Genomic DNA, 144,179 nt, shown 5'->3' on the forward strand with positions numbered 1-144,179 from the left:
ATGAGAGATAATTTTTAAGGAGTTTAACTTTTTCAACAAATTGTGTATCAAATAAATACTTCTAGAGATCTCATCATTAAAAAGAACAAAGATAAAATGTTTCAGTAGAATATCTAATTTAGAAAGAATGGCATGAACAAAGGTTGTTCGCTAACAACAGAGAATTAAAAAAATAAAACTGATGGAAATCTTGAGCATGTGTATATTTCTCTTCAACTTGCAGATTCTGCCTAGATCCTGGCCATCCCCATCTCCGTAACCATTCAGTTCTTGACTAGCTCCTCCCTCTCCTCTTCTCTCCCCCTCCGTCCAACCCACCACAGAACTTTCTGAGATCCATCCTTGGTACTCCCTTTCTTTTTTCTACCCTCTGTCTTCTTTTTTTCAATGTATTTTTTACTGAAGTATAGTTGATTTACAATGTTGTGTTATTTTCAGGTGTACAGCAAAGTGATTCAGTTATATATATATTTGTGTGTGTATATATATATGTATGTATAAGAATGTGTGTGTATATATATGAATGTTATTTATCAGGTACTTTATCAGATTCTTTTCCTATATAGGTTATTACAAAGTACTGACTATAGTTCCCTGTGCTATACAGTAGGTCCTGGTTGGTTATCTATTTTATATATAGCAATGTGTGTATGCTATGCTATGCTATGCTAAGTCACTTCAGTCACGTCCAACTCTGTGCGACCCCATAGACGGCAGCCCAACAGGCTCTCCCATCCCTGGGATTCTCCAGGCAAGAACACTGGAGTGGGTTGCCATTTCTTTCTCCAATGCATGAAAGTGAAAAGTGAAAGTGAAGTCATTCAGTCGTGTCCGACTCCTAGCGACCTCATGGACTGCAGCCTACCAGGCTCCTCCGTCCATGGGATTTTCCAGGCAAGAGTACTGGAGTGGGGTGCCATTGCCTTCTCCGAATGTGTGTATGTTACCCCCAAATTCCTAATTTTTCTCTCCCCTTCCACCTTTCTCCTTTGATAACCATAAGTTTATTTTCTATGTCTGTGAGTCTGTTACTCAGCCATAAAGAATGAAATAATGCCATTTGCAGCAATATGGATGGACTTAAAGATTGTCATAATGAGTGAGGTAAGTCACACAGAGAAAGACAAATATCATATGACATCCCTTCTTTGTGAAATCTAAGGGGAAAAAAAGATACAAATGAACTTATTTACCCCCTTTCTTTTGCAGGGACCCTTATCACTGCCCGTGTTCCAATTTTCATTTCCACATATATAGCACCATCACACTCTTTAGCTGGCATCTCTCTTCCAGGCTCCAGCCTCATTTTTCTAATTGTTCACTAAAACTGTTTACTTTGAAGTATTCAGCAAATTCATTCAGTCATTTAACAAGTGAATGTTTGAGAGCTGTTCATGTGATTGACATTGTGGAGATCCTGGTGAATGAAGCAGCCGTTGTGGAGGTCCCTGCCTTTGTGGATCTTAAATTCTAGAGGCAAAAGATAGACCAAAGAGTAAACTGAAGCTAAATCTATAGTTGAATGGTGATAAGTGCTTCTCAGGGAAGGGAAATAGGGAATTTTGAGGGGAGAGTGATGACTTTAAAAATGGTCATCAGTGCGGGCCTTGCTGAGAAGGTGCTTTCTGAATTAAGACTGAAGGAGGTGAGGGAGCAAGATTAAGAACTCAGGTTTGAAATTCTCACATTTTTTTTCTTAATTTATCCCTCTCTGCATCTCCCCTGTGGTAACCATAAGTTTGTTTCCTATGTTTGTGAGTCGATTTCTGTTTTGTAAATAAGTTCGTGTGTATCCTTTTTTTAGATTCCACCTATCTGTGATATATGTGGTATTTTTCTTTCTCTGTCTGACGTCACTCAGTATGATAATCTCTAGTTGCATCTGTGTTAACATAAATGACATTATCTCTTCCTTTTTATGGCTAAGTAGTATTCCATTGTATATATGTACCACATCTTTATCCATTCCTCTTAGGTTGCTTCCTTAGGTCACTTCCATGTCTTGGCTATTATAATAGTGCTGCTATGCACATTAGAGTGCACACATCTATTCAAATTATGAATAGATATATGCCCCAGAGTAGGATTGCAGGGATTTTATGGTATCTCTACTTCTAGATTTTCAAGGTTTGAGAGTCTTGCAAGAAATGCAGGAGGAAATTTTTTTTTAATTTTATTTTTAAACTTTATATAATTGTATTAGTTTTGCCAAATATCAAAATGAATCCACCACAGGTATACATGTGTTCCCCATCCTGAACCCTCCTCCCTCCTCCCTCCCCATACCATCCCTCTGGGTCGTCCCAGTGCACCAGCCCCAAGCATCCAGTATCATGCATCGAACCTGGGCTGGCAACTCATTTCATACATGATATTTTACATGTTTCAACACCATTCTCCTAAATCTTCCCACCCTCTCCCTCTCCCACAGAGTCCATAAGACTGTTCTATACATCAGTGTCTCTTTTGCTGTCTTGTACACAGGGTTATTGTTATCATCTTTCTAAATTCCATATATATGCGTTAGTATACTGTATTGGTGTTTTTCTTTCTGGCTTACTTCACTCTGTATAATAGGCTCCAGTTTCATCCACCTCATTAGAACTGATTCAAATGTATTCTTTTTAATGGCTGAGTAATACTCCATTGTGTATATGTACCACAGCTTTCTTATCCATTCATCTGCTGATGGACATCTAGGTTGCTTCCATGTCCTGGCTATTATAAACAGTGCTGCGATGAGCATTGGGGTACACGTGTCTCTTTCCCTTCTGGTTTCCTCAGTGTGTATGCCCAGCAGTGGGATTGCTGGATCATAAGGCAGTTCTATTTCCAGTTTTTTCAGGAATCTCCACACTGTTCTCCATAGTGGCTGTACTAGTTTGCATTCCCACCAACAGTGTAAGAGGGTTCCCTTTTCTCCACACCCTCTCCAGCATTTATTACTTGTAGACTTTTGGATCGCAGCCATTCTGACTGGTGTGAAATGGTACCTCATAGTGGTTTTGATTTGCATTTCTCTGATAATGAGTGATGTTGAGCATCTTTTCATGTGTTTGTTAGCCATCTGGATGTCTTCTTTGGAGAAATGTCTATTTAGTTCTTTGGCCCATTTTTTGATTGGGTCATTTATTTTTCTGGAGTTGAGCTGTAGGAGTTGCTTGTATATTCTCGAGATAAGTTGTTTGTCAGTTGCTTCATTTGCTATTATCTTCTCCCATTCTGAAGGCTGTCTTTTCACCTTGCTAATAGTTTCCTTTGATGTGCAGAAGCTTTTAAGGTTAATTAGGTCCCATTTGTTTATTTTTGCTTTTATTTCCAATATTCTTGGAGGTGGGTAATAGAGGATCCTGCTGTGATGTATGTCAGAGAGTGTTTTGCCTATGTTCTCCTCTAGGAGTTTTATAGTTTCTGGTCTTACATTGAGATCTTTAATCCATTTTGAGTTTATTTTTGTGTATGGTGTTAGAAAGTGTTCTAGTTTCATTCTTTTACAAGTGGTTGACCAGAGTTCCCAGCACCACTTGTTAAAGAGATTGTCTTTAATCCATTGTATATTCTTGCCTCCTTTGTCAAAGATAAGGTGTCCATATGTGCGTGGATTTATCTCTGGGCTTTCTATTTTGTTCCATTGATCTATATTTCTGTCTTTGTGCCAGTACCATACTGTCTTGATAACTGTGGCTTTGTAGTAGAGCCTGAAGTCAGGTAGGTTGATTCCTCCAGTTCCATTCTTCTTTCTCAAGACCGCTTTGGCTATTCGAGGTTTTTTGTATTTCCATACAAATTGTGAAATTATTTGTTCTAGCTCTGTGAAGAATGCTGTTGGTAGCTTGATAGGGATTGCATTGAATCTATAAATTGCTTTGGGTAGTATACTCATTTTCACTATATTGATTCTTCCAATCCATGAACATGGTATATTTCTCCATCTGTTAGTGTCCTCTTTGATTTCTTTCACCAGTGTTTTATAGTTTTCTATATATAGGTCTTTAGTTTCTTTAGGTAGATATATTCCTAAGTATTTTATTCTTTCCGTTGCAATGGTGAATGGAATTGTTTCCTTAATTTCTCTTTCTGTTTTCTCATTATTAGTGTATAGGAATGCAAGGGATTTCTGTGTGTTGATTTTATATCCTGCAACTTTACTATACTCATTCATTAGTTCTAGTAATTTTCTGGTGGAGTCTTAGGGTTTTCTATGTAGAGGATCATGTCATCTGCAAATAGTGAGAGCTTTACTTCTTCTTTTCCAATTTGGATTCCTTTTATTTCTTTTTCTGCTCTGATTGCTGTGGCCAAAACTTCCAAAACTATGTTGAATAGTAATGGTGAAAGTGGGCACCCTTGTCTTGTTCCTGACTTTAGAGGAAAAGCTTTCAATTTTTCACCATTGAGGATAATGTTTGCTGTGGGTTTGTCATATATAGCTTTTATTATGTTGAGGTATGTTCCTTCTATTCCTGCTTTCTGGGGAGTTTTTATCATAAATGGATGTTGAATTTTGTCAAAGGCTTTCTCTGCATCTATTGAGATAATCATATGGTTTTTATTTTTCAATTTGTTAATGTGGTGTATTACATTGATTGATTTGCGGATATTGAAGAATCCTTGCATCCCTAGGATAAAGCCCACTTGGTCGTGTATCAACCATCCATACCAAGGAGCTCTGAGACTAGTTCTCACCAGCCCCTCAAGGTCAACATGCCAGAACCTAAACTTGTCACCTGCAGAAGCAGCACAACTTTTTTCTTTCGGTGATTCCTTCCGTCACCATCACCAAACACAAGACCTGGCTCAGGCCAGTTACTCACTGTGCTTTTTAGAAGAACAAATGAACAGCTATTCTATGCTCTAGATGAACAAAGATAAATAAGAGTCCCCCCACTGAAGGAGCAAACACCCTGAGCACAAAGACAGCATCTTAGTTTTGGTTCCCCCAGATGCAGGCCCTGGGTTAAGGATTTGGGTACAAGTCATTAATTTGGAAGGTAAAGGGAAATAGTGGTAGGGGAGCAAAAAAAGGGAGACTAGATTAGGAGAGCATACAATTAGAGTGTATTGTGGAGCCAGCTAGCACTTATCAAGCCAGGGAAACTCCAGGAGGCCAGACAGACACAGCTCAGATCCTGCCCCAAGACAGGCAAGCTAAGGTATTACACCCCAACTCCTATCAAGCTTTGGCTGAGGGCTAATCCTAGAGGGTATTACTTCCTGAGCCCCAGTAACAAGAGAAAGCCCTTGGGCAGCTGCAAGATGCACATCAAAAGGATAAGGGGAAATGGCTACTGCAAATACAGTGGAATATTTATGACACCTAAGGTGACCTCTGCAGAAGTGTGGAAAAGCAAATTCAGTGTAATGTGATAAGTCAGTAACAGGGCTCAGCTGATGTGAATCAGTCCCCACCTCATGACTTGGCTCAGCATGTCTATAAATGAACATTTGTTAAATAAGTGTACAAAGTACAACAAGAAATAGACCTGAGACAGCAACTATTTCCCAAAATGCATTTTCCACAGAAACTGGCTAGCATTTTACCTTCTTCTTTTTTTCTTAAGAAAACTACATTTCCCAGCCTCCTTAGCAGTTAGGTGAGGTCATGTGATTGAGTTCTCACCAATGGGATGTGGTCAAAAGGGATGTCACCACCTGCAGGCCTGGTCCACTAGACCCTGTCAAGCACAATCCTTCCTGCTTTCTTTTCTTCTGTCTTCATGAGATATTCTGAGGGCCTAAAAGATGGAAGGATTTGGGGTCCTTGAATTTGCCACTTGGAGAACTGCCTTGAGGAACAGTTTCATCAGGGGACAATTCATGTTGGACATTTGTTGCAAAGGAAGTAAATTTGTATTGGATGAGGCCACTGAGATTTTGGACCTGTTTGGTGGAGCAGCTAGCCTACCCTAACGCAGTGGGTATTCAGTACATATTTGTGAACACAGGGCTGAATGAATGCTAATTGGAAGGGATGGTCTATTTCACTCTGCTCGAAGTTGGCAATGCTAGCGGGAAGCTTGAGAAAAGTGGGGTTTTGACAATAGCTGAAGGGAAAGGTGAAATGACATGAATAATCAATTTCATTTCACTCCTAGGGTCGCCCAAGGCCAAGCCTGCTATCATCCTATAAGCAAGGCCTGTATTATTTAAATTTCCCCTGCAGAAATATGAGCCCATTTTGCTCTATCTTATCCCCAACAAAAGTGGAAAAGGTTTGGCTTCCTGCCTGCATAAAATTACCTCTCATACACTTCATGGTTTTTGTTAAGTCACCCTCTCAGCACTCCTAAGTTCTCATTTCATAAGTTAATATGGAGACTAGTTTTGCAATTTCAGCCCTTTGGAAAATCCTCTTTGCAAGAGAATCAGTGGCTGAGGTTAAATTTACATGGAGTGGTTTTTTCCAGAGTTGGTTAGCTGATCCTTCTCGTCTTCCTTGACTCCTCCTTGAAGGAAGGAGGCTGAGGCACACGACAGCCTAGAGATTTTCAAATGGAAATACAGAGCTTAAAATAATAGAAGTATTAGACACTAGCTTTTTGCTTTACACTCTTGGTCTTACTTGATTCTGGCAACAATCCTATAAATAAATCTTATTATTCCCATTTAACAGATGGGAAAACTGAGGCAGAAATACATAGATGAATTCATGGACAAAAGGTCACACAGCTGATATGTTGTGGGAACAGACAAATGTTCCCACATTTGAACAAAATGAACCCAGTGCTGTTCATTTTCACTATAATATGTTGTTCTGGTGCCACAAGCAGGTTATTTACTATTATAGTGTCCCCTCTTTCCTCCAAAAAAGATAAAGTCCTAACCCCAGCACCGAAGCGTATGAGCTTATTTAGAAATCGTATCTTTTGCAGACAATCAAGTTCAGATCAAGTTAGGGTTTGAGGAAGGGTGCTAATCCAATATGACTGGCATCAGAAAAAGGGGGAATTTGTACACAGATATGTACACAGGGAAGATCATGTGAAGACAGAGTGAAAGACGTCTGTAACCAAGGGAATCCAGAGGTGACCAGAAGCTAGGCGAGAATGATGGAGAAGATTCTCTGTCACAGCTCTCAGAAAGAAACAGCCCTGATTTCAAACTTCTAGCCTCCAGAACCATGAAACAATACATTTCTGTTGTTAAGCCACCGATCTGTGGTCCTTGGTTGCAGCAGCTCCAGGAAACTCATGCACTTAATGAGTGTATCTTGGAATCTCAGTGTTGTCATCTGCACAGAAGGAAGATGAGCAATGTCTAGTTTAGCAAGTTTCGGGGTCTGTTGAATGAGATGATACACACGCTGCACCAAGAAGGATGCAGTGTACCAAGTGCACTCAAAGGGCTCAGTCAGTAGCAGCGGTTATTATTAACATTGAAAGTGAAAGTCACTCAGTTGTGTCCTACTCTTTGCAACTCCATGGACAGTAGTCCACCAAGCTCCTCCGTCCATGGGATTTCCCAGGCAAGAATACTGGAGTGGATAGGCATTCCCTTCTTCTGGGGATCTTCCCAACCCAGGGATCAAACCTGAGTCTCCTGCATTGCAGGCAAATTCTTTATTGTCTGAGCCACCAGGGAAGCCCAATTATTGTGTATGAAAAACTCTCCCTATGACATTGCAGAAAAGCCACCAATGGTTTTTGTCCCTACCCCTTAATTACTCATGACTGAACAACTAACACTTCATTAATTATTTAACAAAATGAGTAGAAAGTCATTTATCTCACATGTTTGCATGAGGAATAAAAGAAAGTATCTAAGTTAAAGTTATTACTCCACTGTCTATTTCTGTTCAGCTGCAAAGAGACATGATTATTTGCCCACATGGTCTTATTTCTTGCTGATGAAATGTTTATGAAGCTGTGACCCATGTGTCCTGTCTCTAAGCAGGGTTTCAGTCTCACAGACACAGTCCAACAACCAAAAACCATTTTCAGTATAATCCAAGTCCTTTAAACCTGTTTCTCCGGCACAGTGCAGCAGCACCTTTCAAAGGTCCCTCTCTGTTCCCACATTCTGCAGCCCACTCCTTAGCTTCCAGCTCCCAGTTTCTCAAAAAAGTGCCACCTTCTGCCCTCTTCCACTCTCTTCTGTCTCCCTAGTGTCTCTTCCTCCCCATCCATATTCTGTATTCCTGTCCCTACTCTGACCATGAATGATAGAAGTTAAATCATGAGGCAAAGATGAAAGAAGGCAGGGTACCACCACTCTCTAGCGGCAGCAGAAGATGAAACTCTGCGAGCACTTGTGGCTTCATCATTCTTTGTCCCGTTACAAGGAGTGCATCCCCGTCAAGCCATGCAATGAGATAGGGCTGATTTGATGAAAGGACAATGTCAAAAGTACAGTCAATATGATCTGAATTTAAATTCTATATCTGGAAAATGCTATCTGGGCATGGTACTTAACTTCTCTGAACCTCTGAATGCTTATCTGCAAAATGAGGCTACAAATGCACATTTCACAGGGTATGCTGAGGATTAGATGAGATCACAAATGTGAATCACTTGGCCAGAGCAGACACATGCTTGCTGTTAATAATAGCTACTGATTTATGAAACAAGCTTGATTCAGAGGATAATAGCAGCATGCAAATTTAGTTTTATTTGGTGGTGTCCCTTTTTTATTTTTAAAAATTTATTTATTTTTAAATTGAAGGATAAATGCTTTACAGACTTGTGTTGGCTTCTGCCAAACATCAGCTTGAATCAGCCATAGGTGTACATATGTCCCCTCCCTCTTGAACCTCCCTCCATCCCCATCCCGCCCCTCTAGGTTGTTACAGAGTCCCTGATTGGGTTCCCTGAGTCATATAGCAAATTCCCACTGGCTACCTATTTTACATATGGTAATACAAGTTTTCATGTTACTCTCTCCATACATCCCACCCTCTCCTTGATTCAGAGGATATCAGTAGCATGCAAGTTTAGTTTTATTGGTGGCATCCCTTTAAATGTATCTTTTAAGGTAAGTTCTCTTCCTTCCCCTGGAAGAAATTCAGGATGGGCTCCAAGATTTTTTCTGGTCATTCTTAGATAATAAAATTCCTTCAATCAATCCGATTGCCCAAACAACCTGATTACAGTGGTTTAAATGTCTAGTCCAGTGCATGGATCATAATTTTTCCCTCTTCTCTGGCAGGCTAGCTACTTACAGGGAGAATAATAACTTAGGTACCCTTTCTCCTGCCTGCTCTATGCGTCCATCCCTCTCCAGCCTTGCTGATCTAGGCTCTGCTCCACAAGGGCTGGAGCTACTAGAGGAGGAAGGAGGAAGATACGTTTGATTTGCTTAGAAAAGGAATGCTTTGATTGGTGTTGCAAATGGGCTCTTAGATGGCAATTCTTCAGAAGTCCTCCCACTCTTGTTGCTGGGAACAGCAACCTCATTGTCCAAAGACCTCTCATGACCTTCCCCTTCCTAGAGATAAAGCCAAGAAACCAGAGCATGGCCTTCAAGAATCCAGTGGGTGGCCCCATACCACACTTTCAGGCTTACCGCCTGCCTGCTCTTCCAGCTCCCATCACGTAGTCTTCATTGCAGCTTCATGAAACATGCAGCTCTTTCCAGAACAGATCAGCCTCTTTTACACACTCCAGGCTATGTATTTGTAAAGGCAAATCCCTCCTCCTAGAACCCACGTCTCTTTCCTATTTCTGGCAAAGGGTAGCCCTTCTGTGAAGATATCAACTAAAACACTGTATAATGGGGTTTATACAGCGGTGGCTCAGTGGTAAAGAATCCTCATGACAATGCAGGAGACATGGGCTCGATCCCTCGTCCAGGAAGCTCCCATATGCCATGTGGCAAAAGCCACCACAACGATTGACACTGTGCTCTAGAGCCCGAGAACCACAACTGCTCAGCCCAAGCGCTATAAAAATGAATCCCATGGGCTCCGGAGCCCGTGCTCTGCAGCAAGAGGAGCACCACGAGAAGCCCGTGCACCATCAAAGCCCACACAGCCACAAAGACCCAGCACAGCCAAGAACAAAGAAATAAATCATACTAAAACAGTTTGACAAAGGAGCCCTTCCACCTAAGTGAGGCAATACATACATTAATCAATAGTGTTCGGGCAGCCAGCTAGCCATTTGAGGAAAAACACCTGATGCAAAATTTCTCAGTATTTAATGGTGGAGTGTTGTTTTTCTTTGATGACTAGTGAGGCTGAATATATAGTTCACTTATTCATTGTTGGGTTTTCGCTTTTGTGACTTGCTTCCTTTTCAAGTCAAACTTGACTATTCGTTGATTTCTTATTGATTGGTAAGAGGATTTTGAACACTGAGGGCATTAGCTCTGTATCTGTTATGTATGGTGCAGGCCCCTGCCCCCCTCCATCTGTGCACTTTCATTTTAATTTAGTCCATGGTGTTGTTTAATAAGTTACAATCTTAAACTTTTATGCCACTAGATCTGTTAATCTTTTCCTTCATGACTTCTGATTTTGCTGTCATGCTTGGAAAGTCTTTATCCAACTCATGGCTATATGAATATTCTTCTAAATTCTCATCTTATGCATTAATTATTTGCTTTCTCCCCAGTTTTATGGAGACATAATTGATATGTAATACTGTGTAAGTTTAAAGTATACAATGTAATCCTTTGATAAATGTACATATTTTGAAATGATTACAATAAGGATAGTTAACATTCATTATCTCACATAGTTTTTTTTTCTTGTGATGAGAACTTTAAAGATCTACTCTCTTAGCCATTTTCAAATCTACAATAGAGTACTGTTAACTGTAGTCACCATGGCATATATTATATCCCCAGAACTTATTTATCTCATAGATAGAAGTTTGTACTTTTTGGCTCCCTTCACTCCTTTACCACACCTTTCACCCTCTGCCCTTGCCAATTACCAATCTGTTTTCTGTTTCTATGAATTCACTTTTTAAAGAGTCTGCTTATAAGTGAGATCATACATTCTATGTCTTTCTCTGTCTGACTTATTGTACTTAGCAATGCTCTCAAGGTCCATCCTTGTCGCAAATGGTGGTGTTTCCTTCCTTTCATGCCTGAATAATATTCCTGTGTGTGTTGTATTTCCTTTATCCATTCATCTGTTGATGGACACTTAGGTTGTTTCCATATCTTGGCTATTGTGAATACCGCTGCAATGAGCATGGTGGTACCAGGATACCTCCTAGATGGTGTTTCTATTGTATCCAAGGGCCGTTTGCCTTGATCAAATGGTAGTCCTGGTTTTGAGTTTCTGAAGAACTTCCTTAGTGCTTTCCATAGTGCCTATACCATAATTATTTGCTTTTAATTATTTAACTCTTCAGAGAGAAAAGGACCTAAGCAACACTAAACTCTGCCAAGAAAATCATCCCCACCATACCCAGCAGCCCCAGCATGTCAGCAGAAGACCCCAGTAGCCAACAGAATAAAACAGACCAAATAATGGTGCCCTGGAGACCTGCCTTATCATGGTCAGGTGGGAAATTGAAAAACATGAACTCTCCTTTCTTCTCCAAACATTCCTGCCCCTGTCCCAGTCCCAGGAAGATTAGATCCAAAGACAGGAAGAGAGTGGGACGTCCCAGAGGCAGACTGCTTGCACTTCCTCAATCCCACATAGCGACAGAAGACAAACCAAAAAAAAAACCAGACTATCCCCCCGTCCTCATCTTGAGGTCCTCAAGTCACAGGCCTGGCACAAGTTGAAAATGGGAGATAATTTTGAATCAGACACTATGTTAGATTTTGAATAGACTGTAATATGTAACTACAATTACAGGGAAATTATGTCATCTGTTCAAAGTCTCTTCAAAGGATCTGATCTCTATCGAGAGAGATTTTGAGCATGTTTCAAAGGTGACATCATTTCATTTGTGTCCCTCCTTTAATCAATAACATTTTTAAAAAAGAGAGTACAATGCAAAATAGCTAGAGAGTTCCAGACTTTACAGGCATATCCAAAACTCTCCACAAGAAAAGAGGGATATTTACTTCTCCTCGTTATTAAACCAAAATACCAAGCTTCACTCTGATTATACTAACTTGATTAGGCCTGAAACAACCAGCATTGCCAAGGCAACAGTCAGTCCTGCTCCCTCCTCCAGTTTGTCTCTGAGAGCAGGTGCAAGCACAGCAGCCGCTGCCAGACTCGGGCGTCTGCCAGTCAGTTGGTGCGTCTATTGAAAAGCAGAGACATCACTTTGCCAACAAAGGTCTGTCTAGTCAGAGCTATGGTTTTTCCATAGTCATGTATGGATGTGAGAGTTGGACTATAGAGAAGGCTGAGTGCCGAAGAATTGATGCTTTTGAACTGTGATGTTGGAGAAGACTCTTGCAAGCCCCTTGGACTGCAAGGAGATCCAACCAGTCAATCCTAAAGGAAATCAGTCGTGCATATTCATTGGAAGGACTGATGCTGAAGCTGAAGTGCCAATACTTTGGCCACCTGTTGGGAAGAACTAGCTCATTGGAAAAAACCCTGATGCTGGGAAAGATTGAGGGCAGGAGGAGAAGGGGACAACAGAGAATGAGATGGCTGGATGGCATCACTGACTCAATGGACATGAGTTTGAGTAAGTTCCAGGAGTTGGTGATGGACAGAGAGGCCTGGCATGCTACACTCCATGGGGTCAGAGTCAGGCATGACTGAGCGACTGAACTGAACTGAAAGTTGGTGCTGGCTGGTTGGTGTATCTCTGAAAAGTCAATGCCGTTGAACCTCCTGCCATGGCTGAGTAAGATCCGTTCAGTGCCCCCTATGGTGGTCCTGCCCTGGAGAACCGAGAGGCTGGCAAAGAGGACCCTGCCATGGCCTTCTTGGCATAGCAGGAGAGTGAGATTGTGGGCATCGAGAACAACGAGACCTTCACCATCCTGGAGGGTGGCGCCCCTGGACCCATGGCAGTCCAGATGCTGATGATGGAGTGATGAATAGCGAATACTACCAGGAGACTACTGGGCCGACAGACAGTTACACAGCTATTTCACAAGTGGATCTGTTGCACTCAGACAGAGCCTGAAAGTATCCCGTAAAGGAGAGAAGAGCAAGCTGAATGCTTGGAAGCCCTTGATGCCAATTCTTAGAAGCAGGAAGCAGAGTAGAAAGAAAAAGCCATCAAGGATCTGGACAAGTGGTGTGCGAGGCAGGCTGGCAGCTCCAGAAGACAAAAGCCAACAACAGGGCAGCGGAAGAAGCCTTTGTACATGACATTGAGGAGTTGTCCCCAGGCACTGAGTGGGAACGGGCGGCCCAGCTGTGTGACTTTAACCCTAAGTCCAGCAAGCAGGCCAAAGACATCTCCCATGGGCATTCTGTCCTCATCGCCCTCAAGCAGGGCCCCCTGGTGCAGTGAAGAGCCACAGGTCTACAATATCTTAATACTCAGTGAAGCTCTTCACGGTAATTGCATTAATTATGTTGAGTTGTTTTGGACCAAATCTTTTGTCTTTAGAGTTGATCATTCTTTGTGATTGCACGTTTCCTTCAACTGTGTTCTCCCTGGCATTCAAAGAGGAGGGGAGGTGGTGGCAGAGGAAGGGAGGGAGGCATAGGCAGCCTCAACCTATGCTTTTGTGTATTATTTTGAGAATAAATTTGTTTAAAACAATAAAAAAATAAATAAGTCTGACCTGATTGGCTTAAGCTAGGTTTCTACCATCCCTGAGCCAATCACTGAAATGGAGCAGATGTCTCTAGTCCAGTAAGAATTCACCCCTGGAGAAAGTGAAGAAAATGAAAGTCACTCAGTGGTGTCCCACTCTTTGTGACCCCATGGACGATACAGTCCATGGAATTCTCCAGGCCAGAATACTGGAGTGGGTAGCCATTCCCTTCTCCAGGGTATCTTCCCAATCCAGGGCTTGAACCCAGGTCCCCCAAATTGCAGACGGATCCTTCACCAGCTTAGCCACCAGGGAAGCCCCTGGAGAAGGGGAAGGCTAATGGGGAATGGAAGAGACAATAAATAGAATCACTCCCTGCCTATCCCTCTGGTCAGTGAGGTCTCTTGGCCCTCCCCATTTCATTTTCACTCAGTCTGAGGCCTGGAGCACAGTGTAATTCTAGCTGAAATCATGTTTAGGAAGCTGTTTATTTAACCAGCGGGGAGGCCAGCTATTACAAGCTAACAACCCAAAGAAACATTTTCTTTCCCCATTGAAATCCAAAAACCCTGCCAAAGGAAGCTTGGCTGGGTCCCTAGGCCTTTCTCCCCAGCTCAGCCCCCGTCTCTGCAGGCGACAGGGTCCCACACTAAGTGATAATTCACATTTGTAAACTACTTTGCAATTTGCAAAGGGCTTTCACATCCATTATGCCATTTAATCAACAAGGGGTGCTGGGGGAGGATGCTGGTTTGGATGCTGCTCTCAGGATTTCATAAGCATGCTGTATTAGGAGTGGAAAGAAGAAATTATGCATGAGACTCTGTGAGGCTAGTATGGGTATGTAGTTGGAGGGCTACAAAGGGGCATTAGAGTTTCTGTCTCCCCTCCGCCTTTTGTTAACTGACTCCATTCCTTTGAAGTTCTCAGTATCCCCTACTGAATATGGATTTAGGTCTTAGTGATTTGTTACCCAAGATGTGTGCCCTGGCTGTAAAAATGGCCCCTGACCTAAGGAAGACTAACTGGATGCTCATTCTTCTGAGAATCTGAATTTGCATGAGAATCACACACAAAAAGGGGGGCATTCTGATGATGCTTTACCTTACTTCTTTATAATCCAGTTTTCTCCGTGAGCTTCCTGTCTTTAAATTGGATGAATAAGACATTGTGAGTACCACAGGCATGGTACTGAAGAATCCCCAGATGTCCTCTCAAGGAAAAGCCTAGGGATAAAAAACACACATTGGGGATAAGAATGGAAGGGAGACGGAACCAAGCAACAGAGACCTACAGATACTAAATAACTGTCGTTCAGTTGCTCAGTTGAATCCGACTCTTTGCAACCCCATGGACTGCAGAATGCCAGGCTTCCCTGTCCTTCACCATCTCCCAGAGTTTGCTCAAACTCATGTCCATTGCATCGGTGATGCCATCCAACCAACTTGTCATCTATCATCCCCTTCTCTTCCTGTCCTCAATCTTTCCCAGCATCAGTGTCTTTTCTAACGAGTCAGTTCTTTGCATCAGGTGGCCAAAATATTGGAGCTTCACCTTTAGCATAGGTCCTTCCAATGAATATGGAGGACTGATTCCCTTAGGATTGACTGGTTGGATCTCCTTGCAGCCCAAGGGACTCTCAAGAGTCTTCTCCAACACCACAGTTCAAAAGCATCAATTCTTCAGCACTCAGCCTTCTTTATGGTCCAACTCTCACATCCATACATGACTACTGGAAAACCATAGCTTTGACTAGACGGACCTTTGTTGGCAAAGTAATGTCTCTGCCCTTTAATACACTATCTAGGTTTAATACACCATCTAGCTTTTCTTCCAAAGAGCAAGCATCTTTTAATGTCATGGCTGAAGTCACCATCTGCAGTGATTTTGGAGCCCAAGAAAATAAAGTCTGTCACTGTTTCCATTGTTTCCCCATCTATTTGCCATGAAGTGATGGGACCAGATGCCATAATCTTCATTTTTTGAATATTGAGTTTTAAGCCAGCTTTTTCACTCTCCTCTTTCACCTGCAACAAGAGTCTCTTTAGTTCTTCTTCACTTTCTGCCATAAGTGTGGTGTCATCTGCATATCTGAGGTTACTGATATTTCTCTCGGCAATCTTGATTCCAGCTTGTGCGTCATCTAGCCCAGCATTTTGCATGATGTACTCTGCACATAAATTAAATATACAGCCTTGACATACTCCTTTCCCAATTTGGAACCAGTCTGTTGTTCCATGTCTGGTTCTAACTGTTGCTTCTTGACTTGCATACAGGTTTTGTACAGGGAAGGTAAGGTGATCTGGTATTCCCATCTCTTTAAGAATTTTCCACATTTTGTTATGATCCACACAGTCAAAGGCTTTAGTGTAGTCAATGAAGCAGATGCTTTCCTGGAACTCTTGCTTTTTATATGATCCAGTGGATGTTGGCAATTTGATCGCTGGTTCCTCTGCTTTTTCTAAATCTAGCTTGAACATCTGGAAGTTCTCGGTTCATGTACTGTTGAAGCCTAGATTGGAGAATTTTGAGCATTACTTTGCTAGAATGTGAAATGAATGCAGTTGTGCAGTAGAACATTCTTTGACACTACCCTTCTATGGGATTGGAATGGAAACTGATCTTTTCCAGTCCTGTGGCCACTGCTGAGTTTTCCAAATTTGCTGGCATATTGAGTGCAGCAATTTAATAGCAGCATCTTTTAGGATTTGAAATAGCTCAGCTGGAATTCCATCACCTCCACTAGCTTTGTTAGAAGTGATGCTTCCTAAGGCCCACTTGACTTCATACTCCAGGATATCTGTCTTCAGATGAGTGATCATATCATCGTAGTTATCTGGGTCATGAAGATCTTTTTTGTATAGTTCTGTGTATTCTCGCGACCTCTTCTTAATCTCTTCTGCTTCTGTTAGGTCCATACCATTTCTGTCCTTTATTGTGCCCATTTTTGCATGAGATGTTCCCTTGGTATCTCTAATTTTCTTGAAGAAATTTCTAGTCTTCCCCATTCTATTGTTTTCCTCTATTTCTTTACATTGTTCACTTAGGAAGGCTTTCTTATCTCTCCTTGCTATTCTTTGGAAGTCTGCATTCAGATGGGCATATCTTTAAACAACTGGATAACCATCATCCAGTCAATCCTAGAGATACAGATAACTAGATAAACATCATCCAACTGACAAGAGTTCAAGTCCAAGGGCAGAGATTTCCTCCCACCAAAATTAGCTACCCAAGTTTTTTTCTTTGAATGCTAATAGCCATATCCCTCATACAGATTTCAACCTCCACCAGGGCCCATTCCTCTCTCTAGATCGTGAAGGTAGAGACCGTGCTGTTTCACCCACTATTATTAATATATACCTGAGTTACAGTATCATATTAGTTTCAAGTGTACAATATAGTGATTTAGTATTTTTGCACATTATATTCCATTTAAAATTATTATAAAATACTGGCTATATACCTTGCACACTCTACAATATACCCTTACAGCTATGTTATGTATAGTATTTTGTTGGGCTTCCCTGGATGCTCAGATGGTAAAGAATCTGCCTGCAATGCAGGAGACCAGGGTTCAATTCCTGGGTTGAGAAAATTACCTGGAGAAGGGAATGGCTACGCATGCCAGAATTCTTCTTGCTTAGAGAATTCCATGGACAGAGGAGCCTGGCAGGCTACAGTCCATGAGGTCACAGAGAGTCAGACAAAAAAGCAGCTAACAAGATAGCAGTTTATACCTCTTAATCCCCTGCCCTTGTCTCATGCCCCTGCCATTCCCTCTCCCACCTAGTTTGTTCTCCATATCTGTGAGTCTGTTTCTGTCTTCTTATATCTGTCCCTTTGATTTAATCTTTAGATTCCTCATATAAGTAGAATATATGGAATAATATATTTGTCTTTTCTCTGTGTGAATCATTTCACTAAGCATTATAAATTCCAGGTCCATCCATGTTGCTACACACACACACACACACACACATATATATATATACACACACACATACCAGGAGTTGAATTGCCAGATTACATGTTACTTCTACTTTTAGTTTTTTGAGGAATCTCCATACTGTTTTACATAATTGCTGAATCAATTTACACTCCCATCAACAGTATGCTGCTGCTGCTGCTGCTAAGTCACTTCAGTCGTGTCCAACTCTGTTCGACCCCATAGACAGCAGCCCACCAGGCTCCCCCGTCCCTGGGATTCTCCAAGCAAGAACACTGGAGTGGGGTGCCATTCCCTTCTCCAATGCATGCAAGTGAAAAGTGAAAGTGAAGTCGCTCAGTCGTGTCCGACTCTTAGCGACCCCATGGACTGCAGCCCACCAGGCTCCTCTGTCCATGGGATTTTCCAGGCAAGAGTACTGGAGTAGGGTGCCATTGCCTTCTCTACAACAGTATACAAGTGTTCCCTTTTCTCCACGTTCTCACCAACATTTGTTATTTGTTGTCTTTTTGATGATAGCTATTCTGACAGAAGTGAGGTGATATGTCATTGTGGCTTTGATTTGCAAATCTCTGGTAACTAGTAATGTTGAGCATCTTTTCGTGTGCCTGTTGGCCATCTGTATATTCTTTGAGAAAATGTCTGTTCATATTTTCTGCACATTTTTTAATTGGGTTGTTTTCATTTTTTTTTTTGATGTTAGATTGTGTGAGCTGCTTATATATTTTAGATATTAACTCTTTATCAATTATATCATTTGCAAGTATTTTCTTCCGCTCAGTAGGTTGTCTTTGCCTTTTGTCAGTGGTTTCTGCCTACATTTTCTTCTAGGAGTTTAATGGTTTCTTGTCTTACATTTAGGTCTTTAATCCATTTTGAGTTTATTTTTGTATATGAAGTAAGAAATGTTCTAGTTTCATTCTTTTACATGTAGCTGTTCAGTTTTCCCAGCACCACTCCTTGAAGATACTCTTTTCTCCATAGTGTATTCCTGCCTTCTTTATTATAGATTAACTGACCACAAGAGTCTGGGTCAATAGACCACAGGGGTTTATTTCTGGACTCTATTCTGTTCCATTGATCTTTATCCCTGTTTTGTGCCATATTATACTATTTTGATTATTGTACCTTTGTAGTATAGTCTGAAGTCAGGGTATGTGATACTTCTAGCTCTGATCTTTTTTCTTAAGTTTACTTTGGCTCTTCAGGGTCTTTTGTGTGTCCATTCATGTTTTCAAATTATTTGTTTTAGTTCTGTGAAAAAATGCCCTTGGTATTTTGATAGGAATTGCATGAAGTCTGTAGATTGCCTTAGGGAGTATGGTCATTTTTTTTTTTTTTTGAAAGGGTTTGGAAGATCCCCTAGAGGAGGGCATGGCAACCCACTCCAGTGTTCTTGCCTGAAGAATCCCATGGACAGAGGACCCTGGCAGGCTACAGTCCATGGAATCACAGAGTCTGAAGTGACTTAGCATGCATGCATGATGTTAGCTATGGGTTTGTCATATATGGCTTTTATTATGGTGACCATGTTTATGCCCACTTTCTGGAGAGTCGTTGTCATGAATTGAGGTTGAAATTCTCTAGTTTTTTCTGCATGTATTGATACAATCATGTGATTTTTCTTCTTCAATTTGTCAATGTGGTATATCACATTGATTGATTTGTAGATATTGAATCATCCTTGCATCCCTGGGAAAAATCCTGCTTTATCATGGTGTGTAACCTTTTAAATGTATTGTTAAATTGATTTGCTAATATTTTGTTAAGATTTTTTGCATCTTTGTTCATTAGTGATGTTGGCCTGTAATTTTCTTTTCTTGTCATATCTTTGTCTGATTTTGGTATCAGGGAGAGGTTGACCTTCTACAATGAGTTCAGAATCATTCCTTCAATTTTTTGGAATATTTTGAGAAGAACAGATGTTAATGCTTCTATAAATATTTGCTTGTTGGGAGTTTTTATTGATTCAATTTCATGTTTGGTATGCGATTCATTTGTCTTAAGGTGGAATGTTACATTATTGATTAGAGCTCTTTTATTTAACATCGACATTTATAGCTATACCTTTCTCTCTGAACGCTGCTTTTGCTGCATCCTGTAAGTTATTGTATGTTATGTTTTTATTTTTATTTATCTGTGAGGAGCAATATAAACCACTACAATTACATATAAGCTCAGGTAAATGACTGAATATTCTAAAGAGTTAACTTTTTCTAAACTGGTATTTCTACAATCACTTGTGACCCCAAGGACTCTATAGTCCATGGAATCCCAGGCCAGAATATTGAAGTGGGTAGCCTTTCCCTTCTCCAGGGGATCTTCCCAACCCAGGGATCAAACCCAGGTCTCCTGCATTGCAGGCAGATTCTTTACCAGCTGAGCCACAAGGGAAGCCCCATTGTATGTTATGTTTTAATTTTTATTTATCTGTGAGGAGCAATATAAACCACTGAAATTACATATATTCTAAAGAGTTAACTTGTTCTAAACTGGTATTTCTATAATCACTTGTTAAATACCAGTTAAAGTTTGGTATATTTACACTAAAAAGGAAAATTTTGTGATTAATAAGACTAAGGGAGATTTGTACATATTGATATAGAAAAGTTTCCATGATAAGATAAATGACAAAAGCAAGTTGCTCAACAGTTCTGTGGAGTAGAACCTCACTGTGGTTATCAAATGCTGTTTCACATATATTCTTGTTGAAGCACAGAAAATTTTTAATAAGATTATATAAAAACCTGCCCATACTGTCTCCACTGGAAGTGAGAATGAGAGGGTGCTCTAATGAGATAAACTCACATTAGCTGATATTGCTTATCTTGCTTTTATTTTTTTAAAAAATATTCTCACTGCACAAGTAGGATATAAAATGGCTTGTAAAGGAAAAAAAAAAAAAAACACAGAGAAAACAAAAGTGAATTGCCCCATCCCTGTTTTATCAAAGATGCAACTGCTACTAATAGTTTTGTATGAGTCCTTCCAGAAACTTTAATAGCTTCTATAGTAATAAAAAGAATTAATAAAATAGTAAAATTTTATTTTCTATGTTCCTTCATTTATACTTTGCAAACATTAGTGTTGCATTTATCCATCTATTTCATCATAAATTCAGTCATATATTTCATTTTTCTAACAAAAGGGAAAAGGATCTAACATATTTCTGGATAGAAACTTTCCTGCTACTCTTTATCCATATTTAGAAGAGGATTTAAGACTATTACTGTCAGAGCGTTTTAGTGTCCGTCTCTCAGGAAAGAAGAGTCAAGAGATTCATCGGTTTGTGGGCCCCAGTGGAAACAGTGTGGAGACATGGCACAGATCTAAGCCAAGAAGCCTAAGGGTTTATAAACACAGATCCACTATATCTACCATCTGGAGCATAGAATATGCACCCAATTATTGCCATTGAATGAACCAATATCTTTCTTGCCATTCCATATTGGCCTCCAAATATAAGTATTATTGAACATTTCCTATGTACCAGGCATTTTTCTCAGCACCTTACACACATCAACTTATTGAACTTCAGCAACAACCCCATCAAATGAACGCCATTGTTGTCCTTGTTTTTCAGGTGAGAAAACTGAAGTGCCTCAGGTGATGTATCTCCCCCAAGGCCTCACAGCTAACAAGTGACGGAACAGAGATTCACACCTGGTTCTGTTTGGTCCCAGAGTCCTTGTTCTTAGATATTAAACTGACTGCTTCTGGAGAAAGGCAGAGCATAAATACAGCATCGCAAGATTCAGCAAATAAAAACACGAAGCAGTTAAATTTAAATTCAGATAAACCAAATTATAGTGCGTGTACCATGCAATATTTGGAATACACTTACACTAAGAGAGTAATCGTTAACCTGAATTTTGAATGGAAATAGGTGTCTTACATTTTAATTGGCAACCTTACATAGATACATAGAGAGAGCCAGACGTGGACTTGGAGAACAAGGAGGGTTAGAGACTCAAAGTAGGTTTTCTTGACTGATGTCCCTACTTGTTCTATTCTCTGTAAAGGTTTTCTTTTTTCCTTTGCAAAGATATTAACATGAAGAACAATAGAAAAAATATATTAATGTATCACTTATGGAAGGTAGAACAGACAGCCCATCTTCATTCCATCTCCTCTTTTTCTTCTCTCTCTCTTGCACACACACACACACACACACACACGATGGTAACACAGTGCTCCTTGGTAAATACTGAATTAAAGAATGAAACTCGAGACTGAGGCATAAAGTCTCCTGCTTCTTTCCTGTTTTAAGTCTTGTGACCTTATACTAAATCATATTTGCATGGGTAGCAGGGGGAGGTGGGAACCTTGGCTGGAGGCACGGCACAGGGGAAAGAGATAGCTGGGACCCCAGGGGCACCGAACCCCTAAACTACCTGCCTCTCACTGGGGACACCTCGGCTGACCCAGCCCCAAGGGGCAAGGCCCACACAGGTAACCTTGATGGGGAAGGGGAATACAGGAGGTAAAACACCTTTTTCTGACACTCTGTGGCCCCTATCCTGCCACTGGCCAAGGGTAGCCCTATAGAGAGAGGCCTTAGTCTCTGACCAGTCAAACTGGTCACTTCCCTCCTTGGAAGAGCTGGTGTAAGAAGAGGGAAATAGAGAGGGAGAATATGGGGAGAAAATATAAAATCTCCCTCCTCCAGCCTTTCTACTTCTAATTCGATAACAGAGCTAGTCTCTTACAAGAACATCATTCATTACAACATACAAAGCACTTTCACTTTAGCCTCCAAATTGTCTATTGATTTTTGCCTAAAAGAAATTAGCCTCTAATATGACAACTTTCCCATCAACAGTCTAAAATGCTTGCCTTATGGAATTAGCACCCTATTAACCTGACCATCTCTTTAAGTGTTTTTCTTCTTCAAAAATTATAATTAAATACCATTGCCAACCAGAATTATTTAGACAGCACTTTGCACATTAATGTCTACTCAATTTTCATTCCCATGGCTAGAATTTTAATCCCCAATGAAGCTCAGAAAGATGTCGTTTCTCTCTTTAAAATTGTTTTGTTGTTGTTGTTGTTTCCTTATTTTTCACCTTTCTTTATTCCAAGTGTATTCTCTGAGCTCCAAGACAGGGGAATAAGGAAGACACTGGCATGATCGTCATAGAATAAAGTGACTCATTTTCTTAAGGATGAGCAAAATGAAGGCTACTACATTAAAGTTAAAGTTAAAGTCACATGCTCAAGATAGACTTGAGAATGAGAATTCACGGAAGGTCAAAACCAGAGCTCACCCTCCGCTAGGACCAGAACTTCTGCTCTGAGCCAGCTGGAAGCAAGTGGCAGACCTTGACTCACTCCACATGGGCCAGCCTCCCAAGCGTGGAACAGTGGGGAGGAGAGAGGACAATGTGTCTAGAAAGGCAGATAGAAAACACCCAGGGAAGAAGGAGTGACCACCATCGACTCTACCCCACAGTGTCGGATTGTTTTCCAAGGTGGTTGAACCAATCTTACTTCCATTAGCATGGGTAAGAACACCTGTAGCTACATTGTCAGCCCTCGATACTGTAGACTTAGATTTTTTTTAATCTGGTAGATATAAAATAGCATAACATTGATGTTTTAATTTGCATTTCTCTGAATATTGATGAAATTGAATGACTTTTTATATGTCTATTGGCCATTTGATTTTCCTCTTTAATGAAATATCTGTTCACGTCTCTCGTCTATTTTCCAGTTGGATTTTTGTCCTTTTGTTATTGATTTGAGAGCATTCTTTATATATTCTAGACATCAATTCTTTGTTAATCATGTGTTTCTCTCTATTTGTGGCATCTATTTTCACTTTAGGGAAGTTTTTTATCACAGCTCTTAGTTTTAATACCATGGAGTTTAGTGTGTGCTTTTAGTGTGTTATTTAACAATGCCCTACTAATTCCAAGGGCATAAGGTGTTTTTTTTCTAATAATATACATTTAATTGTGAAAAATATTACAACATGGAGAAAAGCAAAGATAAGAAGAAAAATCACCTGTTATCCTATTACCAGGAGTAACCACTGGCATTTATTTTTACAGCTTCCAATCTCACATGATAGTTAACATGACACCCAAATAAGCTTCAAGAAGAAAAATATCCATGATCAACGTTGAATTCTTTTTAATACACCAAATATCTAATCCTATTCCATACTAATTTTTTTCCTTGGATTACTAGTTTTTTGTTTCTCTAATAGCAACCTCTGAAGTATGTCTCATGCTTTAAGCAGAAAGAAAAAATGTTTGAGTTCAGAGGGGAGACAAAGAAAGAAAGTCAAATGTTGAGGTACGGCCTCAAGGCATCAGTTAACAGAAAAGTCATCTTGAATGTACCGTATGGAAACCAGGCCAGACCTTCTGCCAGCTCCCACACAGTTCTCCAAAACTAAGCTTGACAGCATCTTGTTTACAGCAAAAGGAAATATTTCTCTTTGCTGTTGAATAAAATCTGTAAATATCATGGCTTTCTTGACTTGATCCTACAAATGCAATGTTATTTTCTTAGCTAATGAAATGAAAGGCAATCCTCAGTGAGACCATAGCTTACAAAGCAGATGTCTCAGTTATCTATTGCTAAGGTAACAAATTGCCGAAAAATAATGACAAAATAACAGCAACTGTATTATTGTCTCTCAGGGTTTCTATGGGTCAGGAATTCAGATCGGGATCAGATGAACCGTTAAGGCTCGGGATCTCTCACTGGTCGCAGTCAGATAAGTAGGCTGGAACCCAGGGGTGTGAGGCAGCTGGGAGCTGACCTGGGATCTCCTTCTCTCCCATGTGTTCCCAGGGCCACTGATGTGGTCCCTCTGTGTGGTGGCCTCTTTGTACGGGCTGAAGTTTGGGCTTTCTCATAGCATGCTGGTCTCAGGGCAATTGGACTGCTCTTACATGGTGACTTCAAGACTGAATGTTCTAGCAACTAAGGTGGAAGCTGCCTTGCTTTTATCAACCACTCTCAGAAGTTTTATAGTGTCATTTTCACCATTAAAGAGTTGCAGAAACCCACCCAGTTTAAATGGGAAGGGAATTTTTCCATAAAAAAAAAAAGAAGGCTTATATTTGCAGTCTACTTCTTTTGAAGAAAAGATTGAGAAACCAAAGATCTCTTTTCTTCTTGCACTCTCTCTGCCCCTTTGATGCCAAGATGATGTGATTCCTTTAAAAATGTTGTGGGCTTCCTGTGTACCAATTTATGATCCACTCCATTAGATAAAAGCCACAGATATCTTCTGGAAAAGTCTCTCCTTATTTTCCACCTCCTGTGAAGCAATTGTGGGATAATTTTCTTAGAAGTTCTACTGCCTATTATTTAACAAAGAGGGTTTGCAAAGCATGCCTGTGAAATTCTTCGGAGGACGTCTCTGTCTGAAAAGGTTTGTAAGCTGCAACCTTAGACTTGGGGGATCTTAACCAAGGGTTTTGATGCCATGAGGCCACATTTCCCTTACAGTATCCTGGATTTGGTCTTTTCCCTGAGGTCTTTTATTTCTTTGAGACTCTGCTGGATGGAAAGACTGTCAGGATCCCTCTATGTTTTCTCATAAATTCTACTCAAAAGTTGAACTGTTTGTTCTTTGATGTATCTCTCTCTTTTCACATTATGTTACAGGCAACTACAAGCCATGTAGCACCTTTGGCACTCTCCCCAGAAATCTCCCCAGCCACATCACCAGCTTTATTGGGTACGTCTCTATTTTCCACCTTACCACAGATAACAGGTTCCAGTGTTTCTACACTTTCCACCACTACACAGGAAAGTTTCCTTTCCTTTACTTCCTAATAATAGTCTCCCAACTTTCATTTAAGCCCTCACTGACAGCCTCAAGGCTTCTACTAAGAATCTCCTCAAAGCCCTTCCAGCTTCTACCAACCACCTTGTCTCAAAGCCAATATCAGGCAACGCCTCACTAGCAGCTACTACAGCATTCTGTTCCTCTCATCTCTTAAATCATCCAAACTAGTGGCTCAAAGCGATAGCAATCATGTCACTGTCTACCATGGATTCTGTGGGTCAGGAATTCAGAAAGGGCCCAGCTGGGCAGCTCTGGATCAGGGTGTTGAGTGCAATTATAGTCCAATGATGACTGCTTTGGGAAGCAGTGGGTTGGAGCAATTAAGGGTCAGCTGGATCTGCCCCTCTCCCTGCCTGTCTTTTCCACATCCCCAGTAGTTTCAGCTTCTCTCCATGTGGTCTCACTCCATGGATGCGTTTAGACCTCCTCTCAGCATGGTGAACTCACAACAGCTGAACTACTTACATGGTGGCTGAAAGCTTCAGAAGCAAACGTTCCGGTAGCAAGGTGGACTTTTTATGGCTCATATCAGAAATCATAGAGCTTTGCTTTCACCATATTCTACAGATTGAAATAGTCACAAAAGCCCATCACAGAAGCCATTTTAGGGGAAAGGGCACATCAAGGAAGGGATGTCAGAGAATTTGTGAGCACATTTTAAAACTGTCCCAACAGATTCCAAGCATTTCTTGTGTGCCTACTATGGATCAGCTATTATGCATACATAGATGGATCTGATAAGAGGCATCCATGATGAGCTTACTATCTAGTTAGGGTGAGGGTGGAAGACCAAGAGATAAGAGAACATCGCACTCTAGTGGGGTAGGTATTTTAAGAGTGCTGGCAAAAAGCTGAGGGAAAACATAGAGGGAGAAAGTAAGGCCACACTACAGTTTGGGAAGGAACCATGGAGAAATCAGCATTTGAGCCACACCCTGAAGGGCAGCAGGAGTTCTCCAGCCGTGTGGGGACCGATGGGCATGCACGGGGGCATGAAGCACCTTAGTGCAGTCTTTTCATTCCAGCTGAGTGATGGTGACATTCTAAGTGCCATTGTGTTGGTGACATTTGTCAAAAATGTCACACGCTGCTGACATTCTAAAATAGGCAGCTCAGGAGAGATCGCAGTGAGTTCAGTTCTGAACATGTTGACATTTTTAGGTGCTGCCAAGACATGTGGAAGTTGAGGAGTTCAAGCGGGACCCCTGAATCCCCTAACAAACAACATGCTGACATGCTGGTAGGCTTCCACTGCATTCTATTTTTCAACAGGGTGTTCATTGCTCCTGCAAGAGAATCAGTGGCTGCAGGTGGTGGCTCTCCTACCTCCTGGGCTGCTTCTCCCAGCTGCTCTAGCCATTAGAGTTCAAGATATGAAGGAATTCTCTAGAAATAGGTCATTAGGTATGGCTTACAAGCTCACGTGAGGCACTCAGCCCAACCCAAAAGACACAGATTCTACCCTGGAGTGGCTGTAATTACCAGTCCTAAGAAAACATTTGTTCTATCCTGTACACTTGGGCATCTAATTTGTGGCCTTGTGATGACTTGGCCTCTACCTGGTCAGGGGCCAAAGGAGCCTCTGAGATCACCTCCCCAGGAGTTTGCCAACTGGTGGCAGGCAGACTGAAAATGGCTTGCAGAAAGTGTTTATTTGAAAATGGGATAAGTTGAAAACATTTAAAAATCAGGAAATTTTATTTAAAGTGTCTGAATGTCAGCCTCTTTCCAAAAATCAGAAGATTTTAATTTTGCCAACAGGCATAAATTCCCACATGGCAATAGTCAGCTGGGGCCAAGCCGGGCTGCGCCTCCAGTTTGTCAAGTATTGGGAAGAATGTGGGGGAAACATTCTCATCCCCAACTGCTAAATTGGTACAATTTGAAGGGCAATTTATAAGTTTCTACCAACATTTAAAATTCACATGACATTGTTCTGGCAATTGTCATTTTGAAAATGAAAGCAACAGAAATATTCAAATATGAGCATAAAGTTGAGGTTATGTGGTGTTATTATTAATTTACTTATTTTTAAGTGTCTATTTGTCTGTTGGCTTATTTATTTGGCTGTGCGTGGTGTTAGTTTCAGCTCATGGGATCTTCATTGCCCCATGCAGGATCTTCCATCATGATGCCTGGACTCTCTAACTGCACACAGGCTCTGGAGCACATGCGCTCAGTAGCTGCACCATGCAGGCTTTCTCCACAACGAGTGGGATCTTAGTTCCCTGACCAGGGACCAAACGCACATCCTCTTCATTGAAAGGCAGATTCTTAATCACTGGACCACCAGGGAAGTCCTGGTAGTAATATTTATAACTAAAAAAATGAAAGCAGCCTGCATTTCTATCTATAAAGAACTGGCTAAACAGATAAATATATGTATGTCAAAAGACGCTTACTTCTTGGAACAAAAGCTATGACAAACCTAGACAGTATATTAAAAAGTAACGACATCACTTTGTCGACAAAGGTCCATATAGTCAAAGCTATGGTTTTTCCAGTAGTCATGTAGGGGTGTGAGAGCTGGACCATAAAGAAGGCTGATCACAGAAGAATTGATGCTTTCAAATTGTGGAGCTGGAGAAGACTCTTGAGATTCCTTTGGACAGCAAGGAGATCAAACCAGTCAATCCTAAAGGAAATCAACCCAGAATATTCATTGGAAGGACTGATGCTGAAGCTCCAATACTTTGGCCACCTAATGTGAAGAGCAGACTTATTGGAAAAGACTCTGATGCTGGGAAAGATTGAGGGCAGGAGAAGAAGGGGACGACAGAGGATGAGATGGTTGGATGGCGTCACCGACTCAAGGAACATGAGTTTGAGCAAATCCCGGAGATAGTGAAGGACAGGAAAGCCTGGAGTGCTGCAGTCCATGGGGTCACAAAGAGTCAGATACAATTTTTCAATTGAACAACAATGTATGTCAATGCAATTAAATATTATGTAGGTATTGACAGGAATGATGTGGTTCTGTATTAACTGACCATGGAAAATGCTTTAAATATATTAAATTTTTAAAAAAGAAAATCACAGGATGATACGTACAGTATTACCTCATTTAGGTTAAAACCAAAACTGTACTAGAAGATGGTCCAACTACTGACGAAAAGTGGAGGGCTTTGGGCTTAGACAACTTGGTGGCTACTGAGCTCTCCAAAATACCACTGGAAATTTGTTAAGGCAAAGCTAAAATTACTAGCACTTGTGATCAGAATCTTAGTCATATTTCAGAGAGGGAAATTAGCAGTAGAATAATCACCAGACCACAGGGTCTGGGCTTAAATGGTCTAATGTTTTTATCCAAGACAGGGATATTATTTGAGTTGGACAGAGTTGATGATTCCATAATTTAGGACTGGTGGCCACAGCAAGGTCAGGGCAATAAAGGGAGGTTGACAAGGAAGCTCTTAGTGAGCAACTCAGGACTGTCTCCAATAACTGAAAGGAACTTCCTGAAACAAATAATGAAGTTATTCAAGGATGTACAGTCTCATCTTCATCAGGAAGAAGTTTTCTGGACCAACCCACCCATCTTGCTGACACAAGTGCATCATGGTATCTTCCTTATGACTAAATTACAATGATGCAGATCGTCTGGATTCTCTATGGAAACCCCAGCTCTGTCATTTTCTAGCTGTAGGAATTTGGGCAATTTCTTTGAAGTTTTAGTTTCTGTATCTGTGAATGAAGATTACTGGTGGCAGGGTTATGGTTAGGATTAAATATGATTCCTGTGCCTAGAGTATAGAAATACTGTTGGCAGCATTGATTACACCTGGATATACAGGCATAGGAAAAGGATAAACGAGCACTTCTCAGCCTTGGCACTATAGACATGTTCAGGCCAAGTAAGCCTTTGCTGTAGGAGCTTGTCCTGTGTATTGCACTGTTTTCAGCAGCATCCCTGACCTGTGACCACCAGACGCCAGAAACACCAGCTCCTCCAAGTTGTGACAAACAAAAGTGTCCCAAACATTGCAAAGTGTCCTCACTTAAGAACCATTGACCCAGAGGCAACCATTGTGTGGGCTCCACTAGACAAGAGTGGGAATTAATAAAAATGTAGGAGAAAATGGTGCATAGCTCACATTGTAAGCTACCTGTTGGCAGACTCATCTTTGCCTCTTCTGTAAGCACCAGTGATCTGCAGACCGCGAGAGTCAGAGAAATACTTCTTGTGATGGAACATCAGCAGATGCTTCCAGGCAGGGTAAAATATTGTGGCTACTGACCCAGGTAAGGGTCCTGGAAAAGAGAAAATTGAAACCTATTCATTTTAGAGATAAGCTTATTAGACATTAAAATTTGAAGATGCTGAACGTTCTGCCCTTAGGCTCCAGGATGGGTTCCAGAAAATTCAGAATGATTGCAAATGATTAGGAAAGGCTATGGGCCAAGGGAACCTGAGTCTTCAACAGAAATTATTTTGAAGAGCCTCCACTTGGCAGCTTTGGCCATCCGTCCTCACCCATTTGGAGTGGTTGGCTTTCCCCAGGGCCCAGGACAGCCATCGAGAGGCCTGTTTCCAAATGTCCCACTGACCCGGCTCCTACACTCAGGGCTTCCAGCAAAGTGAGACATGCTCAGGCTCCCACTGTTGTATTTTGGTGCCTTGCAGGTAATTCAACCTGAACAGTTTTTCCTGAACTATGGAGAGAAGGAAAAAGGGCTGGGGTAACTCTCCCCACCTTTTTTTTTTTTTTTTCTGTTTGGCCAAACCACACGGCTTATGGGATCCTAGCTACCCAAGTAGGGATCAAAGCCAGGTGCCCTGTACTGAAAGCATTGAGGCCTAAGCCCTGGACCACCGGGGAATTCCCTTGCTCTCATTTTTAAAAGCGGTTTGCAGTATGAGAGTTGTGCCAGAAACCAACAGCCACACACTGCAGCCAGAAGTGTCTTCCCAAAGCACAGTCTGGCCTGAAAAGTGGATCAGCATAATTCCTTGTCCCCATGCAAACAGTTCTGGGACTGGGCATACTTTCTTGATGCCATGTAAAACAATACTGAGGATAAGAAAATAAAAATAACTTAGCTACTTGCTTCAAGAAATACCTTTTCCTAGGCTTAAACAGATATTTGTACTCCTGTGTTCTTAGCAGTATTATTCACCATAGCCAAGACAAAGAAACAGCCCAAATATTCATCAGTGGATGAATGGATAGGCAAAAAGTGATATATCCTTACAATGGAACATTACTCAGCCTTAACAAGGAAGGAAATTCTGACATGCTATAGCATGGATGAAACTAGAAGACATTATGCTAAGGGAAATTAGCCAGTCACAAAAGAACAACTATTACATGGGTGTACTATGGCTGATTCTCACTGATGTTTGAGAGAAAACAACAAAATTCTGTAAAGCAATTATCCTTCAATTAAAAAGTAAATAAAGTGGTTTAAAAAAAAAAAGAACAATTACTGTGTGATCCACTTACATGAACTACCTAGAATTATCAAATTCATACAGAGAGAAAGTAAAATGCGAAGTACCAGGGGCTGGAGGGAGGGTGAGATGGGGAATTATTGTTTAATGGGAATGGAGTTTTAAACTGGAAAAATGAAAACATTCTGTGGATGGACGGTGGTGATAGTTGTATAGCACTGTAAATACACTTAATGCCACTGACCCAGACATTTAAAATGGTTATAATGATAAATGTTATGTGTATTTTATTACAATAAAAATGCTTTTGTAAGCTAAGATGAGGAACTAACTATAATGGTTTACCTATCAAGGCTAGTAATTCACTCATCAAGACTCACCTCATGACCCCTGCCATCCTCTCCACTGCCACCCAATCCAAAGCTATTGGGTCATAACCTCTGCTCAGTCCAGTTTCCTGCTTTGTAAAATCCACTTTCAAATCACTCAGACTGGATCCTAAAACTATAAATATCTTACCTTTGTCTCTTTATTTTGAGATACAACCAAGACTCTGTCACAGTGCCATTCCCCCTTATTACAGTAGGTTTGATCATCTTAGCTTTGCTTTATCAACAGGTTTTTTTCTGGTGGTTTTTTTTTGAAAGTTAACAACAGACAGATCATGGATTTCCCTTATTAAAATTCTTCTGAGGTCACTCATTGCCAATATTTGAGTTTGCAAATGGGCAGCTGGCATGGCCTCCAGTTATATTGTATTTGGCTTGCAAAGTGTATTGAAAAAAATTTGAATTTTCTGCCAAATGTTAAATATTGGGAGTTTTCCCGAAGAATATGAATTTTTTTCCCTTCTGTGGGAAATTCAGGACCAAATCCATTTGCTAGTCTGGTTTCAGACATTTAGGTCAGTTCATCGAGGGCATTCTCTTGAGCAAAGATAAAACGTTTAATCTGTCTTGACTCTTGGTGTGCGCTCAACAGTGTCAGGCACAGGGTATTTTCTAGTCTAACACGATGTCATTCAGAGGCACTTGCTCTAACCGAATGACAAAGGCCTTGCAAGCCAGGGCACTGGCGGGGAGGGGGGTGCCATTGCTTTGGAGCCAGAGAGCAGGCCCGAGTCTGACCTCTGCCGTTTACCTCCAATGCGGCATGAGGCAAGTGCTGCATCTTCTAGGAACCTCAGTCCTTCATTTGTAAAAAGGGGTAGCGTGTGCCTCTAGGGGGAGTTTAGTGAGTTATGAAGTGTCCTGAGATGCAGTGAACACACACAGGTAAAAGTTTTCACGACTACAGTTACTCATGACTTGTGCTGTGCTGTGCTTAGTCGCTCAGTCGCATCTGACTCTCTCCGACCCCGTGGACTGTAGCCCACCAGGCTCCTCTGTCCATGGGATTCTCCAGGCAAGAATACTGGAGTGGGTTGCCATGCCCTCCTCCAGGGGATCTTCCCAACCCACGGATAAAACCCAGGTCTCGTGCATTGTCAGAGGATTCTTTACCATCTGAGCCACCAGGGAAGCCATGAATACTGGACTGGGTGGCCTATCCCATCTCCAGGGGATCTTCCTAAACCAGGAATCAAACCAGGGTCTCCTGCATTGCAGGCAGATTCTTTACCAGGGATTCCTTGGTGGCTCAGACAGTAAAGCATCTACCTGCAATGCAGGAGATCCAGGTTCGATCCCTGGGTTGGGAAGATCCCCTGGAGAAGGAAATGGCAACCCACTCTTGCCTAGAAAATTCCATGGATGGAGGAGCCTGGTGGGTTACAGTCCATGGGGTCTCAAAGAATCAGACACAACTGAATGACTTCACTTTTCTTTCACTTTCTTTACTAACTGAACTACCAGAGAAGCCCACTCATGACTTATGTTGAGGCTTTTATTTCTATGAAATCTTTCTCATTTTCCATCCATTTATGGCAGAAGCCAGTTTCAGTCCCACATTGAAATTACAAAATGTGTGTCTCTAAGCTTTGAAGACAATGACCGTTACCATGGAAGTATTTCTAATGAGAGGGAAAAAAAGAGGGGAGCAAATTTCGAAGCTTAGGAGAAATCTGTATCTTGAGCATCTTTAAACTACTTCCAAAGCCCGTGAAATTAATTGTTCCATGATTCTATATGGAGAACATTTTTGGATACACTTCTCTTTTAAATGCATCTGATGGAAAACATAAGGGCACTAAAAAGTACACAGGCAATGGGAAGGGTGTCTGGAGAGGGAAAAACATTGCTTTATAACTCTGTTTTCAAAATATTCTTCTGTTCAGTCCAGTCACTCAGTCGTGTCTCTTTGCAACTCCATGAACTGCATTATGCCAGGCTTCCCTGTTCATCACCAACTCCCAGAGTTTACTCAAACTCATGTCTATAGAGTCTATGATGCCATCCAACCATCTCATCCTCTGTCGTCCCCTTCTCCTCCTGCCTTCAATCTTTCCCAGCATCAGGGTCTTTTCAAATGAGTCAGTTCTCCGCATCAGGTGGCCAGAGTATTGGAGTTCTTACTATGAATTTTTACTATGAATATTTTTAACAGAGAGAAAAATTTAAGGGAGATAGTATAACCTAGGTGGCTCAGTGGTCAAGAATCGGCCTGCCAGTGCAGGAGACACAGAAGACACGGGTTCAATCCCTGTGTCGGGAAGATCCCCTGGAGGAGGGCATGGCAACCCATTCCAGTATTCTTGTCTGGAGAACCTCATAGACGGAGGAGCCTGGCAGGCCACAGTCCATAGGATTGTGAAGAGTTGGACACAACTGAGCGACTGAGCACACGAGCGCACACACACACATATTATAATGTATATGCTGGCCTTAAGCATCTCACCATTTAATCATTTGTTTCAGATCTTTCTACTATTTATGTAAAGAAAGAAAAACTTGTGGATACAATTAAATCATCTTGTATATCCCTTCTTGACTTCAAGTCTTCTGTCCTTCCCCAGGAAGAACTACAATCCGGAAACTGTTGGGAATCATTCCAGGAACGATGCTGTAATTTTACTATATACAGCATGCGGCTATAAACAGTACACTATATTTTTGTCATGTTTTTAAACTTCAAATAAATAATATCATGCTTATATCATCTCATACTGCTTGCTTTTTATGTTTTATGTAGCCCTGCTTGAATCATTTTTGAAGTGCTATACTTCAAAAGCTCATTACTTTTGATGTATAGCACTACAGTAACATCCTTGGGGAAAAAATAGGATTACACATTTTCTCTTTCCAAGGTGTCCCTCTCCCTACAGGACAAAGTCCAAGTTCAGTCTGGTGCTCAAGAATCTCCATGATCCAGCTTGTTTCCTCTCCCGACCAACCAGCTGCAAGCTATTTCCCAAGCATATCACAAACCAAGAATCTTTTCACCCCAGTTTACTCCTATTTATCCCTCAAAATCCACTTTGCTGGGGAGCCATTCCCTTTAGACTAAGTGAGGCAGCATTTCATTGGCTTCTCGGGACTTTTCACTGATCTTGATTACGATAGCATTGCCATCTCTCTGTTCATTCCTCCCACACACACAGCTCAGAGTTTCTTAACTGTGGTTTATTAAACTATGTATCAGCTATGTATCACTGACATTGAACATAGTCTTGGATACATTAGAGCAGGTGCCCAAAAAAACCATGGTTGAATTGAAGCAAATTACTGTGCATACCATTTGGGGAGATAGAGTGGATTCTACCAGCATCAAGGGAAAATGACTCCTCTTTAACGAGCTCACAGTGAGCATTTCCTGACTTTCTTCTTCCTTGGTGGCACAAATTACCCCTTGGTCTGAGTCTCTTTCCTGCCCTACTTCCAAACAACTCCAAGGAGGTTCCCCTATCTTGTGAGCCAGATACTGTATGTGACCAAGAGCCTGATCTCAGCTCAGTGTTAAAGACAAGTCCCACCCAAATTAGAGGAAGAAGAATTTTCTAAAAGGATAAGTTCCTTGGATCTTAGATACTCAAACTTGGTTCTACGTTGCGGGGTACCTGGAGAACTTTAAAAGACTCTGATGCCTGGTTCTCACTCCCAGAGATCCTGATGTTGCTGGATGAACCTTGGGCCCTGGGGTCTTTTCCAAACTCCCCAGGTGCTTCTTACAAGCAGTGGAGTTTACAGAGCTTTCCAACCCCTATGCCAGAGTGAAACTAAGCAGGTTGCAGACATGCCAAGATATTCATCCTTCCATCCCCAGTGAGGCTGGGTGTAGCTGGAGGAGCTGGAGGATCGCCCCCTTCCTTCCCCTGCTCCAGTTCCCAACCGAAGGAAGTCTGTTCTGATTAACTCACTGCAGTGAACAAATACAGCAATTGCTCCATTGCTGCATTTGGAAAGAATCGGGATGCCTTGCTCTACAAAACAGGACAAGACAAAGCAGCCTAGAGTTTTGTAAGCAGCATGAGGCTCGGTCTCAGTTGCAGCCTCTTGCTGGCCACGTTCCCCGGTCAGTGGAACATACCCATCCCCCAGAGACTGGACTCTGATTTCTCGTCATCATCGTGTCACTGAATCAGTCTCACCACAGCCCTAAGAGGTCAACCTGGTGACTCCATCTTATACATGAGGAGGCTAGTGCCATACAGAAGGGCTCAGCAAAGATCTGATACATGGCAGGGACCAAGATCCTCATTAAATCTAGAATTGTCTTCTCTGTACTTCCAGGAGGAAAGCAAAGGTAAAAAGCGCCGAGGTGACTGAGGGCAGGGGATGCAGAAAGGCCTGGGTGACACTCGTGAAATGAGAGATTTCAGGGCTGGAGATCCTCTGAAGCACAAGTGTTCACATCACCAGTTCAAATCATGGGTTTGACTCCCAGCAGCTCCCAGAAAAAGTGATGGTACCTTTGTGTGCCTGTTGCCTCGCTTGTAAAGAGGGGAGAGTCGCATGAGATAATAAAGGTAGAGGGTAGAGAGCACAGGGTGTCAGGCTGAGATCTTACTTCCAGACTTGTCACTTCCCAGCTATGGGATCTTTGATGAGAAAATGTAATCTGTCTGAACCTCAGTTTCCTCATTTGGAAAATGGGTATAAGAACACCCACTTTTCAGGGACACAGGAGGTTGGATGTGTCCCTCCTGTAAAGTGTTGAACATGATTTCTAGGATACAGTGGTCATTATTATAATGAGTACTCAGTGGAAGGACTGATGCTGAAGCTGAAGCTCCAATACTCTGACCACCTGATGCAGAGAGTCAACTCATGGAAAAAGACCCTGATGCTGGGAAAGATTGAAGGTGGGAGGAGAAGGGGATGACAGAGGATGAGATGGTTGGATGGCATCACTGACTCAATGGGCATGAGTTTGAGCAAGCTCCAGGAGATGGTGAAGGACAGGGAGGACTGGCGTGCTGTAGTCCATGGGGTCACAAAGAGTGGGACGCAACTTGGCAACTGAACAACAATGATGATGATCATGGACCCAAGTACAGCAAATCAGTTCTTCCTGTTTGCCAATATTGTCCCTCCTTAGTAGCTCTCCAAGTCCTACACAGGAGACCCGTGAGCCAAGGTAGGCCCCTGCAGGTATCATTGTGGGGAAAATCCTGGGTTGTAGTAAGGTCAAAGCCTTGAGCAAGACCCTCCCAGTGCTGAGCCTCAGTCTTCCCATCTGTAAAATGACCAGATTGGACCCATGGGTCAGGGCTGTTCTGGTTGAATGATTCAGTAGTCAGAGGCACCACCATGGTCTGGGTTGGACAAACTGGATCCCCACACCCAGGATGGGTTCCATGGTCATCATCATAACACCCACTGTATGAAACACTCCACAGAAATAGCTTCTGCAGCTTGAACTTGCTTCTTCAAGGTGGGTGCTACTATCCCCACGTGGCATTTCATAGAGATGAAATTTTCTTGCCAAAGAGTACATGCCTAGGCAGGGCAACTCTGGAAATGAAACCCGAGTCTGTTGAGGGTAATGCTTGATCTCACCACAATGTCTCAGCCCCGTTCAGCCTTGTATCTGCTCTCTGATGACAGAGAGGCATTATGTAACTTTTCCCCCTCACCTACTGCTCTCTTCATGATCCCTCCTATCTAGCTGCCCAGAAGACTTTCTGGAAGAAGGCAGATGATGAAGCTGTCTATTCATCTTTCTTCCCACCCTTTTTCCCTCCATCATTCTCAGTTTTGCAGACCTGAAATTCCCCATCAAATCGATAGATACACACACCCGAACTGTAACCCCTGCCTCATCCCTCCCCTTAATCCAAATTGAGTTGCTGGAGAATAACAAGAAAAGAACAAGGGCAGGACAAGCTGGAATTACTTTGGAAATACGGTTTTGATGTTTGAATTTGAAAAGTTTCAGTAAGCCTGAATGTCCAACCTCCTCTCCCACTGCCCTCCGCTCCCCTCCACTTGCAGGTCTGATGTGAACTTTATTATACTCGTTTCACACCCAGGACCTCTCTACGTTGTCTTCTCCAAGTTTAGAAGTCTCCCACCCATCCCACCTCTCTTAGTTACCACATTCATCAGAACAGTCGGGTCCCTTAGGTAACATGAGACCTTCTCTCACAACCTGTGTCCTAGGCTGCAGTGGTCTGTTTATTTGTGTGGTTATTGGTTTAAAGTCCATCTTTGCCCGGTAAGACGTAAGCTCACTGAGAGTGAATTCTGGATCTGTCTGCTCATTGCTGTATCCCCAGTGCTGAGCAGCTCTTGGTACATACTGCTGCTGCTGCTGCTGCTGCTGCTAAGTCACGTCAGTCGTGTCCGACTCTGTGTGACCCCAGAGACGGCAGCCCACCAGGCTCCTCGGTCCCTGGGATTCTCCAGGCAAGAACACTGGAGTGGGTTGCCATTTCCTTCTCCAATGCATGAAAGTGAAAAGTGAAAGTGAAGTCGCTCAGTCGTGTGCGACTCTTCGCGACCCCATGGACTGCAGCCTACCAGGCTCCTCCATCCACGGGATTTTCCAGGCAAGAGTACTGGAGTGGGGTGCCATTGCCCTCTCCGTGGTACATACTATGTATTCATAAATATTTAAAGGATGTATGGAAGGTTGGATGTGTGGATGGGTGTGTAGATGGATGGATGGATAAGTGGATAGATTTACTCAGGGGACGGGAATGCCAGGTTTGTTTAAATTATAAGCCCCTGGTTGCAAAAGAGGAAGTTTTAGAAGGCGAAGTCTCTTTTGCCTTCAAACTTCAAAGCTGTCAAAAAGTGAACTTGGCTGTGATCTCTGATTGTGGAGACTCTGGCTCTTGAGTCAGCCTGCTCTGGGATCTTTGTCTTCACAACTCTGCCACCTAGTGGCCTTGGCCACTAGTATCCCTAAAGGGAAGAGATGTTTCAGCAACAGTGTTTACCTAACAAGGGCATCCAGCTTTGAGAGAGCCCTTCCTGCTGCTGGAACCTCCCCCAGCTAGTCTGCACCAGGGATTCCCCTTTTCTCAAAAAGATTTTTTTGATGTGGACCATTTTCAAAGTCTTTATTGAATTTGTTACAATATTGCCTCCATTATTTCTGTTTTGGCTTTTTTGGCCACAAGGCATGTGGACTCTTAACTCCCTGATCAGGAATTGAACTCATAGCCCCTGCGTTGGAAGGCAAAGTCTTGACCCCCTGGTCTACCAGGGAAGTCCCTACACCAGGCATTCTTAATCCTCACAGTTATCACATCTTTCTGGCTTATGAGAAAAGAGAGGGATGAGGCAGGGAGATATGATGGAGGAGTTGGGGGACCATACAGGATTAAGTCAGAGGCCAAGGTTTGGATTCCAACACCACCACTTCTTATTGCTACAACCTTGAGCAGGTCACTTAATTTCTCTGAGACTCATTGTGCTCATCTATAAAATGAGGACTAATAGCGTCAGATATAATGGGTATTGTTATGTCCATTTTACAGCTGAAATGACTCAACGAAGGAAGTCACTGCCATGCCTGGAGATGGACCAGTAGAAAGCTCCAGAGCCAGTATTCAGGCCCTGACCTCCCCAACACTTGAACCCTGCTATGCTGGATGAATGAGCACATCACACAAACGAATGGCTCTTGCATCATTTGAGAGACAACACACACTTCCTCATCTGCCTGAATATCAGCCGCAGTCCCAGGACTGATTGCTGAAGCCCCTCATTCTTCCACCTCCAAGGCAAACCGGGTGGTGCTTCTCCTTTAATTGGTATCTGTTTGGCAAAAGGGTTTCCCAGGTGGTGCAGTGGTAAAGAATCCTCCTGCAATGCAGGAGACACAAGAGACTCAGGTTTGATCTCTGGGTCAGGAAGATCCCCTGGAGTAAGAAGTGACAACCCACTCCAGTATTCTTGCCTGGAAAATTCCCATGGGGGTTGCAAAGAGTCAGACACGACTGATCACACACACAGACATACACACAGCAAAAGGTAAACATATTGCTGAATACTTTGAGATCTCCGAATGAAAGGACCATTTGAAATACTGTATTTTTTAAGAATTCAAGCCTCGATGTTGCTATTTTCTCTTTTTGTCTTTTTAACTTGCTTGCCAAGCAAAGCTAAAGCAAGCAACCCTGTCTTCTGATTTCTCATTTGTGAGACCCAAATATTTCAGATCCAATTTATCTTACCTCCATTTCTACATTCTGTTTTCTGCTGTTTCTTGCATTGGCTCGGTTTGCTTATTTGAAGTCATTCATGTTACATCTTGAATCGTTTTAATCAGTAATGAAATGTGGGGGATGTACTGTTTTCCTGCCCAGGTGCCCTTTGCTGTAAACCCATTAGAATGCAAAGTAGAAGCAATAGGCAATTAATATTATCTGCTCTCTACACACGAGTAAACTTCTGCCTCCAGTGGTTCCTGGGCTTGTTCACTCACCTGTGCATTCATTTCTTTCTTTCATTCATTCATCAAATATTTATTAGGATTTACTATGTACTTGGCTGTACATAGGCTGTACTCAGCTGTACTTGTTAGAAAAGAACTCGTTAGAAAAGACCCTGATGCTGGGAAAGGTTGAAGGCAGGAGTAGAAGGGGGTGACAGAGGAGGAGATGGTTGGATGGCATCACCGACTCAATGGACATGAGCTTGAGCAAGCTCCAGGAGATGGTGAAGGACAGGGAAGCCTGGCGTGCTGCAGTCCGTGCAGTTGCAAAGAGCTGGACATGACTGAGTGACTGAACAACAGCAGTGTACTCAGCTGTGTACCAGACTCTGGGGACCTAGAGATGAATAAGACTGAGAAGCAGTATAGAATAGTATGAGTTTAGAATGAGACAAATACAGATTTTTCATCTTAGCTCTACCGTTTTCCAGCTGTGTGACCTTAGTAAGTTGCTAAACCCCTCAGAGACTCAATTTCCACATTTACAGAGTAGAAATTGATTGCTGATACGGTTAGATATAATCTGTGCCTGGTGCTGAACGAATAGCGGGTATAATGCATAACTTTAGCTGTGCCATTTCAGCTCAGTCTACGTCTTCAAAAAGGGGCTATCTGTTGAGATCACAGACATGCACTTAAAAGCATTTTGACAGGGTCTGTGCAAAGTACTATGAGGACGTGGACTAGGGGGTAGCTAACTCCACTGCAGGGCTGGGGAAGGATTCAGACAGGAGGCGGTGTCATATGTAAAGTAAACTAGCCAGGAAGGAAAGGGGAAATAGCATTGAAAGAAGATGGCAGAACATGTCCTAAGGCCAAGTCATGAAAAGCACAGCATTTCAGAAACAGAAAGGATATCCATTACTACGGCATAGTATGTGCATGGGAGGAATGGCAGGAGGTGAGACTGGATGAGGGGCCGTGTCTGTCATAAAGGCTGCGTTGTAGACCAAGGGGAGGAAAGTACTTGGGGCTCTCTTTACCCCATCCCCCAGACTCTAATGGGAACTCTAATGGGAATTATTTACTGGTTAAAGGAGAAAGCAAGCCTTGGCATAATTAAGTTGCAGCGTGTCTGACTCTTTGCAACCCTATGGACTACAGCCCACCAGGCTCCTCTGTCCATGAGGATTCTCCAGGCAAGAATATTGGAGTGGGCTGCCATGCCCTTCTCCAGATCTTCCCAGGGATTGAACCCGCATCTCTTACTTCTCCTGCATTGGCAGATGGTTCTTTACCACTAGCACCACCTGCTACTGCTACTGCTAAGTCGCTTCAGTCGTGTCCAACTCTGTGCGACCCCATAGACGGAAGCCCACCAGGCTCCCCTGTCCCTGGGATTCTCCAGGCAAGAACACTGGAGTGGGTTGCCATTTCCTTCTCCAATGCATGAAAGTGAAAAGTGAAAGTGAAGTTGCTCAGTCGTGTCCGACCCTCAGCGACCCCATGGACTGCAGCCTACCAGGCTCCTCCGTCTATGGGATTTTCCAGGCAAGAGTACTGGAGTGGGGTGCCATGGAAAGCCCCAATTAAGTTGGAAGGTTGCTCCAATTCAAATCAAGAAATATGTATTGGGATTTCCCTGGTGGTCTAGTGGGTAAGACTCCATGCTCTCAATGCCGGGGACTTGGATCTGATCCCTGGTCGGGAAACTAAGATCGCGCATGCCATGTGGTATGGCCAAAGAAAAGGAAATAATAGTAATCAAGTTTCCCATCTGAGTCTCAAATAGCCTTCCTCCTAGACGTGCCTTTATCGTTGTTCAGTTACCCAATTGTGTCTGACTCTTTGCAACCCCATGGACTGCAGCATGTAGGCAGGTAAGTGTCTTTAACCCATAGACTTTTTATATATGTTCTAATTCTGAAGGAGATCAGCCCTGGGATTTCTTTGGAAGGAATGATGCTAAAGCTGAAACTCCAGTACTTTGGCTACCTCATGCGAAGAGTTGACTCATTGGAAAAGACTCTGATGCTGGGAGGGATTGGGGGCAGGAGGAGAAGGGGACGACAGAGGATGAGATGGCTGGATGGCATCACTGACTCGATGGACATGAGTCTGAGTGAACTCCGGGAGTTGGTGATGGACAGGGAGGTCTGGCGTGCTGCGATTCATGGGGTCGCAAAGAGTCGGACACGACTGAGCGACTGAACTGAACTGAACTGAACTGATGTAATCTCATAGTTTTATACTTGTCATCCACTTTATCAGATCTTAGCATTATGTCATGTTTGCTTCAGTTTTTTTATCCTTGGGGAATACCTTCCAACACCCCCAGTGGATGCCTGAAATCACATACAGCACCAAATATATACATGAATTCCTATGTGAGAGTTTCATCTATGAATTAGGCACCATAAGAGATTAACAGCAATAACAATAATAAAATAGAACAATTATAGCAGTAAACAGTAATAAAAGTTACATAAATGTGTAAAAGGGCCCTCCCCCTCTCTCAAAATAGGTTCTGGTACAAATGTAATGCCTTTTCCTCTTCACTAACCCATCACCCACTGTTCAGGATGCGGCAGTACAACTAGCAACTAGCATGATTTTTCTCCTTCTTCACAATTTCACAGTTGGAAGATTCATTCTTACCACATAGCTTAGCAACCTCAGCCTACGATTTATTTTTTTCTTTCCTTATTGAGTCAAGAATGTTCACCTCTTCACTTTAAGGAAGTTCTTATGGCTTCTCTTTGGATCTCCCAATTACCAGCATCACTACTTTCGCAGGTTGCATTATTAAGTAAAATGAGGGCTACTTGAACACATGCCATATGATACCCCAACAAGCCATCTGATAACCCAGGCAGCTACTGAGTAACTATTGGGTGTGATGCCCTGGACAAAGGACAAAGGGGTGAGCTGTTCTCAGCGGGATGGAGGGGGACAGTGTGAGATTCCATTATACTACTCAGAACAGTGTGCAATTTAAAACTTTTGAACTCCTTATTTCCAGAATTTTCCATGTAGCGTTTTCAGACTGCAGTTGACAACAGGTAGTTGAAACCGCAGAAGGGAAACCACAGGTAAGGGGGATGGGCTACTGTAGATTGGCTTATGACTTCCCGTGAACCACAGCCTGATCCTAGACTTCCCACCCTCTCCAGGGCCAGTCACTGCCAGACATTTGGTATGTGTCATTGTGTGGTGTGTATTTATATACTTACTAATGTGTGCATCAATAAACAACATTTAATGTTGTTTGATGGGGCTTGCCTGGTGGCTCAGAGGGTAAAGAATCTGCCTACAATGCCAGAGACCCACATTTGATCCTTGGGTCGGGAAGATCCCCTGGAAAAGAGAATGGCTACCCACTCCAGTATTCTTGCCTGGAGAATTCCATGGACAGAGGAGCCTGGTGGGCTATATAGGCCATGGAGTCCCAAAGAGTTGGACATGACTGAGTGATTAACACTTTCAGTTTCAATGTTGCTTTGCATATTGAAACTATAAAAATAAATACAAGAAACATGATTCTTCAATTTTAACAACTTTTCAAAATGTCAACACCTTACTGCCTTCTGTTGTCTTAATAAATGTTTCTATATGCTTTTTTTTCTCTGCTAATTGAGAGGCTAGAAGTTATATTTCTATTCTTTTAACCTTTACTCTTACATTTTTAAATCACAAAATTAACAGGCTTTCCTAAACATGTCAATAATTAATTTATATTTCTATCTTCCTCCTGGCCAAGCAAAGCCTTGTTTTATTCGGAGTCCAATCAAGAGACAGGAACCACACAGTAATTTGGGAAGGGAAAACGCATTTTAAAGCAGCATTAAGTATAACTGGAGATTGGAGCAAGGAGACATTTCTACAAGGAGATAAAGAGAAGTCTAAAGAATATTTGAGCTCTACTCCTGGGGCAGAGCCTTAGCACCAGGGAAGTAACACGGCTGGGCGTTGTGTTACAAGGTCCTGTTTTTCTAGCATGGACCCAAACCCCACTGAAGAGGCTGCATCTGGGCTCGCTGGAGGGCATCCCAGGAGGCGGTAGTGCTAAAGAACCTGCCTGCCGGTTCAGGAGACATACGGAGCCTGGCGGGCCACAGTCCAGAGGGTCGCTAAGAGTGGAACACGACTGAAGCGACTTAACACGGATGGCAGAAGTTTGCGGGGAGCTGCCGCCTGCAGATCCTTGGGAATCCACCAGGGGGTGGTGCTCAGGGAACCCACGCTCTAGGGCGACGGGGGAGCCGCCACAGGACACGCCCAGGCACACCTGCCAAAAATAGAGCCTCTTATTTTTCTACAAAGCTTAACATCGTGCCATTTTGGCAAGGGAGAAAGATCCCAGCATCACAAGCAGGGCCATAAAGGGTGGATTGGGGAGAGAAGAGTCTATAGTTTGATAAGGGACACAGTAACCTACCAGGGTTTTCCTACAGCCCGCACGCTCCACCCTTGCACAAACATGCACACACACACTTTTTTATTTAGAGTTTTAGTCTTACCTTTAACAAAGCACATCAAAATAAGTTTGATATCAAAGGTTAATTCTGTTTGCCAGGATATTTTCTCAGAGTTTGTTTAACATTGCTCCTTCCCCACCTCCGCTGTGTGTTCACTTCTCTTCTAGCTGAAATGCACTCATTGATTACTTTTTTAATACAGGTCTCTGGGTGGTAAATTTATTTTCTATATATCAGAAAGTATCTTTATTTTGCCCTCATTCTTGAATTTTAACTGTTCAATATAAAATATGTGAGTTTATATTTTAAAACATCCGAGTTTAAGACTATCACTGTTCCCTTTTTAAAGTACACCATTGACACACACTACTATAAGTTAAATAGATAACCAACAAGGACAGGGAACTATACACAATATTTTGTAATAATCTATAAGAGAAAAGAATCTGAATATATATGCATATATATGCTTGTGTGTATAACTGAATCACTTTGCTATACACCTGAAATTAACATAACATTATAAATCAACTATACTTCAATAAAAAAAAGAGAAGTCTGATGATAAGTCTGCCGACATAAAAAATTGCTATTAAGTAACTGTTTTTATAAGTAATCTGTTATTTTTCCTCTGATGACTCTATATGTTCTTTTTTAGCCTTGATGTTCTACAGTTCATTACAATGTGGGCGAATATCATTTATTTTTAGTTCTCCTTTTTCAGGGTTCTGAGTGAGCTTTTGATGTAAGAAGTCATATCTCACTTCTTTTCTGGAATGTTCCTAATAAGCATATCTTCAAACAGTGCTTCTCTTCCATTCCCTCCACTCATAAGACAAATGTTGGGGTCCTGCCTACCCTCGTGTCTCTTTGCTGCTTTCTTTATTTTTTAAACACCTTCCTCTGTGTGCTGCGACCTAGTTATATACCTCAGCACCCATTTCCAATTTGAAACACATCCATTGTTTCCTGCCTTTTTTTTCTCCTAAGGTCTATAATTTCTTCTTTCTCATATTCTTCTGTTATTTATATTTCTTAATTTCTAAATAGTCTGTACATTTTTATTTTTAAATCCTTTTTAGACTTTTAGTAAATGGTAATTTCCAAAGCCAGTTCTCATTCCAATAAGCTATTGATATCGCCAGGACAAAGCTGATGAGGACCCAGCTCTTGTCACAGAGCCAGAAAACTGGCCCAGCCATTACATCTTCCACTGGCCCATGAGCCCTGCTCTTCTGTCTGAAGCTCCCCAGGGGTAAGACAGAGCAGCAGGGTAGCAGAGACATCCACCTCTTTTCAACAGCATGAGGACATACCTCTAGTAGGGAGCCTGGCTCTGTCACCTCCCTTGTGGAACGGCTTTAATCACTCCACCTCCCAGAACTTGAACTCTGAGTCATTTCTTCTCATGTGTGGCTCACATCTCTTCAGGATCACCTACCTTTTGGAATTTCAGTTCAACTTCTGGTCTGTGGAGATGTCTCTCTTCTGTTTGAGCCAGCTGTGCCCTTTGGTCTTATTTTAATCTTCTCCATTGCTGTAATAATGTAGCATTCTTTAACATGAAGTGCGTGAACTCCCCCAAACACACATAGAGACCTTCAAGAGGTTTATATACAAATAACTGATTGGCTAGAACACAGATGCTGCAGAGGGATAGATAATTTGGGCACTTTCTCTGAAGGGCAAAATAGATCTAGAATCTAAAAAATGTTCATACCCTTTTGACATTATCCAGTTCTGTAAATACAGCCTTGAGAAATGTCCCAGCAGGTTGAGGCTGCTATAACAAGTTACTGTAGACTGGAAGACTTCAACACACTTTGATTTCTCACTGTTCTGGAGACTGGGAAGACCAAGATCAAGGTGCTGGCAGATTTGGTGTCCGGTGGGGGCCTGCTTCCTGATTTTCAGTTGGTCTTCTTTTTACTATATCCTTGCATAGCAGAGATAAGAAGCAAGCTCTCTCATACTTTTTCTTATAAGGGCACTAATCCCATTCATGAGGGCTCCACCCTCGTGACGTAATTTCCAAAGGTCTTGTTGTGGTTGTTTTGGTTTTCATTTTCATTGAGTTGAGAAGGGGTGCAGGGGGGTGGGGGAGGGTGGGCAAATGCAAACATTCAGTCCATAGCAGGAACTAATCTCAGGTAGGGACAAAGTCTCAGCTACAAGAATTCTCCTCTAAGCATTATTTTTAAAGGTGGAGAAAAAGGGAAATAGCTAAGAAAATAAATCAACAGTGTTTTAGAATAGAATATTGGACAGTAACTAAAAACATTTTTTAAAGCAACTATGAAACAACAAGAACAAGTGTTTGCTGATGTAATATTAAGTAAAAAAAAAAAAATCAGGAACTACAACTGTCCCTGTTGTACAAAAACTACAGCTACATATATAATATGTAGCCAAAGACATATTTAAAAAAATATACATATGTGTACATTGAATAAAAAATCTAAGTACCATTTTTCTCTGTCTTTTAAGGTAAATTCTTTCTTTGTTATTTTTTGTATTCCCCCTGATTTCTACACCTGAACATACTTTTGTAATTAGGAAAACAAAAAATGAGGCATCTGAGAAGTCATAGCAATTCCCATTTTGAGCTCTCACTCAGTCCCTGGGGCTGCTTTTGCTGTTTCCATGAACAAGCATTAAAAAGTGTGTTCTCCTGGGAGCTGGGTCCCCCTCCCTCCCCACATTCACAGGCTGGTCACTTGGGGCCCAGAGTGGTCACCCACGGCTACTTACCCTGAGTCTAGCCCCTCTCAGATCCCCTCCACACTGCTGAGCCCCTGATGAGACCCCCAGCTACTTCCTGCCTTTGTGACTTGCTATATATTCAGTTTCACTTGACAGGAACATCCCACATGCCAGACACTGAGCCCAGAGCTTTGCGGCGCCCTTTTCTCATTCTCAGAACAACCCATGAAGTAGGTATTCAGTTGTGCAAACTGGAAAACAGGCTCAGAGCCATGAAACCAGTTGTCCAAGGCCAGAGAAAAGAAAGGGACTGACGCCGGGGCTCTCTAGTCCCCAAGTGCCCCTTCCCTCTGCTCTGCTTCATGACTTTTGACGGGGAAGAGCTGAGGCTCCTCTGCTCTGATTAGCAGCACCCCTCATTCACTCCCCATCTCCCCACAGCACCCCATCCCAGCCCCTCCTCTTCCCATCACCCTCATTTGCTGAGCCTTACTGAGCAGAGCAGATGCCTTGCTCCCCATGACAGCAGCTGAAGCCTGCAAGGGTGTCTGAGGAATTGTAACTTTCAAAGGAGGAGAAAAGCAAACATGAGACAGGGAGGCTTGACAAAGTGACAATGAAAAGCCCAGAAAAAGGCCTCTTGAATCTGACACAATTTGATCAAAAGAGACAAAAGGCTAAGGGGTGAAAACGCTGTGCTGCTATGACTTTAATATTGTGTTAAGAGCTTCAATCTTTTTCCTCAGCAACATGGAAACAAAAAGTAGATTTCCCTGTGCTGGAGAAGGTATGGGAGAACTTGAAATTGGGTCAGTGCCACTTGGAAAGTCTGGGAACTTTGGAGGCTCTAGAGGTGGGGAAAAGCCCTCCCTGGGAGGTGGCTCCCAGATTCCTATAGACCCAGCAGAGCCTGCCTGGGGTCACCAAGAAGCAGGAGGAGGGGTCTGTACACTTTGCAGTGAAGCAGCAAAAACAAAGTCCCCATCCGTTTACTGATATTGCATCACGTGGAAGCATGCACAGGAGACACACACAGTTCACTGGATGAGCTATGCAGAAAAATTCCACAGGCTTCCAGCAGATGAGAGAGTTCACCATACTTGGAGGTGTGACCATTGCTATGCATCCAGCTGGCTCATCCCAGCTCACAAGAGCAGACAGTAGGCATCAAACCCAACTCTGCATTCAGTGATCCATTGGTAGCTTGCAATCCATCATAGTGGGAATATTTACAATTTTACAAAGCTCTTAACAATTGCAGCATTTGCTGCAATCGGCAAATGCTATCAGCCAAGGTTATTTGTCCTCTTAGATATTCCTGGGATTCCCCAAACCCTCTTTAAGCTAATGACTTCCAACGCCACCCATCCCCAGCAAGGACTTGTCTCTGATGTCCAGACCCACATCACCAGTTGCCTTTTGAATATTTCTTTTCAAATATAATAGTATTTTCTACAGATCAGGTCTTCCCCAGTGCCTATCTCGGTCGATAATACTACTACCTCCCAAGTCACATCCTTGAAATCAACCTGGGCCCCTCTTGCTTAATGAATCTGGTCACCGTGAAGTCCCACTAATTTTGCCTCCTCCATAACCACCCTCAGCCCCATTTCCCTCTAACAACTTTGGTCTTGCCTCCCTGGATCACCTCTGCTTGTATAACAAACTCTTTCTCTCCCCTTCCACATCATTGCACAAATGGTTTAGACCTAAATGGCTACTCTCCTACTTTACCCTTCCCACGGCTCATCACAACCTTTAGAGTGATAGTCAAGCCCTTTGACATTCCGAGTCCTCTATAATCTGGGCCCTGCCCGCTCTTCCAAAGTACCTCCGGAAACCACTTCCTCCATAGGCAGTGATCCAACACGGGAGATTAGTGTTGCCCCGGCCCTCCTCGGTATGCCAAGCCCTTGTGTGCTGGCACAGAAACCATCACACCTACTGTTCATCTGGTGACCTTCTGTTCACCCTTCAAGACCCGGGCTCAGGCATATCTTTTCTGTAAGTCTTCTCTGAAATACGCCCAACCCTCAAGAAAATCCCATCAGAGTCGCCTTTATTCTCCCCCTGGAATGCTTGCACAGTCACATTATTTGTGATGGTCTCTGTGCATCCAGCTCTGGAGGGCTGGGTCATGTGGTGGTTATCTTGGAGCTCCTCCTGCATAGTCCAGGCTCCAGCACCTACTAGGATCCTGGGGAAACCTTGTGGTGTGAGGAATGAATGAAGGTCCAAGATTACACGTCTAGAGATCGCAGAGGACTTAATTCAGGGCCCAGGGATCTCTCTGCTGAGTGGCCTGGCTTGTCATGGGGAGACGGGGGAGTGCCTATCCTGAGAGCTGGACCTGTAGTTCCTGAGCTGCACAGTGAGTCTCACATTAAGAACACGATCTGGGAGAGAGAAGTCAAGACTTCTGCTAATAAACCCCAGAGAACAAACTAAAAAATGCACAAAGCTTTTTCTGTAGTAGATGTCCTGTTCCTGGTGCCTTCCCTTTCTTTTTAATCATTGCCTTAAGCTGCTGTTATGTGTATAAGATCTCATCAAGATGTTTTGCATACATAACCCACATCTGTTAAACAAACAAAAAAAAATGCAAACATTCACTATATATCTTTTTCCCTCCAGTACTTGTAAATTATGCATGTTCTTGAAGATATATAATGTTAAGAATTATGGAGGGAATACAAAGAGATAGAAATTGATAGCATAATAGATTTTTTTTTTTTTTTTTTTTTTGCTTACTATAATAGATCATCTCATGCACCCCATTCACTCCAATTACAAGTGTCCATTTTGGAGGGCACTGGTCTATAACATCAAAATATGAGCAAACCCCACTGCTCAGAATTAGAAGCAGGTTACATTAATTGTAACTGGCATCACCAACTCAATGGACATGAGTTTGAGTAAACTCTGGGAGCTAGTGATAGACAGGGAGGCCTGGTGTGCTGCACTCCATGGGGTTGCAAAGAGTCGGATACGACTCAGTGACTGAACTGACTGACTACATTAACTGGCCCCGACACCACCACCAGACTTGAATGACATTGTGCAGAGCACGGACATGATTTAAATCCTTGCTGTGTGTCCTTGAACAAATTGGCTTCACTTTTCTGATCCTCAGTTTTTCCATTGGTAAAAATCTTAATAATCATTCCCTAGGTGATCTGAGCTGGTTTCAGAAAAGGCAAAGGAACCAGAGATCAAATTGCCAACATCTGCTGGATCATCAAAAAAGCAAGAGAGTTCCAGAAAAACATCTATTTCTGCTTTATTGACTATGCCAAAGCCTTTGACTGTGTGGATCACAATAAACTGTGGAGAATTCTGAAAGAGATGGGAATACCAGACCACCTGACCTGCCTCTTGAGAAACCTATATGCAGGTCAGGAAGCAACAGTTAGAACTGGACATGGAACAACAGACTGGTTCCAAATAGGAAAAGGAGTACGTCAAGGCTGTATATTGTCACCCTGCTTATTTAACTTATATGCAGAGTACATCATGAGAATTGCTGGGCTGGAAGAAGCACAAGCTGGAATCAAGATCACCGGGAGAAATATCAATAACCTGAGATATGCAGATGACACCACCCTTATGGCAGAAACTGAAGAGGAACTAAAAAGCCTCTTGATGAAAGTGCAAGTGGAGAGTGAAAAAGTTGGCTTAAAGCTCAACATTCAGAAAATGAAGATCATGGCATCTGGTCCCATCACTTCATGGGAAATAGTTGGGGAAACAGTGGAAACAGTGCCAGACTTTATTTTGGAGGGCTCCAAAATCACTGCAGATGGTGACTGCAGCCATGAAATTAAAAGATACTTACTCCTTGGAAGGAAAGTTATGACCAACCTAGATAGCATATTCAAAAGCAGAGACATTACTTTGCCAACAAAGGTCTGTCTAGTCAAGGTTATGGTTTTTCCAGTGGTCATGTATGGATGTGAGAGTTGGTCTGTGAAGACAGCTGAGCATTGAAGAATTAATGGTTTTGAACTGTGGTGTTGGAGAAGACTCTTGAGAGTCCCTTGGACTGCAAGGAGATCCAAGCAGCCCATCCTAAAGGAGATCAGTCCTGGGTGTTCATTGGAAGGAGTGATGCTGAAGTTGAAACTCCATTACTTTGGCCACCTCATGTGAAGAGCTGACTCATTGGAAAAGACCCTGATTCTGGGAGGGATTGGGGGCAGGAGGAGAAGGGGACGACAGAGGATGAGATGGCTGGATGGCATCACCGACTCAATGGACATGGGTAAACTCTGGGAGTTGGTGATGGACAGGGAGGCCTGGCATGTTGCAATTCACGGGGTTTCAAAGAGTTGGACACGACTGAGCGACTGAACTGACTCACTGACTGAGGTGATCTGATAGGAGAAATTGGATACTTACCCGTCCCACACAGAGTATAAACAGTCACTCACCAGAGAAGGTACAAGCAATGGTATCTGGAATATTATATAGTCATTTAGAATTATTCATGTATTTATGAAACATTCGTAACAAGGCAGGGTCTGGGGGGCTGCTGAAAAGATGTTCACCAAACACATGCGGATTATAGATAACCCAAGGGAGAGCAGGGCTGTGTGCTGAAGAGGACTGAAGGTCCTCAAATAAATGTTTCAAGTGGGAGGATTATTTATTCAAAAGTTTCCGTTCTGCCATATATAGTTATGGTTGACTGTTTAAGGAACCCAAAGAGAGAGAGAGATTATAGAAGGGAACAGAAATCTAAGGTGCCCTGAGAATGTGCAGGACGAAGATATTCCTTCGCTCCACACATCTGTGTTGTGAGTGTGCATGCGTCACAGGTGGCCCCATGGGCTGGGGGTCGGGGGAACTGGGACAGACAAACCCTCGGGACTGACATCCACGTGCAGCTTCTCTGGGTCCCTGAGAGCAGCCAAGGAAGCCAAACAGGTGATGCGGCAGAGAGTGCAGCAAGGCTGGCTGAGACTAGCTCGTCCAGGGAAGTGACATCCGGGCTAAGCTATGAAGGATGCAAAGGAGCCAGACATGGGAAACCCAGAGTGAGCACAGAGAGACTCCCAGGTTGAGGAGCCGCCAGTGAGAAGGAGATGGACGCACAGAGCCGTCCTCCGCGGACCCGGCCTGGCCTGGCGTCATTCCACGCCAGCTCCTCACACATCTCCGAACGCCCTTGACCTCTTCTGCCGACCAGAGCATGGGAAGCCAGCATCACGGCTGGGACCTCGTAGAGCCAAGACCTTGCAGAGTGCCAGGCCCGTGGCCGGGCTCCTTGACAGGTGGCTGCAGCTGACAAGAACCTAAATGAACCAAGCAACCCATCGCCAGGGACTAAGCTGGACAGCTGGACGCCTGGACAGCAAAGATTTGGACTGTTCCTGCCCCTCTCTCTGCATAGACCTCAGCTCATGGGTCATCTTACAAGAGAGGTTGTTGCCCGCTCCCTGCTAGCCCAGCCCCTTTTGGCTGTTCTTCACAGCACCTTCCCCACCTCACGTTTCAGGTGTTTACTTGTGCCTGTGTGGACTCCCCGCCTGGACTGAGAACTCCATGGTGCAGGGATGACTCTTTCTTTTCCCACTGCTTCCCCTCCTCCTGGGATAGTTCCAAGTCCATTGCAGATGCTCCCTGGATAACATTTCCAGTTTGTTAATGGCCTCCGGTGTCTTCCATGCCTTTCTGCATTTGCCCAAAAGACAAAATAGCCAAAGAAACTTTCTTTTGAAGTAAAAAACAAAATGTGCATCAAACGAGTTACTTTTTAAGGAAAGGGAAAGAGTGCCACCTTCTGTACCAGCCATGTTCCTTGTAAAGTCCCATGTGCCCTCGGAGTGCCTCTGGGAGGCGGCATTTTCATCAGCATGAGCGTGACAAGACTTCAAGGACCAGGTGACGTGCTTTTCTGATCTCTGCACTTGGGATACCTCTCACCGTGAGGGCTGTGCACACAGCAAGCCCGACAGCTTCCCAGGAGTCACTCCGTGCCTCAGGTGGTGAGTCATTGTGAGATCAGAGAAGAAAAGCACGTGTTTCTGTCTTCTAAGTTCAAAAGCCAGTGATTATATAAAGCAGAACAATTGCGATGCGCACTTGGAAATAAAATTTTCCAGTTCTCTACAGAAGCCACTGCACGGGCTGAAGGGAGGAGGGGATTCATCAGGACGGCAACTGGGGGGGCAGGCGCAGGGATGGGACACCCCCTCGACCACTGGGACAAGGCCAGGGGGCCTCGTGGAGGCCTGATCGGGGCTGCACAGGGGCCAGTGTCTGTCTGAAGGAAGGCCGACCATTGCTGTCTCTGTGACCCTCAGTCTTCTCAGGCACTTCTGGGAGGGTCCTTCTCTAACTAAGACTCCCAGAACAAAGGTGAGTCCCAAACAGTGGGTGGGAGAGAAACCAAGCCAGGCCCTGTGGGGCTCCTGGGCACAAAAGCCTTCCTGTGTCCTGCAGTTCTTATTTATAGGAAATAAACTTCAGCCTCCGTGACATTCCCCAAGTTCCAAAGGGTAGATTCAGACAGTTGTTCCTCAGGGAAGGGTGGGGATGCAGAGACAGGGAGGAGCAGGCCAGAAACAATAGTGAAGCCTTGGGGAAGGGTCCTGGTTTTCCCTCAAGGGATACCCAATGGACAATATCTTTAAGCTCTTCTGCAGAACTAAGTTCAGGGCAACAGAGAGAAGAAAGCAGAACCCCCAACAAATGGAAGATGTTAATTATTTGATAAAGCATTCTTCACTCCGAAGAGAAGGTCACCATTTGATAGCCTTGAAAACCACAGAAGCTCATCAAGAGACCCCCTGAGGCCAAATTAAAGAAATGCACACATACACACACCCTGATCCCTATCAGCAACCCACCCCTGAACCATTGTTATAAAACTCCTCACCAAATCCCCCAGGGTTGAGACACACTGCTTTTGAGGGCACAACCCTGCTGTGTCCTCCTTTGCCTGGCACCCAAAGGTGCCAAGTTTCTACTTCACACAAAACTCTGCTTCCAAGATTTGATCCAGCACCAGCACCATCGCAGGAGGCCAAGCTTTTGGCATCAGAGGAAGAAAGGGCAAAAACTCAGAGTCAAAGAGGGAGGCAGAGAATAAGTTCAAGGTTAAGGCCTCTCAGGGGTGGAACATTCCCCCTCCGTTATGCTGATTTTGCAGACTAGGAAAACAATACTCAAGAAAGCAAATGGCCTGTACAAATAGATGTGATGGGAAAACAGTTTGAATTCACATATCATTGACTCCAAAGTTCCTGAGCTTTCCACCTCACCCAGCTACCTGCACCAAGAGGTAGCACTGATCAAAATCCATTTCCTACTAGCCACAAAAGGTCCTTGTAGTCATTAACGATGCTTCAAGTGAACCAAGAACCAAGGTTTCTCAGAGGGATGTGCTGGTGATTCCACATTTGGCCACCAGAGGGCACAAGCAACACACAGATCTGCTTGTCTCATCCTTTCAGGTGACTACCCCAAGCCAGACATCATTGTGAATTGTGCCCTTGTCCTCTCCCCTTTCTTCTTCTTTTAAAATCTTCTTTATTGCATTATTTTTTTATTGTCCTCTCAATTTGGTAGATGAAGATTCTCTTTTTTTAATTAATTAATCTTTTTTTATTGGAGTATAGTTGCTTTACAACATTTTGTTAGTTTCTGCTGTTCTGCAAAGTCAATCAGCTATTCTGCTAAGTCGCTTCAGTCGTGTTCAACTCTGTGTGACCCCATGGACTGTAGCCCGCCAGGCTCCTCTGTGCATGGGATTCTCCAGGCAAGAATACTGGAGTGGGTAGTCGTGCCCTCCTCCAGGTGATCTTTCCGATCCAGGGATCAAACCAGCATCTCTTACATCTCCTACATTGGCAGGCAGATTCTTTACCACCGAGCCACCTGGGAATTAGCTACACATATACATAAATCCCCTCTTTTTTGGATTTCCTTCCCATTTATGTCACCAGAGTACTGAACAGAGTTCCCTGTGCTATATGGTCAATTCTCATTAGTTTATCTATTATATAGATAGAATGCATATATGTCAATTCCAATCCACCCCACGCCCTCTTACCCTCTTGGTATCCATAAGTTTGTGTCTCTACAACTGTGTCTCTATTTCTACTTTGCATATAAGTTCATCTATACCATTTTTCTAGATTCCACATATATGTGTTAAGTCGTACCCAATGCCTTACGACCCCATGGACCGCAGTACACCAGGCTCCTCTGTTCTTCACTCTCTCTCGGGGTTTTCTCAGATGTGTGTCCACTGAGCTAGTGATGCTAGCTAACGATCGCATCCTCATCCCTCCTCCTGCTGCCTTCACTCTTTCCCAGCATCAGGGTCTTTTCCAATAAGTTGGCTCTTTGCATCAGGTGACCACTGAAATTTCTCCAAATCTGGCCTGGGACCATCTCTCCCAAGACCAGGAGTTCTTTGACAGGCAGATTGACCCCAACATCATGGAATTAAAAGTGGTGTGGGTCCCAGGAATCTGCATTTGTACAAAGTGTAGAAGAAGATTCTGTAGCCAGATAAACTTTGAGAACCCCTGCATTTCAGCACAGAAAGCACACAACTGCCCAGGTCAGCCTCACCCAGTCGCGGTGAGGCCGCTGGAAGAGAAACCACTTCCCCAAAGCCACATGCCCGCCGGCAGCGGGGCCAGGATGCGTCCCCGGTGCTGCCTGCTGCGTGCCGTTGGTGGGGCCCACTAGGCGTCTGGTGAGGTCTAGTTCCCCTGGGGGCCTCCCTGTAGGTAGCACCCCTGAAAGAATGAGGTGTTATTTGGGCCTCACAGAGTCTTAACCATAGAACCCCAAGAACCTTCTGTGGCGGGGGAGTGGATTTTCCTGTACCTTTCCCAGCCAGACTTCCAAGGTCCCTGAAATAGAGTTTAAAAATCAAATTAGGTTCCTGTTGGAAACAGAAAGGGAGGCAAGTCCCCAGCTGTTTAATAACGCCCTTCTACTTAGAAAATATCCCAACTCCTTAATGTCCACGGGTGTCCTTTCTAGAACATTCCAACCAAGCCAGATCCATTCCTGCCGTGGTAAGAGAGCAGAGGGGTGGGCCACTCCACCCCCAAGAAAACCATGGTAGGTGTAACTCTTATGGAGAGAAGGTAAGGAAAGGTCGTGACTTGGTGGTGAAAGGAGTGAGGGGAGAGAGAAGGCAGGAAGAGACGGAGACCGTCTAGTCTTGTCTGAACAGCGCCGCAAAGTGGGCACCACTGGAGTCAGACCTCTGTAGGGATGTGACTTCTGGAGCCGCGTCTCCGAGCCCTGAGGCGCAGAAGACGAGGCGAGGTAAGGTCCCTGCAGTGACTTGAGATACAGCCAGTCTTGGGCGGAGCACACTGGTGCTCATCGTCACCAAGAAAAGACATTCCATCACATCTGCCTACCGCTGCCTTGCTCCTGGGATCTCAGCGGATGCACAGGGCAGATGTACAGAGTTTCAGGGTAGTCTTATGTACTTCAAATTGGTGCATGCACTGGGCTGGGTTGCTTTTTGTTCAGCAGTGGGCTGCTTCAAGGAAACCGGAGATGTTGAAGGAACTAGAACATTTGGAGCATTTCTTTGAGAATTCTTCAAATATCCAAGAGCAGTCAGACAGAGGAGGATCAGATTGGGTTTAGATGTAGTCTAATGGGTGTAAATTATAGAGAAGGACGTTTAAACTCCATAAAACTAGTTAAACCAAATTCACGGGCCATCTCTAACACCTCTTAACCCGGGGCTGGACCCATCTATGATGATTTCAAGAAGACTGTAGAAGGTTTGTTGATGAATTTTTTGGAAAATTGTTATATATTTATTTTAACAGAATTGAAGAAAAATGTAATTGCACTTTCAGTTCTTTATGGTAGTAATACAAAATTGTATTTTTTGGTGAAGTTATCTATATTTTTTAAGTTAATTGATGTAAAGAAACATTAAATAAATAATATTAGAGCTAGTACCCAGAAAGTGGAAAAACTGTGCAGACAGTAAGAGACCAACTGTCTGGGAAACACTGAGCTCTTGGTGTTGCTTTGTGGGCACAGATAGTTGCTATAACAAAGAGCCCTTTGTCTCAATGGCTGTAGCATTCTGTCACACAAAGGGACCCCCAGTAGACTACATATCTTGCTATTCACACTTGGTATAGCCTTCTCTCCTCAAATCGGGCTGACTCTGCAACTCGCCCTCATCCAGAGCGGGCAGCAGAAGCGATGCTGGATCCATTTCAAGCCTAAGCCTTAGGAAGTTCTGGCCAGTTCCAGTTTTCCACTCTTGGGAGCCCTAAGCTCCAGAGAAGTAAAGCTATGCTGTTGGAGTGACCAATGAAAAACCACAGGAGAGGCCATGAGGAAAGAGAGAGGTCTTGATGCTACATGGAGAAAGAAAGAAGCCCCTCATCTTAGTGTTCCAAATGAACCCAGCCTCCAGGCACCCCCCCAGCTGAGCATGCCAGTTGCAAGTATAAGCAGCCCCAAGACCAACCCATATGCAGAACTGTGTGCAATTAAACATAGCTGGGGTCTCCCTGGAGGCTCAGCTGGTAAAGAATCTGCCTGCAATGCAGGAGCTGCTGCTGCTAAGTCATTCAGTTGTGTCCAACTCTGTGGCCCCATAGATGGCAGCCCACCAGGCTCCGCCGTCCCGCAATGCAGGAGGCCCCAGTTCAGTTCTTGGGTCAGGAAGATCCCCTGGAGAAGGGATAGGCTACCCACTCTGGTATTCTTGCCTGGTGAATCCCCATGGACAGAGGAGCCTGGCAGGCTACAGTCTGTGGGGTCGCAAAGAGTCAGACATGACCGAGTGACTAAGCACAGCACAGCACAAACACAGCTGTTGTTTTAACCACTAAGTTTTGAGATGGTTTGTTATGCAATAAAAGATAATAATCAAAGGTTGTTTTGAGGTGATGCAGGCTTCTTTCTCACTCACAATATTTTCCATGTGGGCTGAGAGCTGGGTGGCGCTCTGTTCCATGCCACAATTCAGGGATTCAGTATCCTTCCATAGGGTGGCTCAACCGTCTTCCAGGGCCTTGGCATCATTCAGATCCTCTACAGCTGGCCACAGACAAGGATTGTTCAGGATGCTTGACTAGCGAAGGGGGGTGTGGTGAGGCCTGAAAATGCAACAATTAAATAGGACAAGAACTCAGTCATATGGCCCCACCTGACTTAAAGGGGACTGGAAAATATATGACCAGTATAAAAAGAAAAAGTAGAGATTTGGAGAGCCTTCCCATCTCTTCACATATGTTATTAAAACATATGCATACATACACCACGCTATTGACATAGTGCAGTGAGTCTTGTGCTAGAATGTGAATAAGTGATTTGGGACCCTGAAAAAAAAGCAATGAGCTCTGCATGGAGTCAGCTGGCCAGTCATCAAATTCATGGAGTGGCTGGTAACATCTGACCTAGGTTTTGAAGGATGACTAAGTTTTCCAGCCAGAAGGGGAAGGTGAATCTAAGCAGAGGGCAGATGGCCTTGAAAGAACGCACTGGATACAGGAAGCAATGAAGGAAACAGCCACAAAATAAATAAGACTGTGCTTGGAGGACCTGATTTGAGGCTTCAGAGTTGGGGTACTTTAGAGGATCCTGGGGTCCTGTAATGAACCTTTAGTTTGAACCCATTGTGATCTAGGTTCAGTTATTTGTTAACCAAATAGTTAAGAGTCCTGGTAAATAATATTTTCTAACGTAAAATTCTGGAGAAGGCGCTGGCACCCCACTCCAGTACTCTTGCCTGGAAAATCCCATGGACGGAGGAGCCTGGTGGGCTGCAGTCCATGGGGTCACTAAGGGTCGGACACGACTGAGCGACTTCACTTTGACTTTTCACTTTCATGCATCGGAGAAGGAAATGGCAATCCACTCCAGTGTTCTTGCCTGGAGAATCTCAGGGATGGGGGAGCCTGGTAGGCTGCCATCTATGGGGTCGCACAGAGTCGGACACAACTGAAGTGATTTAGCAGCAGCAACGTAAAATTCTAGGATTATTTGTTTCTAAACAAATAACATCCATCACATCATCCAAGGCCATCACCCAAAAGTGAAGTGGGAGACAGCTAGATAATAAACATGAAGTATCCACACACAGATCTTTACCACTGGTCCTCACTGTCAGAGCCCTTGATTAACTACTCTATCACCTATTCCTCAGAGTCGAAGTGTTTCCATCTCTGAGCCTCTGGCTCGCCTTCTGTCCATGGACATTGTATAAGACATATCATGGGGGCATCCCTTTAGCTCCAGCTGGAACAATGCCATCCCAAAGGACTCACTTCTGGCCATAGATGTTGAGTTGTAGCCACCTGACCCTTGATAAGTCTATCATATTCTTTGCTATTAGAACTAGAACCAGAGACACAAAATCTCCAGGTGGGGGTGCAATGGGGGTGGGGGTGGGAGTTGGGAGGTATGGGGGTGGGGGTGGAGGGGTGTTGATAAGCCTGGGGGTGGGGAGGGGCGGATGGTGTTGATAAGCCTGCAGTTGACAGCCTGGGACTTAGGATACATTTTCAGCAAGGTACAAGCTGGAAAGTTGATAATTGGAAACTCATCTTCAGAGAAAGACTGGAGAAGAAACAGATTATCAGAGAAATCATACATCCCAATAATTGAAAGGAAGAAGTGGCCCAATGCCTTTCTACTTCTCATGACACCCAACTCAATATCCTGCTTTTGTTTTTCATGATACTCCCTTGTAACCTACTGAGAAGCCACCTTTTCTTAGATAAGTTGAATAGGTTACTGTTCTTTGCAAAATAAATTAGTCCTGGCTGCAAGGAGATCCAACCAGTCCATCCTAAAGGAGATCAGTCCTGGGTATTCATTGGAAGGACTGATATTGAAGCTGAAAGTCCAATACTTTGGCCATCTGATGCAAAGAGCTGACTCATTTGAAAAGACCCTGATGCTGGGGAAAATTGAGGGCAGGAGGAGGAGGGGAAGACAGAGGATGAGGTGGTTGGATGGCATCACGGACTCGATGGACATAGGTTTGGGTGAACTCCAGGAGCTGGTGATAGACGGGGAGGCCTGGCATGCTGTGGTTCATGGGGTCGCAAAGAGTCAGACACGACTGAGCGACTGAACTGAACTGAACTGAAGCGAGGAAAAAACAATTTATTAGGGCTATTGCAAGAGTAGTATTGTCATAATATAAAAGTATGAGTACACTGGGGATAAAAATATCTTATGGGAACATTGTGTAGATTACATGGGATTATCCATAAAATGCATAGTTCCTGGCACATATCGGACGCTTCCCCCACCAAATACCATTCTGACCATTATTATGACCACTCTGGTTCTTCCCACAGTCTCTCTCACACACACATTCCTGAGCGTGTGACCTTATTGAGGGTTTAATAGAGAGTGGGAGAAGGACATTTACCTCAGCTCACACACCACTGCTGACTTCAAATCCCAATACACATTCTCTTCTCCAAAGACCCTTCCCAGCCTTGGCCCACCAAGTATTTTTCTCTTTGTGTTCTCCCAACAAGGCCCCAGATACATGACTTCTTCTCTCCCTCCAGGATTACCAGCTGCACCCCAAACTTGCACACCCTGTTCCATCCAGGTACTCAGCAGAGCAGTGAATTATATGGCCAGCTTTCCCCTCGTTATGCTAACCATGGCCACTGAGGCTAAGCAGGTCCTGTTCTGGCTCCAGGGTCTGCCCGTAGGGTGAAGCCAGATCCAGCTCTGCCAAGAGACCAACAGGACAGAACATCAGGTCCCGTGAAGAATGAGGATCTACTCCAATCTCTTCATAACAGGCGCTACGCGACAGTGATGGGCCTGCCCTCCCTTGGCCTCCCCCGACGCTGCCCCCTCTCTCACCTCCCTTGCCTGTTTTAAGGACTCTTGATGATGTCACATCAGGCAACTGCCAACTTGTCAGTGAAGGAGGTGGCGCCTTAATGGAGTATGAGGTCTAATCAACAGGAACTGCCAACAGGGGAAGGAAGCCTGAGGCCTGTCCTATAAGGAAGAGGCTCTGCTTCCAAAGGTGGGGAGAAGTCTGGCAGTAGAGGGGGGTGGCGAAACTGAGAGAAATCCTTCCAGTGAACCAGATGTGCCTTGACATGTCTTGTGTCTCATTCTCCACAAAGCTCCAAGACAAAAAATTAAATGTGCCTGGTGAACAGGAAGTGGACATGCCTGTGAGTTTTGAAATGAGGCGCTGCCAGTCCACATCACAATTAAGCTAAAATAGAACCTCAGTGACTTTTGGTTAAACACACTGGTTAACTTAATTTCATGCCCATAGACTACAATTCAACCATGCAGCCCACCAAACAATTATTTTATCAGCCCCAGGAACCATGATGCATGTAAGTTTTCAGCTTGCTCAACATCACTGAGCAAGTTGCAGCCTTTCTAAAGCAGATAAATCACTAACACCCACTGATGACTTCAGATTTCATCATCACCTAAGTGTCAAGTTGGAAATTCTCATATTTTTGTACTGTTAAGCTGAGAACATTAGAAGGCTATATGTTGGAACAAGACATTATATTTCTAATAAAAAAGAAATACAAGTGACTGGCAAACAGGAATGTATGTCCATGTCCAGTGACCGCTATGTAAATGCAAACTGAAAAGACAACAAAATGTCATTTTCATTTAGCAAACTAGCAAAAGCTAAAACATCTGATGGTTCCTCTTGTTGCTAACGATGGAGGCAGACAGAAACACTCTTACACTGTTGTCACTGAAAAGTAGTACAACCATTTAAAAAAACCTCAGCACAACCTCTCCAAAATGTGAAAGTATACTCACTCCGAGTATACCTTCTGCTGCCAGAAGTCTTCCTACCACTATAGGTAGCATAGGTTTGAATTCTATACAGTGGTCAGTATAAGTGAGCTGGATATGCACAGAGCAATGTGGTTATAGGTAGCATATGTTTGAATTCTATACAGTGGTCAGTATAAGTGAGCTGGATATACACAGAGCAATGTGGAATGATTCCAAAAATATAATGTATTTAAAATTAGAGAAGGAATTAATTTAAAGCATAAACTAAATATAAATATACCCCCAAAGAACATAAATATTTGGAGATACCAATGATAGAAATGAAAAGTGGGTAGAAAGGATACACGTGATACACAAGACAGTCGACGCCTGTGGTAAAAATAACGGCAACGAAAATGGTGATAAGTGAAAAGTAATAAAAATTTTTAAATATATGTGGACATAATGCCATGCTGTGAATTAAGGGACATAATGGACTCGGTCAGGTATAACTGGATTCTGAAAAAAAGAAAAAATTACAATAACGACAACAAAAGCTTCCAACTATTCTTGCCTAAACATACAGAATATATAGGTTCAAAAATGTTAATTGAGACATTTGATGTACCAGCAATAGGTTGAAAACATTCTAAATGTCAATCAGTATAGGTTGGATAAATTAGCTTACCTCTATTCAATAGCACACAATGCAGCCTTGGAAAGATAATGAGGTGACTCTATATTAACTATATAGAATGTTCTGTAAGTATATCAGCTCAGTTCAGTCCAGTTGCTCAGTCGTGTCTGACTCTTTGCAACCCCATGGATTGCAGCACACCAGGCCTTCCTGTCCATCACCAACTCCCAGAGTTCACTCAAACTCACGTCCATCGAGTCGGTGATGCCATCCAACCATCTCATCCTCTGTCGTCCCCTTCTCCTCCTGCCCCCAATCCCTCCCAGCATCAGAATCTTTTCCAACGAGTCAACTCTTCGCATGAGGTGGCCAAAGTACTGGAGTTTCAGCTTCAGCATCATTCCTTCCAATGAACACCCAGGATTGATCTCCTTTAGAATGGACTGGTTGGATCTCCTTGCAGTCCAAGGGACTCTCAAGTACATAGTTAAGTTGTAAAAATGATATGTAGTGTAAAAGGAGATAACATAGATGACCTGGAAGATTTTAATCTTGTCCTCCTGTGAATAGCTTAGTTAATAATACTGAGCCATCAGTACTGAATTTACTTAGTGAAAGAAAAAAAAAAGGCTGATTTCCAGTCATTCGGCCAAAGAGGATCCCCTTTTCCATAAAGATCATTTCTTCAACAAGGAAAGTCCCATTATAACATGGTCACCTAGATATTCCCTGATCCTCTTTTTCTGTAAACATAATAGACTATTTTAAGAATGGGTTTCCTGTCCTGAGTCCTTTCCTAAGATATTCCTAGTCAGGCTATGTCTAGATGAATCTGAGTATAATTGGAATTTCAAAAGGAGAAGAAAGAAAAATAGAGTAGAATAAATATATGAAAAGATGATTGAGAATTGTCCAACGACATCTATCATGTATCCAAAAATCCTAAAGAACTGTAGCAGAATAAATACTCCTCCTACCCAAATCCTTCCCAAATGCCTACACATGACATATTCAAACTAGTGAAAACCAAAGATAAAAAGGAAATCTTGAAGGCAGCTGAGAAAAATTACACTAAGTACAGAGTATCAAAGATATGAATTATAGCAAGATTTTTATCAGAAATTGTGCAAGTCAGAAGACATCTTTAAAGGGGCAAAGGAGAAAAAGAACAATCATCCAGGAATTCCATTCCTAGAGGAAAATACTCTTTCAAAAATGGAGATAAGGCAATATGCGTCTGGCTGTGATGGAGTAACAGGGAGAGAATCTATATTCCCACCTTAAACAACTAGAAAAACAAATAAAATATATTAAAAATTGGTTTTCACATATTAGAAAACATTTGGCAATGCCAAGTGGTCTAATGTGCTCATAAATGGGGTTCCAAAAGGATGTGCATGGCAAGACAGGGGGTGGAAGGGACAGAAAAAAATATTTGAAGAAATACTGGCCAAATGTTTCCCAATTAAAAAACCCACAAGTCCAAGCAACTAGAACACCAAGCAAAATTAGCAAAGAAAAGCATCGTTATCGTATTATTACAACTGACAATAAAGATAAAATTCTTGAAGAAATAATTTCTCTTACAAGCATTACTAGCCTAAATATTTCAACAAGAAATGTTATTCAGGGAAAAGGAAAATTATATCAACTGGAAATTTGGAATGAAGAACATGAGCTATCACCTCTGTCAGAGTGGCTATTATAAAAAGACAACAAATAACAAATTGTTGGTGAGAATGTGGAGAAAAGAGAATCCTAGTTTACTGTTGGTAGGAATGTAACTGAATGCAGCCGCTATGGAAAACAGTGTGGTGGTTCCTCAAAAAATTAAAACTAGAACTACCAAATGATCCAGAAATTCCACTTCTGGGTATTTTTCTGAAGAAAACAAAAACACTAATTCAAAAAGAAACATGCACCCCAGTGTTCACAGTAGCATAATTTATAATAGCACAGATACGAAAACAAACTAAGTGTCAGCTGATGAATGGATAAAGAAAATGTAGTGTGTGTACATATATACATATATGTTGTTTAGTCACTAAGTCATGTCTGGCTTTTGTGACTGCAGCCCACCAGGCTCCTCTGTCCAAGGCTTTTCCGGGCAAGAATACTGGAGTGGGTTGCCATTTCCTTCTCCAGGGAATCTTTCCAATCTAGGGATGGAACCTATGTCTACTGCATTAGGAGATGGTTTTTTTTAACCACTAAGCCACCAGGGAAGCCCCACCTAAGATGTAGCTTATGCTCATTAAATGTTGGTGGAAATGAATGAAGAAAGGAGCTGGGAAAGAACGAGGGAGGAAGAGCAAATGAATTTATAGTGATGTTATTAATCGGGGTCCCTGGAACACTGAAAATCTCCCCTGACCCTCCCTTATCATATTTTATTTATTGCTGAGGCAATACGTCCCTGAAGGCAGTTAGTACCTAGTAAGTCAGGCAGATCCCGTAGAAGTTTTTCAGCCTATGTGGCTTATCAGTTCCACCTCCCAATGTATCCCCACTCTGTGCACATCTTACCACAACCAAAGTCACCAGGCCAACCTATCCTGAGAATAAAAGTTGTCTGGTCCCCTGATACTCAAGACCCAAACTCCCTCTTATTTTTCCTCATACTATAATAGTATTGATTGTTTTTTGGACTATAATTCACCACTGTAATCCAAATTATGCTCAAACTACCACACGATTACACTCATCTCACACACTAGTAAAGTAATGCTTAAAATTCTCCAAGCCAGGCTTCAGCAATACATGAACCATGAACTTCCAGATGTTCAAGCTGGTTTTAGAAAAGGCAGAGGAACCAGAGATCAAATTGCCAACATCTGCTGGATCATCAAAAAAGCAAGAGAGTTCCAGAAAAACATCTATTTCTGCTTTATTGACTATGCCAAGCCTTTGACTGTGGATCACAATAAACTGTGGAAAACTCTTCAAGAGATGGGAATACCAGACCACCTGACCTGCCTTTTGAGAAACCTGTATGCAGGTCAGGAAGCAACTGTTAGAACTGGACATGGAACAACAGACTGGTTCCAAATAGGAAAATGAGTTCATCAAGGCTGTATATTGTTACCATGCTTATTTAACTTATATGCAGAGTACATCATAAGAAACGCTGGGCTGGAAGAAGCACAAGCTGGAATCAAGATTGCCGGGAGAAATATCAATAACCTCAGATATGCAGATGACACCACCCTTATGGCAGAAAGTGAAGAAGAACTAAAGAGCCTTTTGATGAGAGTGAAAGAAGAGAGTGAAAAAGTTGGCTTAAAGCTCAATATTCAGAAAACTAAGATCATAGCATCCGGTCCCATCACTTCATGGCAAATAGATGGGGAAACAGTGGAGAAACAGTGTCAGACTTTATTTTTGGGGGCTCCAAGATCACTGCAGATGGTGATTGCAGCCATGAAATTAAGACGCTTACTCCTGAGAAGGAAAGTTATGACCAACCTAGATAGCATATTAAAAAGCAGAATCATTACTTTGTCAACAAAGGTCTGTCTAGTCAAGGCTATGGTTTTTCTAATGGTGATGTATGGATGTGAAAGTTGAACTATAAAGAAGGCTGAGCACCAAAGAATTGATGCTTCTGAACTGTGGTGTTGGAGAAGACTCTTGAGAGTCCCCTGGACTGCAAGGAGATCCAACCAGTTTATCCTAAAGGAGATCAGTCCTGGGTGTTCACTGGAAGGACTGATGTTGAACCTGAAACTGCAATACTTTGGCCACCTGATGCAAAGAGCTGACTCATTTGAAAAGACCCTGGTGCTGGGAAAGATTGAGGGCAGGAGGAGAAGGGGACGACAGAGGATGAGGTGGTTGGATGGCCAATGGACATGGGTTTGGGTGGACTCCAGGAGTTGGTGATGGACAGGGAGGCCTGGCGTCCTGCAGTTCATGGGGTTGGAAAGAGTTGGACACGACTGAGCAACTGAACTAAACTGAATCCAAAGACTTATTGGATTCATTCCAGTAAGACTCTTGGACTGAATCCAAGAGTCTTAGACTTATTAGATGCTAATAACAGTTTGCTGAATGAATGAATGAATGCATAAAAGAAGGACTGAGTAAACAAGTAAAGAATAGTGAGTACACATGGCACAATTTGTTAGCAACTGACAAAGAAACATAGTAGAAGGTGACTCTAATAACCTGCATTTACAGGCCTATGCTCCTTGGCACATTGTTTTGGTAAAATTTATAAGATAACATTTCAGAGTCATCATTTGTAGTAATTGCTAGTCCATTAAAATTCTCTTTCTTATGACCTCCATGTTAGAGTTAGCACAGAGAATGGGTGATAGCTGCTGGCAAGAAAGCATTGTTACAATCATGTTTCCTCTCTGTCAAGTGACAAAAGAGCTGACCTTCGTTTCATAGCTGGGTGCCAGCTCTGGGCCACTTTTGCTACAACCACCCCAAGCAATTGGCTAAGTTCTTGGTCTGGACTGGACCAGATCCTGAAGATGCCAAGGTGCAGTCCTGGCCCCCACGTGTGCTTCCTCCAGCCTTGCAAGTACCTTTTTCTGAAACTAGTGCCATAAATATGAGGCCTGAGTCAAGGGCCAGGAGAGTCCTGGTTAAACTCTCAAGCATAAGAGATGGAGCCAAGAAGCAGAGAGGAAATCAGTCAGGCAGAGCAGGACAGGTGGTCCTCGTGTGCGCACAGCCACTTGCTCTCACTGGGAGAAATGGAGAAGCTGACCTAGACCAAGATAGCGGGCCTCAGCCACTGTGTGCCAAGGGCACGGATGTGGCTCACATACTTATGGACATTATGAGTTCATATTTATGGACACTGCAATCAAAGAGGTAAAAAGGTACCACAACGGAGATACTTGAGATTCCACGAGCACTTTTATTTCTCCATAAAACCACTCCTGGAATGAAGGGACAGCTGGCAACAATGATATTTTCAGGGGGTGGGTGTAAATTACTTAGGACTTGGCTTTCAATGAAAGAAACACTTACTAAAAATGGGGACTACAGAACTGACATTCTCCTCTACTCAGTGAGCAAAGAACTCAGAATTCATACTGGTAAATGCAACTTTCTTTAGAAAGGAGAAGCTGTTCATCAAATATGCCCTCCCACCTTGTGCTGTGCTCAATCATGTCTGACCCTTCGCGATCCCATGGACTGTAGCCCGCCAGGCTCCTCTGTCCACGGGATTCTCCAGGCAAGGATACTGGAGGGGGTTGCCATTTCCTTCTCAGGGAATCTTCCTGACCCAGGGATCAAACCTGCATCTCTTGCACTTCCTACATTGGCAGGCAGAGGGTTCTTTACCACTAGCATTCCACCCTGGAAACCAAAGTATAACCTAAGAATATCTGTCTCCTGAGCCAGTTGCATAGTATACTTGCAAAGGCTCCTCCAAGTTGAAAATATCCCTACCATACCAGTTAGCCACACCAAAATTTTCCTACACGCTCTATCGCTTCAGCTTTCACACATACATCTGTTTGAAAGGCAAATCTCCAGAAGGAGGTCGTACTTAAAGCTCATACTAGTTCCTAACCAGCCTCTTGATATAATGACAGACGCTAGCATGTAAACCATTTACAGTCTTCAAAACACTTCCACTTTCATCACTGCGTGTGATGCTCACCGTAATAGAGGCCACTGTGGCCTGGGTCCTGGCCCTTTCGATAACTGCACATCTGGTCTTAACAAGAACTCAGCCACGCAGGTATTGCTGCTGTGCTCCTTTTACAAATGAGAGACGCACGTTCCATGGTGGGGGAACTTGCCTGAGATGATGCAGTGGGCAGAGCACCGCCCACTGCTCTGGGTGGGGCGGGGATCCAAGCCTGGGCCAGCCATATGCTGAGGCTTGACTTTTCTCCCCAGCCCTGCTGTTCCTTAAACTGGGTTGTGAATCCTAGGGCATCCACAGTTGTCTTTGGAGGGTCCTAGGATGTCAACAAGGATTCCAAATTTTGTTTTCATTTTGTTGATAGTTTGTTTAAAATTAATGTAAGCATGGGAGCTGGCTCGGGGATGCAGGGCTGACCAGTGTAGAGTGGAAGACAGCTGTGGGATTCCAGTGCCTGTGCTTGCTTTACGGTGTAGAATGTGTTGAATCCATGGAACATAGTCCAACATCACATTCTCAGATGTCAGTGTGACATATGAGGACCGAATGATGACGTGGCCTCCTTATGAATAAAATCGCAGTGATATAAATAGAAACAAAGATGTGAGAACCAGGGTACCCCATATGACTCACACAGCCTAAGCATAGTGGACCCAAAGGTCCATCAGCCAATGCAATCAGCAAAGCATCATCTGTCTGTCATATTAACCTGTAAACATTAATTTCATTAATTTAAATTATATTGGGGTTCATGGATTTATTTCCATTTTGTTGCAAATTTTAGAAATCCATAGCACTATAGGCCGAAGGTATTTGATGCTAATGCTTATTTCACTAACTCTACAATAAAAATGATTGAAATAAGCACCTGAGTTTGCCTCTGAGAAGAATGTATTAAACCTACTGCCTCCAACATTCATGAGAGATAGAACAATGGGTGTCATTATCCGCCCTCATTTTGCAGATGAGGGAGCTGGAAATGACAAAGAAGAAGTGATTTCTTCAATATTACCATCTCACCAATGCTCAAACCAGGACCAGAATCCCAAGTCTTTCAGAGAAGCAGAGTGAAGTAGATAGAGCAGGGGTTGCAAGGTGGTAGCCCGTAGGCCAAATTTTGTGCTGATCTTATAAAGGATTAAAAAATGAAGACATTTCACAAAAAAATCCTATTTTCCTGGCTTCTCTGGAAAAATGAGATCTGGTCAACCATCATTGACCAGAGTTTGGAGGAGCTCTTCTCTCAGGACCCAGGGATCCTGCCCCAGTGCAGATTATCATTCTCTCTGTCTGGGGTGGGGCCTGAGCTTCGCAAAAGCTCCCAGGTCTTATTCAGAGATGTATTCTGGTCTCTTCTACTTCCATCCTCCACTTTTAAGAATCCTTCTAATTATTTTGGGCCCATATGGATAATCCAGGACAATCTCCTTCTTTTAAAGTCAGATGACCAGCAACCTTAGTATCCTCTTTCCCTGTAACCAAATATACTCACATATTCTAGAAATTAGGACAAGGACAGCTCTGAGGAGCCATGATTCTGTCTGCCATGTTCAAAATATATGCCTTATTTTTATAGTTATATTTATTTTTATAATCTATAGTTATAATCAATTTATAATTATATTTATAATTATTATTATTTTCCAAGTCAGGTTAATTTAATTTTCTATGCTGCCCAAAGAGTTGATGAGAAAGTCAGTCCTTGAGCCCAGTTTTTGCAGCAAAAGATAATGTTATCTTAGATCCTAATGAGTTTTTCTCCACTCAGATAGTAACCAGCTGCTAACCTGTTGCTTTCTACAGATAGACCAAGTATGTACACATACTTGGTCCCAAAAGACTTCACAAAGCTAGTGCACACTAGGTCAAAGCCATTACCAGCTCAGGGGGCTCAGAGAATGGAGAAGGTCAAGGGTGGAGAATCTGATTTCAAAGCAGAGCTAAAACACCATGCAGCCAGGGCAATGAGCATTTTCTGAGAAAAGATAATGTCACCTTTTCTTTGAAAGCCTGAGCCAACTTGGTCGGGCAAGAGAAGCACCCAGTCTGGCTGAATTAATGAAAGCACGTCTTCAGTTCTGGAGAAACTGCAGTAATTAGAGCCATGCCGTTTCCAGCAGGAGACACACATTGACCACCGCATCTTGTCTGAGCGCTCTTCTTTCTATGGAATTTGAGACAAGATTGACAAGTTCAACAATACTGACCAAAGTTGCCCACTCCAGTATCCTTGGGCTTCCCTTGTGGCTCAGCTGGTAAGGAATCTGCCTGCAATGTGGGAGACCTGGGTTCAATCCCTGGGTTGGGAAGATCCCCTGGAGAAGGGAAAGGCTACCCACTCCTGTATAACGGCCTGGAGAATTCCACGAACTGGATAGTTCATGAGTTCACAAGGAGTCGGACACGGCTGAGCGACTTTCACTTTTACTTTCACGGTGACCTTACATGGAGTTCTGAACTGAGTCTCAGAAAGGGAACAGCAACACAAGAAAAACATCTCTGGTTTAGAGTTCTTCCTTCTACTTTTTGTTTTAATTTCTGCTGCTCAAACTCTGGTTAAGTTACTAGTCAGGAATCGAGGGAATTGTTTTCCCATTGAAATTCTCCTAAATTCATGTGTTTAACAAGTACTTATTGAGAATAGCGTATGTCCCTAGAGTACTGTTTCTTTATGTCATTGTGTTAGTTTCAGCTGCTCAGCTATTGTGCTAAGTCGCTTCAGGAGTGTCTGACTCTGTGACCCTATGGACTGCAGCCCACCAGCCTCCTCCATCCATGGAATTCTCCAGGCAAGAATACTGCAGTGGGTTTCCACGTCCTTCTCCTGGGGATCTTGCCAACCCAGAGATCAACTCTTGTCTCTTAGTCTCCTGAATTGGCAGGCAGGTTCTTTACCACTAGCGCCTGGGAAGCCCTATTTTAGCCACAAGGAAGTATATATTGATGATAAACATTAATGAAAACAGGATCTAACATGGAGTGTTCCCTACAATCAATGTAAACATTTGACCAGAGAAGATCCCAACAATAAAAATAGTAAGGTCAGCATTGTTCAAGGCTATTTCTTCACATCAAAACTGCCTTTAATATGTTTAGACTGTGTTTACAATGAAAGCAAAAGAAATGGCTGAGCTTGTAGATATTAATGCTGAATTGGTTTTAACTTCTTTCCTCCTGGTGAAGTATATCTTTCGTAGCTGGCGTCACTCGCCTTCTGCTTTCCCTGTGAGTAGCTACGCCCTTCAGCCTTTATTATTCCTGCATCTACTTGAGTGTCTTAGGATAAACGCCCCAAGGTTTCAACACAGTGCCATGGGAGACAAGGCTTGCACCAGTTAATTTAGCAAAACTCAGTGGTATCATGACTTGTTATTGCCCTAAATCAGATTGTTTTTCCTAAGTGAGAGTTGTAAACTTAAACTCTGCTTTCTGATCCTAGCCAGGCTGGGGACAGGGGAGATGGGTTTTAAGAAATAAAATTAATGGGTTCAATAAGGGTTACGTTGTTCAAAAAACTAAGATCATGGCATCCTGTCCCATCACTCCATGGCAAATAGATGGGGAAACAATGGAAACAGCGACAGACTTTATTTTCTTGGGTCTCAAAATCACTGCAGATGGTGACTGCAGCTATGAAATTAAAAGACACTTGCTCCTTGGAAGAAAAGCTATAACCAACCTAGACAGCATATTAAAAAGCAGAGACATTACTTTGCCAACAAAGGTCCATCTAGTCAAAGCTATGGTTTTTCCAGTAGTCATGTATGGATGTGAGAGTTGGACTATAAAGAAGGCTGAGCACTGAAGAATTGATGCTTTTGAACTGTGTTATTGGAGAAGACTCTTGAGAGTCCCTTGGGCTGCAAGGAGATCCAACCAGTCCATCCTAAAGGAAATCTGTCCTGAATATTCATTGGAAGGACTGATGCCGAAGCTGAAACTCCATACTTTGGCCACCTGATGCAAAGAACTGACTCACAGGAAAAGACCCTGATGCTGGGAAAGATTGAGGGCAGGAGGACAAGGGGATGACAGAGGATGAGATAGTTGGATGGCCTCACCGACTTGATGGACATGAGTTTGAGCAAGCTTCAGGAGCTGGTGATGGACAGGGAGGCCTGGCGTGCTGCAGTCCATGAGGTCTCAAAGAGTCAGACACGACTGAGTGACTGAATTGAAGAGTTATGTAGTTATTGCATACTCCTAGCTGTGCTAAAGTATGGGAAAAACACCCAGGTTCTGGAATCCGTCTGATCTGACTCCAGATCAGCCTCTTACCAGCTGTGTGGCCTTTGGTAAGCTACGCAGCCACTCTGGGCCTCATCCTGCTCTGCATTTACCAAGTTTCTATTACAGGTCAGGAATGATGATGGGCACCGAGGAAAGCTAAAGAAGGTCCCTGCTCCCCAGAGACTTGCAGTCAGTAGGATTTAGAGGCACTAAACAAGAAAACAAGTACAAACCAAATAATTCCTCGTGGCGATGATCCATATAGGAAAGAAATCTGACTGGATTGAGGCCAGCACAGAGAGGACGTTCTGGAAAATTCTCTTCTAGTAGGTGTCTTTTAAGGAAAGACCTAAGAGAGGATTCATTCTTAGAATAGTCTCAGGAAGAGATTTCAGGCATTAGAAGAGAAATTGAAGATTACGAAACTCCGCATCTCACAGATCTACTGTGGGGGTTAAATGGGCTGCTGTTCCCTAGTAAGACCTAAGATCAAGGTGTCTTGCTCAGGGCCCCTCGGAAACCAGCAGACACAACTACCACCACTACTGTGACCCTACATGTGATCCTGAGGAAGGGGCATGCTGGACACCAGAGTTTCAAAGGCTCGCTCTTCCAGATTCCCACATCAAAGATCCAGAGAGAGAAAGAGCAGGAGGGCTTCCCTGTGCTGACTGAAGGTTGCCCGCCTGAGATCCCTGAAGCTTCTCAGCAAGAAACCACACTTCTAGGTGATAAGCGGGTCAATTTCACAGAAAAATGAAAGTGCAGGAAGGAAGTTGAGAGACAGGGAGGCTTTCCTTCTTTCTCCTTCCAGAATGCGTTGTACCTGGAATACTCACACGGTTCTGGTCCAAAGGAAGAAGCAAAGCCATGACGTACTAAGGAAACTGCTAATATAATAACTAGGAAGCACCGTTGTGGTTCTTTCTTTTTCTACTGCTAAGTATTTTTTGTACTTTTATCATTGCTTTTTAACTACCTCTTTCCTCCTTCCTATGTGTTGAACCTATCTCCTATTAAATGTAAAATACTTATAATTGTTAGTATGGTTGTGTGATCTGGTGATATCTGTATATAAATCTTTCACTTTAGACAATTGCCATTAGAGTCAAGCATAATGACCCAGTAGACATCTGCCTGACGAGCTCTCACTTCCTAGAGTGAGAATCTACTCGTGCTGCCTTTATTACTAAAACTAGACAAGCATGACCTACATTATTTTCATTCTAGAATCAGAAATCCCCATTGAATACACACTTTTCCACCCCAGTCCCATTCCTTTCCCTTTTCTCTGATAAAAGACCAAAGTCCTGGGTCTCAGGCCAAGCTACAGAGGAATAAAGAACACAATGAACTTGAAAAAACACATTTATATGTTAGTATTAGATAAATAAGGGGTTGCTAGCAAGATTTTCTGCTTCCTAATCTCATCTGCTTCTTCCTAGGTTAGTGAAGGAGCAATCTCCTTTTTGATTTCTCAGGAATCACCATCAATCTTACGTGTCAGAACTTTTCTCCAGAATCCCAAGTTAGCTTTACTGTGGCCTGGCAGAGGGATGGAGGCGGGAGAGAAGAGGAAGAAGTATACTGCTTGGAGTGATGCGAGTTGAGTTTGAGTCTTGGGTCTGCTTTTTTGACTGTGCTGGGTCTTCACTGTGGCGCCTGTGCTTCTCTCGTTTCCTGTTCCATAGGAAAGGCCAGGTGTGCAGTGTATGGTATAGAGTAATTCACAAACAGTGATTTGAGGATGGTAATGACTGTGATGATGAAGATGATGATGATTTCAGCTGTGTGACCTTCAGTGAGTGACTTAACCTCCCAAAGTCCCATTTTTTGTTATTTGAAATGAAGGCAGAGGATGAACTACATGCCCACCAAGACCACATAACAGCTTTTTCATGTTATTGATGAATAGGGAAGCAGAACGAGTTTTCATGTGGATTTGCATGTTGGGATCCTCAGCTCATGGCCTGTAAATGGCTCTGATAACTGGACTGGATTGAACTGAATCCTCACTCATCAACTGTGCATCATCTTTTGTAATTTTGGGACCAGAGCCAACAAAGCTAAGGTTGTTTGTGGGTCCCAAAAGCAAAGACCAGAAGAGGCATTCAGGCTTTCCAAGAATCTTTCCCACACACTGTCTCTTATTTTCCTATCTTTCCCCCTTTGTAATGAAAACCTCAATGTCCAACTTCCATGTTCCTCTTTCTGGTCAACCTTAATGCCTGTCCCTATGGTTGCATCCTCTGACCATGGGGGAGAAGTTGGGCATTTGATGAGAGACGGTCCAGATATCTGCTGTCCACTGTGAGGACTTTGAAAAGGACTGGATGTACTTTGTATTGCTTAGAAGAATCCACTTGCCTCCAAACACCACTGAAAACTTTGTAGTGAAGACATTAGGTAGTGAGGAGATTATGTGCCCCACAGAAGGCTTCATAAAATCCCCATTTGCACACCTCCTTCCCAAACACCACGAAGGGTTTGCCTTTGCCCACCTGTCACCAGCCACGCAGACTCTGGGCTCCTCTGCTCGCTGACATCTCCCTGCTCTGAGGCAGCCTCTCAACCTGCCAACCCACACTTGTCAACAAGGAGGCTTCAGTGGCTGCTGCACCCTCCTCCTTAGAAAGGATGCTGGGGGTGGCAATTAGACATAATTTTGTCCTTGTCAGGCACACTCTAAGAACACTCTACTTAACTGTCAGGTCACATGTTTTTCAAATGGTTCCTTAAAAATCTTTGCCAATCCTTGTTCCTTAAGAAGCATCAGACTGGCAAAGTTGTGACAAATTGCTTTGAGTTCCAAGAGAGGAAAAAATGTACTCTCTACATATGGTGAGTAAATTCAAATATGCATGTAATACACAAAAATACAGAGGTACACAAATCCATATGATGTATAATCTTTTTGCATATAGTTGGATATATATATTTAGGTAGACATGTTGTGTAAACATATATCTGTGTGTGAATATATTGGGATAAATTGGTGGACTCGATGATGATGAAGGTAGAGCTTTTACTGAAATTTTCCATGCTTCTGGCTGGATAACACGGAGTTGTTATGGTCTCACCTCATACAAGAAAGGATAAGTAGGTTCTGCTCAGAATTTAAAATAAGCTTTAAAAGAACACCCAGCGAGTGCCTGTCATCCTTTCTTTGGGGAGGGGTAATTGCTCCTGATCTCTTGCAGTTACCCTTTCTCTAAACCCAGAGAGGATTATCTCAGGGGGAAAATGAGAGTTCCGAGTTACCAGCAATACAGGAGTGCTCACTGGCACAATGGGGAGATGGTCCTCTCACAATGGGGAGATGGTCCTCTCACAATGGGGAGATGGTCCTCTCTTAGGCAAGAATACACAGAAGAACTTTACAGAAAAGATCTTCACAACCAAGATAATTGTGATGGTGTGATCACTCACCTAGAGCCAGACGTTCTGGAATGTGAAGTCAAGGGGGCCTTAGAAAGCGTCACTATGAACAAAGCTAGTGGAGGTGATGGAATTCCAGTTGAGCTCTTTCAAATCCTGAAAGATGATGCTATGAAAGTGCTGCACTCAATACGCCAGAAAATTTGGAAAACTCAGCAGTGGCCACAGGACTGGAAAAGGTCAGTTTTCATTCCAATCCCAAAGAAAGGCAATGCCAAAGAATGTTCAAACTATGGCATAGTTGCACTCATCTCACACACTAGAAAAGTAATGCTTAAAATACTCCAAGCCAGGCTTCAGCAATATGTGAACCGTGAACTTCCAGATGTTCAAGCTGATTTTAGAAAAGGCAGAGGAACCAGAGATCAAATTGCCAACATCCACTGGATCATGGAAAAAGCAAGAGAGTTCCAGAAAAACATCTATTTCTGCTTTATTGACTATGCCAAAGCCTTTGACTGTGTGGATCACAATAAACTGTGGAAAATTCTGAAAGAGATGGGAATACCAGACCACCTGATCCGACTCTTGAGAAACCTATATGCAGGTCAGGAAGCAACTGTTAGAACTGGACATGGAACAACAGACTGGTTCCAAATAGGAAAAGGAGTACGTCAAGGCTGTATATTGTCACCCTGCTTATTTAACTTATATGCAGAGTACATCAGGAGAAACGCTGGACTGGAAGAAACACAAGCTGGAATCAAGATTGCTGGGAGAAATATCAATAGCTTCAGATATGCAGATGACACCACCCTTATGGCAGAAAGTGAAGAGGAACTAAAGGGCCTCTTGATGAAAGTGAAAGAGGAGAGTGAAAAAGTTGGCTTAAAGCTCAACATTCAGAAAACTAAGATCATGGCATCTGGTCCCATCACTTCATGGCAGATAGATGGGGAAACAGTGGAAACAATGTCAGACTTTATTTTGGGGGGCTCCAAAATCACTGCAGATGGTGACTGTAGCCATGAAATTAAGACACTTACTCCTTGGAAGGAAAGTTATGACCAACTTAGATAGCATATTCAAAAGCAGAGACATTACTTTGCCAACAAAGGTCCATCTAGTCAAGGCTATTGTTTTTCCAGTGGTCATGTGTGGATGTGAGAGTTGGACTGTGGAGAAAGCTGAGCTCCGAAGAATTGATGCTTTTGAACTGTGGTGTTGGAGAAGACTCTTGAGAGTCCCTTGGACTGCAAGGAGATCCAGCCAGTCCATCCTAAAGGAGATCAGTCCTGGGTGTTCATTGGAAGGACTGATGCTGAAACTGAAACTCCAATACTTTGGCCACCTGATGCGAAGAGCTGACTCATTGGAAAAGACTCTGATGCTGGGAGGGATTGGAGGCAGGAGGAGAAGGGGATGACAGAGGATGAGATGGCTGGATGGCATCACCAACTCGATGGACATGAGTTTGGGTAAACTCCGGGCATTGGTGATGGACAGGGAGGCCTGGCGTGCTGTGATTCATGGGGTCACAAAGAGTCAGACATGACTGACCGACTGGACTGAACTGAACTGAACTGGGTGACCTCTGACATGATGCTTCTAATCCTGGGAAGAGAAAGCAAATAAGTCAATGCCAGGCTAGAAATGCCCTGAAGCTTATTCAAGGAACTGGCCAAAGGGCTATGATGAAGTAAAGAGCTGGAAGCGATGCCACCAATGAGGTATCTCCAGGGCTGTGACTCCACTCAGAAGAAAACCTCCAGTCAGTGGGGCATGAATGCACAGTGAGTCCACATCATTTGGATCCCTTGTACTGAAAATCATCATAGGGTAGGTTGTTATGTATTCAACCACCGATTATTCAACTTCCATTAAGAACCTACTATGTTCTCCCTGAATAATCAGGCACCTAATACTCAACAGCTATTCTGGGCACAGAAGAAACCTAATAAAAAGGCAGACATAAATATGAGACTCTAAGTGACGTACTCCCTAGCTAAGAATTTAGCGATAAATTAATAAATATGTAGTAGAGGTTTCCCTGAGGTGGCCCCACTTTATACAAGTTATAAAAAATACTGATATCAAATAGCACCATGTCACTTTGAAAAGTGTTGTTTTGGAAGGTAAATTAGTATATGATCACTCTACTGATAAGTAAAGGAGGATAAAAATTGAATTTATCAATCTGACAAGTGCAACAGTTGCAGTTTAAGCAGAATGCTGGGGGGGAAAAATCTGACTGGAGTAGGTTTTAAAAAAAAAAAAAAAGAATGGGTAAAGAAGCAATGGAGACTGTGAATCCAGACACTTTTTTGAAGAGTTTTGCTCTGAAGGAGAGTAAAAAATTAGAACAAATATTGGTGGAGGTTGAGAGAGCTTATTGTTAGTATAGGAGAAATGGGCTTCCCTGATAGGTCAGTTGGCAAAGAATCTGCCTGCAATGCAGGAGACCCCAGTTCGATTCCTGGGTTGGGAAGATCCCCTGTAGAAGGGAAAGGCTACCCACTCCAGTATTCTGGCCTGGAGAATTCCATGGACTGTATTGTCCATGGAGTCGCAAAGAGTCAGACACGACTGAGTGACTTTCACTCACTCACTCACTCACTCATAGGAGAAACAGCGGCATGTCTACTTGTTGAGGGATTGGTCCAAGAAGGGAAATTCTGATGATGCAATGGGGAGTGAAGAGTGGAGCCAACTGCTAGAAAGCCATCATTGAGTGGAAGAGAGAAGTGGAGAGCTAGCATGGAATGTGGAGAGAATGCCAGGGATAGGAGAGAGGACAATTCATCTGTTGTACCAGGAAGAAAAAGAACAGATGATGGATAAAAGGATGGATGGATGGATAGGTGGATAGATAGAAGGTAGGTTGGTAGATGTACAGATAGATAGATGAGGTAGGTTAAAAGTCATTTGGTTAAGTAGATGTAGTGAATGTTATTAGGAATTTTCTTTGCATTGCTTCAGTTTTCTCAACAAAATAAAAATCAGGCCCTTCTTTGGTGAGGAAGCACTATTAGAGGCTTAAGGAGAGAGGAGAAGATGCAACGTGGTATTGGGAGAGCAGGAGAATGAATAGACCCGAAAAGGACACAAAGATTGCTTGGTATCCCACACAGCTGCTCAGGGCTTGTGGCCATCCCTGGATGAGAGGGCTGGCATGGTTAGCAGTTTTATCTTCAGCCACATTTGCTGCTGGAGTGCAGACTTGAAATAGTGGAGAGCTGGATGCGACCAACTTTGCATTCTTGTCGTACAGCTACATTGCAATTGCAAGGGACTGAAGGTATGTGCAATGCAGTGCTTAGAATGTCAGACCATGGAATTTAAACTGGGTAGGGAGAAGAGTAAGGGACATGAGGAGGATTTGGACTGAAGGTTCTGGTGGGGTCCAGATGTTGGACTTGAAGTACTCAAGCTAGAGAGACAGGAAGTAGCATTCAGAGAGTGGACTAGCAGGAACTAGACGTATGGGTGAGAGCATAGTTACTGGTGATGCCTACAGGGCATGCCCGTGACAATAAGCAAATGAGGCAGCACAGGGGACAAGAGCATGGACGATGAGCAGGTGATACACGGAGGGGCCAGTGTATCCGAAGGATTGTCTGATTGTCTAGTGGTTCATACCATGCACCAAGCACTTAAGGGGCAAATTTCCTGTTTGGGAGTAGATCACAATCTGATGGGAAAGTGAGAGACATAAAGAAGAATTTTTGACAAAGAAAATGTGATATCACATTATATGTATAATACAACTATATATAATATCATGTTGTTATATATGTCAGCCAGAGAAAGACAAATGCTGTATGATCTCACTTATATGTAGATTCTAAAACTCCCTGAACTCATAGCTACAGGGAGCAGAATGGTGGCTGCCAGAGGCAGGGGGTATAGAGTGGGTGAAATAGGTGAAATTGGTCAAAAGGTAAAGAAAAAAAGATTAAAAAGTGATATGTTCTGGGTTCTCTTGGAAAAGTGGAAGATCCGGCAGTAGGATCTGGCAGACCTCAGGCTGGGATAAGAAAACACAAGCAGAAAAGATCTTATCCCAAAGAATTCACTCAGTAAATGTTTGTCAAAGACAAATAGAGAAGGAAGGAGGAAGAGAAGATGTTTCCTTGGCAGAACTACCAGAGTTTGATAACAAAACAGAATTTAGGGAGCAGAGAATAAGTTAAAATGCTTCTGAGATATCATGCCTGGGCACTTGAATGGAATTGAGTTCAGTAAATGCTGAATGGAGACTGTTAGTTATGCTGATGTAATTCAGACATTTAGAGTGTTGAAATATCAGAGCTCAGTGTGTGAATCAATGGCTTTATTGATGGATCCCATAGCTGGAAAATCCATTTCAAAATGCCTGGGCTGAGAGATACATTCAGAGTCTTCTTAATATTCATTTCCACAAACAAAAGTGTACTTTAGGAAAAGGTTGTACCCTAGAAAACCTTAAGTTTTCAAACTGGTTCACAAACATACAGAAAGTGTTATGAGTTTGTTGGAAAAAAATGAGAGAATTTCCTGGCATCCCTTCCGGTTATCCTTACCTTGAATCTCTGGAGAAGGATATTTCTCTCTGAAAAAAGCAGGTTTTTCTGTTACTTCTCAGATACTAGGCGCTCAGAGAGCCACAGAGGAGTTAATTAACTTCAGGTTTATCAGGTGAAGACTGCCCCGGTGTTTTAGACTGAGGGATAAGAGGAAAAGCAAATTGCTTCAAAAAGTAAGCTCAGGTCAGAAGGGGAAGCATGCAGAGATTTGGGGTTTTGGAGTGAACATAAGGAATTCAATGTTTCTTGAGACCTTTACTCTGCAGAGAGTACTTGTAATTTAATCCAAGAGTGACAGTGAGTGGAACTGATGGGAAGAGCCATAGTATCTTAAGACACCATCAGATGAAGTTAGCATGAATAGCCTAAAGCTGAAGACCAAGTTCAAACGCCAGTCCCTCATAACAATTCACCTATCATTTTCTAAACTGGTATTTCATTTCAAGTTTCTATTCTTTGTACCAGCTTGTTCCTTCTGCTTAGGAAGACCTTTCTGCTTGTCTTTAATTAATAAAGGAACTTTTTATGTTAAGGCTCATTTGCCCCCTAGAAGGATTAAAATTAGGAGCTACTTCTTTTGTGTACCTCTCTATTCTAGAATCCATTTCACTCTGTGGGAATTATTTATTTGTGGGTGTTTTCCTTACTCTAACTCAAGTATTTATTGAAAAAAATAATTGAATGTCTGCTGCTGCTAAGTCGCTTCAGTCATGTCCAACTCTGTGCAACCCCATAGAGTGCAGCCCACCAGGCTCCCCCGTCCCTAGGATTCTCCAGGCAAGAACACTGAAGTGGGTTGCCATTTCCTTTTCCAATGCATGAAAGTGAAAAGTGAAAGTCAAGTCGCTCAGTCGTGTCCGACTCCCAGAGACCCCATGGACTGCAGCCTACCAGGCTCCTCCGTCCGCGGGATTTTCCAGGCAAGAGTACTGGAGTGGGGTGCCATTGCCTTCTCCAATTGAATGTCTACATTATACTAAATACTTTGGGAAGAAGTGAAAAATTCTGTCAATTTCCCAAATGATTTAGTAAACACAATTTGGAGCAACTACCTACCTGACAAGAACTAATCGGATTTTCTAGTGAATTTTTCACTTTTAAAGCATCTGATTGACAAATGATAGCCATGGCTCCAGGGAGCATTTTTCTTCTCTTCCCGTATAGCTCAGTTGGTAAAGAATCCACCTGTAATGTGGGAGACCTGGGTTCGATCCCTAGGTTGGGAAGATCCCCTGGAGGAGGGAAAGGACACCCACTCCAGTATGCTGGCCTGGAGAATTTCATGGACTGTACATTCCATGGGGTCACAAAGAGTAGGACACAACTAAGCAACTTTGACTTTCACTTTTCTTTCTCTCAAAAAAAAAAAAAAAAATCTATATATAGGCTTTTTAATAGATGTAAACAAAACCTAAAGGACCCAGCTCTTTCTTGACCCTTAGGCCATGGTGAAGAGTCACCAATGAAAACTCCAAAGGATGCTTTCTTCTTATTCATTTCTGCAACTATACATCACTGCATTTGTAATGGGAAGAAGGATTTCAGCCCAGCTACTCAAATGGGGGGCTGCCTCTACCCATTCTTTTTGTCACTTCACAATTTATCAGGAAGGAGGACCCACTAACTTGATTGTTCAGAGTATGAAATATTAAGGGGCTGTGATTGCTAGTAATCAGACTTATATTTTCCTTCTTAACTATTTCAGGATAGTTAAGAAAACTCACACCCCTCTCTTCTGAGAATTGTTCTTGCTTTATTTTTTTTTTTAATTCTAACACTTTGTTGAGACTAGTGTTCTGTTTTGTTTTGTTTTTGGCTGTACCATGCAGCATGTGTGATCTTAGTTCCTTGACCAGGGATCAAACCTGCACCCCCTGCAGTGGAAGCATGGAATCTTAACCACTGTACCATCAGGGAAGCCTGAGACTCTAATTTTATGTAGCATAGACCTCTATTTTGGGGAAAGAGTGGTGATTTCTTTATCAAAAACTTGTAGCTTGCCTCTATTATTCTTCTACCATACTAAAGGATTTATCCAATGCAATTAGATAAGAAAAATCAATGCAAAGCACAAGAATGGGAAAAGAAGTAAAACTATCCTTATTTTCAGATGATATAATAGTATACCTGGAAAATTCCAGATAACCAATGATTTATAAAAGCTAACTCAAGCAATAAAATAATTCAGTGAAATAGCAAAATAGGCTTGACATACAAAACTCAATAGCCTTTACTGAGAGGATTCTGAGAAGCTGGTACAGGAGGAAGCACCAGGAATCTGTCTCTCCACCTATGCAATAATTGCATTAGCTGAATGTGATTGATAGAACTATTTTGGAACTCAGGAGCCTATTAAAGATTTGAAACTTCCAGGGAAATTTTTAAGCAGTAAATTGCAGTTAATTTCAGTCAATTTCAGCTCATAGCACAGTTCATACCTTCATGAACTACCCAGTTCATAGCCTTCAGCCCCATGGCAGGTAGCTATGGCTGTGGGAGCCAGTGTGGACAAAAGGACCCTGTCCTCCTAATAATATGGGGAATCCATGCTCTGATTGCTGGTTGCTACTTTGGCACAGACATGCAGACAGAAAGGCAAGTGGCCATTGTTCCTGCCCCTTCCTCCTTGTTTCAAGCCCCTCTTCCTCTGCTTAAAGTGACTTCGAAGGTATATAAAGAGAAAGTGCTTTCCTCCCCTCCCCTCCCCACCCACTCCATTTTTCTCTATGTCCTCCTCTGGGGACCAGACAATGAATCCAGGGCATTCAAAAGTAACCACATATATGAAGGGTATTAGAAAATCACTGCATGCCCAGGAAAGGTGCAAGCTCAGAGAATATATGAGAAGGTCTTAAGTCTATACCTAACACTTAATCTTGGCCCAGTGGCAGTTTACATCAATCACAAAAACAAAAGCACAACCAACCTTGGGGAGAGGTCAGAGGAAGGAACCTAATTTCCAGAGTTACTGCATTTATTTCAAATGGCCAGTTTTCAACAACAAAAAACAAAAACAGACAAAAAAACAAAAATCAAGCCAACAGAAATTGTCCCTGAAAAATACCTGATGGCAGATCTATAAATACAGTTATTTTAAAGAAGCTCAAAGAACTAAAGGAAGACACAGAGAAAATCAAGAAAAAGATGCATGACCAAAACAGAAGTATCAGTAAAGACATAGGAAACCTGACCCCTGCCCCAATAGAATGAAAATTAGAGCTGAAAAATACAATAACTGAAATGAAATATTCACTGATAGGACTCAAAAGCAGATTTTAGGAGATGGAAAAAAGAATCAGCAAAAAGTGAAGAAAGGACAATATGAATTACCAAATCTGAGGAACAGAAAGTAAACAAGATTAAAAAAAAAAAAAAAAAAAAAAAACGGGCAAAATCTAAAGGAACTATAAGGCAATATCAACCAGAATAACATGCACATTGTGGGAGCCCCAGAAAAAGAAGAGAATATTTGAAGAAATAAGGGTCAACATGTCCCAAATTTAAGATATGAATATAAACATTTAAGAAACTAAAAACAAAAACTCAGAGTAGGATGAACTCAGAGAGACCCAAAACAAAGAATGGTGACCACAGAAGTGAGCCTTATTAGTAGAAGAAATAGCACTAACAATATTAACCAACAATAAACTTCTCCAGTGAAATGTTTATTTTGAGTGTTTTCTATGGAATAGTTTTGATCAGTGAGAAAAAAGAAATCAAGACCAACTTCCTTTCCTGCTGGTCACTCAACAGCTCCTAATAACACCAGGCCTCCTTGTTAGAGAAGTAGTTGATACCCGATGAACAAGCTGATACTTGCTGAGCCAGGGAACACGGAAGTGCTCAGAGATACAGGATCAGGTCAAAGGACATGGGAGATGGCTTGAAAAGCTTCCACTGATCATATTTGGAATAATTTGAGCAACACAACAAATAATGAAAGTAATGGTTTTTAATATATTAACTTTTTAAAATCCATGACTCCATAGTGTCATTGGTAGAATTTCCAAAAAGACTACCAGAAAGTATAGTTGATTTACAATGTTGTGTTAGTCTCAGGTATACAGCAAAGTGGATCAGTTTATATATATATATATTTATACACACTTATGTGTGTGTGTGTGTTAGTCCCACAGTCATTTCCAACTCTATGCAACACCATGGACTATAGCCTGCCAGGCTCTGTCCATGTAATTTTCCAAGAATAATGGAGTAGGTTGCCATTTCCTACTCCATACACACACACACACACACACACGTGTGTGTTACCATATATATATATATATTCTTTTTCAGATTATTTTCCTTTTTCAGTTCAGTTGCTCAGTCGTGTCCTACTCTTTGCAACCCCATGAACCGCAGCATGCCAGGCCTCCCTGTCCATCACCAACTTCCAAAGTCCACCCAAAACCATGTCCACTGAGTCGGTGATGCCATAAAGCCATCTCATCCTCTGTCATCCCCTTCTCCTCCTGCCTTCAATCTTTCCCAGCATCAGGGTCTTTTCCAATGAGTCAGCTCTTTGCATCAGGTGGCCAAAGTATTGGAGTTTCAGCTTCAGCATCAGTCCTTCTAATGAATATTCAGGACTGATTTCCTTTAGGATGGACTGGTTGGATCTCCTTGAAGTCCAAGGGACTCTCAAGAGTCTTCTCTAACACCACAGTTCAAAAGCATCAATTCTTTGGCATTCAGCTTTCTTTATGGTCCAACTCTCACATCCTTACATGACTACTGGAAAAACCATAGCCTTGACTAGATGGACCTTTGTTGACAAAGTAATGTCTCTGCTTTTCAATATGCTGTCTAGGTTGGCCATAACTTCCCTTCCAAGGAATAAGCGTCTTTTAATTTCATGGCTGCAGTCACCATCTGCAGTAATTTTGGAGCCCAGAAAAAATAAAGTCAGCCACTGTTTCCACAGTTTCCCCATCTATTTGCCATGAAGTGATGGGACCGGATGCCATGATCTTCGTTTTCTGAATGTTAAGCTTTAAGACAACTTTTTCACTCTCCTCTTTCACTTTCATCAAGAGGCCCTTTAGTTCTCCTTCACTTTCTGCCATAAGGGTGGTGTCATCTGCATATCTGAGGTTATTGATATTTCTCCCGGCAATCTTGATTCCAGCTTGTGTTTCTTCCAGTCCAGTGTTTCTCATGATGTACTCTGTATATAAGTTAAATAAGCACGTTGACAATATACAGCCTTGACGTACTCCTTTTCCTATTTGGAACCATTCTGTTGTTCCATGTCCAGTTCTAACATTTGCTTCCTGACCTGCATATAGGTTTCTCAAGAGGCAGGTGAGGTGGTCTGGTATTCCCATATCTTTCAGAATTTTCCATAGTTTATTGTGATCCACACAGTCAAAGACTTTGGCATAGTCAATAAAGCAGAAATAGATGTTTTTCTGGAACTCTCTTGCTTTTTTGATGATCCAGCAGATTGAGTATACTTCCCTATGCTATACAGTAAATCCTTTTTGGCTATCTATTTTATATATAGTAGTGTGTATCTGTTAATTCAAAACTCTTAATTTATCCCTAACCCTTCTTTCCCCTTTGACAACCATAAGTTTGTTTTCCATATCTGCAAGTCTATTTCTGTCTTCTAAGTAAGTTCATTTGTATGATTTTTTTAAGATTCTATACATAAGTGATACCATATGGTATTTCTCTTTGCCTGACTCACTTCACTTAGTATGATAATCTCTACCTAGATTGTCTAGATAATCTCTAGATACCTAAATAATCTAGATTATCCCTAGATTACCTAGATTATCTCTACCTAGATCATAGGTCCACCTTTGTTGCTGCAAGTAGCCGTACTTCATTTTTTATGGCTGAGTAGTATTGCACTGAGACTTCCTGGCGGCTCAGATGGTAAAAGCATCTGCCTACAATGTGGGAGACCTGGGTTCGATCCCTGGGTTGGGAAGATCCCCTGGAGAAGGAAATGGCAACCCACTCCAGTAGTCTTGCCTGGAAAATCCCATGGATTGCCAGAGGAGCCTGGCAGGCTACAGTCCATGGGGTCGCAAAGAGTCAGACACAACTGAGCAACTTCACTTCACTTCAGTATTCCATTGTCTATATACCACATCTTCATCTATTCCTCTGTTTATGGATGTTTAAGTTGCTTCCATTTCTTGGCTATTGTAACTAGTGTTGTGAACACTGGGGTGCGTGTATTGAGATTATCCTTTAAACACACACACACCTCTCTGATGGAATTAGATCAAAGAAAGAAGACAACTGATTTGTCATCAGCCTTCTGTGTTTGGCAAGGTTATCCCTTCCAGCCACATGCCCAAGCTAGGATTTGGGCAACTGCAAGAAAATAGAGGGCCTAATTGAGATGGAAACTGGCTGAGGCCAAAGCAGGTCATTCCAAGGTACAAGAACAGCGACCCTGTGATGAGCATCTGCTCTTTACAGCCCCCGAGCTCTGTCCCCTGACCCTGGAGGAGTCACTGTGTGAGGGAGGCAGACAGACCTGTGACTGAGCCGGGGGAGAGACCAAGAACCACTGAGAGGAGTGGGTGCAGGGCCTCTGCCTCTGCTTGCTCTTCAGAGGCCTCCGCCTGTCCCTGTGATGGGGCTGGGGAGTGGGGGGGTGGTGTGCAGAGAGCACTGGACAGTGAGCCGGGGGAGCCCTGACTCTGAGCCGCTCCACCTCTCAGACAGAGGCTGGCTCTCGGGTTGGAACTGACCCCAGGTGGGTTTGCTTTGCCCTGCATTTATTTTTAAATTTGTTTTTAATTGGAGAAAAATTGCTTTACAATGTTGTGTTACTTTCTGCTCTACAACAAAGTGAATCAGTTATATGTACGTATACATCCCCTCCCTCCCACCACCTCCCATCCTACCCTCTAGGTCACCACAGAGCACCAAATTGAGCCCCCTGTGCTATACAGCAGGTTCCCATGAGCTATCTATTTGACATACAGTAGTGTGTGTGTGTGTGTGTGTGTGTGTGTGTGTGTGTATGGATGTGCTGTGCTGTGCTAAGTCACTTTAGTCATGTCCGATTCTTTGCAATCCTATGGACCATAGCCTGCTAGGTTCCTCTGTCCATGGGATTCTCCAGGCAAGAATACCAGAGTGGGTTGCCATTCCCTTATCCAGGGGATCTTCCTGACCCAGGGATTGAACCTGTGTCTTTTATCTCTCCTGCACTGGCAGGCGGAACAGTAGACGAAATGCAGGAGATGCCAAAGCAGGGGATGCAGGAGACCCGGGTTCAATCCCTGGGTCAGGAAGATCCCCTGGAGGAGGGCATGACAACCACTCAAGTATTCTTGCTTGGAGAATCCCATGGACAGAGGAGCCTGGCAGACTACAGTCCGTGGGGTTGCAAAGAGATGGACACAACCGAAGCGACTTAGCACTAGAGTTTATATGTCAATCCTGATCTCCCGATTCATCCCATCCTCCCCTTTCCCCATTGTGTCCAAAGTCCATTCTTTATGTCTGCGTCTCTATTCCTGCCCTACAAATAGGTTCATCAGTACCATCTTTCTAGATTCCACATATATGTTTTAATATAAGAATGTGTTTCTCTTTCTGACTTACTTCACTCTTTATGACAGGCTCTGCTGCTGCTGCTGCTAAATCACTTCAGTCGTGTCCAACTCTGTGTGACCCCGTAGACGGCAGCCCACCAGGCTCCCCGGTCCCTGGGATTCTCCAGGCAAGAACACTGGAGTGGGGTGCCATCGCCTTCTCCAATGACAGGCTCTAGGTTCATCCACACCTTGACTCTACTGCTCCTGCTCCCAGGGCCTCTCTCCTTGTTGCCTCTGTAAGTAAAATAGACCAAAGGTCTTCTCTGCCTTGAGGCTAGCTTAGAGCAAGCAGAAACCCAGGCCTTGGCCACAGCAGACACCTGCTCAGTGACACTTGGTCTTTGCCACTGATGTCTATTTCTTTTGAAAGGCCCCAAGGCTGACGGGTCCTCTTTCTGGACCCACTAAGCTATGATTTCATAGCCCTGAGCTCCTGTGATTCCTTTGTGTCAAGGGTTTGCCTCAGCTGTCTTATTAAATATGGAAAACATCTGGCTTTTAGAAAAATCCCCCCATCTGGAAAATACTGGTCAAGAGTCTAATTAAGTATGTCAATGACAAATTGTTCTCATGGGAAGTATTTAGGACAAGTAGATAATTGGGATGTCTTGGGCTCTGCCTTGCCTTCTTGTTTACTTATCCCAGCAGGGATGGGGAGTCAGGCTTCCACCCTGCCCCTGCCCCAGCCCAGCTAACCCCAGGCCACACTGCTGCAGGAATGTCAGCCCCTGGAGCAAGAAACTGCCCCCAGGTTGATAAATGAGGGTGGACATTGCATTTGAAATCTCCTCTCTTAAAGCCACACAAACACACTCCACTATTGAAATCTCGACCTTGATGTTTTCTGTCAGGTCCACATCTTAATTGAAGATGAGGCTCAAAGGAGACTCTTTCATTTCTTTCTTGGACTTTGCTCCTTCATTCTTCACAGAGCCACAGACATCAGAGCAAATGCAGTCCCTGCCCATCCCCTAGGTGATATTTCTAACTTCTAAAACATGAAGCTTAAAGCACTTTCAATACTATATACCTCCCCTCAAGGGAGGGATTTTCTCCCTCCTTTATTAAGAAATTAATAAAGGGCTTTGAGAACCTTTCATCCCCATGAAGCTTCAGGAAGCCCAGCATCTCCTCATCCCGGATCCTATCAACCACCTGAACCCAGATGGCTCCCATGCCATTAACATGAAGACAATGACAATACGGAAGCCTGGGTTTGATGCCCCACCTTCTTGCTCCTTGGAAGAAAGCTATGACCAACCTAGACAGCATATTAAAAAGCAGAGACATTACTTGGCCAACCAAGGTCCGTCTAGTCAAAGCTATGGTTTTTCCAGTGGTCATGTATGGATGTGAGAGTTGGACCACACAGAAGGCTGAGCACCGAAGAATTGATGCTTTTGAACTGTGGTGTTGGAGAAGGCTCTTGAGAGTCCCTTGGACTACAAGGAGATCCAACCAGGTAATCCTAAAGGAAATCAGTCCTGAATATTCACTGGAAGTATTGATGCTGAAGCTGAAACTCCAATACAAGCCCATATTCATTGTGAGCTGCTCTTATGTCTAAATTAAAATGTTCCTACTGGATAGCATGCATTTTCACTTGTTCTTTTTTGGATGAAGAATAATGCCTGTCCACTGCCTCCCAATGATGGAGCCAAAGATGGAGAAGCTCTATACAGTCAGCAAAATAACCAGGAGTTGACCGTGGCTCAGATCATGAACTCCTTATTGCCAAATTCAGACTTAAATTGAAGAAAGTAGGGGAAACCACTAAGTCATTCAGGTATGACCTAAATCAAATCCCTTACAATTATACAGTAGAAGTGACAAACAGATTCCAGGGATTAGATCTCATAGACAGAATGGCTGAAGAACTATGGACGGAGGTTCGTGACATTGTACAGGAGACAGGGATCAAGACCATCCCCAAGAAAAAGAAATGCAAAAAGACAAAATGGTTGACTAAGGAGGGCTTACAAATAGCTGGGAAAAGAAGAGAAACTAAAGGCAAAGGAGAAAGGAAAAGATATATGCATCTGAATGCAGAGCTCCAAAGAATAACAAGAAGAGATAAGAAAGCCTTCCTCAGTGATCAGTGCAAAGAAATAGAGGAAAACAATAGAATGGGAAAGACTAGAGATCTCTTCAAGAAAATTAGAGATACCAAGGGAACATTTCATGCAAAGATGGGCACAATAAAGGACAGAAATTGTATGGACCTAACAGAAGCAGAAAATATTAAGAAGAGGTGGCAAGAATACACAGAAGAGCTATACAAAAAAGATCTTAATGTCCCAGATAACCACAATGGTGTGATCACTCACCTAGAGCCAGACATCCTGGAGTGCAAAGTCAAGTGAGCCTTAGGAAGCATCACTATGAACAAAGCTAGTGAAGGTGATGGAATTCCAGTTGAGCTATTTCAAATCGTAAAAGATGATGCTATGAAAGTGCTGCACTCAATATGCCAGGAAATTTGAAAAACTCAGCAGTGGCCACAGAACTGGAAAAGGTCAGTTTTCATTCCAATCCTGAGAAAAGGCAATGCCAAATAACGTTCAAACTATTACACAATTGCATTCATCTCACATGCTAAAAAAGTAATGCTGAAAATTCTCCAAGCCAGGCTCCAACAGTATGTGAACCATGAACTTCCAGATGTTCAAGCTGGATTTAGAAAAGGCAGAGGAACCAAAGATCAAATTGCCAACATCTGCTGAATCACTGCATAAGCAAGAGAGTTCCAGAAAAACATCTACTTCTACTTTATTGACTACAACAAAGCCTTTGACTGTGTGGATCACAACAAACTGTGGAAAATTCTTAAAGAGACGGGAATACCAGACCACCTGACCTGCCTCCTGAGAAGATTTGCATGCAAGTTAAGAAGCAACAGTTAGAACTGGACATAGAATAACAGACTGGTTCCAAATAGGAAAAGGAGTACATCAAGGCTCTATATTGTCACCCTGCTTATTTAACTTATATGCAGAGTATATCATGCAAAATGCTGGGCTGGATGAAGCACAAACTGGAATCAAGTTTGCTGGGAGAAATATTAATAACCTCAGATAGGCAAATGATACCACCCTTATGGCAGAAAACAAAGAAGAACTAAATAGCCTCTTGATGAAGGTGAAAGAGGAAAGTGGAAGAGTTGGCTTAAAACTCAGCATTCAGAAAACTAATATCATGGCATCTGGTCCCATCACTTCATGGCAAATAGAGACTATTTTGGGGGGCTCCAAAATCACTGTAGATGGTGACTGCAGCCATGAAACTAAAAGATGCTTCCTACTTGGAAGAAAAGCTGTGATCAACTTCATTTCAGTTCAGTTTAGTTGCTCAGTCGTGTCTGACTCTTTGCGACCCCCATGAATCGCAGCACACCAGGCCTCCCTGTCCATCACCAACTCCCAGAGTTCACCCAGACTCACGTCCATAGAGTCAGTGATGCCCTCACAGGAAGGAAATCAGTCCTGAATATTCATTGGAAGGACTGATGTTGAAGCTGAAACTCCAATACTTTGGCCACCTGATGCAAAGAACTGACTCCTTGGAAAAGACCCTGATGCTGGGAAAGACTGAAGGCAGGAGGAGAAGGGGACCACAGAGGATGAGATGATTGGATGGCATCACCGACTCGATGGACATGAGTTTGAGCAGGCTCTGCGAGTTGGTGATGGACAGGGAAGCCTGTTGTGCTGCGGTCCATGGGTCTCAAAGAGGCAGACACTGAGCAACTGAACTGAACTGAAACTGCTTCGCTGAAGTACTGAAGTGTAATTGTTGTAGACGTGGGTGCAGGCTTTAGTTGTGTCCTCCTCTCTGTGATCCTGAGGACAGTAGCTCGCCTGGCTCCTCTGTCCATGGGATTCTCCAGGCGAGAATCCTCGAGTGGGCAGCCATTTCCTCCTCCAGGGGAGCTTCCCAACACAGAGATCAAACCTGCATCCCCTGTGACTCCTGCATTGCAGGCGGATTTTTTACCACTGAGCCCCCGGGGGAGGCCTTTAATTGGCATGTAAACAATGATGTGCTGTGCAGTGCTTAGTCACTCAGTCGTGTCCGACTCTTTGCCACCCCATGGACTGTAGCCCACCAGGCTCCTCTGTGCATGCAGATTCTTCAGGCAAGTATACTGGAGTGGGTTACCATGCCCTTCTCTAGGGGATCTTCCCAACCCAGGGCTCCAACTCAGGTCTTCCTCATTGCAGGCAGATTCTTTACCATCTGAGCCACCAGGGAAGCCCATAAATGAGGATAGATTGAAGGGAAAGAGTAAAGCTCTATTTGATAAGCTGTGCCAGGCATGTCCCACAGAACAGAGTGACTCAGAGATGGAGGAGTGAAGAGTATTTCTAAATACCTGTTTGGGAAAACCGGGACTGATGGTACTGTTAGCTCCACACACAGTTCATCACTCACTCTCATCTCCATGACCTAAAGCAGATGGAATCTAAGATACCATGTTGCAGTAGAGAAAAGTATATAAAAAAAAGAGCCATAGTGAATTTATTTCAAATAGTAAATGCTCAAGCACATGACAAAATGTATCATAAAAGGAAGGATGGTGGCAATTAGATGAATCAAAAATACTGAGTCCAGGGACTTCCCTGGTGGTCCAGGGGCTAAGACTCCATGCTCCCAGTGCAGGGGTGTAGGTTCGATCCCTGGTCAGGGAACTACATCCCACATGCCACCACTAAAGAGTCCACATGCTGCAAAGAAGGTGAATCCTAAAAAAATAATCCATGACTTAACATAGGATTGTTGAAGGGACAGAGGAGACAATTGAAAGAGCTCACGATGATCAGAGCTGGAACAATCTGAACGACATAATACAGGAGTTGTTGTTGGTGTTCAGTCATTCGGTCTATCCAAATCTAGCAACACCATGGACTGTAGCACCCCATGTTTCCCTATCCTTCACCATCTCCTGTCCATCAAGTCAGTGATGCCATCCAAATACCTTGTCCTCTGTCATCCCCTTCTCCTTCTGCCTTCAATCTTTCTCAGCATCAGAGTCTTTTCCAATGAGTCAGCTCTTCGCATCAGGTGGCCAAAGTATTGGAACTTCAGCTTCAGCATCAGTCCCTTCAATGAACACCCAGGACTGATCTCCTTTAGGATGGGCTGCTTGGATCTCCTTGCTGTCCAAGGGACTCTCAAGAGTCTTTTGCAACACCACAGTTCAAAAGCATCGATTCTTTGGCGCTCAGCTTTCTTTATAGTCCAACTCTCACATCCATACATGACTACTGGAAAAACCATACCTTTGACTAGACGGACCTTTGTTGGCAAAGTCATGTCTCTGCTTTTTAATATGCTATCTAAGTTAGCTTTTCTTCCAAATGGCAAGCATCTTTTAATTTCATGGCTGCAATCACCATCTGCAGTGATTTTGGAGCCCCAAAAAATAGTCTCTCACTGTTTCCACTGTTTCCCCATCTATTTGCCATGAAGTGATGGGACCAGATGCCATGATCTTAGTTTTCTGAATGCTGAGTTTTAAGCCAGCTTTTTCACTCTCCTCTTTCACCTTCATCAAGAGGCTCTTTAGTTCTTCTTTGCTTTCTGCGCATAAGGGTGGTATCATCTGCATATCTGAGGTTATCGATATTTCTCCCGGCAATCTTGATTCCAGTTTGTGCTTCATCCAGCCCAGCATTTTGCATAATATACTCTGCATATAAGTTAAATAAGCAGGGTGACAATATACAGCCTTGATGTACTTCTTTCCCGATTTGCAACCAGTTTGTTATTCTATGTCCAGTTCTAACTGTTGCTTCTTGACCTGCATGCAGATTTCTCAGGAGGCAGGTCAGGTGGTCTGGTATTCCTGTCTCTTTAAGAGTTTTCCACAGTTTGTTGTGATCCACACAGTCAAAGGCTTTGGCGTAGTCAATGAAGCAAAAGTACGTGTTTTTCTGGAACTCTTGGTTTTTTGATGATCCAATGGATGTTGGCAATTTGATCTCTGGTTCCTCTGCCTTTTCTAAATCCAGCTTGAACATCTCGAAGTTCACGGTTCATGTACTGTTGAAGCCTGGCTTGGAGAATTTTGAGCTTTACTTTGTTAGCATGTGAGATGAGTGCAATTGTGTGATAGTTTGAACATTCTTTGGCATTGTCCTTCTTTTCGATTGGAATGAAAACTGACCTTTTATAGTCCTGTGGCCACTGCTGAGTTTTCCAAATTTGCTGGCATATTGAGTGCAGCACTTTCATAGCATCATCTTTGAGAATTTGAAATAGCTCAACTGGAATTCCATCACCTCCACTAGCTTTATTCATATAACAAAGTATTATACAAGTATTACAGAACTATATGTATTAGAGAACCGTGGATCCGTACGTATTCAAGAATGGCGAATCTATATGTATTAGAGAACTGTGGATCAGAATTATAATGTGGCATCACCTCAAACATGTCAGAAAGGTCTGAATAGAAAATCTCTACAATAAATGCTGGAGAGGGAATGCAGGCAAAGAACCCTCCTAGCTGTTGGTGGGAATGAAAGTCAGGAAATCCACGAAGGAGAACAGAACAAAGGGCCATGAAAATCTAGGCAGACAAGTGCCGTGGGACCAGCAGCCCCATTCCTGGGCACAGATCCAGAGAAAACCATAGTTTTAAAAGACAGGGGCACACCAGTGTTCATGGCAGCACTATGTGCAAAAGCCAAGACGTGGATGAAGCCTAAGTGGGTGAGGACAGATGGATGGCACACAGGATGGGGTACAGGCACACAGAGCCATATCGCTCAGCCATAAGGAGGGTGACATCACTCCACGTCCAGCAACAAGGAAGGAAGTAGAGACGCTCACAGTAAGTGAAGACAAAGAAAGACAAGTATCATGTCGTAGCTCTTGGAGGTGGATGCTAAAAATGGATACAAATGAACTCCTTGACCAAACAGAAATGGTCTTACAACATAGCAAAGCACATGGTTACCAAAAGCAAAAGGTGGCAGGCAAAGGAAATGAAAAGGTGGAGATGAACATACACACAAGACGCTTTGTAAAATAATCAACAAGAACCCACTATAGGACAGGGACCCCTAATCAACACTGCATAATAAACTATATGGGAAGAGAACCCAGAAAAGGACATGTACACAACTCTGCATAATTGAGTCATGTTGCTGTTCACCTGAAACACACACACACACACACCCTGCAACACTGTGAGTCACCTCTACACCAATGCAAAATGCAAACTACAAAAAGAGCATGCCGACTCTATTCCCTTCCAGCCTCAGTGACTTGGGCTGCTGCCACATCCCCCAAGCCTTGGGTCCCTTGGATGGACTGTCTTGGAGCTGAGGGAGGTGGGGAGGATGTGCCAGCCAATGAGCCCTGCCCCATGGACCTGGTGAGCCTGTTCCCCTCTGCACCGGCCCACAACCTCCAGATCCTGGCGGGCCCTCCTGCAGTGAAACTACACCTACTACACCCAAGGGACGTGGAGTCTGGGCTGGAAGAGCTCTGGAAAGCCCCTGGGCTCCATGTCTCCAGGTGATGGGGTTCCCACCTCCAGCTTCCTCCTTAGGGTCACCCCACCTGTGATGAAAGCACCCTCCGCAGAGTGGTGTTGCAGGAATTGGGATGTGTCCAGGGGATAGGGGTAAGGAAGCAAGAAGGAATGGGATGCAAGCCTTGGGTGTTTCTTCTGGCACATTCCATTCTACTTGACAATCAGGAACAGGACTTTCCCTAAGGCTCTGGTTCCTTCAGCAACCAGGGTAGGGGCATAAAGACACACTGCCGCCTTGTGGCCATTTCCTGTAACAACACCTTTGAAAGCTTGGCTCACGGGCACTTAATATTCACATGGCCTGTGGGCTGTAAGTAAAAAACATCCGCCCTCAAGAAATGTCCTAGGGGAGGTCAACAGAAAAATATTAAAAACAGAGCAGGTGTCGAGAAGACAATTTGAATAAGTTTAACTTACACTGTTTTTAAAAAATCACATGTAAAGATGTCAGCATCGCCAAATATGAGAGAAATGCAAATCAAAACTTCAAGGAGGTATAACTTTACACCAGCCAGAATGGCCATAGATGGAAACTCTACAAACAATAAATGCTGCAGAGGGTGTAAAACAAAGGGAACCCACCTACACTGATGCTGGGAGAGGAAATTGGGAGCAGCCACTGGAGGACACCCGGCAGGTTCCTTAGCATTAAAATGAGAATGCAATTCAGATGCTCCTTAACATCATACACAAAAATAAACTCCAAACAGATTAAAGATCTAAATAAAAGGACAGATACTATGAAACTCTTGAGGAAAAGAGCATGCACCTTGACATCAAATGCAGCAAGTTCTTTTGTGATCCACCTTGTAGAACCGTGAAAATAAAACAAAAATAAACAAATGGGACCTAATAAACATTAAAAGCATCTGCACAGCAAAGGAAAGCATCAGTGAAAGAAAAAGACAGTCCTCAGAATGGAAAAAAATTCTTGCAAACAAAGATACCTACAGGGAATTTCTCTTCAACACAGACAAACCACTAGCACACCTCAATATCAAAAAACAAACAACCCAATAAAAACTCAGCCAAAGAATAAATGCACGCTTCTCCAAAGAAGTTATAGAGATGGCCATAAAGCACATGAAACGATGCTCAGCATCACTAGTTCTTAGAGAAAGGCAAATCAAATGCACAATGAGGTGTCACCTCACATTGATCAGAATGGCCACAGTGAAAACCCTACAACAATAACGTCTGCAGAGGTGTGGAGAAAAGTGGGGGAGTGTTGGGAGAGTGTCAGTCAGTGCACACACTAGGGGGAACACTATGGAGGTTCTTAAAAAACAAAACATAGAAATCCCCAGTGACCCAGCAATCCCACACCTAGACGGAGACCCAGAGGAAACCAAAATTTAAAAAGACACCTGCACGCAGCGATCAGGGCAGCACTAGGTACAATAACCAAGACACGGAAGCAACCTAAGTGTACAAGGACAGATGAATGAAGGCGGAAAACGGGGTACATACGCACAACGCAATACCACTCAGACAAAAAGGATAACCAAGACACGGAAGCAACCTAAGTGTACAAGGACAGATGAATGAAGGCGGAAAACGGGGTACATGCGCACAACGCAATATCACTCAGACAAAAAGGAGGACGAGTTAATGCCATTTCCAGTTACTGGGAAGAAACTAGAGACAATCATACTAACTGAGGTGAGATAGAGAATGAGAAGTATAGGCTATTACTTCCTGCGGAATCTAAATATGGACACAAATAAACTTCTTTACAAAAGAGAAACAAGCTCATAGACTTAGAAAAGAAACTCAAGTTTACCAAAAAACAAAGGCGGAGGGACAGGGAGTAATTAGCTGCTTCAGATCAATATATACACCTTAAAACAGATGCTTAAGGGTTCATAATAGTCCCAAGTCTGAGAGGGCTGTAAATGACACCTGCCTTCAAGAAATGTCCTAGGATAAATCATCGGAAAAAAATTCCAAACCGGGCCAACTTTCAAGAAGCCAGATTGAAGAGGCAAATTGCTCTCACACGATGTAAAATAATAATAAAAGTGCATGGAAAGATAGTCCACATCAGTAATTATTAAATCAATGCCAGACAAAACTATGAGGTATCACCTCACACTGGTCACAATGGCCATCATGGAAAAGATCTACAAAGAATAATTACTGCAGAGAATGTACAGCCAATAAGATCCTCCCACGGTCTTGTTGGGAATGTAAATGGTGAAGCCATGATGGAAACCAGCATGGAGGTTCCTAGAAACACTAGACATAGAGGTATCATATGATCCTGCAATCCCACTCCTCGCTGAGGTCCAGAGAAAGTGAAAGTGGAAGTGAAGTTGTTCAGTCGTGTCTGACTCTTTGTGACCCCATAGACTGTAGTGTACCAGGCTCCTCTGTCCATGGGATTTTCCAGGCAATAGTACTGGAGTGGATTGCCATTTCCTTCTCCAGGGGATCTTCCCATCCCAGGGCTCGAAACTGGGTCTCCCGCATTGTAGACAGACGCTTTACCATCTGAGCCACCAGGGAGGTCCAAGGTCCAGAGAAAAGCACCATTCAAAATGATACGTGCACCGCAGCCAAGACACAGGATCCACCAAAATGTCCATTGACAGAAAAACGAAGACTACGTGGTACAGCTATACACTGGAATGCTACTCAGCCATAAAACAGAATGAAATAATGATACTGGCAGCAGCTTGGATACACCAAGAAACTATCATACTATAAATACTTTTCAGAGAGAAAAGGACAAGTATCCTAAGATATCACGTACAGATTGAATCTATACGTTCAGACCAATGAACTAATTTATGAAACAGACTCCCAGACTGAGAAAATCAAATTATGATCATCAAAGGAAAGGGACAGATAAATTAAGAGTTTGGGAAGAAAATACATACACTATCAAGTTGAAAAAGAAAAAGGACCTACTGAATAGAACTGGGGACTCTACTGAACAAACTGTACTAACCTATATGAGGGAAAAAACAGAAAAAGAATAGGTATCCATCTATGTATAACTGAATCAAGTTCATGTACACCTAAAACAAACAAAAGATTGGAAATCAACTCTGCCCCAATATAAAATAACAACAAATTACAAATTAAATTACATGAGCTTGGTCTAGAGGAAACCAGAGACTGGGGACCCTATGAGTTAGATATATGACATGCTATGATATTAACATGACACCACCAAAGGTTCTCTTTCACTCAGCGGAACACAGAGCAGCAACTCACTCAAAGGTGCCTGAGTCATGTGAACGTGACAATATAAAGAGAAGAAAAAGGCCACAGGTTAGTCAGGGCAACACCCTCAATTCAGATGTCAGAGGGGACAAGAGGCACTGAGGTAAAGAGCACATGTGGAGTCAGCGGGTGCAGGATAGGACCCATGTGGATGGGGTGAGACCCACACAACCCCCAGAGCCGGCACCTTCGGTCACACACCCACAGGCTCCAGGGTGACCCCCTCCAGACCCTGCACCTGGGATCACACACCCACAGGCTCCAGGGTGATCCCCTTCAGACCCTGCACCTGGGATCACACATCCACAGGCTCCGGGGTGACCCCCTTCAGACCCTGCACCTGGAGTCACAAGTCCACAGTCTCCAGGGTGACCCTCTCCAGACCCTGCACCTGGAGATACACATCCACAGTCTCCAGGGTGACCCTCTCCAGACCCTGCACCTGGGGATACACATCCACAGTCTCCAGGGTGACTGCCCCCAAGACCCTGCACCTGGGGTCACATGTCCACAGTCTCCAGGGTGACCCCCTCCAGTCCCTGCACCTGGGGTCACATGTCCACAGTCTCCAGGGTGACCCCCTCCAGTCCCTGCACCTGGGGTCACATGTCCACAGTCTCTAGGGCGACCCTCTCCCAGATCCTGCACCTTTGGTGGCAAGACCCTTGGTTAGGACACCAGGTCTCTGCTGGTTGGGCCCCTACAGTGGAAAGGAGTGAGTTCCTGTAAGCTCCTGGCCTGGCAGATAGAGGTGTCAGTCTCCTTCCCTCAACTTGTCCCAGAGAAATCCTCCTCTTTCCCTTTGGTTCTCTGTGATAGTAACTGTTCTTACAGCTGTCATGGTAATGTTGAACACACTACCTTGGTGCTGGCAGTCTCGGTCTTTTGTTGTCCTGCTGAGGTGCCGCGAAAACACACCAGACTCTGGGCTGGAGACGAGGGGCAGGTCTAGTCACTGCTGAGCATGGACGCTCTGCTGGAAGGAGAGCACAGCAGAAACCTCACCTGCTGCCCATTGGCTTTTTGCCTGATCCATGTGCCCTGCAATCAATTGCCCAGATAAACCTGCTCCCTTCTTGCCAGGCTCGTGGTGAATTGGAATAATTACCAGGTAGCTCACCTGAGGAGTCTCCAGGAGCCCCAGGCATGGGGAACCTCACAGTGGTAAAGAGGGAATAGACACAGGCCTGTGTAAAATGATACTGTAAAGCATTAATTCTTAAACACAAGTGAAGCTCACATGTATTCTTCCCTTTTTCTTAGTTTTGTGTATATGGTCTCCCTCTGCACATGATTCTGACCCATGCAGACCGGGTGAGGCTCACACAGCCCCCAGACCCCCCTCCACCTGGGGCCACACGTCTCCTTGGTCAGAACACCATGGTTGTGGTCGGCAGAACCCCAATATGTAAACAAGCCAGGTCCATCTAGTCAAAGCTATGGTTTGTCCAGTAGTCATGTATGGAGGTGAGAGTTGGGCCATATTGAGCACCAAAGAACTGATGCTTTCAAACTGTGGTGCTGGAGAAGACTCTTGAGAGAACTTGGACAGCAAGGAGATCAAAGCAGTCAATCCTAAAGGAAATCAACTGTAAATGTTCATTGGAAGGACTGATGCTGAAGCTGAAGCTCCAATACTTTGGCCACCTGATGTGAAGAGCTGACTCGTTAGAAAAGACCCTGATGCTGGGAAAGATTGAAGGCAGGAGAAGGGGATGACAGAGGATGAGATGGTTGGATGGCTTCACTGACTCAATGGGCATGAGTTTGAGCAAGCTCCAGGAGATAGTGGAGGACAGGGAAGCCTGGCGTGCTGCAGTCCAAGGGGTCACAAAGAGTTGGACACGACTGAGCAACTGAACAACCACAACCAGGTAGCCTGCCTGAGGTGCCTCAATGAGCCCTCATCCAAACATAATCCGTGTAGACAGCACGTGGAGAGGTCTGAATCTACCATGTAGACAGAACTTGGTCAGGTTCAAAGTAGCTTAGGGCTGCGCTCGCAGGAGGCACGGTCACACCCCCGGGGTCTCTCATCGCTGGACAGGGGCTCACCCGCACGTGGGAACTAGGATGTACCTTTCTTGAAGAAGAGATCATCCCTGGGCTCCACACTTCACCCACGTCAGGAAACGGAACAAAAGCTTCCTTACTAAACATCTCAAGGGGCAGAACAAAGCTGCGAACAGGTTCTGCGCCATGTGGCAGTCGGGGGAGGAGAGAACCAGGAACCTCCAGCGCAACCTGGGGTGCGGCGGGGACAGATAGGAAGTGGCCCGGCTGCAGTGTCCCGGGCCTCCAGCAGGAGGCCCTGCCCCAGACACCCAGGAAGGGACAGTCCTGCAGGGTCCAGCGGAGACAGCGGGTCTGTCCATCCTGATGGTCAGTTAGGGGGTGGAGCGCACTCAGGTCCTGCTTCTCCGCAGGGTGGTGGGGAGAGGGGTCGACACCTCCTAGGCTCCCGCTCAGATGACTTCGTGCTGGGGCTGACGCTCGCCCGCAGGCACCACGCAGCATCTGAGCGGGAATGCGGGAAGAGGTGGGACATAGATGCCACCAGAGCAGAGAACCACGGGGAGCTCCCACCTGCACCCGCCTGCTGGCCTTGGGCCCCAAGCCCCCAGCCCAGGACCCACTACCAGCCCCTCCACCCTCCACACACATATGCGCTGCACACCTACATACACTGTGCACCCGAACAGCACATCAGCAAACACACACCCATAGCACACACAGGGGTAATAAAATGAATATCCTAAAGCATTTGTTCCTAAATACAGGCGAAGCTCACATACAGTCTTCCCTTCTTCTGAGCTTTGATGGATTTCAAAATAAAAAAGTTTACAAAGTAGGTAATGGTGAATGACTTTTGGATCATGGGACTTTCTGAAGCTATTCCACAAATATGACAAAACATGAGAGATGAATGTAGATATTTCACGTGTCCCTTGGCAGAAGAACAGACAAGCAGACCACAGTCCATCCACACAATGAATGTTGTCCAGCCTGAAAGGAAGGCAGTTCTGACACAGCCTTCACCGTGGATGAAACCTGAAGGCATTATGCTCAGTTACATAAGCCAGATATGGAAGACCAAATGTTTAAGTCCACTCATATAAGGTCCCAGAGCAGTCGGCTCCATAGACACAGAAAGCAGGATTGTAGGTGTCAGCGGCTGAGGGAGGGGAATGGGGACTGCATGTCTCCTGGGGACTGTCTCAGTTTTGCAAGATAGAAGTAGCGACTGAGCAACAAGAATGCACACAAGCATGCACTGCAGCAGCGTTTACAACAGCTGAGACATGGAAGTAACCAAAATGTACGTGGACAGATGAATGAGTAAAGAAGTCATATATGCACAGAATGGAATATGATTCAGCCATGAAAAATGATAATGCCATTTGCAGGGATAATCTAGAACAATCAAAGATTAATCTAGAATATTCATAGTGAGTGAAGTACTTCAGAAGGAGAAACTGATATCAATGAGCTATTTTATAAAAGTGAAATACACACACAGTCTCAGGAAACACACATGGTTACAGAAGGGGAGTTGTGGATGGAAGGGATAAATTAGGAGGTTGGGATTAATTTATACAAATGCATGTAGAATATAGACTCAAACGGGCCTACTTTAGAAAGGGTGGTATACTACATGCTATAATAACGTGTGTGTGAAAAAAACAAAGATGAATCAGTATGTGTATGGGGATCACTGGTGAAGAATCTTCACACCTACAAACACAACATTGTGAGTCAGTTGTCCTCCCAAAGAAGTAAACATTAAGTTTAAAAAAAAAAAAAACCACGGATTAATGAGACACAGGTTTCTGGCATGTGCCAGAAGAAGCCACGTACTGGGAGTAACGCTATGGCTCTGGTTATTCTAGAACAGGTGTAGGGCCCGAGAAGTCCTGTCTCCTCGTGAACACTCAGGGTGCTGGTGAGATGTAAATGCCAAGAATCCCTGTGGAGAGGAGTACGGAACTGCCTTTGATAATCTTTGGTAAGACAAACCTTGATTCCAGCCCAGGTCTCAGGAGGACTTAGAGCAAGCCCTGCTCAGTGCTCCCTCCTCGTCAGCACCAACAAGGGCAGGAGGGGCCTGGACAGCAGCTCCGCCCGAGGCCGGCAGACAGCCTCGCTGAGGGATACGCAGTCACGGCTCTGCCTCAGCAGGCGGTTAACGAGGCTCCCCACCCAGGGCAAAGGGCTCCTTAACTCCAAATTCATTTTGCACAGAGTAGAGGAAAGAATCAGACATAAACTATAAACTAAATCAAGTATCTTTATTTTTTAATTTAAATATAAAAAGTGAAGGATAGTGCTCGCTTCGGCAGCACATATACTAACATTGGAACGATGCAGAGATTAGAGTGGCCGTGAGCAAGGGTGACATGCAAATTTGTGAAGCGTTCCATGTTTAAAAATTAAAAAAGTGAAGGATAAAAGCAGTAAAAATGACACTTTAAGTGAATAAACTACAAACTAAATCAACTATATATTCTGGCTTACATATAAAAAAGAGGAGAAGGGTGGAAGCAACACAAATTACTGTTAAGTGAGCAGCCCTTGGCTATGTGGGTACCACCCAAGTTCTCCAGTAAATTCCACCGCTAGGCTCGGCTGCAGACACCATCCGGGAACCAGAGCTGCTCTTACCATCACACCCGGAGGAGCCTTCTTTGTCTCCAGGGCATGTACAGAACCCAAGTCTGTGCCTTCAGGCACCTCTTCTGCCAGGCTCCAAGCAGAAGGCTCCACTTGAGTTGTGTTCTTCATCTTCTCCTGCAGGTTAATGGTGGTAAAATGAGGCAAAGGAAGTGCCTAGAACTTGAGCGCGTCCCCTTTCTGCAGCTGTTTGATTTTCTTCTCTTTCTGTAAGTGACTTTTTTGAATCGAAAGAGAAAGGGCATGTTTCCACAGTTCTCCTCACCGGGAGTTTGGGCTTAATAGGTACTGTCATGGGGCAACTGTTGAGCTCCTCATCCTCATCTTCTTGGGTAGGTTGGGGGTTCTCTTCCGAACAAAGGCAGGTAACCTGGGGACAGTGATTGGAATTTCTTTCTAACGGGGAACACCCACAACACCTAACAAGATGCAATAAGGGCAAGGCTTCGCATAAATTTAAAGCGTTTATCCTCCAATACCCTCTTTGCTTTTCGCTGATTGATTCTTTTCTCCGTTTCAAAATCAAAGACAAAATCAAAAGCATTGCCGGTGGCTTCTCTGGCTGGTTTCTTAGGGAAAATGCACCCACTGTAAAGAACTCCAGAATCCAGTTTCCGCATTTTAAATTTGTAGAGCCCTGCTTCTACAGGATTACATTTCTTGGACTTTGCATTGGTTTCCAACACCTCCACCACCTCTTGCATTTTCATTCTCTTCTCAGTACTTTTTAGGATCTTCTGTATATGGGGAAAAGAACCTGAAAAAGAATAGGTATGCATTATACATGACTTAATTAAGTTCCTGTGCACCTTACACAAACACAACTTTGGAAATCAACTGTATTCCAGTATAAGATCAAAACGAAATTGCACAGAAAGAAAAAGAAAAAAGAAAGAAAGGTGCATGAAGAAATGCTGCCACCTTGTGGCCGCTTTCCATAACAACAAAGTGGAAAGCTGTGCTGATGGGCACTTAATATTCAGAAGGCTCGTGGGGCTGTGAGTTAAACAACTCCTGCCTTCAAGGACTGTTCTAGGAGTGTTCATCAAAACACAGGGAAGACATTCAAAAGCCAATTGCTAGATGTTTCACTCATACCCTTAAAAAACACACACAGGAAATGCTGTCAACCTTGCTAACTATTAAAGAAATCCAAATCAAAACTACAATGAGGTATCAACTCACACTGGTCAGAATGGCCATTGTCAAACACTCTACAAAGAACCAAGGCTGGAGAGGGTGTGGAGAAATGAGAACCCTCCTCCATCTATGCTGGAATGACAGTTCGGAACAGCCACTATGGAGACAGTGTGTGTGCGTGCTAAGACGTTTCAGTCGTGTCCGACTCTTTTCGACCCCGTGGACTGTAGCCCGCCAGGCTCCTCTGTCCATGGGATTACACAGAGCTTTGTAACACAGGGAAGGTAGTCCGAATATGAAAAGATTACTGTTAAAGAAAACCAGATATCCTGAGTCAAGCAATTTAGTGCTCTTCTGTGTATGGGAAGATGCCCCAGTCCTGGCTCACTGAAATCACTCCTTTCGTATGCACCTCCCCTGTGTGGGCCAGCATCCTGTTTTCACATCGTGACCTTCCTTTCCTCAGGGCTCACCTTAGAGTGTCTGCAGTCTGATGGCTGCCAGAGAGCAGATATTCTTCTTCCTGAGTTCCTGAGGGCTCACCGGCTCACACTGGAGGGCTGCAATTGCAGATGACTATCACATCTAGCTGGAGAAGGCAATGGCACCCCACTCCAGTACTCTTGCCTGGAAAATCCCATGGATGGAGGAGCCTGGTGGGCCGCAGTCCATGGGGTCGCTAAGAGTCGGACAAGACTCAGCGACTTCACTTTCACTTTTCACTTTCCTGCATTGGAGAAGGCAATGGCAACCCACTCCAGTGTTCTTGCTTGGAGAATCCCAGGGACAGGGGAGCCTGGTGGGCTGCCCTCTATGGGGTAGCAAAGAGTTGGACACGACTGAAGCAACTTAGCAGCAGCAGCAGCAGCATCACATCTAGCCAGGAGCGGCCGAGAAGAGCTACCCCATGTCCGAGATTGGGGCGGCGGCCAAGATGGACTGGTTGGATCTCCTTGCAGTCCAAGGGACTCTCAAGAGTCTTCTCCAACACCACAGTTCAAAAGCATCAATCCTTCAGCGCTTAGCTTTCTTGCTTAGTTTTCTTCACAGTCCAACTTTCACATCCATACATGACCACTGGAAAAACCATAGCCTTGACTAGATGGACCTTTGTTGGCAAAGTAATGTCTCTGCTTTTGAATATGCTATCCGGGTTGGTCATAACTTTCCTTCCAAGGAGTAAGCATCTTTTAATTTCATGGCTGCAATCACCATCTGCAGTGATTTTGGAGCTCCCCAAAATAAAGTCTGACACTGTTTCCACTGTTTCCTCATCTATTTCCCATGAAGTGATGGGACCAGATGCCATGATCTTCGTTTTCTGAATGTTGAGCTCTTAAGCCAACTTTTTCACTCTCCTCTTTCACTTTCATCAAGAGGCTTTTTAATTCTTCTTCACTTTCTGCCATAAGGGTGGTGTCATCTGCATATCTGAGGTTATTGATATTTCTCCCGGCAATCTTGATTCCAGCTTGTGCTTCTTCCAGCCCAGCATTTCTCCTGATGTACTCTGCATATAAGTTAAATAAGCATGGTGACAATATACAGCCTTGAAGTACTCCTTTTCCTATTTGGAACCAGTCTGTTGTTCCATGTCCAGTTCTAACTGTTGCTTCCTGACCAGCATATAGGTTTCTCAAGAGGCAGGTCAGGTGGTCTGGTATTCCCATCTCCTGAAGAATTTTCCACAGTTTATTGTGATCCACACAGTCAAAGGCTTTGGCATAGTCAATAAAGCAGAAATAGATGTTTTTCTGGAACTCTCTTGCTTTTTCCATTATCCAGCAGATGTTGGCAATTTGATCTCTGGTTCCTCTGCCTTTTCTAAAACCATCTTGAACATCTGGAAGTTCACGGTTCACGTATTGCTGAAACCTGGCTTGGAGAATTTTGAGCATGACTTTACTAGTGTGTGAAATGAATGCAATTGTGTGGTAGTTTGAGCATTCTTTGGCATTGCCTTTCTTTGGGATTGGAATGAAAACTGACCTTTTCCAGTCCTGTGGCCACTGCTGAGTTTTCCAAATTTGCTGGCATATTGAGTGCAACACTTTCACAGTATCACCTTTCAGGATTTGAAATAGCTCAACTGGAATCCCATCACCTCCACTAGCTTTGTTCGTAGTGATGCTTTCTAAGGCCCACAGATAACTAGGGTATTCTTTTAGGCGGTGGAGAGCCCTGGGGTTCTTCCTTCCCAGGGTCTGGTTTTCCAGTTGGTATGTCGTTTCCACAGATACTGGGCATATAGCTCAAAGTCCACAGTCCAGCCCAAGATGGAGTCCTGCTTTCAAGATGGAGCCTGTTCTGTTTCCTCCTTCAATATGTCTAGCTATACATGAGTCAAGCACCTGGAAAGACACCCCCCCACACACACACATTACTGTGCTCAGTTGCGCAGTCATGTCGGACTCTTCGCAATCCCTTGGAGTGTAGCCTGCCAGTCTCTTCTGTCCATGGAATTTTCCAGGAAAGAATACTGGATTGGGTTGCCACTTCCTTCTTCAGGGGATCTTCCTGACTCAGGGATTGGATCTACATCTCTCACATCTTCTACATTGCAGTCGGATTCTTTACTGCTGAGCCACACCAGGGAAGACCCACTCACTATTAAATCAATGCAAATCAAATCTACACTGAGGAATCCCCTCACACTGGTCAGGATGGCCATCATCAGAAAGATTTCCAAAGAATAAATGCTGCAGAGGGTGTAGGGGAAACAGAATCCTCCTGCGCTCTGAGTGGGGATGCACAAGGGTGCAGCCACCAGGGGAAACAGCACGGAGGTTCCTGAGAAAAGGAAACAGAGGAGCCATGGAATCCTGCAGTCCCACTTCTGGGCTCGTACCTGGAGGACATCACGATTCGAAATGACATGTGCACCCTTGTTTTCAGGGAAGCACTGTTTACAATAGCCAAGACATAAGGTCCACCAAAATGTCCAGCAAAAGGAACATGAGTGGTCCATCTATACACTGGAATACTCCTCAGGCTCTGGGAGTGGAATCAGGATGGGAGAAGGTGGGCCTCTGACCAGCAGCTGGTTGGAAGAGGGGAGATCAGCCCTGAGGGCGGGGTTCCCTGAAGTCTGTGGGCCCCAGTGCCCTGATGGGCTTCATCCCCAGTGGGGACGTGGGCAGGGCCTGAGCCCTGCAGCCACAGCGGCACTGGGCTCAGAAGTCTCCCGAGGGTGTCTCAAACCCTGACACTGTGTTTCACAAAGGAACAAGAGAAGGAAGCTGTGCTCCTGAGCGCCAGTCCTTCCAGCTCTGAGTTGCTTCCAGCAGGACCACCATCATCTGCATGGGGTTGGCTGTGACCCACCTGCCCCCTCCTGGCCTTTCCTCTTCCTCCCAGTGAGGATTCCAGTGACATTTCCAGCCTGGATCCCTCTCCAGGCCAGATGCCCCTGTCCATCCCCTGCCTCCCCATCTCACCCTGGGGGCTAACAGACCCTTGGAGGACTGCGATCCTGCTGCTCCCCACGCCCAGGAGGTAGCCCCACCTTCCCCAGCTGCTGAGCCCAGACACCCGGTGTAACTGAGCAGGAGCCTGTGGGGCCTTCCCAGGACAGACCCTGTCCCGGATCCTCTGCTGTAGCTCCTCTCTGAAGTATGGAGGTAACGGTTTCTGATGCACACTCCCTGAGTTGTTTTACAGATGCCAAAACCCCCCGAATGGAAGATGTTCACTACTGATGAGCATGAACACATAGCCCTCTGATGAGCGTCTCTGGCGGGTATGGGGTTTGATTCTAAACGCTATTTTGCCCCTTCTGCAGTCTTGTTGGGGCTTCTCCTTTGCCTTTGGACATGGCGTACCTTGTTTTGGTGGGATCCAACATTCTCCTGTTGATGGTTGTTCAGCAGCAAGTTGCAATTTTGGAGTTCTCTCAGGAGAAGATGAGTGTACACCCTACTTCGCCATCTTGTTGTTGTTGGTTGGCCTATTGTTTGCCAAAGAGACTTGTTCTAGTCTTCCAAGACAATAAATTCTTTTTTTTTTAACCTTTTGTTTGAAAAAAATCCGTTTTTCTGGTATAGTGAAGGACAGGGAAACCTGGTATGCTGCAGTCCATGGGGTTGCAAAGAGTCAGACTGAGTGCCTGACTACAACAACAAAGGATTATCTGCTTCCTTCCTTTCTTCCTGCCTGCCTGCCGTGTATGCACAGATAGCTGTATCTCTGAGAGATAATCCACAATGATTATCTCCTTCCTTCCTCATTTACTGAGGCTCCAACACTTTGCCCACCTGATGAGAAAAACTGACTCATTAGAAAAGACCCTGATGCTGGGAAAGACTCAAGGTGGGAGGAGAAGGGGAGGACAGAGGATGAGATGGTGGGATGGCATCAGCAACTCGATGGACTCGATGGAGTTTGACCAAGCTCTGGGAGTTGGTGATGGACAGGGAAGCCTGGCATACTGCAGTCCATGGGGTCGCAAAGAGTCTCGGACACGACTGAGTGACTGAACTGAACTGAACTTTCTCATATACACAGAAAGCTCAGCACTCTGATTGAAAATCTATGGCAAAAAAAAAGAGTAGAGATACCCCATAGATACGTAATACCCCAATTAGGTGACTATACACAGACCACAATCCCTACATTGTATTTTGTCTATACCGCACGATGTTAAAGAAAAGGAAAGAAAAGCAGTCCTGGAAGCTGAGCAGGCTTGGGTCCTACTGCTGGGTTGGGGTGGGGTTGACACAGCCTGGCCCCGGTGCCCTTCACTGACCTTTTTTTGTTTGTTTTTTTTTATTTTTAGTTCTACCAGTTTATTGCTGCCACCCATCTCCCTCCACCCTGATGCATACGTGCTCAGTCATGTAACCCCATGGATTGCAGCCCGCCAGGCTCCTCTGTCCATGGACTTTTCCAGGCAAGAATACCGGAGCGGGTTGCCATTTCCTTCTCCATTCATTGACCCTTTTTAAAAACCCATTGTCTGCTGTGTTCTGGTTACGACCAGAGCCCCATGTGACATCAAAGCCTGGAGGAATTTGAAGGCAAGATTTAGCTAGCTTCAACCTCTCCTGGAGTTCCCAGCTCAAGCCTCTTATCTGAGAGTGCAGCCTCCTAGCCCCTCAGCACACTCAACAGGGTGCAGTGGATCAGGAAGGGATTAGTCTGGACAGAGTGTTTCTCTGATGCTTTAAGGGGGAAAAGTAGTGAGACTCAAGCCGTTAAGTGTTTGTTCAGGCACATTCCACTCTATTTCACAGCGGTAGGAAGCATACTTTCCCTAAGGCTCTGGCTGCCTCAGGAAACAGAATTTTTTTCCCCCTAGATTTTAAAGTCATTCAGTCATGTCCGACTGTTTGCGACCCCATGGACTATACAGTCCATGGAATTCTCTAGGCCAGAATACTAGTAGAGTGGGTAGCCTTTCCCTTCTCCAGGGGAGCTTCCCAACCCAGGGATCAAACCCAGGTCTCTGGCATTGCAGGTGGATTCTTTACCAGCTAAGCCACAAAGGAAGCCCAAGAATACTAGAGTGGGTAGCCTATCCCTTTTCCAGGGGATATTCCAGACCCAGGAATCGAACCGGGGTCTCCTGCACTGCAGGCAGATTCTTTGCCAACTGAACTACCAGGGAACGGAGGTGGGCATGGAAAAGTGCTGCCACCTTGTGGGAATTCTCTGTAACTACAATATGACCACCTGTGCTCACTGCCACCTCTTAATTCATAAGGCCTGCTGTTTTCTTCCCCACTCCAGTACTCTTGCCTGGAAAATCCCATGGATGGAGGAGCCTGGTGGGCTGCAGTCCATGGGGTCGCTAAAAGTTGGACATGACTGAGCAACTTCACTTTTACTTTTCACTTGCATGCACTGGAGAAGGAAATGGCAACCCACTCCAGTGTTCTTGCCTGGAGAATCCCAGGGATGGGGGAGCCTGGTGGGCTGCCGTCTATGGGGTCACACAGAGTCGGACATGACTGAAGCAACTTAGCAGCAGCAGTGGTTTTCTTAATGACAACTCCTCTCAGGTAATATCCTGGGATGGGAATTGCAGAAAAATATTCCAAATATTCCTGACTTTCAGGAAGCCAATTGCCAAAGGCAAATTTTCCTCAAATCTCTGCCACAGGACAAGATGCTCAGCTCAGTTCAGTTCAGTCACTCAGTCGTGTCCAATTCTTTGCCACCCCACGGACTGCAGCACGCCAGGCTTCCCTGTCCCTCACCAACTCCCAGAGCTTACTCAAATTCATGTCCATCGAGTCGGTGATGCCATCCAACCATCTCATCCTCTGTCATCCCTTCTCCTCCCACCTTCAATCTTTCCCAGCATCAGGGTCTTTTCCAGTGAGTTGGTTCTTCATTCATCAGGTGGCCAGAGTATTGGAATTTCAGCTTCAGCATCAGTCCTTCCAATGAATATTCAGGACTGATTTTCTTTAGGATTGACTAGTTGGATCTCCTTGCAGTCCAAGGGACTCTCAAGAGTCTTCTCCAACAGCAAAGTTCAAAAGCATCAATTCTTCAGCACTCAGCTTTCTTTATAGTCCGACTCTCACATCCATACATGACTACTGGAAAATAATAGCTTTGACTAGATGGACCTTTGTTGGCAAAGTAATGTCTCTGCTTTTTAATATGCTGTTTTTAATATGCTGTCTAGGTTGGTCATAGCTTTTCTTCCAAGGAGCAAGTGTCTTTAAATTTCATGGCTGCAGTCACCATCTGCAGAGCCCAAAAAAATAAAGTCTGCCACTGTTTTCATTGTCTCCCCATCTATTTGCCGTGAAGTGATGGGACCAGATGCCATGATATTAGTTTTCTGAATGTTGAGTTTTAAGCCAGCTTTTTCACTCTCCTTTTTCACTTCCATCAAGAGGCTCTTTAGTTCTTCTTCACTTTCTGCCATAAGAGTGGTGTCATCTACATATCTGAGGTTATTGATATTTCTCCCAGCAATCTTGATTCCAGCTTGGGCTTCATCCAGCCTGGCATTTGGCATGATGTATTCTGCATATAAGTTAAATAAGCATGGTGACAATATACAGCCTTGATGTACTCCTTTCCCTATTTGGAACCAGTCTGTTGTTCCATGTCCAGTTCTAACTGTTGCTTCCTGACCTGCATACAGATTTCTCAGGAGGCAGGTCAGGTGGTCTGGTATTCCCATCTCTTTCAGAATTTTCCATAGTTTATTGTGATCCACACAGTCAAAGGCTTTGGCGTAGTCAATAAAGCAAAAGTAGATGTTTTTCTGGAACTCTCTTGCTTTTTTGATGTTCCAGCGGATGTTGGCAATTTGATCTCTGGTTCCTCTGCCTTTTCTAAAACCAGCTTGAACCTCAGGAAGTTCACAGTTCACATATTGCCGAAGCCTGGCTTGGAGAATTTTGAGCATTACTTGCAGCATCCGTAATTGCTGTAGGAATGTCAACAAAATGACAGTGAGATATCAAAACCCATCAGTCACAATGGACATCCTCACAAGCCTGCAAACAATACAGGGGTGAGGGGGGCTGGAGAAAAAGAAGCCCCCTATGCTATCTGTGGCAGCAGCCAGTTAATTCCAAATGACTGAAAAAAAAAAAAAACTATCCAGGGGAACAAAGCCTACAATTTGCATTCCCACACGGGGGCCTATATGTAACCCAAGAAAACCACTGATGAAAGGCACATGCACCCCAGGGTACACCAGTACACCAGGGTGTACCCAGCAGTACACCCCGCAGCCAAGACACACCACAGCAAAATCTCCACCCAGAGTGTCAGTTCAAGCAAGATGTGGCACCTACGTACAGTGGACCGTGTCTCACTCACTGGAAGCTGCCACTGAAACTGGGGAATTATGACCCTGGTAACCGCAGGGGTGGTCCTTGGAGGATCCCACACGAAGGGCAGTCAGTCGGCAGATGAAGACTGTAGTACGTGAGGTACCTTCCAGGCAAAGTAAAAACGACACAGAAGGCAACAAATTCACAATCCAAAAAGAGATTCTGAGAATTCGAAGCCAAACAAAGGATTCCAGGGGGAAAAAAAAGTGAAGGGCCTAGAATGAATTAGGATTTCCAGACTAACACAAACATAGAAACCTGAATCTGTAATAGATAACCCACAAGGATTATCCTCTTCCTTCCTTTCTTCCTTCCTTCCACATATACACAAAAATCTGTATCACTAACTATACACAGAAATCTGTATCTCTAAGAGATAATCTACAACTATTCTTTTGTTCCTTCCTCTGTTAGATACACAGAAAAGTGTATCTGAGATAAATAATTCACAAGGAACTGACGCTCAGCACTCTGTTCAACCTTCTATGGCAGAAATTCCAAGAAAAGGATATCCCATGGATAAATAACACCTGAATTGGGTGGCCGTACACTGAGGCCAACTTTGCAGATCCGCTATACTCCAGCATAACGTCAGCACCCTGACTTGGGCTGCTATCCCATTCCTGAAGTCTGGGAAGCCTTGCATCCCATGGCTGCCCCGGGGTAGTGTCAACATGCCAGGCTAGGTGCCCTTAGTTGAGCTCCCTCTTAAACCTGTACTGTCTTCTCTGGGACCAGAGTGCCTGATGCACCCGAAGGATAGTGCCCTGACCCTCTGGCCTCAAGGACCTTTGGGGGAAAGTCATCTACCCTGAGTCCCAGCTCAAGCCTCCTTCCTGCCAGCGCATTCTTCTAGGCACCTGAGCACCCTCAGTTGGATGCTATGGCCCGGGTTGGAATGTGCCTGCAAACAAGGCTTGAAACTTTAGGGGAGGAAATACTGAGACAAAGCCCAGGCACACTCCACTCTATTTCACAGCTGGAAGCTGACTTTCCCTAAGGCTCTGGTTGCCGCAGTAACCAAAGCTGGGCTTGAAGAACTGCTGCTGACTTGTGGATGTTTCCTGTAACTACAACTTCACCACCACAGCTTACTTCAGTTTAGTGGCTCAGTCGACTCTGCGACCCCATGGACTGCAGCATGCCAAGACATCCCCACTTGGGTGGCAGCTACCAGGGCACAGTGGGTTGTGGGCCTTGGGACACACCAGAGAGTAACCCTGGCCGGAGTTCCTCAACTGTTCCCACAGCCACTCGCCTGTTCGCAGAGGGTTTGAGGAGAAAGAAATGAGAAAACCCGAGAGGAAGACTTAGAGGAAGCAGTGAGTACCAGATGTCTGTGCGTTACCAGAGTAAGCAGAATAAACCAAAACTAGCCAGCCGGAAAGTCACATTAACATGACTTTCCAGTCCCATCAAACCAGTGACCTTTCTCCAAAGTGCCTTATAAACGTGAGTTTCCCTTCACAGGGAGAACACCCCTAATTGGAGTCAAAGCCCCCAGATTGGACAAGGTCAAAAAATGCCCCAGTAGGACCCTGATGACAAGCTGTTCTGGTGAAAAGGTTATTTGAACATTTAATTAATAAAGGAAAGAAGTTTCCATCACAGAATCAATCAATTTGTTCCCCACTGTCAAAGTTATCCAGGGCTCCAGTAAGGGAAATTAGAATTGGATGTCTCAATCAAGGGAGCCTGCGGGCCTGCTCTTTATCAGAGTGTTCCTCACCTTTGTACAGCGCTTCTGACTGCCAGATTGCTTAATTATAAGCAGTTGCTCTTTTGATCTTAACAAATCTAATATGCACCCCAAAGATCTTCCCTTCTGGATAGGTGGTGTTTATAAGCTTCATAACACCAAAACACAAAAGACACAGACAAACTCCAACAAAAACAGCACAAACAGATTCATTACAGCATCAATGCATACAGAGGAATCGACTTTCTCATCAGGTAAGTAAGTTACCCTACAAAGCAAATGAACTAATTCCAACTAGGCTACCCACCCCCACAAGAACTAGCTCCCCAATGACCTGGTTCTAAGTGAGCCAATTCCCAAATCAGGTAAACAAATTTATCCTACAAAACAAATGAGCTAATTCCAACTAGGGTGGACTTGCCCCAAGAGAACCAGTTCCCAAATGAACTGGTTCAGGGTAGAGTCCAATAACACCTTGCTTCTCCAGTACGGTACCCCAAACAAATTTGAAGGAGGAAACAGAACAGGCTCTATCTTGAAAGCAGGACTCCATCTTGGGCCGGACTGTGGACTTCGAGCTCTAAGCCCAGTATCTATGGAAACAACATACCAACTGGAAAACCAGGCCCCCGGAAGGAAGAGCCCCAGGACTCTCCGTCACCTAAAAGAATACCCTAATTATCTGTGTAACCAAATAGAATCATACATTTTATTATGCTTATTGGGGTACAACTGCAAGCCTATTGATAATTGTCCACTGTTAACTACCTAGGCTTAAGGCCATGAATCACGGGTTAACTTTGATTGTATCTTTCTTTTTCCTTCGTTCAGACTAGTTTCAGGGAATTTGGGGGAGTTGGGTTTGGGCATGTCGCTTAGGGTATATAAGGTTTTCACAAAAACTGGTCGGGGTCCTTCGCTAAGAGGAGACTCTGCCTTGGGCCCAGAGGGTAATAAAATGCACTCCACTATCTGTATTGTCCTCCTGAGTGAGTTTGTTTCTCAGAACGCTTGGCTACAATGAATTGACTTGTCCCATAAAGGAAAAGCATAAATTGATAAGAGAAAATGTTCTCAGTGTGCACACTGGAGTGACTTGCCCTCCAAAACTGAGCCTACGAGCTCCTAACACAAAAGGACACACAAAACAAGCAAACTGGCTATTGGATTGGGTAGACGTACCCTACGAATGAAATCGAGTCCATCAACTCTTGGAAGTTTGTCAGTTCCTTGTTTCAACTGCCAAGCACTGGGGGGCAGCTGGTGCCACTACAGTGAATCTTGAAGAAAATACCATCGGGACAAATGATCCCAGTATTCCCAGATCAGGGCCAGCTAGCCACCAGCAGCAAGGCACCTGCCTGGCTAAGCCAAATAATTACTGAGTCCAAGCTTGCTCTGCTCACCACACAGCAGGCCAATGCATCTCAGAGATGAGGGGATGAGGCAAGGAAGAGACTTTATTCAAATCCAACTGACCAAGATGATGGCATGCTGCTGCTGCTGCTGCTAAGTCGCTTCAGTCGGGTCCGACTCTGTGTGACCCCATAGATAGCAGCTCACAGTCTCCCCCGTCCCTGGGATTCTCCAGACAAGAACACTAGAGTGGGTTGCCATTTCCTTCTCCAATGCATGAAAGTGAAAAATGAAAATGAAGTCACTCAGTCGTGTCTGACCCTCAGCAACCCCATGGACTGCAGCCTTCCAGGCTCATCCGTCCATTGGATTTTCCAGGCAAGAGTACTGGAGGCTAGTGCCTCAAAATAACCATCTTGTCAAAGCCTGGCTGCCAGGTTCTTTTACAGATCAGAGATGCATTGGGGAGTGGGGTGGAGGGGGGAGGTGAGGAAACAAAGAGAATCTATTCAATCCTTGTAAATGTCCCTAGAATGAGGCAAGCCTCAGGCAATTGCCCTTCCTTACAGCCTTCACAGTTGGGCAGCTCAGGCTATCTCCCTCAGGCAGGCCATCATGTACATTTGACTGGAAAAGGTCAGTTTTCATTCCAATCCCTAAAAAAGGCAATGCCAAAGAATGCTCAAATTACGGCACAATTGCACTCATCTCACACGCTACTATAGTAATGCTCAAAATTCTCCAAGCCAGGCTTCAGCAATACATGAGCTGTGAACTTCCAGATGTTCAAGCTGGTTTTTAGAAAAGGCAGAGGAACCAGAGATCAAATTGCCAACATCCGCTGGATCATCAAAAAAGCAAGAGAGTTCCAGAAAATATCTATTTCTGCTTTATTGACTATGTGGATCACAATAAACTGTGGGAAATTCTGAAAGAGATGGGAATACCAGACCACCTGACCTGCCTCTTGAGAAACCTACATGCAGGTCAGGAAGCAACAGTTAGAACTGGACATGGAACAACAGACTGGTTCCAAATAGGAAAACGAGTACTTCAATGCTGTATATTGTCACCCTGCTTATTTAACTTATATGCAGAGTACATCTTGAGAAACTCTGGGCTAGATGAAGCACAAGCTGGAATCAAGATTCCCAAGAGAAATATCAATAACCTCAGATATGCAGATGACACCACCCTGATAGCAGAAAGTGAAGAAGAACCGAAGAGCCTCTTGATGAAAGTGAAAGAGAAGAGTGAAAAAGCTGGCTTAAAGCTCAACATTCAGAAAACTTAACATCATGGCATCTGGTCCCATCACTTCATGGCAAATAGATGGAGAAACAGTCGAAACAGTGGTAAACTTTTTATTTTGGGGGGGCTCCAAAATCACTGCAGATGGTGATTGCAGCCATGATATTTAAAGACGCTTACTCCTTGGAAGAAAAGTTATGACCAACCTAGACAGCATATTAAAAAGCAGAGACATTACTTTGCCAACAAAGGTCCATCTAGTCAAGGCTATGGTTTTTCCAGTGATCGTGTACGGATGTGAGAGTTGGACTATAAAGAAAGCTGAGTGCTGAAGAATTGATGCTTTTGAGCTGTGGTGTTGGAGAAGACTCTTGAGAGTCCCTTGGACTGCAAGGAGATCCAAGCAGTCCATCCTAAAGGAGATCAGTCCTGGTTGTTCATTGGAAGGACTGATGTTGAAGCTGAAACTCCAATACTTTGACCACCTGATGCAAAGAGCTGACTCATTTGAAAAGACCCTGATGCTGGGAAAGATTGAGGGCAGGAGGAGAAGGGGACGACAGGGGATGAGATGGTTGGATGGCATCACCAATTCAATGGACATGAGTTTGGGTGGACTCCAGGAGTTGGTGACGGACAGGGGGACCTGGCGTGCTGCAGTCCATGGGGTCACAAAGAGTCAGACATGACTGAGCGACTGAACTGAACTGATAATAACAAAAAAGAGATAAAGTCTCAAAAGCAGGTTCAGTGTAAATTTAAAGTTAACCCTTCTCCATTTCACTCTGTCCAGGTTGGTGATAGTCCTTTGAATTATGTCTTTTTCAAAATGTATAATTCTCTGGTTGCAGGTCAGGAGGCATCTGATCTTTATCCAAAGATAGATTAGTGAGATAAGTTTTAGGAACAAACTTAGAGTGTCCCTTGAGAGCTCAAGTAAATTTTTTAACAGTATAACGCAAGAGCAAAGAACTAACTGGGAAGTGAGCTTTGGGAAACACAAACCTTAATTCACAAAACTGGAAATTAATATTTAGTGAAACAAAAAAATTTTTTCACTGTGGGGGCATCAATCTTGCAGCCTGAGAAAACTTTATTCCATGGAATAAAAATGAGGTTCGTCAGGGAGCCAGGAAAAGCCAAGTGTCCCTGACTGTTTGATTTCAACAAGTTATTCATTTAGCCAAAATAACTGTTAGGGGAAGAACAATGACAGAAACTGCCCACAATGATGGAAACCGCCCACAATGATGGAAACCGCCCACAATGATGGAAACCGCCAGGCATCATCTAACCATATAACCATCTGCATGAATTGTTTTACAACAGGAGGTCCTTGTAAGGAACACAGAACTAATAAGCCACCACCAACCAGAAGAGCTCAGGAATGGTCAAAAGGTGACACCACATGTCCAACCACCTTCCAGAATCCTCCTCGCTGACATCTACCTTGGCTGAGTGATGACTGCACAGCCAAGAAGGACTCTGAGTCAGAATGTTTGGCCAAAGACAATGCAGAAACTAATTCTATCACCATAAAACCCGAGACCACAAGCCACGTGGCAGAGCAGTCCTCCTGGGTTCCCTTACCCTGCTGCTCTCCACCCAAGCACCCTTTGCCATTAAAGTCTCTTGCTTTGTCAGCACGTGTATCTCCTGAGACAATTCACTTCTGAATGTTAGACAAGAGCCTCATTTGGGCCCTGGAAAGGGTTGGGTCGTCTTCCTACAACAAAACCACAGAAGATTTCAAAGGCAGTACATGTTAGGAAAACTTGTACTATGGACGAAATTCTTTTCTTGGATTCCACTTTCCACAAAACCTCTTTTTACTTTCTGTATCTTTATCCATTCAGAAACAGTCACCTGTAAGCCAAACTTACAACTCCTGTCCCTACCTTCCCCCATTTTTTGTTTTTTGGCTTTAAATCCAAGGCAAGGAGGGCTTTGTGCTTCAAGGACATGATAAGAGTTAACTTCACTTTTTTTTTTTTTTTTAAGGCAAGTTTTTAACAAGCCACCTGGTCTTACTTGCATATGCAAAAATAAGTGATTTTGTAATTTCAAAAGAAATTTTGTCTTAGCCAATTTTCTCCAGAGTCTAAAGAATATTGTGGCCACACTGTCTTTTCTCTTTCAGTGTTCTTAATATTGATATTACCTTTCAGAAGTAGAGATACTTCATATTTAATATGTACACAGACATAAAGAGGTAGACTAGAATTCTCATTGTTGTTGCTCAGTCACTCAGTCATGCCCAACTCTTTGTGACCCCCATGAACTGCAGCACGCCTGGCTTCCCTGTTCTTCACCATCTCCTGGAGCTTGTTCAAACTCATGTCCATGAGGTCGGTGATGCCGTCCAATCATCTCATCCTCTGTCATCCCCTTCTCCTCCTGACTTCAATCTTTCCCAGCATCAGGGTCTTCTCTACTGAGTCAGCTCTTCTTTGCCAAAGAATGCTCAAACTGCCACACAATTACGCTCATCTCACATGCTAGTAAAGTAATGCTCAAAATTCTCCAAGCCAGGCTTCAAACAATATGTGAACCGTGAAATTACAGATGTTCAAGCTGGTTTTAGAAAAGGCAGAGGAACCAGAGATCAAATTGCCAACATTCATTGGATCATTGAAAAAGCAAGAGAGTTCCAGAAAAACATCTATTTCTGCTTTATTGACTATGCCAAAGCCTCTGACTGTGTGCATCACAATAAACTGTGGAGAATTCTGAAAGACATGGAAATACCAGACCACCTGACCTGCCTCTTGAGAAATCTGTATGCAGGTCAGGAAGTGACAGTTAGAACTGGACATGGAACAACAGACTGGTTCCAAATAGGAAAAGGAATACGTCAAGGCTCTCTATTGTCACCCTGCTTATTTAACTTATATGCAGAGTACATCGTGAGAAATGTTCAGCTCAGTGAAGTACAAACTAGAATCAAGATTGCTGGGAGAAATATCAATAACCTCAGATATGCAGATGACACCACCCTTATGGCAGAAAGTGAAGAGGAACTAAAAAGCCTCTTGATGAAAGTGAAAGAGGAGAGTGAAAAAGTTGGCTTAAAGTTCAACATTCAGAAAACGAAGATCATGGCATCTGGTCCCATCACTTCATGGGAAATAGATGGAGAAACAGTGGAAACAGAGGCAGACTCTATTTTTGGGGGGGCTCCAAAATCACTGCAGATGTTGACTGCAGCCATGAAATTAAAAGACGCTTACTCCTGGGAAGGAAAGTTATGACCAACCTAGATAGCATATTAAAAAGCAGAGACAATACTTTGCCAACAAACTTCCATCTAGTCAAGGCTATGGTTTTTCCAGTGGTCATGTATGGATGTGGGAGTTGGACTGTGAAGAAAGCTGAGCGCTGAAGAATTCATGCTTTTGAACTGTGGTGTTGGAGAAGACTCTTGAGAGTCCCTTGGACTGCAAGGAGATCCAACCAGTCCATCCTAAAGGAAATCAGTCTTGAATGTTCATTGGAAGGAATGATGTTGAAGCTGAAACTCCAATACTTTGGCCACCTGATTTGAAGGGCTGACTCATTGGAAAAGACCCTGATGCTGGGAAAAATTGAAGGCAGGAAGAGAAGAGGACCACAGAGGATGAGCTGGTTGGACGTGAGTCTGAGTGAGCTCCAGGAGCTGGTGATGGACAGGGAGGCCTGGCGTGCTGCTGCAGTCCATGGGGTCGCAAAGAGTCAGACATACTGAGCAACTGAACTGAACCGAACTGTGCTCTGGGAAAAACCCAGGAAAACTGGCCTTCAAATAGTCAGATGTTTTTGCGTAAATATTTTATGAGCCCAAATTCTTGCATCTTCTCATACCTAGAGAAACACTAACATCATGAACCAGTGTCTGATCCTGGTTCTCCTGGTAGCCCCTGAGCAGCTTTTCTACTTCTGTTAATCTTTGGGCCATGTACCTTTAACTTTCTTGTTAAGTTTGTTTCTTCTAGAATACACCTAATGTCCAAGTGGTAGTACGACAAGAATATCCTCTGACCAACACCAGACGATGCTGAAACAAGTCACTTTATCATTCCATGGACTCTCATCTCCCTCCGTAAGTGCACCAGCAGGCAAAGAGAACTCAGAGCCCCACACACCCCCGTATAGCCTGAGAAGTCAGAGCAGCCATCACCACTTTTACCTTGATACTGGGTTCCCAAATGCCTGGGGAGGGAAATAGGAAGATAGACATGAGCAGGGTATCAAAGGGGGCCAAAGAATTGGCCCTAAAAATAAAGAGGGAAGATTGTGGTGACCCAAGCAGATAAAACCAGGGAGGGTCTTAGAATGCAGGAACAGAAAAACCAGACTCTTATCATCCTTCCCTCCCCCATATTATAACTATTAACAGATTTCGGGTCCTCCTGAGCAGTATAACCTGTCTCCCCTCCTATCCCTTACAGGGAGAGGGTATTTGCCTTACTCTTCCCCACATATGTGCCTCATCCAATCAGCAAATGACTGAAAGACCCCCATCCCATTCCTTGTACCCTGGGTATAAAAGTGTACTAAGGAGCCCTGCTCAACATCAGTTCTCCCTTGAGCTAGCATCTCCCATCATGCCAGATTCTAACAGCATCTCCCATTCTAATGAACTTTATTTCCCTCTCATGTCTGGAAATTCTTTTTCAACCCATGCCTGGACCATGACACATTTTGTGTATTATTGGATTTGGTTTGCTAATATTTTGTTGAGGATTTTTGCATGTATGTTTGTCAAAGCTGTTGGCCTGTAATTTTCTTATTTTGTTGTGTCTTTGTCTGGTTTTGGTGTCAGGATGATGGTGGCTTTGTGAGATGAATTTGGGAGTATTCCCTCTTTAGTTACTTAGAAGAGTTTCAGAAGGATAGATAGAAGTCCTGTGTGTGCCTGGTAGAATTCCCTCGTGAACTAGACTGGGTTAGACTTTTCTTTGCTGAGAGTTTGTTCTGTTTTGTTTTTTTAATTACAGATTGAGATACTCTTCTGGTTGTCAGGTCAAATGGTCTAATTCTTCTTGACTCAGTCTTTGCAGTCTGTAAGTTTCTAGAAATTTTTTCATTTTCTAAGTTGTCCAATTTGTGGGCCTATTCAAAGAATATGATTTTTTTTTTCAGATTTTCATGGTATCTGTTATGTATCTTTTCATTTCTCGTTTTATTTGGGTCCTTTCTCTTTTTTATGAATCTGGCTAAAAATGGATAATTTTAACTTTTAAAATAGTTCATGGTTTCTTTGATCTCTTATTTTCTCTCTGATCTTCATTTCTTTTGTTCATCTTGTGCTATGTTTTTTCTTTTGCTAATTCTTTTATTTGGTAGGTTAAGTTGTTTGAGTATTTTTTTATTTTATTTCTTGAAGGTCTATATTGCTATGAACTTCCTTCTTAGAACTAATTTGGCAGAGTCCACTAAATTATATAGGGCTATGTTTTCATTTTCACTTGTCTGAGGTATTTCAGTTCCTTTCTGATCTCACTGTTGATGCACTGATTCTCTCCAGAAGCAGGTTTAGTCTCTACATGTTTGTTCTTTTTCAGTTTGTTTCTTCCGTTGATTAACAGTCAGAAAAATGCTTAATATAAGTTTTATCCCCTTATATTTGTTGAGGTTTATTTCTTGACCTAGTAGATCTATCCTGGAAAATATTCCATGTGCACTTCAAAAAACCTGAAATTATGCTTTGTTAGATGGTATGACTTATGGGTATCAAGTAAGTCCAACTGATGTATCATTTAAGACTATGATTGACTTATTTTTTTTTTACTATCTTATCTGTTTTTCTTTTTAATGTCACTGGGCTGTTAGGCTCCTCCTGTTATCAATCTCTGTCTTCATGTCTATTAATATTTGCTTTATGTATGTTGTTGATGTTTAATTTCTAAGTGTGTCTGACTCTTTGCCACCCCAGGGACTGTAGCCTGCCAGGCTCCTCTGTCCATGGGATTTCCCAGGCAAGAATACTGGAGTGGGCTGCCATTTCCTCCTCCAGGGGATCTTCTCAACCCAGGGATTGAACCCACATCTTCTGCATTGGCAGACAGATTCTTTACCACCTAGCCACTAGGGAAGCCCTTTTTTATATGTTAGGTGATCTTATATTAGATGTGTCTATGTTAACAAACACTCTTTCTTCCACTGACCCTTCAACCATTATATAATGTTCTTTTTGCCTTTTTGTCCTTTGATTTAAAGTCTGTTTTGTCTGACAGGAGTATTGCTACTCCTGCTTTCTTGCATGAAGTCTTTCTCTATCCTCTCAGTTTCTGTCTCTGTGTATCTTTCACCATGAAATGAGTCTCTTATAGGCAACCTATTGAAGGGTCTTGTTTTTTTAATTCAGTGAGACACCCTATGTCTTTTTGCTTTTCAAAGCTATTTTTAGCCACTAAAGAGCATATGCTTATTTACTGACAGTAATTCAGTGTACATAAAATGACTAAATTCCACACCTCTTGCTAGTTGTAAGTAACAGCAGAATGTGTTGAATAATGTTGATTCCAATTGTGAATGAGTTGATGTGTATTTTAAATAGGATTGGCTTACCTATAAATAAAATATTGCTACTGAAGGTAAAGAACATTATTAACCCAGGCTTCCTGCATTGCAGGCAGATTCTTTACCATCTGAGTCACCAGGGAAGCCCAAAGAATATAAAACAGTATCAAAGTTTGGGCTTTCCAGGTGGTGCTAGTGGTAAGGAACCCACCTGCCAATTCAGGAGACCTAAGAGACATGGGTCTGATCCCTGGGTCAGGAAGATCCCCTGGAGAAGGGAATGGCAAACTGCTCCAGTATTCTTGGCTGGAGAATCCCATGGACAGAGGAGCCTGGTGGGCTACAGTCCATAAGTTCGCTAAGAGTTGGACATGACTGAAGCGACTTAACACACAATATCAAAGTTAAAGCATATAATGATTTGGGTATTTGGGGGCAGTTTTCTTTGTAATTTAATTTTTAATATGCAGATAGAGTTTATTATCAATGTTATGTTAGTTCAGGTATACAGCAAAGCAGCTCAGGTATATATCTACATATATCCATCTGCTTCAGATTTGTTCCTCATATAGATAATCACAGAATATTGAGTCAAGTTCCCTGTGCTATACAGTAGGTCCTTGTTGATTATCTATTTTATATATGTATATATGTATGTTAATTTCAAACTCCTAATTTATCCCTCCCCTGTGTGCCTTGCCCATTTGGGAACCACTAGTTTATTTCCAAAATCTGTGGAAAATCCCATGGACAGAGGAGCCTGGTGGGCTACAGTTCATGGGGTTGCAAAGAATCAGACACAACTTAGCAACTAAACAAGAAAAACAATTACAACCTTATTTACTCCTAAAAGATATTTTCAGAGGAAGTAAGAAGCTATAGTTCGGTTGGATTTTTAACCACAACCAATTATTCATTTAAGTGGGCAGTAACTTTTCTAGTTGCCATTGGACAAAAATCAAAGCATATTTTAAAATACACATTAATCTGTCTGTGTTTAAAGGACTGCCCTTTTAAGGAAATTTAACATTTTATTTATCTTAATAGTATGTCAGAAGCATTTATTTTAAACCTATGATTTCTAAGATTTTATACATAATTACATATATGTATGCAGAGGAAATTAAATAATAAATAGATGATAGACAGACATGATACATAGATAATAGGCAGAGACAGAGGAGGAGGAGAGAGCGAGGGCAGGGTGGGGGGACAGGAAGAGAGAACTGGCAACCCCAAGGCTTGGCTGTGGTGGAAGCTGCAGAGAACAGTATGTCAGTGATCTGTAAAGCTCCTGTATTCTTAGTTTTAAGTAGTAAACTAACTTTGTAGTTGTTTCCAACTCTTTTGCTGTATTTCCTTAGACACACATTTTTAGGCTACAATGGACTTACTAATGGACTAAATCCCGTTTCAGCTCACACCTGCCCCAGCCTGAAGCACCAGCCCACGCACACCTTGAGAGCCGTTGACCTCCCCTCCTTTGACTGCACCTTGGTGTACACCTGCCATATGGGGTTCTTCCTCTCAGGTGGACCTGAGCACAGCACATGTAAAGCAGACATGAAATGGACAGGGAAGGCCCTGTCTATAAAAGTAAGTCCCTGGTGAGAAATGAGAGTGGGTCCCTGCAGAGCAGGTGAGTGTCAGTTGCCCACCAGGCTCATGTCCAGGTGGAAGACCCCCAAGTAGTAACCTCTTAGAGGCACTGTCCATCACCCCACCCCAGCTCAAATCCATGCTTGCTGTGTGTGAGCTCTGTATGAGAATATGTGTGCAGTCTGTTGGGTGTAGAGGCGGTACAGGCTAATGAGAGGTGCAGATCTCATTATTTGCAAGTCACATTTTAAGTCAAAGAGAAGCCCACTATCAGTTAAAAGGACAATAAAATGCAGTATGTCTTTGGAAAATGTGTTTTATAATGAAAATGGGCAAATATCACCAGTGTTGGTGAATATATAACACAAGTCTGTTACCTTTGAGACCGCAGCTGTTAGTGGTAGGATATAAGTTTATGTGTCCCTGCCATTGGTTCTGCTTTTTAAACTTACAAAAATGATGAATACCAGAATGATGCACTAATGACTCACAAAGTTGCGTATTTACAAATAAAAGGAACACTGAGTCAGCGCTGACAGCGTGACATCTTCAGCTTCACCACCAAACCACGCTTAGACCTGATGGCTAAGCAGCAGAAACAGACATGACAGAGCGTGACACAGTCCGTGCCTTTAGCGGTAGCTTCTTGAGGCTTCTTTTAGTTCTCACTTTTGAAAGAAACAATTCTCCTTCTGTGAGTTAGAATTCCCCAGGAAACACATCTCTGCCCTCAGGATTCTCCCTGAAACCTACTTCTGCCCTCAGAATTCCAACAGACACCATCTTTCTACCCCTCAGGATCCCTGGGAAACCAGTACGGCCCAAGGGGAAGCCTCAGAAACAGCCTTCACCTGGAGGGAATCCCCAAGAGATCACCACGTGTCCATGGGGAATCCGCTGGACACCACTTTCCCCTGGTGCGGAATCCGTGGGAAACCATGTCCTCCTGGTGGGGAAAGCCTTGGATAAAACCTTGTGCCCTCAGAATTCCTCAGGACATCCCCGTCTGTCCGTGAGGAATCCCCTGGACACCACCTACTGTCCTCAGAATATCCCGGGAACCCCCTTCGGTCAGTGGGGAATCCCCCGGACACCACCTTCCGTCCCCAAAATATCCCAGGAAATTTCCTTGTATCAGTGGGGAATCCCCTGGACACATCTTCTGTCCTCAGAATATCCTGAAAAAAAAACCCCTTCAGTCAGTGGGAATCCCCCGAACAACACCTTCTGTCCTTAGAATATCCCGGGGAAATCACCTTCTCTCGGGGCAAGCCCCTGGACACCACCTACTGTCTTCAGATTATCCTGGGAAATCCCCTTCTGTCCTAGGGGAATCCCCTGGACACCACCTTTTGCAATCAGAATGTCCCAGGAAACCCCATTCTGTCAGTGGAGATATCCGTGGACATCAAATTCTTATCAGAGAATGTCCCAGGAAACCTGTCAGTGGGGAATCCCGGACACTGTATTCTGACCACAAAACATCCCAGGAAACCCCTTCTGTCAGTGGGGAATCCTCCAGACACAATCTTCTGCCCTCAGTAACCCTGGGAAATCCCGTTCTATCAGTGGGGAATCCCCCGTACACCACCTTCAGTCCTCAGAATATCCCGGGAAACCCTCTTCTGTCAGTGGGGAATGCCCTGGACATCACCTTCTGTCCTCAGTAACCCTAGGAAATCCCCTTCTACCAAGGGGAATCCCCCGGACACCACCTTCTGTCCTCAGAAGACCCCAGGAAACTCCTTTCAGTTGTCGGGGAATCCGCCGAACTCTACCTTCTGCCTTCAGAATTTACCGGGAAATGCCCTTCTGTCAGTGGGGAGTCCTCTGGACACCATCTTCTCTGCTAAAATTCCCAAAGAAATCACTTCTGTCAGTGGGGAATCCCCCGGACACCACCTTCTGTCCTTAGAAAACCCCGGCAAATCCCCTTCTGTCAATGGGGAGTCCCATGGACATCACCTTCTATCCTAAGAATATCCCAGGAAGCCCCCTTCTGTTGATAGGGAATCCCCCGGAAACTACCTTCTGCCCTCAGAATTTCCCAGGAAACCCACTTCTGTCAATGTGGAATCCCCTGGACACCATCTTCTCTGCTAAAATTCCCAAAGAAATCACTTCTGTCAGTGGGGAATCCCCCGGACACCACCTTCTGTCCTTAGAAAACCCCGGCAAATCCCCTTCTGTCAGTGGGAAGTCCCGTGGATACCACCTTCTACCCTCAGAATATCCCAGTAAAAGCCCTTCTGTTGATGGGGAATCCCCCCAGACACTACCTTCTGCCCTCAGAATTTCCCAGGAAACCCACTTCTGTCAATGTGGAATCCCCTGGACACCATCTTCTCTGCTCAGATTCCCAGGGAAATCCCTTCTGTCAGTGGGGAATCCCCCGGATACCACCTTCAGACCTCAGAATATCCCAGGAAACCCTCTTTGGTCAGTGGGGAATCCCGCAGACACTACCTTCAGTCCTCAGAATATCCTGAGACACCCTTTTCTGTCAGTGGGGAATCCCCAGGACACCACCTTCAGACCTCAGAATATTCCAGGAAATCCCCTTCTGTCCGTGGGGAAGCCCCCAGATGCCACCTTCTGTCCTCAGAATATCCTGGGAAACCCCCTTCAGTCAGTGCGGAATCCCCCAGAAACCATCTTCTGCCCTCAGAATATACCAGGAAAATCCTTCTGTCAGTGTGGAATCCCGAAGACACCACCTTTTTTCCTCAGAATATGCCGGGAAACCCCCTTTTGTCAGTGGGGACTCCCCAGGACACCACCTTGAATCCTCAGAATATCCCAGGAGACCCCCTTCTGTCAGTGGGGAATCCCCTGGACATCACCTTCTGTCCTCAGTAACTCTGGGAAATCCCCTTCTATCAAGGGGAATCTCCAGGACACCATGTTCTGTGCTCAGAATATCCCGGGAAACCCCCTTTTGTTAGTTGGGACTGGCCAGGACACAACCTTCAGTCCTCAGAATATCTCAGGAAAGCCCCTTCAGTTGATGGGGAATCCGCAGGACACTACCTTCTGCCCTAAGATTTTCCCAGGAAAGTCCCCTCTGTCAGTGGGGAGTCCTCTGGACACCATCTTCTCTGCTCACATTCCCAAGGAAATCACTTCGGTCAGTGGGGAGTCCCATGGACACCAACTTCCAAGCTCAGAATATCCCAGAAAACCCACATCTGTGGATGGGGAATCCCCTGGAAACTACCTTCTGCCCTCAGTATTTCCCAGGAAACCCGCTTCTATCAGTGGGGAATCCCCTGGACACAACATTCGGGCCTCAGAATATCCCAGGAAATCCCCTTCTGTCTGTGGGGAATCCCCTGGACATCACCATCTGCTGGTCTGGAATCCATTGCAAACTCCGTTATCTGTCAGAAATTCCTGGAAACCTTCTTTCATGGGGAATATCCCCGAAACCCCCTTCTACTCCTCAGGAATCCCCAGGAATCCTCATTCTGCCCCTCAAGAATGCCCCTGGGAACCCCCTTGTTACACTCAGAATCCTCTGTAAACCCCTTTTTGTCGGCGTAAACCACCTTCTATCCGTGGGGAATTCCTCGGTAACCCTCTTCTGCCCCAAGGAGTCCCCATAAACCCCTTTCTCTCTGTCAGGATTTCTTTGGAATCCTCCGACTCTGTTAGAATCCCCCAGAAACAACCCTCTGTGTGTCTGAATCCCCTCAGAAATCTCTCTGTGGAATTCATATTAGGAATTATATGCTTAACTTTTCTCTTGGCCCTTTCTCACAGAAATAGTTGAACACATACTTTTAAAAAGTGATAATCTGTAGTTTGATTGAAAACTATGAAAGCGAAGAGATTATGAGTTAAATCTAAGTTGATTTAAATGTTTTGCAGGGGAAGTATTTTTATGTTGTTCACTACTACCTCGTGAGTTCGTTGATCGTGTGGGGATAGTAATTTTGTAAATTACCTTTCCCTTGTGGGTAGGAGATCCCACAAAGGAGTGAGAAAGGATATATACACCCTTCTTTAGAAGGCTCTCTGTTGTAACACACTGAATTCACAAGTTATATCCAAATTGATTTCCGCTAAGAAACTCAGATTTCCCTCAAAATCAAAGGATATTCTACTGTGAATGTATGGGTTTAAAGTAGGGGTGTATACGATATTCCTATTTTGTGCATTCAAGAAATCTGGAGAAATAAACATTGCTTCAGTTTGACATTTTTTAAAACTTATTAAAAATGTTTTTTGAAAGTGATAATTTGTGTCTTTTTACTTGTAGGTAAAGGAATGAGAGAAGCTTATGAAACAGTTACTAAAACTCCAGGTTTGTATACCAGAACAGTTACAGATTTAAATAAAATAAGGTGATCTGTTCTCTACTATGCTCTGTGCAACCAAATAAATAAATTTCTGATTCCTTTACTCCATGAAAAAGTTAATGTTTCAGTTATTTAAAACACCAAGCCCACACATGTTCCTGTTTCTCTTATAACTGTGTTTTAGTAATGGATAAGAATGCTTTACTTAAAAGGAAAACGTCTGCTTTTGTCCCACACTGTTTTATTAAAAGGTGCCTTGGACACTTTGCAGGCAGAAGTGGGCATCAGATGTTGGCCCAGAACATGGTATACTGGAGAGCCTATAAACAGGGTTGTGTGTCTTTCCTCTACACGAGAAAGCTACAGTAAACAAGATATCATGACAGCATCAGCTGTGCATTCCAGCAGTTCAAATGTGGGGCTATATCCTTCCCCAAGTATCTCCACCATCAGACATCCTGTGCCTCCAATACAGTAATTCTCATTTTCTGTTGTGTGTGACACCTTGCTTAATGCACACTGTAGCAAACGGGAAAGGTGCGGGTTTATTTCCTAATGAAGATGTTCATTACCCCAAATCACCTGGCCTGTTGTATCTGTTATAAATTAACAGAATATTTAAACAAGAAGTGTGTCCCCAAATTATAATGTAAGCCAAACTTAAAAAAAAATAGAACAGAAAACACTTAGATAACTTGCGTTTTCTGGTGTTTACTTTATTCAGGTGTTCACACTGGTTTCTTAGACATAAACTCTGTTCCAGGATCAAATGCAGAGAGAGTATATGAAATACTATAGTTCAGTCACCGTTGCTGGGTTTTGCATTTAATTCTTAGATGAGGCCAAAAGTTCCAACATGGTTAAAGGAATTCATGAATTGTACACCATGAAGTACCTACTTTAAAATTTTAAAATTAAGACCTACCGTAAACTTTTTTCTGGACTATTCTATGTAAATGTTATTTAAAAATCAAACACAGAAATCAGTGCTGTATCCAGGAAACATTTTCTTCCATGGAAGGAAATACAATGGGTGGTGGTGGTGGTGTGTTTGTTTTGCTTGCTGGTTTTGTCATGGGCAGTGAAAAGTCTGCAGGCTCTTTTTTAAAATTTATTTTTAACTGAAGCATAATTGCTTTGGTTTCTACCAAATATCAATATGAATCAGCCACAGAGCTGCAGACTCTACCTCCGTGTGCCGTCCTCTCTGAAGGGAAGCGTGATGAAACAGGCTCCTGTGTTTAGGGGCACAGTCTCACACCTCCACTGAGGTGGTTACCTTACACTGCAAACCACCAGCAACAGGTCAGAGGACAGGGACCCAAAAAGATCCTCCATGTCCCCAGTGGTCACAGCTGAGCACAGCTAAGCCACCCCGCAGACCCTCTGCTGCTCCCGCTGCCCAGCCCCGCTGGCCCACTTGACCCGCCAGTGAAAGGACCTCAACCGGCAAACGTCCCCTAGGGCTGCAAAGAAAAGCACAACCAGGGACTCTGTGCTTTGTCCTCATCACGTTGTGGCCATAAGTGCATTTGAGACGTAACATGAACTCACCCTTGAAAAGAAATCGCGTGAAAAGAGGTCAGTTCCGCTAAATATGAGAAATGCAAATTGAAGCCACAGGAAGGAATAGCCTCACAGCACTCAGAATGGCTATTGTCAGAAATTTGGCAAACACTAACTGATGGAGAAGGCATGGAGAAGAGGAAATATCCTCTCCAGTGCTGGCAACAGACATTGATAAGAGACACTGTGAAGGATCGTGAGAGGCTTATTAAAACAAAGAAAACAGGAATGAGGTTAGAACACTCTCTAACATCATACACAAAATGAACTCCAAATCATAAGTATCTAAAGGTCAGGAGAGATTCTATGAAAGTCTTAAGGAAAACATAGGCAGGAAATGTGAGGATGGATATAAACTTCAAGGTCTTTTTGGGTTTGGATGACTTCATTGTGAGGTCTTTTGGAATTCATCTCCTAGTGCAATGAGAAATAAACCCAAACCAGGAAAATATGACCTACTTCAATTTCAAAGCAGGTGTCCAAAAAGGTAAACCTTCAGGATTGAAGAAGGCAACCTGGAAGGCAAAGAAATATTTGAAAAACCAAGATACACACAAGCAGTTCATCTGCAAAACCAACAGAAAGCTCACAATTCGTTAATATTTCAATAAAGTGGATTCCGTAAAAATATTGCATCCCTCTGCTGTATCACTAGAGAAGGCGAAGGCACCCCACTCCAGTACTCTTGCCTGGAAAATCCCATGGACGGAGGGGCCTGGTGGGCTGCAGTCCATGGGGTCACTAGGAGTTGGACAAGACTGAGCGACTTCACTTTATTTTTTCACTTTCATGCATTGGAGAAGGAAATGGCAACCCACTCCAGTGTTCTTGCCTGGAGAATCCCAGGGACGGGGGAGCCTGGTGGGCTGCCGTCTGTGGGGTCACACAGAGTTGAACACGACTGAAGTGACTTAGCAGCATGCTGTATCACAACATGTAGTTGTATTAATCAACTGCACTTCAATTACAAAAAAATATGGGATGTATAGCTACAAACACAAAACTAGAAGAAAAAAGGAACAAAATGAAAATGGGAAATGTTATACAAAACAAAAAGCAATTGAGAAATCACTTTGGATGAGATTATTAAAAATCACACAAAATAGATGGGCCGTTTGAATCTTTGCTTCAGAAACAACTAACTAGTCAAAAGAAGACAGTGAATCTACCAGCAAGATAAATAAGGACAAGAAAGCCTTATTTAATGGGAAAGTCACATTTACCAAGCCCACATTCTGATACTGAGTACCATCATAAGATACATAAAAATTTTGATGATATTTCAAAAACAATTCAAAAGGTGTTAACTCTGAAGATGTATTTCCCACATTTTTATCTGTGCCACAAGCTTCCAGGCTGCAGTATAGAAAATCTGGGCCTCAAATGTCCATGCTGAAATAGGGAGAAGTTCTTATTTCAGGCCAGCAACACTGCACCCCAAGTTCCTGGGCTGAAATGAAGAAAAGTTCCTATCATTTCAGGCTGGCAACTGTGTGCCCCAAGTTCCTGGGCTGAAATAGGGAAAAGTTCCTATTATTTCAGGGTGGCAACTCTGTCCTTCAAGTTGCCGGGCTGCAAGAGGGAAAAGTTCCTATTCCAGCCCAGAAACTCTGCACCACAGGTTCCCAGGCTGAAATAGGGAAAAGTTAGTATGTCAGGTCAACAACTCTGCTGGCTGAAAGGTGAACCAAAGTCTCTTTCACATTATACTGTTCCTGAGAATTTTTTCAGAAGAATTTATTTACATATTCTCATCTAAGGCAAGGTTGTCAGAAACGCAAAGAAAACTGCCACAGGAAATCACACTTAATTTCCATCTAAAATAAGGCAAATGGAGTTACCTATTAAACAGAAAGAGACTCACAAATCCAGAAATTAAGGATGCCTGTGGGGATTTGGTTGTGGGTGTTGCCAGATTGAAGTAGAAATTAAGATATAAAATTCACTATGTCACAATGTAAGAAAAATAATAGGATATCATATGCAGCAGAGAGAACTATAACCAGGATTTTTGCAATATGTTTAAATGGTATATATTCCATGAAAATATTGAATCACTCTCTTGTATCTCAAAGCAAATAGAGTAATGTGAATCAACTGTACCTCAATTGAAAAAGAAAGAGTGGATGGATGGCTACAAACACCAGAAATAATCAAGAATGAAGGTTCACAAAATAAAAATGGGAAAAGCTTAGGAATAGAAACTCCCATCAAGAAATTATTTTGGATGGGAATACTAAAAATCTCCATTGGGTCACTCACTAGAAATAATAGTATGGCGGATCTTTAGAAAACAAAACACGGAAGTGCATGAGGAAACAGCAATTATGTGCCTGGCATACAGTCAGGGAAAAGAAACGTTTTCAAAGACAAGGGTACACATGCCATCCCTGCCGGATGGGTTTCCAAAGAAAGTACACTGCTGCGAAACTAAGGGTACAAGGACAAGGAAACAAATAAAGAAAATGGGTTCTAAATACACAATGGCATATGCATCAGCCACAAGGAAGAATGAAACGATGCCATGTTCAGGCACAGGCAAGAAGGTAGAGATGATCATAGCAAGTGCAGTAAGAGAGACATGGAGTGAAAAATAGAATATGATGTCACATGTAGGTGGAATCTAAAAATTGATACATAGGAGCTCTTTGAGCCAAGAAAAACAGTTCACAGACTTAGAAAAAGCTCGTCTCACTTACTGTTCAGATCAGATCAGATCAGTTGCTCAGTCGTGTCTCTTTGCAACCCCATGAATCGCAGCATGCCAGGCCTCCCTGTCCATCACCAACTCCCGGAGTTCACTCAGACTCACGTCCATTGAGTCAATGATGCCATCCAGCCATCTCATCCTCTGTCATCCCCTTCTCCTCTTGCCCCCAATCCCTCCCAGCATCAGAGTCTTCTCCAATGAGTCAACTCTTCGCATGAGGTGGCCAAAGTACTGGAGTTTCAGCTTCAGCATCATTCCTTCCAAAGAAATCCCAGGGCTGATCTCCTTCAGAATGGACTGGTTGGATCTCCTTGCAGTCCAAGGGACTCTCAAGAGTCTTCTCCAACACCACACTTCAAAAGCATCAATTCTTCGGCGCTCAGCCTTCTTCACAGTCCAACTCTCACATCCATACATGACCACAGGAAAAACCATAGCCTTGACTAGACGGACCTTTGTTGGCAAAGTAATGTCTCTGCTTTTGAATATGCTATCTAGGTTGGTCATAACTTTCCTTCCAAGGAGTAAGTGTCTTTTAATTTCATGGCTGCAGTCACCATCTGTAGTGATTTTGGAGCACAGAAAAATAAAGTCTGACACTGTTTCCACTGTTTCCCCATCTATTTCCCATGAAGTGATGGAACCGGATGCCATGATCTTCGTTTTCTGAATGTTGAGCCTTAAGCCAACCTTTTCACTCTCCTCTTTCACTTTCATCAAGAGGCTTTTTAGTTCCTCTTCACTTTCTGCCATAAGGGTGGTGTCATCTGCATATCTGAATTTATTGATATTTCTCCCGGCAATCTTGATTCCAGCTTGTGTTTCTTCCAGTCCAGAGTTTCTCATGATGTACTCTGCATATAAGTTAAATAAACAGAGAGAAGAAAGGTATTGGGTACTTAGAAATAAGCTAATTCTCTAATGTGCACATTCCTATTTAGAAAATAAGCCACAAGGACCTACTGGATAACACTAGGAATGATACTCCAGTTTTCGTCATAATCTATACAGGAACATTCAGAAAGCGAAGATCATGGCATCTGGCCCCATCACATCATGGGAAATAGATGGGGAAACGGTGGAAACAGTGTCAGACTTTATTTTTTGGGGCTCCAAAATCACTGCAGATGGTGATTGCAGCCATGAAATTAAAAAACACTTACTCCTTGGAAGGAAAGTTATGACCAACCTAGATAGAATATTCAAAAGCAGAGACATTATTTTGCCAACAAAGGTCTGTCTAGTCAAGGCTATGGTTTTTCCAGTGGTCATGTATGGATGTGAGAGTTGGACTGTGAAGAAAGCTGAGTGCCAAAGAATTGATGCTTTTAAACTGTGGTGTCGGAGAACTCTTGAGAGTCCCTTGGACTGCAAGGAGTACATTCTAAAGGAGACCAGTCCTGGGTGTTCTTTGGAAGGAATGATGCTGAGGCTGAAACTCCAGTACTTTGGCCACCTCATGCGGAGAGTTGACTCATTGGAAAAGACTCTGATGCTGGGAGGGATTGGGGGCAGGAGGAAAAGGGGACAACAGAGGATAAAAAGGCTGGATGGCATCACTGACTCAATGGACATGAGTTTGAGTGAACTCCAGGAGATGGTGATGGACAGGGAGGCCTGGTGTGCTGCAATTCATGGGGTCGCAAAGAGTCAGACACGACTGAGCGACTGAACTGAACTGAACTGATACAGGAACAGTCCCTGAAATACAGCATATGCACATCAATGTGTGAGTGAATCAAGTGACTATGAATTTAAAAAATTTAAAAAAACCCACTGCCTTGTAATTCACCTGTATACTCAAGTTCAAATAACTGGATAAACACAATAAATATAGAAACATATGCTGATTCTATTTCCCTCATCCCATGGTTACCTTGACTAATCTCTTGGTAATTCTGGATTATCTCGGTAATCTCTGGAGACTGCGCAGGCTTGGGTCCCAAGGCTGGATTGTTTTGGGGCTCAGGGTCCTGGGAGGATATGGTAGGCAGTGTGACCCCACGATGTTTGTGGAGTGCCTCTTGCCCCCTGCAGGAGCCCTCAATCTCTAGGTACCGGTGATGTAAATGAAGAGATTTGAATTAATGTAGACACACATATATATATCCAATAGATGACCCAGAATGACCTACTGAATAACAGGTGGAAGTTTACTGAACACACTGTAATCACCTAGATGGTAACAGGAACTTGAAAGAGAATAGATAAACATATCAAGTTCCTATACACTTGAAACACACATTAAATCAGAAATCACTTCTATTCCAATAAATAATCACACAGAAATCAGAAATCACTTCTATTCCAATAAAAAAAACCACACAGGCAGTGGGGGGAATCTTGTGGGATGTGTAATTCTGCCTTGTGGCCATTTTCTGTAACAACAGCCTGAAAAGCTGTGCTGATGGGCATTGGATATTCTCAAGGCCAAAGGGTCTGAAAGTCAAAAACTGCTGATCTCAACAAACGTCCAAGGGGTGGTCATCAGAAAAGAATTTAAAACAGGGTTGAGTTACAGGAAGCTGTATCAAGAGGTAACATGAACTCACCCTTGAAAAGAAATCACATGAAAAGAGGTCAGTTCCACTAAATATGAGAAATGCAAATTGAAACCGCAGGAAGGAATCACCTCACAGCACTCAGAATGGCCGTTGTCAGAAACTTGACAAACACTAACTGATGGAGAAGGCGTGGAGAAGAGGGAATGTCCTCCCCAGTGCTGGCAACAGACATTGATAAGAGACACTGAAGGATTGTGAGAGGTTTATTAACACAAAGAAAACAGGAATGAGGTTAGAACACGCTCTCTCTAACACCATACACGAAATGAACTCCAAATCATAAGTATCTAAAGGTCAGGAGGGATTCAATGAAAGTGTTAAGGAAAACATAGGCAGGAAATGTGAAGATGGATATAAACTTCAAGGTCTTTTTGGGTTTGGATGACTTCATTGCGAGGTCTTTTGGAATCCATCTCCTAGCTCAATGAGAATTAAACCCAAACCAGGAAAATGTGACATACTTCAATTTCAAAGCAGGTGTCCAAAAAAGTAAACCTTCAGGATTGAAGAAGGCAACCCAGAATGCAAAGAAATATTGCAAACCAAGTTATACACAAGCAATTCATCTCTAAAACCAACAAAAGCTCACAATTTGTTAATATTTCAATAAAGTGGATTCCATAAAAATATTGCAAAAAATCCCCTATGCTGTATCACAACACACATAGTTGTGTTAATCAACTGTACTTCAATTACAAAAAAATATAGGGTGTATAGCTACAAACAGAAAAGAAAATAGAAGAAAAAAGGAACAAAGTGAAAATGGGAAATGTTATACAATAGAAGAAACAATTGAGAAATTACTTTGGATGAGATTATTAAAAATCATACAAACTAGATGGACCATTTCCATCTCTGCTTCAAAAAGAATTAACCAGTCAAAAGAGGCCAATGAATCTACCAGCAAGATAAACAGGGACAGGAAAGCCATGTGAAAGTCACATTTTACCAAGCCCACACTCAGATAATGAGTGCCATCATAAGATACATAAAAATTTTGATGATTTTTTTCAAAAACAATTCAAAAGGTGTTAACTCTGAAGATGTATTTCCCTAATATTTATCTGCGTGCCAAGGTTCTGGGCTGAACTATGGAAATGCTGGGTCCCAAATTTCCGGGCAGAAATAGGGAAAATTTCCTATTACAGGCGGGGAACTCTGCGCCCCTGGTTTCCAGGCTGAAATAGAGGGACAAGTTCTTACTTCAGGCAGGGAACATGGTGCCCCAGGTTCCGGGGCTGAAATAGAGGGGAAAGTTCCCATTTCAGTTGGTGTACTCGGTGCCCCAGGTTCCCGGGCTGAAACGGGTAAAAGTTCATAATTGAGGCGGGGAACTGGGTGCCCTAGTCTCCAAGGCTGAAATAGGGGGACAAGTTCCTATTTTAGGCAGGGAACGCAGCACCCCAGGTTTCCAGGTTGAAATAGGGGGATAAGGTTCTATTTCATGTGGGGAACTGGGTTCCCCTAGGTTCCTGGGCTGAAATAGGGGGGAAAGATCCTAATTGAGGCAGGGAACTCAGCGCCCCTGCTTCCCAGGCTGAAATAGGGGGGAAGTTCCTATTTCAGGCAGGGAACTGGGTTCCGCTAGGTTCCTGGGCTGAAATATGGGGGAAAGTTCCTATCTCAGACAGGGAACTCAGTGCCCCAGGTTCCCAGGCTGAAATAGGAAAGATTCCTCTTTCAGGCCAGCAACTCTGCACTCCATGTTCTCAGGGTGAAATAGAGAAATCAAATCCCACCTGTCAGACTGGCCATCCTCACAAGTCTACAAACAATAGATGCAGGAGGCAGCCGGCAGGTGAGGTAACTCCACTACATGTTCAGTGGAAATGGACATATATTTCCTTTCTGTAATGACAGAAATACAGATTAAAACCACAATGCTATATTTGTTCACATTCACTAAACTGTTATAATCAAGATCAAAATATTAACAGCAATGTAGAAAATCGGAAACATTACACTTTGTTTGTGGATATGGAAAATAGTACAGATTATATGTATAATAGTTTGACATTTTCTCAGAAAGACAAAAATATACGTATTGTTTACTTCACCAGCTCCACTCTTGGATATACATGCCAATGAACTGAAAACAGCTGTTCAAACAACAAATGGTACACAAATATTCATAGCGACATTATTCACAATAGCCCAAAGGTAGAACCCATTCAACTGTCCATCAGTGGGTGAATGAATATGCAAAATAGGGTCCATGCAAAAACTTCAACAATATTCTACTATACAAGAGATACAGTGAAATGGTGTAGCCACTCTGCAAGACATGACAGAAATTCCTCAAAAACTAGCAAAGGGAATTAACATACAATATGTCAACTCCAATTCAGGTAATGTACCTAAAAGCTTTGAAAAAATGGACTGAAAAAAATAAACTCATATTTCTACACTTGTATTCTGGCTAACAACTAGAAGGAATCCAAGTGTCCATGGACAGACAATTCCATAAACAAACTGTGGTATACACACAATGGAATATGAGTCAGCCTTTAAAAGTTGGTAATTCTGACAATGCTACAATGTGGATGAACCTTATAGTCATTAAGTTAAGTGAAACAAACAAGACCAAAAAAGGACTAACATTCTGTGATTCCACTAGCATGAGATAGTGGAATCATCTCAAAGCAAAGTCAGATTCAAAGATAGAAAAAGCAGAAAGTGACTCCCAGCGGGTGAAAAGGGTCGATGTTTCATGGACGCAGTTTCACTTGGGGAAACCGACTTCCTATGACATCTCCAAAAATTCTTTTTTTTTTTTTTGACAGTGTTATTATTTTTGCTTTTAATCATTATATATATTTTATAGAAATGACCCCCCAAATGAATAATCGGTTATATTTTGCCCACACCTTTGTCATTTCCATTGCTTCTCATTCTTTTTTTTTTTCTTTTTTCCAATTTATTTTATTTTATTTTATTTTTAAACTTTACATAATTGTATTAGTTTTGCCAAATATCAAAATGAATCCGCCACAGGTATACATGTGTTCCCCGTCCTGAACCCTCCTCCCTCCTCCCTCCCCATTCCATCCCTCTGGGTCATCCCAGTGCACCAGCCCCAAGCATCCAGTATCGTGCATCGAACCTGGACTGGCAACTCGTTTCATACATGATATTTTACATGTTTCAATGCCATTCTCCCAAATCTTCTCACCCTCTCCCTCTCTCTCAGAGTCCATAAGACTGTTCTATACATCAGTGTCTCTTTTGCTGTCTCGTACACAGGGTTATTGTTACCATCTTTCTAAATTCCATATATATGCGTTAGTATACTGTATTGGTGTTTTTCTTTCTGGCTTACTTCACTCTGTATAAGGGGCTCCAGTTTCATCCACCTCATTAGAACTGATTCAAAAAAATTCTTATATAAACATTTGGAAACCATATGCAATCAAATTAAAGTAGAAAGAAACTTTACAACTTACACCAAGTTCACTCAAACTTCTCAACAGATAAAATGCAAAGCTGTGTCTACAGTACCTCAGTTTTGCTTATGAACTTTAACAAAAAAAAAACTAAAGTCTATCCAAAAAAGGATATAAAATTTATAAAATGACCTTTAAAAAATTAAAAATTTAAACTCTATAAGAGACCTTAGTCAGAAAACCTAAACACAAGCCTCAAAAAGAGAAATACATTTACAAAATACATATCTGATAAAGGGTTGTACTCAAACAATACCAAAAAATCTGGAACAAACAACCTCATTAAGGATGGATAAATCTGAACACCTAGCCAAAGAAAACATATAGAGAGTAAATAAATATATCAAAAATACTCAAAAATCATATATCTTTAGAAAATTAGAAATTAAAACTACAGTGAAGTAGCACTGCACACTTATTAGAACCAGTAAACTTAAATAGAAAGAAAGAAAGAAACCCAGGGCTTTTCTGGTGGCTCAGTGGTAAAGAATGCACCTGACCATGCAAGAAACTCAAGTTCCATCCCTTCTCTGGGAAGATCCCACATGCCACAGAGTAACTGAGCTGTTTTTTTCCAAAGCTGAAAAGATAAATAAGGACAAGAAAGCCATGGGAAAGTCACATTTCACAAAGCCCATTCTCTGATAGTGAGTACCATCAACAGATACCTAAAAGGTTTGAAATATCTTCTGAAATGCCACCCAGCAAGAGAAAGGCAGCACCCCTGGCATCCCCCATGGCCCAGTAAGACTCCACCGTCCACTGCAGGGGGCACAGGTTCGATGCCTGGTCAGGGACCTAAGATCCTGCATGCCCTGAGGCCAAAAAAGAATAACTGAGTTAGATGTGGAATTTGACTTAAGAGGTATAAGGGAATTTTTTTTATATAAATTCAAAAATTATTCTGAATCATTTAAAATATCTTAACATCCACCACCGCAACATTGAGTTGCCTTAACACAATTATTTCTGCTTCAGCGTGCTGTGTGTGTGCCTGTGTGTGTACTCAGTTGCTCAGTCATGTCCGACTCTGCGACTCCCTGGACTGTGGCCTGCCAGGCTCCTCTGTCCATGGGATTTTCCCCAGCAAGAATACTCGAGTGGGTTGCCATTTCCTTCTTCAGAGGATCTTCCTGACCCAGAGATGGAACCCTCATCTCTTTAGTCTCCTGCACTGCAGGGAAATTCTTTACCATGGAGCCATGGGGGAGGCCCCTGTAATAGGAGAGTGCTGGCTAAAAAAAAAATAAGCACAATTTACAAGTTGGAAGTTGGGCTTCCTTGATGACTCACTGGAAAGGATCTGCCTGCCAACACAGGAGACACAGGTTTGATCCCTGATCCAGGAAGACCCCACATGCCACGGAGCAACTAAGCCCATGCTTCACAGCTACTGAGCCTATGCTCTAGGCCTGGGACTGCAACTACTGAGTCCACGTGCTGCAACTGCTGATGACTTTGCACTCCAGAGCCCATGCTGCACAATGAGAGAAGCCGCTGTGATGAGAAGCAACTGAAGAGTAGTTCCTGCTTGCCACAACTAAAGAAAAGCCCGTGAAGCATTGAAGACCAAGCATCAGATCAGATCAGTTGCTCAGTCAACAATAAATTAAAAAGTAAATAAATAAAAAAAATTTTTAAGTTGAGAGTTATGTTTTATTCAGTGGAAAAACAGGATTTCAGCCCAGGACACATTCACTCAAGTAAACTCTGAGAAACTGCTCCAAAGAGGCAAATGGGGAGCCAGGAAATAGGTAGGAGCTTTTGCAACAAAGACCAGGTAGTCGGAACATCAAAAGATTATTGATAATTAAAGAAAACCAGATATTCCAAGCTAAGGAATTTAGCAATTTTCTGCGTATTGGAAGATGTAAGAGTCTGGCTGCTGAGCCATCTGGGGCCAGTATTCTGTTTTCTCACCTTGAGTCTTCTTAGGGTGCCCCACTGGGGTGGCTGCAGGGTCTGATGATCTGATGGCAGGCATCCTGCCTCCATCCTGAGTTCCCTCAGGGCTCACTGCTGTGGCAGCTGTAATGTGATGGCTGAATGGCTGCAACATCCTGTGTTTACTAATATTGTTATCCAGTCCAAGCTCATTCTGCTCACTGCACAATAGGCCAGTAAATCCAGGAGATGAGTTGTTGAGGCAAGGAGTACAACTTTATTTGAGAAGTCAGCTGACTTAGAAGATGGCTGACTAATGTCTCAAAACAACTATTTTGTCAGGGATTGGATGCCAGGTTATTTTATGGATCAGAGATGGAGGGAGGTGAGGAAACAAAGTAAAAAGATCATTTAATTCTTGCAAATATCTTCTAGATGGCAAACCATTTAGGAGATGTGTCAATTTCTTCCTTCACCCTATAGGTGGACAGGGTTTTGAACAAAGGGACTTTAACAGTCAGGCAGTGGGGGGCAGGCTTCCCTGAAGCAGGCCGTTGTCGTTATTCAATCACAAAGTCTTGTCCAACTCTTTGCAACCCCATGGACTGCAACACTCCAGGCTTCCCTTTCCTTCAGTATCTCCAAGAGTTTGCTCAAATTCATGTCCATTGAGTCGATGATGCTATCTAACCATCTCATCCTTTGCCACTCTCTTCTCCTTTGCCTTCAATCTTTCCCAGCATCAGGGTCTTTTCCAATGAGTTGGCTCTTGACATCAGGTGGCCAAAGTGTTAGAGTTTCAACTTCAGCATCAGTCCTTCCAATGAATATTCAGGACTGATCTCCTTTAGGGTGGACTGGTTGGATCTCCTTGCAGTCCAAGGGACTCTCAAGAGTCTTTTCTGGCACCACAGTTCTAAAACATCAGTTTTTCAGCACTCAGCCTTCTTTATGGTCCAGGTCTCACATCCATACATGACTACTGGAAAAACCATAGCTTTCACTATATGGGCCTTTGTCAGCAAAGTGATGTCTCTGCTTTTTCAGAGACAAATAGCTGTCAACTCCCCACTCTGGGCAGGCACACTACTAGACCCTGGAGAGACAGTGATGAGCACAAGAATGTGTGGATTTGTAACAGCGTCATAGATTCCTGAGTGTGCAGGAGTGGGTGGAACAGTGGGGTCTGCAGGAGAGAGAGGGCAGATGCCGTGAGGGAGAGGTGGGGACCAAATCTTGAGAGCCTTGTGCTTAGCACTCTTGGTGCTAAGCCAGGAGTTGGAATTGTATCCTGAAAGCCATGGATTACCAGTGAAGTATTTTAAGCAAGAGAGTGATGTAATCTGATTTGAAAATGATACCTCTAGCAGTCACCAGGAGAAGGCTTTGGCTGAAGACACAGGATTAGCAACGGTGAAACCAGCTAGCCATCTGTGGCAAATGCTATCAGTGACCTTTTCTTTGTCCATCTTTATCCATTCCTTATTTTTAAAATTTACTTATTTTTGGTTGCACTGGGTCTTCGTTGCTGCACATGGGCTTTCTCTAGTCGCGGTGAACAGGGCCTACTTTCTATTCTCAGTGTGTGGGTTTCTCATTGTGGTGGCTTCTCCCGTGCAGTGCATGGGCTCAGTTGCTCCGCAACAGGTGGAATCTTCTCGGACCAGGGATCAAACCCATGTGCCCTACATTGTCAGGCGGGCTCTTATCCATTGTACCACCAGGGGAGTCCCCTGTCCTTATTCTTTAAAAAGAGACTAGTGCTAAGTAGCTATGATTTCTATCTTCCTTGAAACTGATGTGACAACAGTTCTGGCAAAAATAGAATTGTGCTGGGAATTCCTAGAGCTGTTTTCCTTTCCTGATAAGATGCTGCTCTCCCTTCTCAGCACTCCTCCTACCTGCAGTGCAGTTAGGAGGCTCTTGGCCAGTCCTTGGTAACTTCCCTGGGCTGTTGTACCAGGTCCGCACTGTTCATTTCAGTTTGGTTAAGACTCTATATTGGGTTTCTTTTACATGAAGCCAAACACAACCCTGATATTATTGTTACTACAGCAATTGAGGTAATGATGTAAGGAGAGCCTGATCACCACTCTGAACTAAGGCAGCGAAATGAAGCTAGAGGTGTCAGGATTAACTTAGAAGCTGTTAAGGAAGCAGGATCAATAGGATTTGTGATTAATTGGATGTGACCTGTTGGGAATTATCATCAGAGAGGTGACTATTCTGAGTTCCAGGACTCTGTAGCCCACGGTCCTCCTACTGATTTTTTCCATACCTGGTATCTTTTTTTCTTCCAGTAATTTCTCTTCCCCAATTTAGAGAAGCTTTTATGTGTCTTTGTTCAGAGGCATTTGTGTAGTAGACCAAAAAGAGATGTTGCATAAGACAGTCCCCTCTCCTGGCTTTGGTTTTGAAAAATCTAGTTTCATTTGGGGTTACACTGGTCACTTTCCATGGGAAGGAGACTGACCACTGATGGCCTTTCATGCAAGGAACCAAACCCAGTGAGAGTAGCTGGAAAGATTTTCTGAGACTAAAACAGGGCATGCAGGGTTGTGGTCTCCTCCGATGTTCCCTGCCTCGGGGAAAGGTCTCATTTAGCCACCAGCCTAGGACTCACCCTCCATTAGAACTTCTCCTGTATTGCCTCTCGTATTTAGCCCATCACCTAGACCTTTCGATTTGACCAAAATATCTCTTGCATCTCTTCATTTCTTTCCAACGTCATTGTCAGAATCCTACAACATTATTTCAACCCTGGCTGCTGTAAAATCCGATGTGTCATCTGAACATACTCCATAAAATGATCTTTTTACATTTGGAATATTTTAGGAAGGATATAGATATTGCAATGGCTTCCCTTTGCCCTTAAAATGAAAAAATATGTCCTCCAAAGACTGGCCTCTGTCTAGATCACCAGCCTCATCTCTCCACCCTTTGTTCACTGCTCAAACTCCTACCATGGTGACCTTGCAGGAACTAGAAAGTTCTCTCTTCCCCCCAAGACTTTATCCTAGCCTTTTTATCTCCCCAGTTCAGGCCTGCTTAACTGCCAAACCCACATGCAAACACACACATGTGCTCACACACACATACACACACCCTAGCTAACTTATTTTCAACTTCAGATTTCAGCCCAAGTGCTATTTCTTCAGAGAAGCCTTACCTGATCCCACCCCACTACCCAGCTAAATCAGGGGCCCTGATTTTAAGGCATGGGTTTCTTTCATAGCACATTTTATGCATATACTTGTGTGATTATCTATGCATCAGAAGTTCCATGGAGAAGGGACCCTACTCATGACTGTCTCTCCAGGGTCTGATAGTGTGCCTGCCCAGAGGAGATGTTTGATGGCTGTTTGTTGAACACAAAAAAAATAAAAAGAAGAAAGGGAGAAATAAGAGAAGAAACAAGAAAGAAAAGAAGAAATAATAGAAGAAATGAAAGAAGAAAAAAGGAGTCTAGAACGAATATCAGGCTTCTGGCAAAAGCTACTAGGTAGAT

The 144,179-nt window shown here is 43.5% G+C and overlaps 2 long non-coding RNA genes, 1 other non-coding gene and 1 pseudogene across 6 annotated transcripts; 3 read left to right on the plus strand and 1 right to left on the minus strand.

Moving 5' to 3' along the window:
- Window positions 1-12,702: 12,702 nt before the first annotated feature.
- On the plus strand, window positions 12,703-13,328 carry LOC129620828 (clathrin light chain A-like; annotated as a pseudogene).
- Window positions 13,329-22,965: 9,637 nt separating this feature from the next.
- On the plus strand, window positions 22,966-26,568 carry LOC129620831 (uncharacterized). Its single transcript, XR_008698741.1, has 3 exons — window positions 22,966-23,031; window positions 25,154-25,226; window positions 26,499-26,568. It is a non-coding gene; the product is annotated as an uncharacterized LOC129620831 (long non-coding RNA).
- Window positions 26,569-27,005: 437 nt separating this feature from the next.
- On the minus strand, window positions 27,006-99,290 carry LOC129620830 (uncharacterized). Of its 4 annotated transcripts, none has more exons than XR_008698740.1 (6): window positions 99,046-99,290; window positions 79,840-79,979; window positions 69,665-69,833; window positions 57,595-57,781; window positions 29,432-29,588; window positions 27,006-27,972 (listed from the first exon to the last, which is right to left on the minus strand). It is a non-coding gene; the product is annotated as an uncharacterized LOC129620830 (long non-coding RNA). The 4 variants fall into 4 exon arrangements; XR_008698738.1 differs by having other exon boundaries at window positions 29,444-29,588; window positions 99,046-99,288; XR_008698737.1 differs by lacking the exons at window positions 27,006-27,972; window positions 29,432-29,588; window positions 57,595-57,781 and adding an exon at window positions 59,782-60,380 and having other exon boundaries at window positions 99,046-99,269.
- A 3,218-nt stretch (window positions 99,291-102,508) lies between these two features.
- On the plus strand, window positions 102,509-102,611 carry LOC129622159 (U6 spliceosomal RNA). The gene has a single exon (XR_008699837.1). It is a non-coding gene; the product is annotated as a U6 spliceosomal RNA (small nuclear RNA).
- Window positions 102,612-144,179: the final 41,568 nt, after the last annotated feature.

Source organism: Bubalus kerabau, chromosome 10 (genome assembly GCF_029407905.1).
Source record: "Bubalus kerabau isolate K-KA32 ecotype Philippines breed swamp buffalo chromosome 10, PCC_UOA_SB_1v2, whole genome shotgun sequence".
Lineage (NCBI taxonomy): Eukaryota > Metazoa > Chordata > Mammalia > Artiodactyla > Bovidae > Bubalus > Bubalus kerabau.